Genomic DNA, 128,958 nt, shown 5'->3' with positions numbered 1-128,958 from the left:
ATCATCCTCTACCCCCATCACCCCACACTGGGGATCATCCTCTACCCCCCCATCGCCCCACACTGGGATCATCCTCTACCCCCCATCGCCCCACACTGGGGATCATCCTCTATCACCCCACACTGGGAATCATCCTCTACCCCCCATCACCCCACACTGGGGATCATCCTCTACCCCCCATCACCCCACACTGGGGATCATCCTCTACCCCCCATCACCCCACACTGGGGATCATTCTCTACCCCCCCATCACCCCACACTGGGGATCATCCTCTACCCCCCATCACCCCACACTGGGAATCATCCTCTACCCCCCATCACCCCACACTGGGAATCATCCTCTACCCCCCCCATCACCCCACACTGGGGATCATCCTCTACCCCCCGATCACCCCACACTGGGGATCATTCTCTACCCCCCCCCATCACCCCACACTGGGGATCATCCTCTACCCCCCCATCACCCCACACTGGGGATCATCCTCTACCCCCATCACCCCACACTGGGGATCATCCTCTACCCCCCCATCACCCCACACTGGGGATCATCCTCTACCCCCATCACCCCACACTGGGGAGGAGAGAGGTTCTCAGAGCACACTGGGCAAGCAGAGAACACCATGGAGAGGTCCGTGACCTTGCATCCAGCAGCAGAGGGAATGGCTACCTCTGAGTGACAGGCAGTACATCCACTGGACTGACCATGGCACAGGACTTAGGATAGTCTGATCAGGCTTCAGATACACATCGATCACCATGACCTAAGAAGAAGAGTAATGTTCAGAGCTGGGACAAAGACCTCTGGATGCACAGGACAAATAGCACTGTGTGTGTGTGTGTATTGGTGGATGTGTGTATTGGTGGGTGTGTGTGTGTGTATTGGTGGGTGTGTGTATTGGTGTGTGTGTGTGTGTGTATTGGTGGGTGTGTGTATCGGTGGGTGTGTGTGTGTGTATTGGTGGGTGTGTGTATTGGTGTGTGTGTGTGTGTGTGTGTATTGGTGTGTGTGTGTATTGGTGGATGTGTGTATTGGTGTGTGTGTGTATTGGTGGGTGTGTGTATTGGTGTGTGTGTGTATTGGTGTGTGTGTGTATTGGTGGGTGTGTGTGTGTGTGTGTATTGGTGGGTGTGTGTATTGGTGGATGTGTGTATTGGTGTGTGTGTGTATTGGTGGGTGTGTGTATTGGTGGATGTGTGTATTGGTGTGTGTGTGTATTGGTGTGTGTGTGTGTGTGTATTGGTGGGTGTGTGTATTGGTGTGTGTGTGTGTGTGTGTGTGTGTGTATTGGTGGGTGTGTGTATTGGTGTGTGTGTGTGTGTGTATTGGTGTGTGTGTGTGTGTGTATTGGTGGATGTGTGTATTGGTGTGTGTGTGTGTGTGTATTGGTGTGTGTGTGTGTGTGTATTGGTGTGTGTGTGTGTGTGTATTGGTGGATGTGTGTATTGGTGTGTGTGTGTGTGTGTATTGGTGGGTGTGTGTGTGTGTATTGGTGGATGTGTGTATTGGTGTGTGTATTGGTGGGTGTGTGTATTGGTGGGTGTGTGTATTGGTGGGTGTGTGTATTGGTGGGTGTGTGTATTGGTGGGTGTGTGTATTGGTGGATGTGTGTATTGGTGGGTGTGTGTATTGGTGGGTGTGTGTATTGGTGGGTGTGTGTATTGGTGGGTGGGTGTATTGGTGGGTGTGTGTATTGGTGGGTGGGTGTATTGGTGGGTGTGTGTATTGGTGGGTGTGTGTATTGGTGGGTGTGTGTATTGGTGGGTGTGTGTATTGGTGGGTGTGTGTATTGGTGGGTGTGTGTATTGGTGGGTGTGTGTATTGGTGGGTGTGTGTATTGGTGGGTGTGTGTATTGGTGGGTGTGTGTATTGGTGGGTGTGTGTATTGGTGGGTGTGTGTATTGGTGGGTGTGTGTATTGGTGGGTGTGTGTATTGGTGGGTGTGTGTATTGGTGGGTGTGTGTATTGGTGGGTGTGTGTATTGGTGGGTGTGTGTATTGGTGGGTGTGTGTATTGGTGGGTGTGTGTATTGGTGGGTGTGTGTATTGGTGGGTGTGTGTATTGGTGGGTGTGTGTATTGGTGGGTGTGTATTGGTGTGTGTGTATTGGTGGGTGTGTGTATTGGTGGGTGTGTGTATTGGTGTGTGTGTGTATTGGTGGGTGTGTGTATTGGTGGATGTGTGTATTGGTGGGTGTGTGTATTGGTGGGTGTGTGTATTGGTGGGTGTGTGTATTGGTGGGTGTGTGTATTGGTGGGTGTGTGTATTGGTGGATGTGTGTATTGGTGGATGTGTGTATTGGTGTGTGTGTGTATTGGTGGGTGTGTGTATTGGTGGGTGTGTGTATTGGTGGGTGTGTGTATTGGTGGGTGTGTGTATTGGTGTGTGTGTGTGTGTATTGGTGTGTGTGTGTATTGGTGGGTGTGTGTATTGGTGGGTGTGTGTATTGGTGGGTGTGTGTATTGGTGTGTGTGTGTATTGGTGGGTGTGTGTATTGGTGGGTGTGTGTATTGGTGGGTGTGTGTATTGGTGTGTGTGTGTATTGGTGGGTGTGTGTATTGGTGTGTGTGTGTATTGGTGGGTGTGTGTATTGGTGGGTGTGTGTATTGGTGGGTGTGTGTATTGGTGGATGTGTGTATTGGTGTGTGTGTGTATTGGTGGGTGTGTGTATTGGTGGGTGTGTGTATTGGTGGGTGTGTGTATTGGTGTGTGTGTGTATTGGTGGGTGTGTGTATTGGTGGGTGTGTGTATTGGTGGATGTGTGTATTGGTGGATGTGTGTATTGGTGGGTGTGTGTATTGGTGGGTGTGTGTATTGGTGGATGTGTGTATTGGTGTGTGTGTGTATTGGTGTGTGTGTGTATTGGTGTGTGTGTGTATTGGTGGGTGTGTGTATTGGTGGGTGGGTGTATTGGTGGGTGTGTGTATTGGTGGATGTGTGTATTGGTGGGTGTGTGTATTGGTGGGTGTGTGTATTGGTGGGTGTATTGGTGGGTGTGTGTATTGGTGGGTGTGTGTATTGGTGTGTGTGTGTGTGTGTGTGTGTGTGTGTGTGTATTGGTGGGTGTGTGTATTGGTGGGTGTGTGTATTGGTGGGTGTGTGTATTGGTGGGTGTGTGTATTGGTGGGTGTGTGTATTGGTGGGTGTGTGTGTGTGTGTGTGTATTGGTGGGTGTGTGAGACAAAGTATGGTGCTTATTCCTGTCTGCTCTTTTGTGTGTGAGAGTGAATAGTTTCTCCATCTCCCTGTCTTCTCCATTCTATTCTTCTCTCTCACTAACAACACACACTGAATGACGATGTCATCCCGGAGTTTCTGTCACTGCCACCTCTACACAGTGCACGCTCTCTCTGTGAAGTCGCTGAATGATGATGTCACTCGGGAGTTTCTGCCACTGCCTGCACCACCACCACCACCACCACTGCCCAGTCACGGTCGAAGGCCGGCGTTGAGACAACGTTTGGATTCTGTTGTGTGAATGGTGTGGATCCCCCATCCCATTGTGTCTTTCAGTGCCATTGTAAAGCACCTATTGGCCTTGCTTGGCCTTGACTCTGTGGATAGAGGACACAGTGTTTCTTAATCATCGTGTTTAATAATGACACAATGTGGGTTATACCCAGTACGTTTGGACTAGAGGGTACTACTAACAGAGCCAGTGAGAGAAACTGGAACTTTAGGGACGGAAGGTAGCCTAGTGGTTAAGAGCGTTGGGACAGTAACCGAAAGGTCGGTGGTTCGAATCCTCGAGCGGACTAGGTGAAAAGAAATCTGTAGATCTGCCCTTGATCAAGACACTTAACGCTGATTGCTCCTGTAAGTCGCTCTGGATAAGAGCGTCTGCTAAATGACGGAAATGTACTGGGTTGTGATTATGTGCCATCTATCCTTCGAAGACTGTATTTGGTATGTAATAGTTTTATACATAGTTTATCAACTCTGCCTGTCTCTGTGTTAAGTCATGTTGTGATTACAATGCAGTAAATGATTGTGCAAGTGTAACTGAAAGCGCTTGTGTATGTCTGTGTGTGTTTAAGATAAGATAACCAAGGTGTGTTTTGTTTTCTTATCAATGTTGTGTAAACCGCTAAACACACAACTTTATCTCCACTCATTAGCACTTACACACACACACACACACACACACACACACACACACACACACACACACACACACACACACACACACACACACACACACACACACACACACACACACACACACACACACACACACACACACACACACACATTTACTGACCTTCATGCAAACATACTGGCTCTCAACTTACCACAGCTTTCTCTTTCTTATGCCTGCAAAACTTGTAGAAGGATTCGTTACAATTGTTCATGTTTAGTGTTGTTTTTTCCACTTCTTTCAGTGTATTTATTGTTCATTGCTTTTGTGATTTTCTATGTTATTTTTTTCTATGCTTGTTCTCTGTCATTGTGTTCCTGTGTTCCATTTATCTGTCTATCAATGAGACGTTGTTTCACTGAGTTTAAGTCATAGGCGACAGGCAACAATGGCTTTGTCTATTTATGATCATCACGTACTGACTGTTACTCTAAGAGATCTGGTAATCACACACACACACACACACACACACACACACACACACACACACACACACACACACACACACACACACACACACACACACACAGTCTGAAAACAGACAGTATCTTGGAAAGTGCATGTTGGTGAATACTAAACACACACAAGCACTTTAGCTGTATTTCTCCTTTAGGTTACTTTGTTATAATAACTTGTACCATAACAGTTTTTTTTTGCAATAACACTTACCATCTATTACAAACCAATTCCTAATAAACAATTTATTATTTAACTCCAGAGATGCAGTTTAACCACAGCATTTACCTCAAACACTGTTGACCAGACAGCTTCAATCTCATTCAATAAAGTCTACTTAATCTACACATCTTCTCCACTGTCCTTCATTCAGTTTATAAGGACCTTTTGTCACCCTTTAAGGGTTATGTCTTTATGGTAGTAAAGTATGTCTTATAAATCATTGTAGTTAAGTATGTCTTATAAACTATTTGTGAATCAACAATGTAGTTCTTATGAAGACTATATGAATGCTCTATAAAGTCTTAATATACGTGGGTCAGTTAATTGTTCTGTTTTCTGACACATGTCTTCTGTTGTGTCTGAGGCGCTGGCTGTTTTCCGCACGGCGACTCATGATGTGGCTTGGGGTTGGGAGGTTGGGGAGGGGCTGACCACTCAGCTCAGGGTTGTATGTGAGGAATGTGGTTGAGCAACTCCTTCCTAGGCCTGAGAGCCTCAGAGCTTACACACACGCTAGCCTGAGGGGAGTGATGACATCACTTTTCTGAGAGGATAACAACAACTATGTCAGATAACAACAACTATGTCAGATAGATAACAACAACTATGTCAGATAGATAATAACAACTATGTCAGACAGATAACAACAACTATGTCAGATAATAACAACTATGTCAGATAGATAATAACAACTATGTCAGATAGATAATAACAACTATGTCAGATAGATAACAACTATGTCAGATAGATAATAACAACTATGTCAGATAGATAACAACTATGTCAGATAGATAACAACAACTATGTCAGATAGATAATAACAACTATGTCAGACAGATAACAACTATGTCAGATAGATAACAACAACTATGTCAGATAGATAACAACAACTATGTCAGATAGATAACAACAACTATGTCAGATAGATAACAACTATGTCAGATAGATAACAACAACTATGTCAGATAGATAACAACAACTATGTCAGATAGATAACAACAACTATGTCAGATAGATAATAACAACTATGTCAGACAGATAACAACTATGTCAGATAGATAACATTTTCAGATAGATAACAACAACTATGTCAGATAGATAATAACAACTATGTCAGACAGATAACAACTATGTCAGATAGATAACAACAACTATGTCAGATAGATAACAACAACTATGTCAGATAGATAACAACAACTATGTCAGATAGATAACAACAACTATGTCAGATAGATAACAACAACTATGTCAGATAGATAACAACAACTATGTCAGATAGATAACAACAACTATGTCAGATAGATAACAACAACTATGTCAGATAGATAACAACAACTATGTCAGATAGATAACAACAACTATGTCAGATAGATAACAACAACTATGTCAGACAGATAACAACTATGTCAGACAGATAACAACAACTATGTCAGATAGATAACAACAACTATGTCAGATAGATAACAACAACTATGTCAGCTAGATAACAACTATGTCAGATAGATAACAACTATGTCAGACAGATAACAACAACTATGTCAGATAGATAACAACAACTATGTCAGATAGATAATAACAACTATGTCAGATAGATAACAACAACTATGTCAGATAGATAACAACAACTATGTCAGATAGATAACAACAACTATGTCAGATAGATAACAACAACTATGTCAGCTAGATAACAACTATGTCAGATAGATAACAACTATGTCAGACAGATAATAACAACTATGTCAGATAGATAACAACAACTATGTCAGATAGATAATAACAACTATGTCAGATAGATAACAACAACTATGTCAGATAGATAACAACAACTATGTCAGATAGATAACAACAACTATGTCAGATAGATAACAACAACTATGTCAGATAGATAACAACAACTATGTCAGATAGATAACAACAACTATGTCAGATAGATAACAACAACTATGTCAGATAGATAACAACAACTATGTCAGATAGATAACAACAACTATGTCAGCTAGATAACAACAACTATGTCAGATAGATAACAACAACTATGTCAGATAGATAACAACAACTATGTCAGATAGATAACAACAACTATGTCAGATAGATAACAACAACTATGTCAGATAGATAACAACAACTATGTCATATAGATAACAACAACTATGTCAGCTAGATAACAACAACTATGTCAGATAGATAACAACAACTATGTCAGATAGATAACAACAACTATGTCAGCTAGATAACAACAACTATGTCAGATAGATAACAACAACTATGTCAGATAGATAACAACAACTATGTCAGATAGATAACAACAACTATGTCAGATAGATAACAACAACTATGTCAGATAGATAACAACTATGTCAGACAGATAACAACAACTATGTCAGATAGATAACAACAACTATGTCAGATAGATAACAACAACTATGTCAGATAGATAACAACAACTATGTCAGATAGATAACAACAACTATGTCAGATAGATAACAACAACTATGTCAGATAGATAACAACAACTATGTCATATAGATAACAACAACTATGTCAGATAGATAACAACAACTATGTCAGATAGATAATCAACTATGTCAGATAGATAACAACAACTATGTCAGATAGATAACAACAACTATGTCAGATAGATAACAACAACTATGTCAGATAGATAACAACAACTATGTCAGACAGATAACAACAACTATGTCAGATAGATAACAACAACTATGTCAGATAGATAACAACTATGTCAGATAGATAACAACAACTATGTCAGACAGATAATAACAACTATGTCAGATAATAACAACAACTATGTCAGACAGATAACAACAACTATGTCAGATAGATAACAACAACTATGTCAGATAGATAATAACAACTATGTCAGATAGATAACAACAACTATGTCAGATAGATAACAACTATGTCAGATAGATAATAACAACTATGTCAGATAGATAACAACAACTATGTCAGCTAGATAACAAATATGTCAGATAGATAACAACAACTATGTCAGATAGATAACAACAACTATGTCAGCTAGATAACAACAACTATGTCAGATAGATAACAACAACTATGTCAGATAGATAACAACAACTATGTCAGACAGATAACAACAACTATGTCAGATAGATAACAACAACTATGTCAGATAGATAACAACTATGTCAGATAGATAACAACAACTATGTCAGACAGATAATAACAACTATGTCAGATAATAACAACAACTATGTCAGACAGATAACAACAACTATGTCAGATAGATAACAACAACTATGTCAGATAGATAATAACAACTATGTCAGATAGATAACAACAACTATGTCAGATAGATAACAACTATGTCAGATAGATAATAACAACTATGTCAGATAGATAACAACAACTATGTCAGCTAGATAACAAATATGTCAGATAGATAACAACAACTATGTCAGATAGATAACAACAACTATGTCAGCTAGATAACAACAACTATGTCAGATAGATAACAACAACTATGTCAGATAGATAACAACAACTATGTCAGATAACAACAACTATGTCAGATAGATAATAACAACTATGTCAGAAAGATAACAACAACTATGTCAGATAGATAACAACAACTATGTCAGATAGATAACAACAACTATGTCAGATAGATAACAACAACTATGTCAGATAGATAACAACAACTATGTCAGATAGATAACAACAACTATGTCAGATAGATAACAACAACTATGTCAGATAGATAATAACAACTATGTCAGATAGATAATAACAACTATGTCAGATAGATAATAACAACTATGTCAGATAGATAACAACAACTATGTCAGATAATAACAACTATGTCAGACAGATAACAACAACTATGTCAGATAGATAACAACAACTATGTCAGATAGATAACAACAACTATGTCAGATAATAACAACTATGTCAGATAGATAACAACAACTATGTCAGACAGATAACAACAACTATGTCAGATAGATAACAACAACTATGTCAGATAGATAACAACAACACTGTCAGATAATAACAACTATGTCAGATAGATAACAACAACTATGTCAGATAGATAACAACAACTATGTCAGCTAGATAACAACAACTATGTCAGATAGATAACAACAACTATGTCAGCTAGATAACAACAACTATGTCAGATAGATAACAACAACTATGTCAGATAGATAACAACAACTATGTCAGATAGATAACAACAACTATGTCAGATAGATAACAACAACTATGTCAGACAGATAACAACAACTATGTCAGACAGATAACAACAACTATGTCAGATAGATAACAACAACTATGTCAGCTAGATAACAACAACTATGTCAGATAGATAACAACAACTATGTCAGATAGATAACAACAACTATGTCAGATAGATAACAACAACTATGTCAGATAGATAACAACAACTATGTCAGATAGATAACAACAACTATGTCAGATAGATAACAACAACTATGTCAGACAGATAACAACAACTATGTCAGATAGATAATAACAACTATGTCAGATAGATAACAACAACTATGTCAGATAGATAACAACAACTATGTCAGACAGATAACAACAACTCTGTCAGATAGATAACAACAACTATGTCAGATAGATAACAACAACTATGTCAGATAGATAACAACAACTATGTCAGATAGATAACAACAACTATGTCAGATAGATAACAACAACTATGTCAGATAGATAATAACAACTATGTCAGATAGATAACAACAACTATGTCAGATAGATAACAACTATGTCAGATAGATAATAACAACTATGTCAGATAGATAACAACAACTATGTCAGCTAGATAACAAATATGTCAGATAGATAACAACAACTATGTCAGATAGATAACAACAACTATGTCAGATAGATAACAACAACTATGTCAGATAGATAACAACAACTATGTCAGATAGATAACAACAACTATGTCAGATAACAACAACTATGTCAGATAGATAATAACAACTATGTCAGAAAGATAACAACAACTATGTCAGATAGATAACAACAACTATGTCAGATAGATAATAACAACTATGTCAGATAGATAACAACAACTATGTCAGATAGATAACAACAACTATGTCAGACAGATAACAACAACTATGTCAGATAGATAACAACAACTATGTCAGATAGATAACAACAACTATGTCAGATAGATAACAACAACTATGTCAGATAGATAACAACAACTATGTCAGATAGATAACAACAACTATGTCAGATAGATAATAACAACTATGTCAGATAGATAACAACAACTATGTCAGATAGATAACAACTATGTCAGATAGATAATAACAACTATGTCAGATAGATAACAACAACTATGTCAGCTAGATAACAAATATGTCAGATAGATAACAACAACTATGTCAGATAGATAACAACAACTATGTCAGCTAGATAACAACAACTATGTCAGATAGATAACAACAACTATGTCAGATAGATAACAACAACTATGTCAGATAACAACAACTATGTCAGATAGATAATAACAACTATGTCAGAAAGATAACAACAACTATGTCAGATAGATAACAACAACTATGTCAGATAGATAACAACAACTATGTCAGATAGATAACAACAACTATGTCAGATAGATAACAACAACTATGTCAGATAGATAACAACAACTATGTCAGATAGATAACAACAACTATGTCAGATAGATAACAACAACTATGTCAGATAGATAACAACAACTATGTCAGACAGATAACAACAACTATGTCAGACAGATAACAACAACTATGTCAGATAGATAATAACAACTATGTCAGATAGATAACAACAACTATGTCAGATAGATAACAACAACTATGTCAGACAGATAACAACAACTCTGTCAGATAGATAACAACAACTATGTCAGATAGATAACAACAACTATGTCAGATAGATAACAACAACTATGTCAGATAGATAACAACAACTATGTCAGATAGATAACAACAACTATGTCAGATAGATAACAACAACTATGTCAGATAGATAACAACAACTATGTCAGATAGATAACAACAACTATGTCAGATAGATAACAACAACTATGTCAGATAGATAACAACAACTATGTCAGATAGATAACAACAACTATGTCAGACAGATAACAACAACTATGTCAGATAGATAACAACAACTATGTCAGATAGATAACAACAACTATGTCAGACAGATAACAACAACTCTGTCAGATAGATAACAACAACTATGTCAGATAGATAACAACAACTATGTCAGATAGATAACAACAACTATGTCAGATAGATAACAACAACTATGTCAGATAGATAACAACAACTATGTCAGATAGATAACAACAACTATGTCAGATAGATAACAACAACTATGTCAGATAGATAACAACTATGTCAGATAGATAACAACAACTATGTCAGATAGATAACAACAACTATGTCAGCTAGATAACAAATATGTCAGATAGATAACAACAACTATGTCAGATAGATAACAACAACTATGTCAGCTAGATAACAACAACTATGTCAGATAGATAACAACAACTATGTCAGATAGATAACAACAACTATGTCAGATAACAACAACTATGTCAGATAGATAATAACAACTATGTCAGAAAGATAACAACAACTATGTCAGATAGATAACAACAACTATGTCAGATAGATAATAACAACTATGTCAGATAGATAACAACAACTATGTCAGATAGATAACAACAACTATGTCAGACAGATAACAACAACTATGTCAGATAGATAACAACAACTATGTCAGATAGATAACAACAACTATGTCAGATAGATAACAACAACTATGTCAGATAGATAACAACAACTATGTCAGATAGATAACAACAACTATGTCAGATAGATAATAACAACTATGTCAGATAGATAACAACAACTATGTCAGATAGATAACAACTATGTCAGATAGATAATAACAACTATGTCAGATAGATAACAACAACTATGTCAGATAGATAACAACAACTATGTCAGATAGATAACAACAACTATGTCAGATAGATAACAACAACTATGTCAGCTAGATAACAACAACTATGTCAGATAGATAACAACAACTATGTCAGATAGATAACAACAACTATGTCAGATAACAACAACTATGTCAGATAGATAATAACAACTATGTCAGAAAGATAACAACAACTATGTCAGATAGATAACAACAACTATGTCAGATAGATAACAACAACTATGTCAGATAGATAACAACAACTATGTCAGATAGATAACAACAACTATGTCAGATAGATAACAACAACTATGTCAGATAGATAACAACAACTATGTCAGATAGATAATAACAACTATGTCAGAAAGATAACAACAACTATGTCAGATAGATAACAACAACTATGTCAGATAGATAACAACAACTATGTCAGATAATAACAACTATGTCAGACAGATAACAACAACTATGTCAGATAGATAACAACAACTATGTCAGATAGATAACAACAACTATGTCAGATAATAACAACTATGTCAGATAGATAACAACAACTATGTCAGACAGATAACAACAACTATGTCAGATAGATAACAACAACTATGTCAGATAGATAACAACAACACTGTCAGATAATAACAACTATGTCAGATAGATAACAACAACTATGTCAGATAGATAACAACAACTATGTCAGATAGATAACAACAACTATGTCAGATAGATAACAACAACTATGTCAGCTAGATAACAACAACTATGTCAGATAGATAACAACAACTATGTCAGATAGATAACAACAACTATGTCAGATAGATAACAACAACTATGTCAGATAGATAACAACAACTATGTCAGATAGATAACAACAACTATGTCAGATAGATAACAACAACTATGTCAGATAGATAACAACAACTATGTCAGATAGATAACAACAACTATGTCAGATAGATAACAACAACTATGTCAGATAGATAACAACAACTATGTCAGATAGATAACAACAACTATGTCAGATAGATAATAACAACTATGTCAGATAGATAACAACAACTATGTCAGATAGATAACAACAACTATGTCAGACAGATAACAACAACTATGTCAGATAGATAACAACAACTATGTCAGATAGATAACAACAACTATGTCAGATAGATAACAACAACTATGTCAGATAGATAACAACAACTATGTCAGATAGATAACAACAACTATGTCAGATAGATAACAACAACTATGTCAGATAGATAACAACAACTATGTCAGATAGATAACAACAACTATGTCAGATAGATAACAACAACTATGTCAGATAGATAACAACAACTATGTCAGATAGATAACAACAACTATGTCAGATAGATAACAACAACTATGTCAGATAGATAACAACAACTATGTCAGATAGATAACAACAACTATGTCAGATAGATAACAACAACTATGTCAGATAGATAACAACAACTATGTCAGATAGATAACAACAACTATGTCAGATAGATAACAACAACTATGTCAGATAGATAACAACAACTATGTCAGATAGATAACAACAACTATGTCAGATAGATAACAACAACTATGTCAGATAGATAACAACAACTATGTCAGATAGATAACAACAACTATGTCAGATAGATAACAACAACTATGTCAGATAGATAATAACAACTATGTCAGATAGATAACAACAACTATGTCAGATAGATAACAACTATGTCAGATAGATAATAACAACTATGTCAGATAGATAACAACAACTATGTCAGATAGATAACAACATATGTCAGATAGATAACAACAACTATGTCAGATAGATAACAACAACTATGTCAGCTAGATAACAACAACTATGTCAGATAGATAACAACAACTATGTCAGATAGATAACAACAACTATGTCAGATAACAACAACTATGTCAGATAGATAATAACAACTATGTCAGATAGATAACAACAACTATGTCAGATAGATAACAACAACTATGTCAGATAGATAACAACAACTATGTCAGATAGATAACAACAACTATGTCAGATAGATAACAACAACTATGTCAGATAGATAACAACAACTATGTCAGATAGATAACAACAACTATGTCAGATAGATAACAACAACTATGTCAGATAGATAACAACAACTATGTCAGATAGATAACAACAACTATGTCAGATAGATAACAACAACTATGTCAGATAGATAACAACAACTATGTCAGATAGATAACAACAACTATGTCAGATAGATAACAACAACTATGTCAGATAGATAACAACAATATGTCAGATAGATAACAACAACTATGTCAGATAGATAACAACAACTATGTCAGCTAGATAACAAATATGTCAGATAGATAACAACAACTATGTCAGATAGATAACAACAACTATGTCAGCTAGATAACAACAACTATGTCAGATAGATAACAACAACTATGTCAGATAGATAACAACAACTATGTCAGATAACAACAACTATGTCAGATAGATAATAACAACTATGTCAGAAAGATAACAACAACTATGTCAGATAGATAACAACAACTATGTCAGATAGATAACAACAACTATGTCAGATAGATAACAACAACTATGTCAGATAGATAACAACAACTATGTCAGATAGATAACAACAACTATGTCAGATAGATAACAACAACTATGTCAGATAGATAACAACAACTATGTCAGATAGATAACAACAACTATGTCAGATAGATAACAACAACTATGTCAGATAGATAACAACAACTATGTCAGATAATAACAACTATGTCAGACAGATAACAACAACTATGTCAGATAGATAACAACAACTATGTCAGATAGATAACAACAACTATGTCAGATAGATAACAACTATGTCAGATAGATAACAACAACTATGTCAGACAGATAACAACAACTATGTCAGATAGATAACAACAACTATGTCAGATAGATAACAACAACACTGTCAGATAATAACAACTATGTCAGATAGATAACAACAACTATGTCAGATAGATAACAACAACTATGTCAGCTAGATAACAACAACTATGTCAGATAGATAACAACAACTATGTCAGATAGATAACAACAACTATGTCAGATAGATAACAACAACTATGTCAGATAGATAACAACAACTATGTCAGATAGATAACAACAACTATGTCAGATAGATAACAACAACTATGTCAGACAGATAACAACAACTATGTCAGACAGATAACAACAACTATGTCAGATAGATAACAACAACTATGTCAGCTAGATAACAAATATGTCAGATAGATAACAACAACTATGTCAGATAGATAACAACAACTATGTCAGCTAGATAACAACAACTATGTCAGATAGATAACAACAACTATGTCAGATAGATAACAACAACTATGTCAGATAACAACAACTATGTCAGATAGATAATAACAACTATGTCAGAAAGATAACAACAACTATGTCAGATAGATAACAACAACTATGTCAGATAGATAACAACAACTATGTCAGATAGATAACAACAACACTGTCAGATAATAACAACTATGTCAGATAGATAACAACAACTATGTCAGATAGATAACAACAACTATGTCAGCTAGATAACAACAACTATGTCAGATAGATAACAACAACTATGTCAGCTAGATAACAACAACTATGTCAGATAGATAACAACAACTATGTCAGCTAGATAACAACAACTATGTCAGATAGATAACAACAACTATGTCAGATAGATAACAACAACTATGTCAGATAGATAACAACAACTATGTCAGATAGATAACAACAACTATGTCAGACAGATAACAACAACTATGTCAGACAGATAACAACAACTATGTCAGATAGATAACAACAACTCTGTCAGCTAGATAACAACAACTATGTCAGATAGATAACAACAACTATGTCAGATAGATAATAACAACTATGTCAGATAGATAACAACAACTATGTCAGATAGATAACAACAACTATGTCAGATAGATAACAACAACTATGTCAGATAGATAACAACAACTATGTCAGACAGATAACAACAACTATGTCAGATAGATAATAACAACTATGTCAGATAGATAACAACAACTATGTCAGATAGATAACAACAACTATGTCAGACAGATAACAACAACTCTGTCAGATAGATAACAACAACTATGTCAGATAGATAACAACAACTATGTCAGATAGATAACAACAACTATGTCAGATAGATAACAACAACTATGTCAGATAGATAACAACAACTCTGTCAGATAGATAACAACAACTATGTCAGATAATAACAACAACTCTGTCAGATAGATAACAACAACTATGTCAGATAGATAACAACAACTATGTCAGATAGATAACAACAACTATGTCAGATAGATAACAACAACTATGTCAGATAGATAACAACAACTATGTCAGATAGATAACAACTATGTCAGATAGATAACAACAACTATGTCAGATAGATAACAACAACTATGTCAGATAGATAACAACAACTCTGTCAGATAGATAACAACAACTATGTCAGATAATAACAACAACTATGTCAGATAGATAACAACAACTATGTCAGCTAGATAACAACAACTATGTCAGACAGATAACAACTATGTCAGATGGATAACAACAACTATGTCAGATGGATAATAACAACTATGTCAGCTAGATAACAACTCTGTCAGATAGATAATAACAACTATGTCAGATAGATAACAACAACTATGTCAGATAGATAACAACAACTATGTCAGACAGATAACAACAACTATGTCAGATAGATAACAACAACTATGTCAGATAGATAACAACAACTATGTCAGATAGGTAACAACAACTATGTCAGATAGATAACAACAACTATGTCAGATAGATAACAACAACTATGTCAGATAGATAACAACAACTATGTCAGATAGATAATAACAACTATGTCAGACAGATAACAACAACTATGTCAGACAGATAACAACAACTATGTCAGATAGATAACAACAACTATGTCAGATGGATAATAACAACTATGTCAGATAGATAACAACAACTATGTCAGATAGATAACAACAACTATGTCAGATAGATAACAACAACTATGTCAGATAGATAACAACAACTATGTCAGATGGATAATAACAACTATGTCAGCTAGATAACAACAACTATGTCAGACAGATAACAACAACTATGTCAGATGGATAATAACAACTATGTCAGCTAGATAACAACAACTATGTCAGATAGATAACAACAACTATGTCAGATAGATAACAACAACTATGTCAGATAGATAACAACAACTATGTCAGATAGATAATAACAACTATGTCAGCTAGATAACAACAACTATGTCAGATAGATAACAACAACTATGTCAGATAGATAACAACAACTATGTCATATAGATAACAACAACTATGTCAGATAGATAATAACAACTATGTCAGATAGATAACAACAACTATGTCAGACAGATAACAACTATGTCAGCTAGATAACAACTATGTCAGATAGATAATAACAACTATGTCAGACAGATAACAACAACTATGTCAGATAGATAATAACAACTATGTCAGATAGATAACAACAACTATGTCAGATAGATAACAACAACTATGTCAGATAGATAACAACAACTATGTCAGATAGATAATAACAACTATGTCAGATAGATAACAACAACTATGTCAGACAGATAACAACTATGTCAGCTAGATAACAACTATGTCAGATAGATAATAACAACTATGTCAGACAGATAACAACAACTATGTCAGATAGATAATAACAACTATGTCAGATAGATAACAACAACTATGTCAGACAGATAACAACTATGTCAGCTAGATAACAACAACTATGTCAGATAGATAACAACAACTATGTCAGATAGATAACAACAACTATGTCAGATAGATAATAACAACTATGTCAGATAGATAACAACAACTCTGTCAGATAGATAACAACAACTATGTCAGATAGATAATAACAACTATGTCAGACAGATAACAACTATGTCAGATAGATAACAACAACTATGTCAGATAGATAACAACAACTATGTCAGATAGATAATAACAACTATGTCAGACAGATAACAACTATGTCAGATAGATAACAACAACTATGTCAGATAGATAACAACAACTATGTCAGATAGATAACAACAACTATGTCAGATAGATAACAACAACTATGTCAGATAGATAACAACTATGTCAGATAGATAACAACAACTATGTCAGATAGATAACAACAACTATGTCAGATAGATAACAACAACTATGTCAGATAGATAACAACAACTATGTCAGATAGATAACAACAACTATGTCAGACAGATAACAACTATGTCAGACAGATAACAACAACTATGTCAGATAGATAACAACAACTATGTCAGATAGATAACAACAACTATGTCAGCTAGATAACAACTATGTCAGATAGATAACAACTATGTCAGACAGATAATAACAACTATGTCAGATAGATAACAACAACTATGTCAGATAGATAATAACAACTATGTCAGATAGATAACAACAACTATGTCAGATAGATAACAACAACTATGTCAGATAGATAACAACAACTATGTCAGATAGATAACAACAACTATGTCAGCTAGATAACAACTATGTCAGATAGATAACAACTATGTCAGACAGATAATAACAACTATGTCAGATAGATAACAACAACTATGTCAGATAGATAATAACAACTATGTCAGATAGATAACAACAACTATGTCAGATAGATAACAACAACTATGTCAGATAGATAACAACAACTATGTCAGATAGATAATAACAACTATGTCAGATAGATAACAACAACTATGTCAGATAGATAACAACAATTATGTCAGATAGATAACAACAACTATGTCAGATAGATAACAACAACTATGTCAGATAGATAACAACAACTATGTCATATAGATAACAACAACTATGTCAGCTAGATAACAACAACTATGTCAGATAGATAATAACAACTATGTCAGATAGATAACAACAACTATGTCAGATAGATAACAACAACTATGTCAGATAGATAATAACAACTATGTCAGATAGATAACAACAACTATGTCATATAGATAACAACAACTATGTCAGCTAGATAACAACAACTATGTCAGATAGATAATAACAACTATGTCAGATAGATAACAACAACTATGTCAGCTAGATAACAACAACTATGTCAGATAGATAATAACAACTATGTCAGATAGATAACAACAACTATGTCAGATAGATAACAACAACTATGTCAGATAGATAACAACAACTATGTCAGATAGATAACAACTATGTCAGACAGATAACAACAACTATGTCAGACAGATAACAACAACTATGTCAGATAGGTAACAACAACTATGTCAGATAGATAACAACAACTATGTCAGATAGATAACAACAACTATGTCAGATAGATAACAACAACTATGTCAGATAGATAACAACAACTATGTCAGATAGATAACAACAACTATGTCAGATAGATAACAACAACTATGTCAGATAGATAACAACTATGTCAGATAGATAACAACAACTATGTCAGATAGATAACAACAACTATGTCAGATAGATAACAACAACTATGTCAGATAGATAACAACAACTATGTCAGACAGATAACAACAACTATGTCAGATAGATAACAACAACTATGTCAGATAGATAACAACTATGTCAGATAGATAACAACAACTATGTCAGACAGATAATAACAACTATGTCAGATAATAACAACAACTATGTCAGACAGATAACAACAACTATGTCAGATAGATAACAACAACTATGTCAGATAGATAATAACAACTATGTCAGATAGATAACAACAACTATGTCAGATAGATAACAACTATGTCAGATAGATAATAACAACTATGTCAGATAGAAAACAACAACTATGTCAGCTAGATAACAAATATGTCAGATAGATAACAACAACTATGTCAGATAGATAACAACAACTATGTCAGATAGATAACAACAACTATGTCAGATAGATAACAACAACTATGTCAGATAGATAACAACAACTATGTCAGACAGATAACAACAACTATGTCAGATAGATAACAACAACTATGTCAGATAGATAACAACTATGTCAGATAGATAACAACAACTATGTCAGACAGATAATAACAACTATGTCAGATAATAACAACAACTATGTCAGACAGATAACAACAACTATGTCAGATAGATAACAACAACTATGTCAGATAGATAATAACAACTATGTCAGATAGATAACAACAACTATGTCAGATAGATAACAACTATGTCAGATAGATAATAACAACTATGTCAGATAGATAACAACAACTATGTCAGCTAGATAACAAATATGTCAGATAGATAACAACAACTATGTCAGATAGATAACAACAACTATGTCAGCTAGATAACAACAACTATGTCAGATAGATAACAACAACTATGTCAGATAGATAACAACAACTATGTCAGATAACAACAACTATGTCAGATAGATAATAACAACTATGTCAGAAAGATAACAACAACTATGTCAGATAGATAACAACAACTATGTCAGATAGATAACAACAACTATGTCAGATAGATAACAACAACTATGTCAGATAGATAACAACAACTATGTCAGATAGATAACAACAACTATGTCAGATAGATAACAACAACTATGTCAGATAGATAATAACAACTATGTCAGATAGATAATAACAACTATGTCAGATAGATAACAACAACTATGTCAGATGAGATAACAACAACTATGTCAGATAGATAACAACAACTATGTCAGATAGATAACAACAACTATGTCAGATAATAACAACTATGTCAGATAGATAACAACAACTATGTCAGACAGATAACAACAACTATGTCAGATAGATAACAACAACTATGTCAGATAGATAACAACAACACTGTCAGATAATAACAACTATGTCAGATAGATAACAACAACTATGTCAGATAGATAACAACAACTATGTCAGCTAGATAACAACAACTATGTCAGATAGATAACAACAACTATGTCAGCTAGATAACAACAACTATGTCAGATAGATAACAACAACTATGTCAGACAGATAACAACTATGTCAGATGGATAACAACAACTATGTCAGATGGATAATAACAACTATGTCAGCTAGATAACAACTCTGTCAGATAGATAATAACAACTATGTCAGATAGATAACAACAACTATGTCAGATAGATAACAACAACTATGTCAGACAGATAACAACAACTATGTCAGATAGATAACAACAACTATGTCAGATAGATAACAACAACTATGTCAGATAGGTAACAACAACTATGTCAGATAGATAACAACAACTATGTCAGATAGATAACAACAACTATGTCAGATAGATAACAACAACTATGTCAGATAGATAATAACAACTATGTCAGACAGATAACAACAACTATGTCAGATAGATAACAACAACTATGTCAGATGGATAATAACAACTATGTCAGATAGATAACAACAACTATGTCAGATAGATAACAACAACTATGTCAGATAGATAACAACAACTATGTCAGATAGATAACAACAACTATGTCAGATGGATAATAACAACTATGTCAGCTAGATAACAACAACTATGTCAGACAGATAACAACAACTATGTCAGATGGATAATAACAACTATGTCAGCTAGATAACAACAACTATGTCAGATAGATAACAACAACTATGTCAGATAGATAACAACAACTATGTCAGATAGATAACAACAACTATGTCAGATAGATAATAACAACTATGTCAGCTAGATAACAACAACTATGTCAGATAGATAACAACAACTATGTCAGATAGATAACAACAACTATGTCATATAGATAACAACAACTATGTCAGATAGATAATAACAACTATGTCAGATAGATAACAACAACTATGTCAGACAGATAACAACTATGTCAGCTAGATAACAACTATGTCAGATAGATAATAACAACTATGTCAGACAGATAACAACAACTATGTCAGATAGATAATAACAACTATGTCAGATAGATAACAACAACTATGTCAGATAGATAACAACAACTATGTCAGATAGATAACAACAACTATGTCAGATAGATAATAACAACTATGTCAGATAGATAACAACAACTATGTCAGACAGATAACAACTATGTCAGCTAGATAACAACTATGTCAGATAGATAATAACAACTATGTCAGACAGATAACAACAACTATGTCAGATAGATAATAACAACTATGTCAGATAGATAACAACAACTATGTCAGACAGATAACAACTATGTCAGCTAGATAACAACAACTATGTCAGATAGATAACAACAACTATGTCAGATAGATAACAACAACTATGTCAGATAGATAATAACAACTATGTCAGATAGATAACAACAACTATGTCAGATAGATAACAACAACTATGTCAGATAGATAATAACAACTATGTCAGACAGATAACAACTATGTCAGATAGATAACAACAACTATGTCAGATAGATAACAACAACTATGTCAGATAGATAATAACAACTATGTCAGACAGATAACAACTATGTCAGATAGATAACAACAACTATGTCAGATAGATAACAACAACTATGTCAGATAGATAACAACAACTATGTCAGATAGATAACAACAACTATGTCAGATAGATAACAACTATGTCAGATAGATAACAACAACTATGTCAGATAGATAACAACAACTATGTCAGATAGATAACAACAACTATGTCAGATAGATAACAACAACTATGTCAGACAGATAACAACTATGTCAGACAGATAACAACAACTATGTCAGATAGATAACAACAACTATGTCAGATAGATAACAACAACTATGTCAGATAGATAACAACAACTATGTCAGATAGATAACAACAACTATGTCAGATAGATAACAACTATGTCAGATAGATAACAACAACTATGTCAGATAGATAACAACAACTATGTCAGATAGATAACAACAACTATGTCAGATAGATAACAACAACTATGTCAGACAGATAACAACAACTATGTCAGATAGATAACAACAACTATGTCAGATAGATAACAACTATGTCAGATAGATAACAACAACTATGTCAGACAGATAATAACAACTATGTCAGATAATAACAACAACTATGTCAGACAGATAACAACAACTATGTCAGATAGATAACAACAACTATGTCAGATAGATAATAACAACTATGTCAGATAGATAACAACAACTATGTCAGATAGATAACAACTATGTCAGATAGATAATAACAACTATGTCAGATAGAAAACAACAACTATGTCAGCTAGATAACAAATATGTCAGATAGATAACAACAACTATGTCAGATAGATAACAACAACTATGTCAGCTAGATAACAACAACTATGTCAGATAGATAACAACAACTATGTCAGATAGATAACAACAACTATGTCAGACAGATAACAACAACTATGTCAGATAGATAACAACAACTATGTCAGATAGATAACAACTATGTCAGATAGATAACAACAACTATGTCAGACAGATAATAACAACTATGTCAGATAATAACAACAACTATGTCAGACAGATAACAACAACTATGTCAGATAGATAACAACAACTATGTCAGATAGATAACAACAACTATGTCAGATAGATAACAACAACTATGTCAGATAGATAACAACTATGTCAGATAGATAATAACAACTATGTCAGATAGATAACAACAACTATGTCAGCTAGATAACAAATATGTCAGATAGATAACAACAACTATGTCAGATAGATAACAACAACTATGTCAGCTAGATAACAACAACTATGTCAGATAGATAACAACAACTATGTCAGATAGATAACAACAACTATGTCAGATAACAACAACTATGTCAGATAGATAATAACAACTATGTCAGAAAGATAACAACAACTATGTCAGATAGATAACAACAACTATGTCAGATAGATAACAACAACTATGTCAGATAGATAACAACAACTATGTCAGATAGATAACAACAACTATGTCAGATAGATAACAACAACTATGTCAGATAGATAACAACAACTATGTCAGATAGATAATAACAACTATGTCAGATAGATAATAACAACTATGTCAGATAGATAATAACAACTATGTCAGATAGATAACAACAACTATGTCAGATAATAACAACTATGTCAGACAGATAACAACAACTATGTCAGATAGATAACAACAACTATGTCAGATAGATAACAACAACTATGTCAGATAATAACAACTATGTCAGATAGATAACAACAACTATGTCAGACAGATAACAACAACTATGTCAGATAGATAACAACAACTATGTCAGATAGATAACAACAACACTGTCAGATAATAACAACTATGTCAGATAGATAACAACAACTATGTCAGATAGATAACAACAACTATGTCAGCTAGATAACAACAACTATGTCAGATAGATAACAACAACTATGTCAGCTAGATAACAACAACTATGTCAGATAGATAACAACAACTATGTCAGATAGATAACAACAACTATGTCAGATAGATAACAACAACTATGTCAGATAGATAACAACAACTATGTCAGACAGATAACAACAACTATGTCAGACAGATAACAACAACTATGTCAGATAGATAACAACAACTCTGTCAGCTAGATAACAACAACTATGTCAGATAGATAACAACAACTATGTCAGATAGATAACAACAACTATGTCAGATAGATAACAACAACTATGTCAGATAGATAACAACAACTATGTCAGATAGATAACAACAACTATGTCAGATAGATAACAACAACTATGTCAGACAGATAACAACAACTATGTCAGATAGATAACAACAACTATGTCAGATAGATAACAACAACTATGTCAGATAGATAACAACAACTATGTCAGACAGATAACAACAACTCTGTCAGATAGATAACAACAACTATGTCAGATAGATAACAACAACTATGTCAGATAGATAACAACAACTATGTCAGATAGATAACAACAACTCTGTCAGATAGATAACAACAACTATGTCAGATAATAACAACAACTCTGTCAGATAGATAACAACAACTATGTCAGATAGATAACAACAACTATGTCAGATAGATAACAACAACTATGTCAGATAGATAACAACAACTATGTCAGATAGATAACAACTATGTCAGATAGATAACAACAACTATGTCAGATAGATAACAACAACTATGTCAGATAGATAACAACAACTCTGTCAGATAGATAACAACAACTATGTCAGATAATAACAACAACTATGTCAGATAGATAACAACAACTATGTCAGCTAGATAACAACAACTATGTCAGACAGATAACAACTATGTCAGATGGATAACAACAACTATGTCAGATGGATAATAACAACTATGTCAGCTAGATAACAACTCTGTCAGATAGATAATAACAACTATGTCAGATAGATAACAACAACTATGTCAGATAGATAACAACAACTATGTCAGACAGATAACAACAACTATGTCAGATAGATAACAACAACTATGTCAGATAGATAACAACAACTATGTCAGATAGGTAACAACAACTATGTCAGATAGATAACAACAACTATGTCAGATAGATAACAACAACTATGTCAGATAGATAACAACAACTATGTCAGATAGATAATAACAACTATGTCAGACAGATAACAACAACTATGTCAGATAGATAACAACAACTATGTCAGATAGATAACAACAACTATGTCAGATGGATAATAACAACTATGTCAGATAGATAACAACAACTATGTCAGATAGATAACAACAACTATGTCAGATAGATAACAACAACTATGTCAGATAGATAACAACAACTATGTCAGATGGATAATAACAACTATGTCAGCTAGATAACAACAACTATGTCAGACAGATAACAACAACTATGTCAGATGGATAATAACAACTATGTCAGCTAGATAACAACAACTCTGTCAGATAGATAACAACAACTATGTCAGATAGATAACAACAACTATGTCAGATAGATAACAACAACTATGTCAGATAGATAATAACAACTATGTCAGCTAGATAACAACAACTATGTCAGATAGATAACAACAACTATGTCAGATAGATAACAACAACTATGTCATATAGATAACAACAACTATGTCAGATAGATAATAACAACTATGTCAGATAGATAACAACAACTATGTCAGACAGATAACAACTATGTCAGCTAGATAACAACTATGTCAGATAGATAATAACAACTATGTCAGACAGATAACAACAACTATGTCAGATAGATAATAACAACTATGTCAGATAGATAACAACAACAATGTCAGATAGATAACAACAACTATGTCAGATAGATAACAACAACTATGTCAGATAGATAATAACAACTATGTCAGATAGATAACAACAACTATGTCAGACAGATAACAACTATGTCAGCTAGATAACAACTATGTCAGATAGATAATAACAACTATGTCAGACAGATAACAACAACTATGTCAGATAGATAATAACAACTATGTCAGATAGATAACAACAACTATGTCAGACAGATAACAACTATGTCAGCTAGATAACAACAACTATGTCAGATAGATAACAACAACTATGTCAGATAGATAACAACAACTATGTCAGATAGATAATAACAACTATGTCAGATAGATAACAACAACTCTGTCAGATAGATAACAACAACTATGTCAGACAGATAACAACTATGTCAGCTAGATAACAACAACTATGTCAGATAGATAACAACAACTATGTCAGACAGATAACAACAACTATGTCAGATAGATAACAACTATGTCAGACAGATAACAACAACTATGTCAGATAGATAACAACAACTATGTCAGATAGATAACAACAACTATGTCAGATAGATAATAACAACTATGTCAGACAGATAACAACTATGTCAGACAGATAACAACAACTATGTCAGATAGATAACAACAACTATGTCAGATAATAACAACAACTATGTCAGACAGATAACAACAACTATGTCAGATAGATAACAACAACTCTGTCAGCTAGATAACAACAACTATGTCAGATAGATAATAACAACTATGTCAGACAGATAACAACAACTATGTCAGCTAGATAACAACAACTATGTCAGACAGATAACAACAACTATGTCAGATAGATAACAACAACTATGTCAGATAGATAATAACAACTATGTCAGATAATAACAACAACTATGTCAGATAGATAACAACAACTATGTCAGACAGATAACAACAACTATGTCAGCTAGATAACAACAACTATGTCAGATAGATAACAACAACTATGTCAGATAGATAACAACAACTATGTCAGATAGATAACAACAACTATGTCAGATAGATAACAACAACTATGTCAGATAGATAACAACAACTATGTCAGATAGATAACAACAACTATGTCAGATAGATAACAACAACTATGTCAGATAGATAACAACAACTATGTCAGATGGATAACAACAACTATGTCAGACAGATAACAACAACTATGTCAGATAGATAATAACAACTATGTCAGATAGATAACAACTATGTCAGACAGATAACAACAACTATGTCAGATAGATAACAACTATGTCAGATAGATAACAACAACTATGTCAGATAGATAATAACAACTATGTCAGACAGATAACAACAACTATGTCAGATAGATAACAACAACTATGTCAGACAGATAACAACAACTATGTCAGATAGATAACAACAACTATGTCAGATAGATAATAACAACTATGTCAGATAGATAACAACAACTATGTCAGACAGATAACAACTATGTCAGCTAGATAACAACTATGTCAGATAGATAATAACAACTATGTCAGACAGATAACAACAACTATGTCAGATAGATAATAACAACTATGTCAGATAGATAACAACAACTATGTCAGATAGATAACAACAACTATGTCAGATAGATAACAACAACTATGTCAGATAGATAATAACAACTATGTCAGATAGATAACAACAACTATGTCAGACAGATAACAACTATGTCAGCTAGATAACAACAACTATGTCAGATAGATAACAACAACTATGTCAGATAGATAACAACAACTATGTCAGATAGATAATAACAACTATGTCAGATAGATAACAACAACTCTGTCAGATAGATAACAACAACTATGTCAGACAGATAACAACTATGTCAGCTAGATAACAACAACTATGTCAGATAGATAACAACAACTATGTCAGACAGATAACAACAACTATGTCAGATAGATAACAACAACTATGTCAGATAGATAACAACAACTATGTCAGATAGATAATAACAACTATGTCAGACAGATAACAACTATGTCAGACAGATAACAACAACTATGTCAGATAGATAACAACAACTATGTCAGATAATAACAACAACTATGTCAGACAGATAACAACAACTATGTCAGATAGATAACAACTATGTCAGATAGATAACAACAACTATGTCAGATAGATAACAACTATGTCAGATAGATAACAACAACTCTGTCAGCTAGATAACAACAACTATGTCAGATAGATAACAACAACTATGTCAGACAGATAACAACAACTATGTCAGATAGATAACAACAACTATGTCAGATAGATAACAACAACTATGTCAGATAGATAACAACAACTATGTCAGATAGATAACAACAACTATGTCAGATAGATAACAACAACTATGTCAGATGGATAACAACAACTATGTCAGACAGATAACAACAACTATGTCAGATAGATAATAACAACTATGTCAGATAGATAACAACTATGTCAGACAGATAACAACAACTATGTCAGATAGATATAACAACTATGTCAGACAGATAACAACAACTATGTCAGATAGATAACAACAACTATGTCAGACAGATAACAACAACTATGTCAGATAGATAATAACAACTATGTCAGACAGATAACAACAACTATGTCAGATAGATAACAACTATGTCAGACAGATAACAACAACTATGTCAGACAGATAACAACAACTATGTCAGATAGATAACAACTATGTCAGATAGATAACAACAACTATGTCAGATAGATAACAACAACTATGTCAGATAGATAACAACAACTATGTCAGATAGATAACAACAACTATGTCAGATAGATAACAACAACTATGTCAGATAGATAACAACAACTATGTCAGATAGATAACAACAACTATGTCAGATAGATAACAACAACTATGTCAGATAGATAACAACAACTATGTCAGATAGATAACAACTATGTCAGATAGATAACAACTATGTCAGATAGATAACAACAACTATGTCAGATAGATAACAACAACTATGTCAGATAGATAACAACAACTATGTCAGATAGATAACAACAACTATGTCAGATAGGTAACAACTATGTCAGATAGATAACAACAACTATGTCAGATAGATAATAACAACTATGTCAGATAGATAACAACAACTCTGTCAGATAGATAACAACAATTATGTCATATAGATAACAACTATGTCAGATAGATAACAACAACTATGTCAGATAGATAACAACAACTATGTCAGATAGATAACAACAACTATGTCAGATAGATAACAACAACTATGTCAGATAGATAACAACAACTATGTCAGATAGATAACAACTATGTCAGATAGATAACAACAACTATGTCAGATAGATAACAACAACTATGTCAGATAGATAACAACAACTATGTCAGATAGATAACAACAACTATGTCAGATAGGTAACAACTATGTCAGATAGATAACAACAACTATGTCAGATAGATAATAACAACTATGTCAGATAGATAACAACAACTCTGTCAGATAGATAACAACAATTATGTCATATAGATAACAACTATGTCAGATAGATAACAACAACTATGTCAGATAGATAACAACAACTATGTCAGATAGATAACAACAACTATGTCAGATAGATAACAACAACTCTGTCAGACAGATAACAACAACTATGTCAGACAGATAACAACAACTCTGTCAGACAGATAACAACAACTATGTCAGATAGATAACAACAACTATGTCAGATGGATAATAACAACTATGTCAGCTAGATAACAACAACTCTGTCAGATAGATAACAACAACTATGTCAGATAGATAACAACAACTCTGTCAGATAGATAACAACAATTATGTCATATAGATAACAACTATGTCAGATAGATAACAACTATGTCAGATAGATAACAACAACTATGTCAGATAGATAACAACAACTATGTCAGATAGATAACAACTATGTCAGACAGATAACAACAACTATGTCAGACAGATAACAACAACTATGTCAGATAGATAACAACAACTATGTCAGATAGATAACAACAACTATGTCAGTTGGATAATAACAACTATGTCAGCTAGATAACAACAACTCTGTCAGATAGATAACAACAACTATGTCAGATAGATAACAACAACTATGTCAGATAGATAACAACAACTATGTCAGATAGATAACAACAACTCTGTCAGATAGATAACAACAACTATGTCAGATAGATAACAACAACTATGTCAGATAGATAACAACAACTCTGTCAGATAGATAACAACAATTATGTCATATAGATAACAACTATGTCAGATAGATAACAACAACTATGTCAGATAGATAACAACAACTATGTCAGATAGATAACAACAACTATGTCAGATAGATAACAACTATGTCAGATAGATAACAACAACTATGTCAGATAGATAATAACAACTATGTCAGATAGATAACAACAACTCTGTCAGATAGATAACAACAATTATGTCATATAGATAACAACTATGTCAGATAGATAACAACAACTATGTCAGATAGATAACAACTATGTCAGCTAGATAACAACAACTATGTCAGATAGATAATAACAACTATGTCAGATAGATAACAACAACTATGTCAGACAGATAACAACAACTATGTCAGATAGATAACAACAACTATGTCAGATAGATAACAACAACTATGTCAGATAGATAACAACAACTATGTCAGATAGATAACAACAACTATGTCAGACAGATAACAACAACTATGTCAGATAGATAACAACAACTATGTCAGATAGATAACAACAACTATGTCAGATAGATAACAACAACTATGTCAGATAGATAACAACAACTATGTCAGATAGATAACAACAACTATGTCAGATAGATAACAACAACTATGTCAGATAGATAATAACAACTATGTCAGACAGATAACAACAACTATGTCAGATAGATAACAACAACTATGTCAGATAGATAACAACAACTATGTCAGATAGATAATAACAACTATGTCAGATAGATAACAACAACTATGTCAGATAGATAACAACAACTATGTCAGACAGATAACAACAACTATGTCAGATAGATAACAACAACTATGTCAGCTAGATAACAACAACTATGTCAGATAGATAACAACAACTATGTCAGATAGATAACAACAACTATGTCAGATAGATAACAACAACTATGTCAGATAGATAACAACAACTATGTCAGATAGATAACAACAACTATGTCAGATAGATAACAACAACTATGTCAGATAGATAACAACAACTATGTCAGATAGATAACAACAACTATGTCATATAGATAACAACAACTATGTCAGATAGATAACAACAACTATGTCAGATAGATAACAACAACTATGTCAGACAGATAACAACTATGTCAGCTAGATAACAACTATGTCAGATAGATAACAACAACTATGTCAGACAGATAACAACTATGTCAGCTAGATAACAACTATGTCAGATATATAACAACAACTATGTCAGACAGATAACAACAACTATGTCAGATAGATAACAACAACTATGTCAGACAGATAACAACAACTATGTCAGATAGATAACAACAACTATGTCAGATAGATAACAACAACTATGTCAGATAGATAATAACAACTATGTCAGACAGATAACAACTATGTCAGACAGATAACAACAACTATGTCAGATAGATAACAACAACTATGTCAGATAATAACAACAACTATGTCAGACAGATAACAACAACTATGTCAGATAGATAACAACAACTATGTCAGACAGATAACAACAACTATGTCAGATAGATAACTAATAACTATGTCAGATAGATAACAACAACTATGTCAGATAGATAACAACAACTATGTCAGATAGATAACAACAACTATGTCAGATAGATAACAACAACTATGTCATATAGATAACAACAACTATGTCAGATGGATAACAACAACTATGTCAGACAGATAACAACAACTATGTCAGATAGATAACAACAACTATGTCAGATAGATAACAACAACTATGTCAGATAGATAACAACAACTATGTCAGACAGATAACAACAACTATGTCAGATAGATAACAACAACTATGTCAGATAGATAACAACAACTATGTCAGATAGATAACAACAACTATGTCAGATGGATAACAACAACTATGTCAGACAGATAACAACAACTATGTCAGACAGATAACAACAACTATGTCAGATAGATAACAACAACTATGTCAGACAGATAACAACAACTATGTCAGATAGATAATAACAACTATGTCAGACAGATAACAACAACTATGTCAGATAGATAACAACTATGTCAGACAGATAACAACAACTATGTCAGACAGATAACAACAACTATGTCAGATAGATAACAACTATGTCAGATAGATAACAACCTATGTCAGACAGATAACAACAACTCTGTCAGACAGATAACAACAACTATGTCAGATAGATAACAACAACTATGTCAGATAGATAACAACAACTATGTCAGCTAGATAACAACAACTCTGTCAGATAGATAACAACAACTATGTCAGATAGATAACAACTATGTCAGATAGATAACAACAACTATGTCAGATAGATAACAACAACTATGTCAGATAGATAACAACAACTATGTCAGCTAGATAACAACAACTATGTCAGATAGATAACAACAACTATGTCAGATAGATAACAACAACTATGTCAGATAGATAACAACAACTATGTCAGATAGATAACAACAACTATGTCAGATAGATAACAACAACTATGTCAGATAGATAACAACTATGTCAGATAGATAACAACAACTATGTCAGATAGATAACAACAACTATGTCAGACAGATAACAACAACTATGTCAGATAGATAACAACAACTATGTCAGATAGATAACAACAACTCTGTCAGCTAGATAACAACTATGTCAGATAGATAACAACAACTATGTCAGATAGATAATAACAACTATGTCAGATAGATAACAACAACTCTGTCAGATAGATAACAACAATTATGTCAGATAGATAACAACTATGTCAGATAGATAACAACAACTATGTCAGATAGATAACAACAACTATGTCAGATAGATAACAACAACTATGTCAGCTAGATAACAACAACTATGTCAGATAGATAACAACAACTATGTCAGATAGATAACAACAACTATGTCAGATAGATAACAACAACTATGTCAGATAGATAACAACAACTATGTCAGATAGATAACAACAACTATGTCAGACAGATAACAACAACTATGTCAGATAGATAACAACAACTATGTCAGACAGATAACAACAACTATGTCAGATAGATAACAACAACTATGTCAGATAACAACAACTATGTCAGATAGATAACAACAACTATGTCAGATAGATAACAACAACTCTGTCAGCTAGATAACAACAACTATGTCAGATAGATAACAACAACTATGTCAGACAGATAACAACAACTATGTCAGACAGATAACAACTATGTCAGACAGATAACAACAACTATGTCAGATAGATAATAACAACTATGTCAGATAGATAACAACAACTATGTCAGATAGATAACAACAACTATGTCAGATAGATAACAACAACTATGTCAGATAGATAACAACAACTATGTCAGCTAGATAACAACAACTATGTCAGATAGATAACAACAACTATGTCAGATAGATAACAACAACTATGTCAGATAGATAACAACTATGTCAGCTAGATAACAACAACTATGTCAGATAGATAACAACAACTATGTCAGATAGATAACAACACTATGTCAGATAGATAACAACAACTATGTCAGATAGATAACAACTATGTCAGACAGATAACAACAACTATGTCAGATAGATAACAACAACTATGTCAGATAGATAACAACAACTATGTCAGATAGATAACAACTATGTCAGACAGATAACAACAACTATGTCAGATAGATAACAACTATGTCAGATAGATAACAACAACTATGTCAGACAGATAACAACAACTATGTCAGATAGATAACAACAACTATGTCAGATAGATAACAACAACTATGTCAGATAGATAACAACAACTATGTCAGACAGATAACAACAACTATGTCAGATAGATAACAACAACTATGTCAGATAGATAACAACAACTATGTCAGATAGATAACAACAACTATGTCAGATAGATAACAACAACTATGTCAGATAGATAACAACAACTATGTCAGACAGATAACAACAACTATGTCAGATAGATAACAACAACTATGTCAGATAGATAACAACAACTATGTCAGATAGATAACAACAACTATGTCAGATAGATAACAACAACTATGTCAGATAGATAACAACAACTATGTCAGACAGATAACAACAACTATGTCAGATAGATAACAACAACTATGTCAGATAGATAACAACAACTATGTCAGATAGATAACAACAACTATGTCAGATAGATAACAACTATGTCAGATAGATAACAACAACTATGTCAGATAGATAATAACAACTATGTCAGACAGATAACAACAACTATGTCAGACAGATAACAACAACTATGTCAGATAGATAACAACAACTATGTCAGATAGATAACAACAATTATGTCAGATAGATAACAACAACTATGTCAGATAGGTAACAACTATGTCAGATAGATAACAACAACTATGTCAGATAGATAATAACAACTATGTCAGATAGATAACAACAACTCTGTCAGATAGATAACAACAATTATGTCATATAGATAACAACTATGTCAGATAGATAACAACAACTATGTCAGATAGATAACAACAACTATGTCAGATAGATAACAACAACTATGTCAGATAGATAACAACAACTATGTCAGATAGATAACAACAACTATGTCAGATAGATAACAACTATGTCAGATAGATAACAACTATGTCAGATAGATAACAACAACTATGTCAGATAGATAACAACAACTATGTCAGATAGATAACAACAACTATGTCAGATAGATAACAACAACTATGTCAGATAGGTAACAACTATGTCAGATAGATAACAACAACTATGTCAGATAGATAATAACAACTATGTCAGATAGATAACAACAACTCTGTCAGATAGATAACAACAATTATGTCATATAGATAACAACTATGTCAGATAGATAACAACAACTATGTCAGATAGATAACAACAACTATGTCAGATAGATAACAACAACTATGTCAGATAGATAACAACAACTCTGTCAGACAGATAACAACAACTATGTCAGACAGATAACAACAACTCTGTCAGACAGATAACAACAACTATGTCAGATAGATAACAACAACTATGTCAGATGGATAATAACAACTATGTCAGATAGATAACAACAACTCTGTCAGATAGATAACAACAACTATGTCAGATAGATAACAACAACTCTGTCAGATAGATAACAACAATTATGTCATATAGATAACAACTATGTCAGATAGATAACAACTATGTCAGATAGATAACAACAACTATGTCAGATAGATAACAACAACTATGTCAGATAGATAACAACTATGTCAGACAGATAACAACAACTATGTCAGACAGATAACAACAACTATGTCAGATAGATAACAACAACTATGTCAGATAGATAACAACAACTATGTCAGTTGGATAATAACAACTATGTCAGCTAGATAACAACAACTCTGTCAGATAGATAACAACAACTATGTCAGATAGATAACAACAACTATGTCAGATAGATAACAACAACTCTGTCAGATAGATAACAACAACTCTGTCAGATAGATAACAACAACTATGTCAGATAGATAACAACAACTATGTCAGATAGATAACAACAACTCTGTCAGATAGATAACAACAATTATGTCATATAGATAACAACTATGTCAGATAGATAACAACAACTATGTCAGATAGATAACAACAACTATGTCAGATAGATAACAACAACTATGTCAGATAGATAACAACTATGTCAGATAGATAACAACAACTATGTCAGATAGATAATAACAACTATGTCAGATAGATAACAACAACTCTGTCAGATAGATAACAACAATTATGTCATATAGATAACAACTATGTCAGATAGATAACAACAACTATGTCAGATAGATAACAACTATGTCAGCTAGATAACAACAACTATGTCAGATAGATAATAACAACTATGTCAGATAGATAACAACAACTATGTCAGACAGATAACAACAACTATGTCAGATAGATAACAACAACTATGTCAGATAGATAACAACAACTATGTCAGATAGATAACAACAACTATGTCAGCTAGATAACAACAACTATGTCAGACAGATAACAACAACTATGTCAGATAGATAACAACAACTATGTCAGATAGATAACAACAACTATGTCAGATAGGTAACAACAACTATGTCAGATAGATAACAACAACTATGTCAGATAGATAACAACAACTATGTCAGATAGATAACAACAACTATGTCAGATAGATAATAACAACTATGTCAGACAGATAACAACAACTATGTCAGATAGATAACAACAACTATGTCAGATAGATAACAACAACTATGTCAGATGGATAATAACAACTATGTCAGATAGATAACAACAACTATGTCAGATAGATAACAACAACTATGTCAGACAGATAACAACAACTATGTCAGATAGATAATAACAACTATGTCAGCTAGATAACAACAACTATGTCAGATAGATAACAACAACTATGTCAGATAGATAACAACAACTATGTCAGATAGATAACAACAACTATGTCAGATAGATAACAACAACTATGTCAGATAGATAATAACAACTATGTCAGATAGATAACAACAACTATGTCAGATAGATAACAACAACTATGTCAGATAGATAACAACAACTATGTCATATAGATAACAACAACTATGTCAGATAGATAATAACAACTATGTCAGATAGATAACAACAACTATGTCAGACAGATAACAACTATGTCAGCTAGATAACAACTATGTCAGATAGATAACAACAACTATGTCAGACAGATAACAACTATGTCAGCTAGATAACAACTATGTCAGATATATAACAACAACTATGTCAGACAGATAACAACAACTATGTCAGATAGATAACAACAACTATGTCAGACAGATAACAACAACTATGTCAGATAGATAACAACAACTATGTCAGATAGATAACAACAACTATGTCAGATAGATAATAACAACTATGTCAGACAGATAACAACTATGTCAGACAGATAACAACAACTATGTCAGATAGATAACAACAACTATGTCAGATAATAACAACAACTATGTCAGACAGATAACAACAACTATGTCAGATAGATAACAACAACTATGTCAGACAGATAACAACAACTATGTCAGATAGTTGTTATTATCTATCTGACATAGTTGTTGTTATCTGTCTGACATAGTTGTTGTTATCTATCTGACATAGTTGTTGTTATCTATCTGACATAGTTGTTATTATCTATGTCAGATAGATAACAACAACTATGTCAGATAGATAACAACAACTATGTCAGATAGATAACAACAACTATGTCAGATAGATAACAACAACTATGTCATATAGATAACAACAACTATGTCAGATGGATAACAACAACTATGTCAGACAGATAACAACAACTATGTCAGATAGATAATAACAACTATGTCAGATAGATAACAACAACTATGTCAGATGGATAACAACAACTATGTCAGACAGATAACAACAACTATGTCAGATAGATAATAACAACTATGTCAGATAGATAACAACAACTATGTCAGATAGATAACAACAACTATGTCAGATGGATAACAACAACTATGTCAGACAGATAACAACAACTATGTCAGACAGATAACAACAACTATGTCAGATAGATAACAACAACTATGTCAGACAGATAACAACAACTATGTCAGATAGATAATAACAACTATGTCAGACAGATAACAACAACTATGTCAGATAGATAACAACTATGTCAGACAGATAACAACAACTATGTCAGACAGATAACAACAACTATGTCAGATAGATAACAACTATGTCAGATAGATAACAACTATGTCAGACAGATAACAACAACTCTGTCAGACAGATAACAACAACTATGTCAGATAGATAACAACAACTATGTCAGATGGATAATAACAACTATGTCAGCTAGATAACAACAACTCTGTCAGATAGATAACAACAACTATGTCAGATAGATAACAACTATGTCAGATAGATAACAACAACTATGTCAGATAGATAACAACAACTATGTCAGCTAGATAACAACAACTATGTCAGATAGATAACAACAACTATGTCAGATAGATAACAACAACTATGTCAGATAGATAACAACAACTATGTCAGATAGATAACAACAACTATGTCAGATAGATAACAACAACTATGTCAGATAGATAACAACAACTATGTCAGATAGATAACAACTATGTCAGATAGATAACAACAACTATGTCAGATAGATAACAACAACTATGTCAGACAGATAACAACAACTATGTCAGATAGATAACAACAACTATGTCAGCTAGATAACAACAACTCTGTCAGCTAGATAACAACTATGTCAGATAGATAACAACAACTATGTCAGATAGATAATAACAACTATGTCAGATAGATAACAACAACTCTGTCAGATAGATAACAACAATTATGTCATATAGATAACAACTATGTCAGATAGATAACAACAACTATGTCAGATAGATAACAACAACTATGTCAGATAGATAACAACAACTATGTCAGCTAGATAACAACAACTATGTCAGATAGATAACAACAACTATGTCAGATAGATAACAACAACTATGTCAGATAGATAACAACAACTATGTCAGATAGATAACAACAACTATGTCAGATAGATAACAACAACTATGTCAGACAGATAACAACAACTATGTCAGATAGATAACAACAACTATGTCAGACAGATAACAACAACTATGTCAGATAGATAACAACAACTATGTCAGATAACAACAACTATGTCAGATAGATAACAACAACTATGTCAGCTAGATAACAACAACTCTGTCAGCTAGATAACAACAACTATGTCAGATAGATAACAACAACTATGTCAGACAGATAACAACAACTATGTCAGACAGATAACAACTATGTCAGACAGATAACAACAACTATGTCAGATAGATAATAACAACTATGTCAGATAGATAACAACAACTATGTCAGATAGATAACAACAACTATGTCAGATAGATAACAACAACTATGTCAGATAGATAATAACAACTATGTCAGCTAGATAACAACAACTATGTCAGATAGATAACAACAACTATGTCAGATAGATAACAACAACTATGTCAGATAGATAACAACTATGTCAGCTAGATAACAACAACTATGTCAGATAGATAACAACAACTATGTCAGATAGATAACAACTATGTCAGATAGATAATAACAACTATGTCAGATAGATAACAACTATGTCAGACAGATAACAACAACTATGTCAGATAGATAACAACAACTATGTCAGATAGATAATAACAACTATGTCAGATAGATAACAACTATGTCAGACAGATAACAACAACTATGTCAGATAGATAACAACTATGTCAGATAGATAACAACAACTATGTCATATAGATAACAACAACTATGTCAGATAGATAACAACAACTATGTCAGATAGATAACAACAACTATGTCAGATAGATAACAACAACTATGTCAGACAGATAACAACAACTATGTCAGATAGATAACAACAACTATGTCAGATAGATAACAACAACTATGTCAGATAGATAACAACAACTATGTCAGATAGATAACAACAACTATGTCAGATAGATAACAACAACTATGTCAGACAGATAACAACAACTATGTCAGATAGATAACAACAACTATGTCAGATAGATAACAACAACTATGTCAGATAGATAACAACAACTATGTCAGATAGATAACAACAACTATGTCAGATAGATAACAACAACTATGTCAGACAGATAACAACAACTATGTCAGATAGATAACAACAACTATGTCAGATAGATAACAACAACTATGTCAGATAGATAACAACAACTATGTCAGATAGATAACAACTATGTCAGATAGATAACAACAACTATGTCAGATAGATAATAACAACTATGTCAGACAGATAACAACAACTATGTCAGACAGATAACAACAACTATGTCAGATAGATAACAACAACTATGTCAGATAGATAACAACAATTATGTCATATAGATAACAACTATGTCAGACAGATAACAACAATTATGTCAGATAGTTGTTGTTATCTATCTGACATAGTTGTTATTATCTATCTGACATAGTTGTTGTTATCTGTCTGACAGAGTTGTTGTTATCTAACAACAACTCTGTCAGTTACACCCGGACCACACAAGGGGTCAGGTTCCCGGACACAGAAGCAGCATGCTTTTAGTCTAGGACTAAGCCCAAACTGGTTCCGGGAAACTGGCCCAAGAAGTCAAACTGCTCTGAGGTTTTATTTTCAATACAAATAATAACATCTGGTCCATATTGGAAACCCAGGGACAGGATACAACTAAGGACTGAGTAGGAAAGATAGAGTTGCCGTTGTCATCCTCTGTGGATGAGAATACAATAGCAGGAAACCACTTGTGGTAAAGCTGGGCAGGTGCAGAGTAGTGTGGGTGTGCTCATGGGAGTGAAACAATCTGTTAAGGAATTCCTAGATCCACATACCTTACCTACACAGACAGAGACACAGACGTTTGCAAGCATGCACGCACAAACACACACACACACACACACACACACACACACACACACACACACACACACACACACACACACACACACACACACACACACACACACACACACACACACACACACACACACACACACACACACACACACACTTCCATTTGTGGACATTGTCTATGAGTACTACCAAGTGGTGTAGTGAGAGTGGTTGGTTGGCCAGGGTGAGAGACAGGGGTGCGTCTCAAATGGCACCCTACTTCCTATATAGTGCACTACTTTTTACTGGGGCAAATTGCACTCTATTTCATATATAGTGTACTACTTTTGACCAGGGCAAATTGTACTCTATTTCATATATAGTGCACTACTTTTTACTGGGGCAAATGGCACCCTATTCCCTACATAGTAAACTATTTTTGACCAGAGACTGTTGTCTCCTCAGAGTTGAACAAACAGCCTGTCGGTCGCCAGCTGGGGGGACCAGGGAGCCACTGGCTCTGTTCTGAGACCTGTTGTCTCCTCAGAGTTGAACAAGCAGCCTGTCGGTCCCCAGCTGGGAGGAACCAGGGAGCCGCTGGCTCAGCCCTGAGACTTGTTGTCTCCTCAGAGTTGAACAAACAGCCTGTCGGTCGCCAGCTGGGGGGAACCAATTCAGGGCTGGCTCAGCCCTGAGACTTGTTGTCTCCTCAGAGTTGAACAAACAGCCTGTCGGTCGCCAGCTGGGGGGAACCAGGGGGCCGCTGGCTCTGCCCTGAGACCTGTTGTCTCCTCAGAGTTGAACAAACAGCCTGTCGGTCGCCAGCTGGGGGGAACCAGGGGGCCGCTGGCTCTGCCCTGAGACCTGTTGGCCCAAGGCCTGTGGGGCTCTATAGGCTTTACATTCACATGGTAATGTTCTGGGGCCGCATGCTTTGTCCATTGGGAAACTATGTTCACAGGGCACTAAAACACTGCTAAGAGGTCTACACAAGACAGTGCCAAATAAGACACAAAACAGGGGAGAGAAAGGGGGGAGAGAGAAAGAAGGGGAGGGAGAGAGAGAAATGCTAAGCCAATGTTTGCTTATTTTACAGGTGTTAGGCTGCTACACTGTTTGTCATCAAACAGCTAGAATGGGATTTTTTTCAATCAAATGAATTAACAAGTATTATGGTGTGGAATGAATTGATTCCCACCCTCATCTAAAACCGTCACAAAGTCAGCAACGTTTGTGTCAGCATAGGGTCTAGGCTACTGGTAACATCCAGTGGTTTCATGCTAGGCCTCCAGTCTCCTGGATCACTTCACCCGTTGTTGGCTAGTGTCTTTGCCTTTTAAATTATATTCATCTAACGTTCAAAATGAACCTTTCGTATTCCAAACGAAGTAAAAACATTTCACTCTAGGCTAATTATTCCGTAACAATGTCATGTGAAAAAAAGACCCTAAATCACATTAAAAAAAAAGCAGAATATTAATAGATGTAATAAAGTAATTATTTAAATATCGAATTAATGAACATATTACAGATTTACCGTCGCTTTCATTGTGTATTGTCATAGCGGCATTTTAGTTGAAACCGTCCCATTCTGCGGTAGGAAGCACCTGTCCACGTCACATACACTACCTGTTTCTGGGTGGGGTCTGTCTGTCTCCGCAACCAGCAAACCAAACTCCACAAAGGTGTCGGACAAGGAAGGAGCCGTCTTCAACACAACACACACAGAACAATGGGGAGTCTGTTTAGGAGGATAATGTAGGTCTTTCCTTTTTTTATATAGATAATTCATTGGACGATATAATATTTATTAGTTTAATGGATCAATCATCAACGATGAGGAGGTTGATACTGGCCGCGTTCGTCCTCTCTACCCTACCGACAGGTGAGTTTTTGTTGATGAAAATGAGCAATTCATATTTGAATCGTTAAACGTTGTCAATTCGTCCTGTTCTTGCATTAGAGCTTCGTTTCATTTAGTCGCCTCAAAAGTTTATGCTATTGTAATGTATCCATCCACAACACAAAAAGTTACAATGACTTTAGGCAGGAGCCGGGGTATCGGTCACATGATGGACAGATACCGATGAGTTCTCACGATGACTCGCACTGTAGTCCTATCAAATTACAGTTACTGATCCTTATCTCGAGTTAGACCTACTCATAATGAAATACTGTAGATTGAAAATGGAATTCACCTTTTTTAGAGCCAAACTCCTGTTGGTTTGGCTCCAGCTGGGGGACTCGAGAGAGGTGGAATGGGTGTTAGTTAACCTGACATTTCACCTCAATAATTGTAATTATGGAGGGTATTCAAGGACAAGGACATAGACTGACAGTTACAGAGTAACCTGACTAGCCTAAATGGCAACCTGGTCTCAGAGCATTTCGTATTATTCTGTACGTAAATCCGGGTCACTCCATTTAGTGTGATATGTCATGTTTGGTATGGTTACATAAGACTGTTACCTAAGGCAAAAACGAAAGTTGGGTGGGTGTATAATGCAAACGTCTAGCTCTAGCAACCCAAAGGTTACGAGTTCATCACGGACAACTTCAGCATTTTAGCTAATTAGGAACTTTTCAACTACTTGCTACTTTGCATCTACTTAGCATGTTAGCTAACCCTTCCCCTAACAATTTTAGCTAACCCTTCCCCTAACACTAGCCTTAATCCTTTAACCTAACTCCTAAACTCAACCTTAACCCCTAGCCTAGCTAACGTTAGCAAGCTGTCTAACGTTAACCACCTAGTTACAATTTGTAACATATCATACTTTTAGAAAATTCCTAACATATTGTACGTTTTGCAAATTCCTAACATGTAATACGAATTGTAAGTTTTAACATATCATAGGAAATGTGTGATGGACATCCACAAATTAATACATACCATATGAAACTTAACATATCATACTAAATGGGGTGTCTCGGATTTACATACAGAATAATACGAAATACTCTGAGACCAGGTTGTAAATGGTGGTCTATTGCCTATATCCCTCAACTCTGGACCTCAAAGCCAGTTCCATTGCGTTTTTTCAGGGCTCTCCAAAACTGTCCCTGGGGAGAAACCGTTCCGTAGGTTTTCACTGTAACCTTAATCTAGCACACCTGATTCTAATAATTAGCTGGTTGATAAACTGAACCAGGTTAGTTACACTTGGACTTAGAGCGAAAACCTACAGGAGGGTAGCTCTCCAGGAACAGGGTTGGAGAACCCTGTTGTATGGTAAGAGTCGAATACACCTGGCCTATACTGTAGAGGTATTTTTACAATCAAAATGGAAGTTGAGTCTATTTGAATAGCGTCAAACTGTTTCCTGTGGCAGGCTGTCTCTTTCTTTCAGTCACTAGTTTTTCTGGTTGAACCACTTTCAGCAGGGCTCTGTCACACACACGTACACATACTCTATCCCATTATTTTATTCTCTCTATCTCAAATTCAATATGCTTTAACCCAATGAGTCCCACCGGAACGCCAGCGCATTTTGGTAGCAACGATTCATCTGTGATTTAACGGGGGCTGAGCTAGAGCGGTGTTTGTGAGACTAGGGCAGTCCGAATGGTTTGAGCTACAAACTATTAAAGCTATCTCTGAAAAGCTGAGACTCTCAGGAACACGCACATGTGACATATTTAGGTCTATGACCTCACAAGCTACAGAAGAGTCGTTAGAAGGTAAGGTTCTTCCACATAGATCATAGGAAATCCCAGGACATAGTGTCTATAATACTGTAAGGGGTTCTTCTACATAGATCATAGTAAATCCCAGGACATAGTGTCTATAATACTGTAAGGGTTTCTTCTACATAGATCATAGGAAATCCCAGGACATAGTGTCTATAATACTGTAAGGGTTCTTCTACATAGATCATAGTAAATCCCAGGACATAGTGTCTATAATACTGTAAGGGTTTCTTCTACATAGATCATAGTAAATCCCAGGACATAGTGTCTATAATACTGTAAGGGTTTCTTCTACATAGATCATAGGAAATCCCAGGACATAGTGTCTATAATACTGTAAGGGGTTCTTCTACATAGATCATAGTAAATCCCAGGACATAGTGTCTATAATACTGTAAGGGTTTCTTCTACATAGATCATAGGAAATCCCAGGACATAGTGTCTATAATACTGTAAGGGTTTCTTCTACATAGATCATAGTAAATCCCAGGACATAGTGTCTATAATACTGTAAGGGGTTCTTCTACATAGACCATAGTAAATCCCAGGACATAGTGTCTATAATACTGTAAGGGGTTCTTCTACATAGATCATAGGAAATCCCAGGACATAGTGTCTATAATACTGTAAGGGTTTCTTCTACATAGATCATAGGAAATCCCAGGACATAGTGTCTATAATACTGTAAGGGTTTCTTCTACATAGATCATAGGAAATCCCAGGACATAGTGTCTATAATACTGTAAGGGTTTCTTCTACATAGATCATAGGAAATCCCAGGACATAGTGTCTATAATACTGTAAGGGTTTCTTCTACATAGATCATAGTAAATCCCAGGACATAGTGTCTATAATACTGTAAGGGTTTCTTCCACATAGATCATAGGAAATCCCAGGACATAGTGTCTATAATACTGTAAGGGTTTCTTCTACATAGATCATAGGAAATCCCAGGTCATAGTGTCTATAATACTGTAAGGGGTTCTTCTACATAGATCATAGTAAATCCCAGGACATAGTGTCTATAATACTGTAAGGGGTTCTTCCACATAGATCATAGGAAATCCCAGGACATTGTGTCTATAATATTGTAATAAGCTTACATAGTTGCTGTCACAAACTCCACACAGTTGTCACTGACTAGTTGGATATTCATTTCCCCAGTGAGCAAAGTATTTCTGTACTTGCAGCATTCATATAAATTCATTCTGATCAGGTTTGTGCTTTGGCTGACCTTATTTTTTGTATTGACATTTGTCATTAAAACTCATGAATACAACTGTTTATGTCAAATAGTTTTGTGTTCTACTTGTAGCCCTGGTTGTCCTGACAATAAACTGTTTAAACACTTAATTGTGAAGATAAATATAAGGGCTGGACGTGCAGATTAATGAAAGTCAGATCAATGAGAAGCTAATTTTTGCTGGGGCCTCGGGACTGATAGGGTTAACGCACAACTGAGCAAGAGGACAAGTACATTAGAGTGTCTAGTTTGTGTCTAGTTTGAGAAACAGATGCCTCACAAGGCAGCTTCATTAAATAGTACCCTGCAAAACACCAGTCTCAACATCAACAGTGAAGAGGCGACTCTGGGATGCTGGCCTTCTAGGCAGAGTTCCTCTGTCCAGTGTCTGTGTTATTTTTCCCATCTTAATCTTTTATTTTTATTGGCCAGTCTGAGATATGACTTTTTCTTTGCAACTCTGCCTAGAAGGCCAGCATCCCGGAGTCGCCTCTTCACTGTTGACGTTGAGACTGGTGTTTTGCGGGTACTATTTAATGAAGCTGCCAGTTGAGGACTTGTGAGGCGTCTGTTACTTAAACTAGACACTCTAATGTACTTGTCCTCTTGCTCAGTTGTGCACTGGGGCCTCCCACTCCTCTTTCTGTTCTGGTTAGAGCCAGTTTGCGCTGTTCTGTGAAGGGAGTAGTACACAGCGTTGTACGAGATCTTCAGTTGCTTGGCAATTTCTCACACGGAATAGCCTTCATTTCTCAGAACAAGAATAGACTGAAGAGTTTCAGAAGAAAGTACTTGGTTTCTGGCCATTTAGAGCATGTAATTGAACCCACGAATGCTGATGCTCCAGATACTCAACTAGTCTAAAGAAGGCCAGTTTTATTGCTTCTTTAATCATAACAACAGTTTCCAGCCGTGAAATGCACCAGTCCCTCCTGCACCAAAGCACCCCCACAACATGATGCTGCCACCCCCGTGCTTCACGGTTGGGATGGTGTTCTTCGGCTTGCAAGCATCCCCCTTTTTCCTCCAAACATAACGATGGTAATTATGGCCAAACAGTTCTATTGTTGTTTCATCAGACCAGAGGACATTTCTCCAAAAAGTACGATCTTTGTCCCATGTGCACTTAGTAGTCTGGCTTTTTTATGGTGGTTTTGGAGCAGTGGTTTTTCCCTGCTGAGTGGCCATTCAGGTTATGTCGTTATAGAACTCATTTTACTGTGGATATAGATACTTTTGTACCTGTTTCCTCCAGCATCTTCACAAGGTCCTTTGCTGCTGTTCTGGGATTGATTTGCACTTTTCGCACCAAAGTACGTTCATCTCTAGGAGACAGAACGCGTCTCCTTCCTGAGCGGTATGACGGCTGCGTGGTCCCATGGTGTTTATACTTGCGAACTATTGTTTGTACAGATGAACGTGGTACCTTCAGGCATTTGGAAATTGCTCCCAAGAATGAGCCAGACTTGTGGAGGTCTACAATTCTTTTCTGAGGTCTTGGCTGATTTCTTTTGATTTTCCCATGATGTCAAGCAAAGAGGCACTGAGTTTGAAGGTAGGCCTTGAAATACATCCACAGGTACCCCTCCAATTGACTCAAATGATGTCAATTAGCCTATCAGAAGCTTCTAAAGCCATGACATAATTTTCTGGAATTTTCCAAGCTGTTTAAAGGCACAGTCAACTCAGTGTATGTAAACTTCTGACCCACTGGAATTGTGATTCACTTATAATTCACTGTAATAATCTGTCTGTAAACAATTGTTGGAAAAATTACTTGTGTCATGCACAAAGTAGATGTCCTGACCGACTTGCCAAAACTATAGTTTGTTAACAAGAAATTTGTGGAGTGGTTGAAAAGCAAGTTTTAGTGACTCCAACCTAAGTGTTTGTAAACTTCTGACTTCAACTGTAGATATTCCATGAAGAATCTGCCGTTTCCAGCTACAATAGTCATTTACAACATCAACAATGTCTACACTGATTTAATGTTATTTTAATGGACAAAAATGTGTTTCTTCAAGAACATTTCTAAGTGACCCCAAACTTGTGAATGGTTGTGTACATTCCCCCTTTCACATATATACATGCACACGCACACACACACACACACACACACACACACACACACTGACATGATGTATTCTCTCCCATCAGAGGTGCACAGTGTCCAGGTGAATGTTCCTCAGACAGAGAGGAGTACAGCTCTGTTTGCCTCCGTCATCCTGAAGTGTGACTACTCCACCTCCGCTAACCAGCAGGATGTCCAGGTCACCTGGCGATACAAGTCCTTCTGCAAGGACCCCATCCTGGAGTATTACTCCCAAGGTTAGTTATGGACCCTGTACTAGTCCCCAGGTTAGTTATGGACCCTGTACTAGTCCCCAGGTTAGTTATGGACCCTGTACTAGTCCCCAGGTAAGTCAAGGACCCTGTACTAGTCCCAATGTTAGTTATGGGCCCTGTACTAGTCCCCAGGTAAGTCATGGACCCTGTACTAGTCCCAAGGTTAGTTATGGGCCCTGTACTAGTCCCCAGGTTAGTTATGGACCCTGTATTAGTCCTCAGGTTAGTTATGGAGCCTGTACTAGTCCCCAGGTTAGTTATGGAGCCTGTACTATTCCCCAGGTTAGTTATGGGCCCTGTACTAGTCCCCAGGTTAGTTATGGAGCATGTACTAGTCCCCAGGTTAGTTATGGACCCTGTACTAGTCCCCAGGTAAGTCATGGACCCTGTACTAGTCCCAATGTTAGTTATGGGCCCTGTACTAGTCCCCAGGTAAGTCATGGAGCCTGTACTAGTCCCAAGGTTAGTTATGGGCCCTGTACTAGTCCCCAGGTTAGTTATGGACCCTGTATTAGTCCTCAGGTTAGTTATGGAGCCTGTACTAGTCCCCAGGTTAGTTATGGAGCCTGTACTAGTCCCCAGGTAAGTTATGGAGCCTGTACTAGTCCCCAGGTTAGTTATGGACCCTGTACTAGTCCCCAGGTTAGTTATGGACCCTGTACTAGTCCCCAGGTAAGTTATGGACCCTGTACTAGTCCCAAGGTTAGTTATGGACCCTGTACTAGTCCCCAGGTAAGTCATGGACCCTGTACTAGTCCCAAAGTTAGTTATGGGCCCTGTACTAGTCCCCAGGTTAGTTATGGACTCTGTACTAGTCCCCAGGTTATATATGGACCCTGTACTAGTCCCCAGGTAAGTCATGGACCCTGTACTAGTCCCAATGTTAGCTATGGGCCCTGTACTAGTCCCCAGGTAAGTCATGGACCCTGTACTAGTCCCAAGGTTAGTTATGGGCCCTGTACTAGTCCCCAGGTTAGTTATGGACCCTGTATTAGTCCCCAGGTAAGTTATGGAGCCTGTACTAGTCCCCAGGTAAGTTATGGAGCCTGTACTAGTCCCCAGGTTAGTTATGGACCCTGTACTAGTCCCCAGGTTAGTTATGGACCCTGTACTAGTCCCCAGGTAACTTATGGACCCTGTACTAGTCCCCAGGTAAGTCATGGACCCTGTACTAGTCCCCAGGTAAGTCATGGACCCTGTACTAGTCCCAAGGTTAGTTATGGGCCCTGTACTAGTCCCCAGGTTAGTTATGGGCCCTGTACTAGTCCCCAGGTTAGTTATGGGCCCTGTACTAGTCCCCAGGTAACTTATGGACCCTGTACTAGTCCCAAGGTTAGTTATGGACCCTGTACTAGTCCCCAGGTAAGTCATGGACCCTGTACTAGTCCCAAGGTTAGTTATGGGCCCTGTACTAGTCCCCAGGTTAGTTATGGGCCCTGTACTAGTCCCCAGGTTAGTTATGGGCCCTGTACTAGTCCCCAGGTAAGTCATGGACCCTGTACTAGTCCCCAGGTAAGTCATGGACCCTGTACTAGTCCCCAGGTTAGTTATGGACCCTGTACTAGTCCCCAGGTTAGTTATGGACCCTGTACTAGTCCCCAGGTAAGTCATGGACCCTGTACTAGTCCCAAGGTTAGTTATGGGCCCTGTACTAGTCCCCAGGTTAGTTATGGAGCCTGTACTAGTCCCAAGGTTAGTTATGGACCCTGTATTAGTCCTCAGGTTAGTTATGGACCCTGTATTAGTCCTCAGGTTAGTTATGGAGCCTGTACTAGTCCCCAGGTTAGTTATGGAGCCTGTACTAGTCCCCAGGTTAGTTATGGAGCCTGTACTAGTCCCCAGGTTAGTTATGGAGCCTGTACTAGTCCCCAGGTTAGTTATGGAGCCTGTACTAGTCCCCAGGTTAGTTATGGAGCCTGTACTAGTCCCCAGGTTAGTTATGGAGCCTGTACTAGTCCCCAGGTTAGTTATGGAGCCTGTACTAGTCCCCAGGTTAGTTATGGAGCCTGTACTAGTCCCCAGGTTAGTTATGGAGCCTGTACTAGTCCCCAGGTTAGTTATGGAGCCTGTACTAGTCCCCAGGTAAGTTATGGACCCTGTACTAGTCCCAAGGTTAGTTATGGACCCTGTACTAGTCCCAAGGTTAGTTATGGACCCTGTACTAGTCCCAAGGTTAGTTATGGACCCTGTACTAGTCCCAAGGTTAGTTATGGACCCTGTACTAGTCTCCAGGTTAGTTATGGACCCTGTACTAGTCCCCAGGTTAGTTATGGGCCCTGTCCTGGAGTATTACTCCCCAGGTTAGTTATGGACCCTGTCCTGGAGTATTACTCCCCAGGTTAGTTATGGACCCTGTCCTGGAGTATTACTCCCCAGGTTAGTTATGGACCCTGTCCTGGAGTATTACTCCCCAGGTTAGTTATGGACCCTGTCCTGGAGTATTACTCCCCAGGTTAGTTATGGACCCTGTCCTGGAGTATTACTCCCCAGGTTAGTTATGGACCCTGTCCTGGAGTATTACTCCCCAGGTTAGTTATGGACCCTGTCCTGGAGTATTACTCCCCAGGTTAGTTATGGACCCTGTCCTGGAGTATTACTCCCCAGGTTAGTTATGGACCCTGTCCTGGAGTATTACTCCCCAGGTTAGTTATGGACCCTGTCCTGGAGTATTACTCCCCAGGTTAGTTATGGACCCTGTCCTGGAGTATTACTCCCCAGGTTAGTTATGGACCCTGTCCTGGAGTATTACTCCCCAGGTTAGTTATGGACCCTGTCCTGGAGTATTACTCCCCAGGTTAGTTATGGACCCTGTCCTGGAGTATTACTCCCCAGGTTAGTTATGGACCCTGTCCTGGAGTATTACTCCCCAGGTTAGTTATGGACCCTGTCCTGGAGTATTACTCCCCAGGTTAGTTATGGACCCTGTCCTGGAGTATTACTCCCCAGGTTAGTTATGGACCCTGTCCTGGAGTATTACTCCCCAGGTTAGTTATGGACCCTGTCCTGGAGTATTACTCCCCAGGTTAGTTATGGACCCTGTCCTGGAGTATTACTCCCCAGGTTAGTTATGGACCCTGTCCTGGAGTATTACTCCCCAGGTTAGTTATGGACCCTGTCCTGGAGTATTACTCCCCAGGTTAGTTATGGACCCTGTCCTGGAGTATTACTCCCCAGGTTAGTTATGGACCCTGTCCTGGAGTATTACTCCCCAGGTTAGTTATGGACCCTGTCCTGGAGTATTACTCCCCAGGTTAGTTATGGACCCTGTCCTGGAGTATTACTCCCCAGGTTAGTTATGGACCCTGTCCTGGAGTATTACTCCCCAGGTTAGTTATGGACCCTGTCCTGGAGTATTACTCCCCAGGTTAGTTATGGACCCTGTCCTGGAGTATTACTCCCCAGGTTAGTTATGGACCCTGTCCTGGAGTATTACTCCCCAGGTTAGTTATGGACCCTGTCCTGGAGTATTACTCCCCAGGTTAGTTATGGACCCTGTCCTGGAGTATTACTCCCCAGGTTAGTTATGGACCCTGTCCTGGAGTATTACTCCCCAGGTTAGTTATGGACCCTGTCCTGGAGTATTACTCCCCAGGTTAGTTATGGACCCTGTCCTGGAGTATTACTCCCCAGGTTAGTTATGGACCCTGTCCTGGAGTATTACTCCCCAGGTTAGTTATGGACCCTGTCCTGGAGTATTACTCCCCAGGTTAGTTATGGACCCTGTCCTGGAGTATTACTCCCCAGGTTAGTTATGGACCCTGTCCTGGAGTATTACTCCCCAGGTTAGTTATGGACCCTGTCCTGGAGTATTACTCCCCAGGTTAGTTATGGACCCTGTCCTGGAGTATTACTCCCCAGGTTAGTTATGGACCCTGTCCTGGAGTATTACTCCCCAGGTTAGTTATGGACCCTGTCCTGGAGTATTACTCCCCAGGTTAGTTATGGACCCTGTCCTGGAGTATTACTCCCCAGGTTAGTTATGGACCCTGTCCTGGAGTATTACTCCCCAGGTTAGTTATGGACCCTGTCCTGGAGTATTACTCCCCAGGTTAGTTATGGACCCTGTCCTGGAGTATTACTCCCCAGGTTAGTTATGGACCCTGTCCTGGAGTATTACTCCCCAGGTTAGTTATGGACCCTGTCCTGGAGTATTACTCCCCAGGTTAGTTATGGACCCTGTCCTGGAGTATTACTCCCCAGGTTAGTTATGGACCCTGTCCTGGAGTATTACTCCCCAGGTTAGTTATGGACCCTGTCCTGGAGTATTACTCCCCAGGTTAGTTATGGACCCTGTCCTGGAGTATTACTCCCCAGGTTAGTTATGGACCCTGTCCTGGAGTATTACTCCCCAGGTTAGTTATGGACCCTGTCCTGGAGTATTACTCCCCAGGTTAGTTATGGACCCTGTCCTGGAGTATTACTCCCCAGGTTAGTTATGGACCCTGTCCTGGAGTATTACTCCCCAGGTTAGTTATGGACCCTGTCCTGGAGTATTACTCCCCAGGTTAGTTATGGACCCTGTCCTGGAGTATTACTCCCCAGGTTAGTTATGGACCCTGTCCTGGAGTATTACTCCCCAGGTTAGTTATGGACCCTGTCCTGGAGTATTACTCCCCAGGTTAGTTATGGACCCTGTCCTGGAGTATTACTCCCCAGGTTAGTTATGGACCCTGTCCTGGAGTATTACTCCCCAGGTTAGTTATGGACCCTGTCCTGGAGTATTACTCCCCAGGTTAGTTATGGACCCTGTCCTGGAGTATTACTCCCCAGGTTAGTTATGGACCCTGTCCTGGAGTATTACTCCCCAGGTTAGTTATGGACCCTGTCCTGGAGTATTACTCCCCAGGTTAGTTATGGACCCTGTCCTGGAGTATTACTCCCCAGGTTAGTTATGGACCCTGTCCTGGAGTATTACTCCCCAGGTTAGTTATGGACCCTGTCCTGGAGTATTACTCCCCAGGTTAGTTATGGACCCTGTCCCGGAGTATTACTCCCCAGGTTAGTTATGGACCCTGTCCTGGAGTATTACTCCCCAGGTTAGTTATGGACCCTGTCCTGGAGTATTACTCCCCAGGTTAGTTATGGACCCTGTCCTGGAGTATTACTCCCCAGGTTAGTTATGGACCCTGTCCTGGAGTATTACTCCCCAGGTTAGTTATGGACCCTGTCCTGGAGTATTACTCCCCAGGTTAGTTATGGACCCTGTCCTGGAGTATTACTCCCCAGGTTAGTTATGGACCCTGTCCTGGAGTATTACTCCCCAGGTTAGTTATGGACCCTGTCCTGGAGTATTACTCCCCAGGTTAGTTATGGACCCTGTCCTGGAGTATTACTCCCCAGGTTAGTTATGGACCCTGTCCTGGAGTATTACTCCCCAGGTTAGTTATGGACCCTGTCCTGGAGTATTACTCCCCAGGTTAGTTATGGACCCTGTCCTGGAGTATTACTCCCCAGGTTAGTTATGGACCCTGTCCTGGAGTATTACTCCCCAGGTTAGTTATGGACCCTGTCCTGGAGTATTACTCCCCAGGTTAGTTATGGACCCTGTCCTGGAGTATTACTCCCCAGGTTAGTTATGGACCCTGTCCTGGAGTATTACTCCCCAGGTTAGTTATGGACCCTGTCCTGGAGTATTACTCCCCAGGTTAGTTATGGACCCTGTCCTGGAGTATTACTCCCCAGGTTAGTTATGGACCCTGTCCTGGAGTATTACTCCCCAGGTTAGTTATGGACCCTGTCCTGGAGTATTACTCCCCAGGTTAGTTATGGACCCTGTCCTGGAGTATTACTCCCCAGGTTAGTTATGGACCCTGTCCTGGAGTATTACTCCCCAGGTTAGTTATGGACCCTGTCCTGGAGTATTACTCCCCAGGTTAGTTATGGACCCTGTCCTGGAGTATTACTCCCCAGGTTAGTTATGGACCCTGTCCTGGAGTATTACTCCCCAGGTTAGTTATGGACCCTGTCCTGGAGTATTACTCCCCAGGTTAGTTATGGACCCTGTCCTGGAGTATTACTCCCCAGGTTAGTTATGGACCCTGTCCTGGAGTATTACTCCCCAGGTTAGTTATGGACCCTGTCCTGGAGTATTACTCCCCAGGTTAGTTATGGACCCTGTCCTGGAGTATTACTCCCCAGGTTAGTTATGGACCCTGTCCTGGAGTATTACTCCCCAGGTTAGTTATGGACCCTGTCCTGGAGTATTACTCCCCAGGTTAGTTATGGACCCTGTCCTGGAGTATTACTCCCCAGGTTAGTTATGGACCCTGTCCTGGAGTATTACTCCCCAGGTTAGTTATGGACCCTGTCCTGGAGTATTACTCCCCAGGTTAGTTATGGACCCTGTCCTGGAGTATTACTCCCCAGGTTAGTTATGGACCCTGTCCTGGAGTATTACTCCCCAGGTTAGTTATGGACCCTGTCCTGGAGTATTACTCCCCAGGTTAGTTATGGACCCTGTCCTGGAGTATTACTCCCCAGGTTAGTTATGGACCCTGTCCTGGAGTATTACTCCCCAGGTTAGTTATGGACCCTGTCCTGGAGTATTACTCCCCAGGTTAGTTATGGACCCTGTCCTGGAGTATTACTCCCCAGGTTAGTTATGGACCCTGTCCTGGAGTATTACTCCCCAGGTTAGTTATGGACCCTGTCCTGGAGTATTACTCCCCAGGTTAGTTATGGACCCTGTCCTGGAGTATTACTCCCCAGGTTAGTTATGGACCCTGTCCTGGAGTATTACTCCCCAGGTTAGTTATGGACCCTGTCCTGGAGTATTACTCCCCAGGTTAGTTATGGACCCTGTCCTGGAGTATTACTCCCCAGGTTAGTTATGGACCCTGTCCTGGAGTATTACTCCCCAGGTTAGTTATGGACCCTGTCCTGGAGTATTACTCCCCAGGTTAGTTATGGACCCTGTCCTGGAGTATTACTCCCCAGGTTAGTTATGGACCCTGTCCTGGAGTATTACTCCCCAGGTTAGTTATGGACCCTGTCCTGGAGTATTACTCCCCAGGTTAGTTATGGACCCTGTCCTGGAGTATTACTCCCCAGGTTAGTTATGGACCCTGTCCTGGAGTATTACTCCCCAGGTTAGTTATGGACCCTGTCCTGGAGTATTACTCCCCAGGTTAGTTATGGACCCTGTCCTGGAGTATTACTCCCCAGGTTAGTTATGGACCCTGTCCTGGAGTATTACTCCCCAGGTTAGTTATGGACCCTGTCCTGGAGTATTACTCCCCAGGTTAGTTATGGACCCTGTCCTGGAGTATTACTCCCCAGGTTAGTTATGGACCCTGTCCTGGAGTATTACTCCCCAGGTTAGTTATGGACCCTGTCCTGGAGTATTACTCCCCAGGTTAGTTATGGACCCTGTCCTGGAGTATTACTCCCCAGGTTAGTTATGGACCCTGTCCTGGAGTATTACTCCCCAGGTTAGTTATGGACCCTGTCCTGGAGTATTACTCCCCAGGTTAGTTATGGACCCTGTCCTGGAGTATTACTCCCCAGGTTAGTTATGGACCCTGTCCTGGAGTATTACTCCCCAGGTTAGTTATGGACCCTGTCCTGGAGTATTACTCCCCAGGTTAGTTATGGACCCTGTCCTGGAGTATTACTCCCCAGGTTAGTTATGGACCCTGTCCTGGAGTATTACTCCCCAGGTTAGTTATGGACCCTGTCCTGGAGTATTACTCCCCAGGTTAGTTATGGACCCTGTCCTGGAGTATTACTCCCCAGGTTAGTTATGGACCCTGTCCTGGAGTATTACTCCCCAGGTTAGTTATGGACCCTGTCCTGGAGTATTACTCCCCAGGTTAGTTATGGACCCTGTCCTGGAGTATTACTCCCCAGGTTAGTTATGGACCCTGTCCTGGAGTATTACTCCCCAGGTTAGTTATGGACCCTGTCCTGGAGTATTACTCCCCAGGTTAGTTATGGACCCTGTCCTGGAGTATTACTCCCCAGGTTAGTTATGGACCCTGTCCTGGAGTATTACTCCCCAGGTTAGTTATGGACCCTGTCCTGGAGTATTACTCCCCAGGTTAGTTATGGACCCTGTCCTGGAGTATTACTCCCCAGGTTAGTTATGGACCCTGTCCTGGAGTATTACTCCCCAGGTTAGTTATGGACCCTGTCCTGGAGTATTACTCCCCAGGTTAGTTATGGACCCTGTCCTGGAGTATTACTCCCCAGGTTAGTTATGGACCCTGTCCTGGAGTATTACTCCCCAGGTTAGTTATGGACCCTGTCCTGGAGTATTACTCCCCAGGTTAGTTATGGACCCTGTCCTGGAGTATTACTCCCCAGGTTAGTTATGGACCCTGTCCTGGAGTATTACTCCCCAGGTTAGTTATGGACCCTGTCCTGGAGTATTACTCCCCAGGTTAGTTATGGACCCTGTCCTGGAGTATTACTCCCCAGGTTAGTTATGGACCCTGTCCTGGAGTATTACTCCCCAGGTTAGTTATGGACCCTGTCCTGGAGTATTACTCCCCAGGTTAGTTATGGACCCTGTCCTGGAGTATTACTCCCCAGGTTAGTTATGGACCCTGTCCTGGAGTATTACTCCCCAGGTTAGTTATGGACCCTGTCCTGGAGTATTACTCCCCAGGTTAGTTATGGACCCTGTCCTGGAGTATTACTCCCCAGGTTAGTTATGGAGCCTGTACTAGTCCCCAGGTTAGTTATGGAGCCTGTACTAGTCCCCAGGTTAGTTATGGAGCCTGTACTAGTCCCCAGGTTAGTTATGGAGCCTGTACTAGTCCCCAGGTTAGTTATGGAGCCTGTACTAGTCCCCAGGTTAGTTATGGAGCCTGTACTAGTCCCCAGGTTAGTTATGGAGTCTGTACTAGTCCCCAGGTTAGTTATGGAGCCTGTACTAGTCCCCAGGTTAGTTATGGACCCTGTACTAGTCCCCAGGTTAGTTATGGACCCTGTACTAGTCCCCAGGTTAGTTATGGACCCTGTACTAGTCCCAAGGTTAGTTATGGACCCTGTACTAGTCCCAAGGTTAGTTATGGACCCTGTACTAGTCCCAAGGTTAGTTATGGACCCTGTACTAGTCCCCAGGTTAGTTATGGACCCTGTACTAGTCCCCAGGTTAGTTATGGACCCTGTACTAGTCCCCAGGTTAGTTATGGACCCTGTCCTGGAGTATTACTCCCCAGGTTAGTTATGGACCCTGTCCTGGAGTATTACTCCCCAGGTTAGTTATGGACCCTGTCCTGGAGTATTACTCCCCAGGTTAGTTATGGACCCTGTCCTGGAGTATTACTCCCCAGGTTAGTTATGGACCCTGTCCTGGAGTATTACTCCCCAGGTTAGTTATGGACCCTGTCCTGGAGTATTACTCCCCAGGTTAGTTATGGACCCTGTCCTGGAGTATTACTCCCCAGGTTAGTTATGGACCCTGTCCTGGAGTATTACTCCCCAGGTTAGTTATGGACCCTGTCCTGGAGTATTACTCCCCAGGTTAGTTATGGACCCTGTCCTGGAGTATTACTCCCCAGGTTAGTTATGGACCCTGTCCTGGAGTATTACTCCCCAGGTTAGTTATGGACCCTGTCCTGGAGTATTACTCCCCAGGTTAGTTATGGACCCTGTCCTGGAGTATTACTCCCCAGGTTAGTTATGGACCCTGTCCTGGAGTATTACTCCCCAGGTTAGTTATGGACCCTGTCCTGGAGTATTACTCCCCAGGTTAGTTATGGACCCTGTCCTGGAGTATTACTCCCCAGGTTAGTTATGGACCCTGTCCTGGAGTATTACTCCCCAGGTTAGTTATGGACCCTGTCCTGGAGTATTACTCCCCAGGTTAGTTATGGACCCTGTCCTGGAGTATTACTCCCCAGGTTAGTTATGGACCCTGTCCTGGAGTATTACTCCCCAGGTTAGTTATGGACCCTGTCCTGGAGTATTACTCCCCAGGTTAGTTATGGACCCTGTCCTGGAGTATTACTCCCCAGGTTAGTTATGGACCCTGTCCTGGAGTATTACTCCCCAGGTTAGTTATGGACCCTGTCCTGGAGTATTACTCCCCAGGTTAGTTATGGACCCTGTCCTGGAGTATTACTCCCCAGGTTAGTTATGGACCCTGTCCTGGAGTATTACTCCCCAGGTTAGTTATGGACCCTGTCCTGGAGTATTAGTCCCCAGGTTAGTTATGGGGGAAGTGAAGGGAACTGGGCTGGAGCTGGGTTTGGGAGTTGGGCTACATATTAACTAGTTGGGCTACAGTTTGACGGTGTATATAGGCAAATTCTAAGGTTGTTAGTGGTTGGGTAGATGAGTTTGCTGTAGTGTTTTCTTCAGGTTTGTAGTGAGGCCCAAACTTCCTGTCTCACTCTAGAACCTGAAATATTAATTCAATTACTGGTGATGTACAGTAACACTCAGTCAGTCACACACAATCACACACTTCTGTGTGAAACATATCTCCCTCTATAGCGTACCAGAATGCGCTGCAGCTGGGTCAGGACCCGGCCAATGACTGCCCAGACCGCCAGCGCACGGTGAGGATCATCGTCCAGAAGAGAGGCACCAACGAGGCCATACTGGGCACAGAGTACCGGGAACGCAAGATCTCCGTCCAGAACAGTGAGTCTAGACAGCCTTGGGTTGCAAAGTTCCAGTAAATTTCCCTAAAGCCCCCAGTTTGATAGAAATCCTGGTTGGAGAACTCCAAATTCCCTGCTTAAATCCCTCCTGATACCGGATATCATCCAACCTGGGGATTTCTGGAAAACCTGGGAATTTTAGGAACGTTACTGGAATTTTGTAACTTTAATCCAGACACAATATCACACCTGCATTAACTAATCAAAATAGTGGTGGAAAACAACAACAATGTGAAATGACTGGCGGTTCCCAGAAGAATGGATTGAGAAACAACGTATGAATGTGTGCTCTTTGTTGCTACTCTGACATGTTAGGACGTTGTTGGGCTGTCTTCCCCCACAGAGGCTGACCTGGTGATCAATGAGATCATGTGGTGGGACAACGGAGTTTACTACTGTTCTGTGGAAGCCACAGGAGACACCAGCGGCGGCTTGGATGGCGTGATCAGCCTCATGGTCTACAGTAAGTTGACCACAACCTGGTCGTGTTCATAAAGCGTCTCTGAGTAAGAGTGCTGATCTAGGATCAGCTCCTTCCTGTCCATGTCATCTGATTCGTTAAGAGGTCCTTCCTGTCCATTTTTATTGTATTTTTATTTCACCTTTATTTAACCAGGTAGGCCAGGTGAGAACAAGTTCTCATTTACAACTGCGACCTGGCCAAGATAAAGCAAAGCAGTGCGACAAAAACAACAACACAGAGTTACACATGGAATTAACAAATGTACAGTCAATAACACAATAGAAAAATCTATTGCACCTACTTGCACCCATGACCAGTGTGTGCAAATGTAGTAAGATTAGGGAGGTAAGGCAATAAATAGGCCATAGAGGTGAAATAATTACAATTTAGCATTAACACTGGAGTGATAGATGTGCAGATGATGATGTGCAAGTAGAGATACTGGGGGGGCAATATATATGGATGAGGTAGTTGGGGGTGCTATTTACAGATGGGCTGTGTACAGGTACAGTGATCGGTAAGCTGCTCTGACAGCTGATGCTTAAAGTTAGAGAGTGAGATATAAGACTCCTGCTTCAGTGATTTTTGCAATTCGTTCCAGTCATTGGCAGCAGAGAATTGGAAGGAAAGGAGGCCAAAGAAGGTGTTGGCTTTTGGGGGTGACCAGTGAAATATACCTGGTGGAGCGCGTGCTACGGGCGGGTGTTGCTATGGTGGCCATTGAGCTGAGATAAGGCGGGGCTTTACCTAGCAAAGACTTATAGATGACCTGGAGCCAGTGGGTTTGGCGATGAATATGTAGCGAGGGCCAGCCAACGAGAACATACAGGTCGCAGTGGTGGGTAGTATATGGTGCTTTGTTGACAAATCGGATGGCACTGTGATAGACTGCATCCAATTTGCTGAGTAGAGTTGGAGGCTATTTTGTAAATGACATCGCCGAAGTCAAGGATCGGTAGGATAGTCAGTTTTACGAGGGTATGTTAGGCGGCATGAGTGAAGGAGGCTTTGTTTTGCGAAATAGGAAGCCGATTCAAGATTTAATTTTGGATTGGAGATGCGTAATGTGAGTCTGGAAGGAGAGTTTACAGTCTAACCAGACACCTAGGTATTTGTAGTTGTCCACATATTCTAAGTCAGAACCGTCCAGAGTAGTGATGCTAGTCGGGCGGGCAGGTGTGAGCAGCGATCAGTTGAAGAGCATGCATTTAGTTTTACTTGCATTTAAAAGCAGTTGGAGGCCACGGAAGGAGTGTTGTATGGCATTGAAGCTCATCTGGAGGTTAGTTAACACAGTGTCCAAAGAAGGGCCAGAGGTATACAGAATGGTGTTGTCTGCGTAGAGGTGGATCAAAGAATCACCAGCAACAAGAGCGACATCATTGATGTATACAGAGAAGAGAGTCGGCCCGAGAATTGAACCCTGTGGCACCCCCATAAAGACTGCCAGAGGTCTGGACAACAGGCCCTCCGATTTGACACACTGAACTTTATCTGAGAAGTAGTTGGTGAACCAGGCGAGGCAGTCATTTGAGAAACCAAGGCTGTTGAGTCTGCCGATAAGAATGCGGTGATTGACAGAATCTAAAGCCTTGGCCAGGTCGATGAAGAGGGCTGCACAGTACTGTCTTTTGTCGATGGCGGTTATGATATTGTTTAGGACCTTGAGCGTGGCTGAGGTGCACCCATGACCAGCTCGGAAACCAGATTGCATAGTGGAGAAGGTACGGTGGGATTCAAAATAGTCGGTGATCTGTTTGTTAACTTGGCTTTCGAAGATTTGAGAAATGCATGGCAGGATGGATATAGGTCTGTAACAGTTTGGGTCTAGAGTGTCTCCCCCTTTGAAGAGGGGGATGACCGCGGCAGCTTTCCAATCTTTGGGGGATCTCAGACGATACGAAAGAGAGGTTGAACAGGCTAGTAATAGGGGTTGCAACAATTTTGGCGGATAATTTTAGAAAAAGAGAGTCCAGATTGTCTAGCCCGGCTGATTTGTAGGCGTCCAGATTTTGCAGATCTTTCAGAACATCAGCTGTCTGGATTTGGGTGAAGGAGAAGTTGGGGGGGCTTGGGAAAGTTTCTGCGGGGGGGTGCAGGGCTGTTGGCCGGGGTAGGGGTAGCCAGATGGAAAACATGGCCAGCCGTAGAAAAATGATTATTGAAATGATCGATTATCATAGATTTATGTTTCCATGTCATCTTATTCATTAAGAGAAGCCACAGCTTATATCAGCACTAGTCCTACTGTGAAACACTGTAAATACGGACCCTGGTGGGAATGGACTCTAAGTGAAGTGACATGGGTATAAGTGCATGTCTGTTTCCCGACCTAGTAAGTATCATCTGGTGTAATGATTTCCTGTGTTGTGGCTGTCTCCAGACTGGCTGACGGTGCTGTTCATGGTGATTGGAGCTCTGCTCCTCATCCTGCTCTTCTGTATCTGCTGCTGCCAGTGTTGTCCTCAGAGGTGCTGCTGCTACGTCCGCTGCCCCTGCTGCCCACAGACCTGCTGCTGTCCTGAGAAAGGTAGGGAAGGGCCTCTCTGTCTGTCCCTGCTGCCCACAGACCTGCTGCTGTCCTGAGAAAGGTAGGGAAGGGCCTCTCTGTCTGTCCCTGCTGCCCACAGACCTGCTGCTGTCCTGAGAAAGGTAGGGAAGGGCCTCTCTGTCTGCCCCTGCTGCCCACAGACCTGCTGCTGTCCTGAGAAAGGTAGGGAAGGGCCTCTCTGTCTGTCCCTGCTGCCCACAGACCTGCTGCTGTCCTGAGAAAGGTAGGGAAGGGCCTCTCTGTCTGCCCCTGCTGCCCACAGACCTGCTGCTGTCCTGAGAAAGGTAGGGAAGGGCCTCTCTGTCTGCCCCTGCTGCCCACAGACCTGCTGCTGTCCTGAGAAAGGTAGGGAAGGGCCTCTCTGTCTGTCCCTGCTGCCCACAGACCTGCTGCTGTCCTGAGAAAGGTAGGGAAGGGCCTCTCTGTCTGTCCCTGCTGCCCACAGACCTGCTGCTGTCCTGAGAAAGGTAGGGAAGGGCCTCTCTGTCTGCCCCTGCTGCCCACAGACCTGCTGCTGTTCTGAGAAAGGTAGGGAAGGGCCTCTCTGTCTGTCCCTGCTGCCCACAGACCTGCTGCTGTCCTGAGAAAGGTAGGGAAGGGCCTCTCTGTCTGTCCCTGCTGCCCACAGACCTGCTGCTGTCCTGAGAAAGGTAGGGAAGGGCCTCTCTGTCCCTGCTGCCCACAGACCTGCTGCTGTCCTGAGAAAGGTAGGGAAGGGCCTCTCTGTCTGTCCCTGCTGCCCACAGACCTGCTGCTGTCCTGAGAAAGGTAGGGAAGGGCCTCTCTGTCTGTCCCTGCTGCCCACAGACCTGCTGCTGTCCTGAGAAAGGTAGGGAAGGGCCTCTCTGTCTGCCCCTGCTGCCCACAGACCTGCTGCTGTCCTGAGAAAGGTAGGGAAGGGCCTCTCTGTCTGCCCCTGCTGCCCACAGACCTGCTGCTGTCCTGAGAAAGGTAGGGAAGGGCCTCTCTGTCCCTGCTGCCCACAGACCTGCTGCTGTCCTGAGAAAGGTAGGGAAGGGCCTCTCTGTCTGCCCCTGCTGCCCACAGACCTGCTGCTGTCCTGAGAAAGGTAGGGAAGGGCCTCTCTGTCTGTCCCTGCTGCCCACAGACCTGCTGCTGTCCTGAGAAAGGTAGGGAAGGGCCTCTCTGTCTGTCCCTGCTGCCCACAGACCTGCTGCTGTCCTGAGAAAGGTAGGGAAGGGCCTCTCTGTCTGTCCCTGCTGCCCACAGACCTGCTGCTGTCCTGAGAAAGGTAGGGAAGGGCCTCTCTCTCTCTTCTTTCTTTCTCTCACTCACTCTCTTTCTCCCACACTTAGGCTCCCTCTCACCTCTTCCTCTGTGTCTCTCTCTCTCCAGCGGTGATGCAGCACAGGATGATGAAGGATGCCCAGAGGGCCATGGGTCCATGGATGGGAGGTCAGCCTATGTACAGCCCCATGAGCCACGGCTCCTCACAGATGAACCCTCTGCTGTATGCAGGTTAGTACCACACACACACAGCAGAGCTATGCTTCTGATCTTCTAAATGTGTCTTTAACAAATCCATATTTGTCACTTATCATGGTTTTCTCTATCCCATCAGGCTCCCAATCAGGGAAGAGCATCGCCATGGCCCCCATGCCCCTCCCCCCTCCACCGTCCGGCTACAACATGCCCCCCAGTGTCCATGCTGCCAGCGTCTACGGCAACCAACATCCCGGCAACAAGCAGATGCTGGACTACCTGGAGAGCCAGGTGAGGGGCATGGATGGGACCAGCCCCATGATGCAGCCCCAGCCCCACCACCAGCAGCTCCAGATGATACCCCCTCCCCCTCAGTACATGATGCAGCCCCAGCATGTCCCCTTCTCAGCGGGTCCTCCCAGCATGCTCTCTGGCCTGGACGACGGGGCCGTGGAGTACCGGGGGGTCATCCAGATGCCTCCCATCATAGAGCAGCCTGGACGAGGGGGTCGGAGAGGGGGCCAGCCGCCGTTTGCTCCTAAAACACGTCCACCCAGCTCCAGAGAAAGCAGCCGCAGTGAGAGTCGCTTCACCAATCACCGTGACGACCGCAGCGAAGCCGGCGGGCGCAGTTACCCGTCGCCGCCAAGGAGCCATGGCATGCCAAGGAGCTACAGCGAAGACTTTCTGGACGGGGAGAGCCGGGGGGCGCGAGGTCGAACGGGTTCACGTGACGACCTCAGCGACAGGGTCCCTCGATCCCGCTCCAGAGACGACCTGTTTGAGGAGCAGCGTCGCGCCCCGCCTCCCAGCAACTACTCCCGCTCCCGCAGGGGGTCGTTCAGTTCAGATGAGGATGAAAACAGCAGGAGAGGAGAGGGCAGAGGTCACAGGAGAGGAGGAGGAGGAGGAGGAGGAATGTATTCGGACACCCCACCCAGCTATTCTGAATACGAGCCGGGACAGAAACCACCAAGGAGGAATGAGCATTACTCTGTTAAAACTCTGCTTTAGTTAGTACACTGAATACACACTCCTAAACACACACACACACACACACACACACACACACACACACACACACACACACACACACACACACACACACACACACACACACAACCCCTTCAAAAGCATTTACCTGCCATAGCCTGACAATGGCATTTGATCCATGCCTTCAATTACACATAATCATATTATCACGCAGATATGAAAGAATCACTCACAAAGACACATGGGTGCATACTACTTGGTCTCGTTACTGCTTCCATTCAGGGAGGCTTTAAATAATGTGTCCCGCTACAGGGCAAGAGTTCTGGCAGGGGCACTGTGGTCATCTGATCTGGGCTCTCACTGGCTACCTCTCCTCTCCTTCTGCTGAATGCCATTACAACAGCCCCCTCTGCTGGTTGAATGGATAAGTGCAGATAAGTGCCCAATCTTAACAATCTGTTGTGTAAACAAAAGCTGTGTGTGCAATACAGTAGTCAGTCAGCCAGTCAGTCAGCCAGTCAGAGTCATCAGCCAGTCAGTCAGCCAGTCAGTCAGTCAGCCAGTCAGTCAGCCAGTCAGTCAGTCAGCCAGTCAGCCAGCCAGTCAGTCAGTCAGTCAGCCAGTCAGTCAGCCAGTCAGTCAGCCAGTCAGTCAGTCAGTCAGCCAGTCAGTCAGTCAGCCAGTCAGTCAGTCAGCCAGTCAGTCAGCCAGTCAGTCAGCCAGTCAGTCAGTCAGCCAGTCAGCCAGTCAGTCAGTCAGTCAGTCAGTCAGCCAGTCAGCCAGCCCTCAACAGTAGATGAGCAGTTGAAAGGCTCAGCATTGGGAAATCAGAGACTGTAGAAAGAGCTGAGGTTGGGCAATTTTGCAGAGCTAAGCAATTGTCTCAGGTCACACTGTCATGTCCTCCTCCACCCTCTTTCTATCTCCTCATATTGTGCTATTCTAATGGGGAAGGAAAGAGGGATGAATGACAACATATGAAAGAGCTGAAGTTGGGCAATTTTGCAGAGCTAAGCAATTGTTTTTGGTCATCAGCCATGTTGTCCTCCTCCTTCACCTTCGCTCTTTGTTTTCCTCCATCGGCCCTACATCTCTCCATCTTGTATTATCCTAACGAGAAAGAAAGGACTAAAGAAATGAATGACAACATATGAAAGACTTAGAAAGCACGAATGATAGCTGGCGGCATGCAATTCGACATGTCGATCTGATTTTCCAGATTCATACTCTAGAACGTTTACAATTTCTTGAACGTTTTTGAAGTTACTACACATATCTTAAGTTGACGTTTTGAAGGGTATTTTGGTTTTATATTTGACATTTTATTTGTATTATTGCCATAACATTGTTAACAGATGAGAATAATACATAATATGCCTTATTTAATTGTTTGTCAAAAGTAAACCATAAAACAAAATCTTTCCTGTTTGTTTTTAGCCATAGCCTATGTAGGCTTGTATTCCATGATCACTCAGGTCCCATTTCTACATGTTGTACATGTAAATAGTTTGAATTGTGCGCTCTGTCTGGACATGTTGACTTGTGAATATTCAGTTATGTAGGTATCGATATGGCTCACGATATTTCACATGTGAGGAAAATGAGCAAAGACTATGTGCTGTTACGTGAAGTCAGTTTGCTTAGGGACTTATGCTATTAGAGAAAGCAAAACCACCACCATCTCCTCAGGGGGAACTAGGCTTCGATGTGAAGATCACAGCTGTATGATTTGATGTCTCTGGATAGAGAATGGTGGTGGTGTAAGTTACTCCCTCTTAGGGACAATGAAGGAAATGCTTTCAATAAAGTTATTTTATAGATACCTTTGTGTACAGGTGTCTTCTTCACCCAACTGGTTCCCATTTCAACCATGCTGGAGGCAAATTACACACTCACTGACACCCAACAGGCTGGCCTATAGCACACACACTAGGAAGCTCCTCCATTGTCCAGTAAGTTCCACAGACAGGAAATGCCTGCTTCAGATCTATATATGATCACCTTTGTGTTGCGATCAGATTAGCTCAAGGCAAGGTAAAGACAAATTGACAGAATTTATTTGAGTGAAATTACATTCAGGGTCAAATGCCATCCATATAATATGTGTGCCATGGGATGTCATACTCGCTTGTGATAATTTATTCAACATAACAAAGTTAGCAGGAATTAAATGCATATTTTTTATTTAACATCATTTACCCTGTGTTGAAAATGTTTACTTGAAAAGCCACTGCTTTGCAAGAGGATTGTACAATTAGTGTAAATATTCGTCACCAAATTCGTGTGCGGCTGCGTGGCTGAAGAACACGTCGCATGAATGATGACGTTTTGTCCAAACAGGCATCGCTTTGCCACGTCGGTCTCTGTGTGCTACTGGTGACTGTAGCTAGCTACTGTTGCACTGCAAACAGGCTCGTTTTTAACCGTATGCTTGTTGTTGGAGGTAAACCGATATAACGTTCTGTGTGTTTATAAGTAGCACACAGCCCCGGCCCGCTAAAGCCTATGAATATATTCCCTTTTAAGACGAGAGAAATGTTCGCTCCTGTCTCGGCTTGTCAACCCACAATTGACTGATGCATCCGTGTCCACACCATCCGCTTTTTGTCAATGTTGTGTGAGTATTCTGTTTAATTCCTGCACGAGTAGCTCATTAGCTAGCTGGTTTTGTATACAGTACATTAAATGAAACATAATGTAGCTATCTAGGCTAGCTAACTTCCCCATTTGAAATGATGAATCCTGTAAATTGTCTCGTTACTCCTCTAATAACACATGACAGTTCCATCATGTCCAATAACACAAAAAGCTGGCTAGCACCGTTCGTTAGGTAGCTTGACAATGTTACTGGAAATGACTAGCTAGCTACAAATTGCTTATACATATCTAGTTAAATGTGTAGTAAGTACAATGTGTGTTTAGCTAGCTAACGTTAGCTACGTGTCTTGAAAATACAACTTTTCAACTTCTATGAGAATGTTTCATCCTCTTGAATGTTCAGCTAGTTATAAAGTAGTTAGAAATTCGATGTTGAGCCATTGGGAATATTGCACTCTCAATACAAGTGTCAGACTTGTGTAACAGTTTCCTATAATATTGTAACAGTTTCCATTCTATCAGCCAGTTGATCACGAACTGTCATAAAGCCGTTACTTTATTGCGCATGCCTTCTGATCTGGGCAGTTTCCGCATTTTGCTGTTGAAAAACTTCAGTTTCGATACAACACTACAGTCATGCTTAAGAAAGTGTTGCCTGAGAACAGTAGCTATCTATGTTGGCAGATAGGCTACTCTGATCTGATGCGAGCATGGATAAGTTAATGTTTTTATAGCCATTATCACTCATCACCAGAAACATTACTACATGGAAGGACAGCCTAGCTAGTCTAAGTTGACTGGCACCTTTGCATCCCTTCCCTGCTCCTCCAGTAGTCAAGGTTATAGTGTACTGAACTAGCCAGCTACCTTTGTGTTGTGGTTGTGGGCATTGTCTGTCTCTCCCTCCTTTCTATTCAGTCTCCCTTAATGGAATGGCTGTGTGTGTGGATTGTTCCAGCAAACTATACATTAGCCTATGTACAGCCACTAGGAAGCTCCTCAATTATCTCACACACACACACACACACACACACACACACACACACACACACACACACACACACACACACACACACACAGAGAGAGACAAAGGTAATTGTGATAACCTGGTTTGCTTATCTCTTGTTCTATAACCGTGGCATCTAGAGTAGCTACGGTTGTTGTCTCTCACCTGGCTGCCATTGTAAAGTGTGTTTGATGACTGTGTGTTTGTACATGCATTCGATGCCTGTCTGTCTGTCTGTGTGTGATGCCTGTCTGTCTGTGTGTGATGCCAGTCTGTCTGTCTGTGTGTGATGCCTGTCTGTCTGTCTGTCTGTCTGTCTGTCTGTCTGTCTGTCTGTCTGTCTGTCTGTCTGTCTGTCTGTCTGTCTGTCTGTCTGTCTGTGGGATGCCTGTCTGTCTGTCTGTGGGATGCCTGTCTGTCTGTCTGTGGGATGCCTGTCTGTCTGTCTGTGGGATGCCTGTCTGTCTGTCTGTGGGATGCCTGTCTGTCTGTGGGATGCCTGTCTGTCTGTCTGTGTGTGTGTGATGCCTGTCTGTCTGTCTGTCTGTCTGTCTGTCTGTCTGTCTGTCTGTCTGTGTGATGCCTGTCTGTCTGTCTGTGTGTCTGTCTGTCTGTCTGTCTGTGGGATGCCTGTCTGTCTGTCTGTGGGATGCCTGTCTGTCTGTGGGATGCCTGTCTGTCTGTCTGTGTGTGTGGGATGCCTGTCTGTCTGTCTGTCTGTGTGTGTGGGATGCCTATGTCTCTGTCTCTGTCTGTCTGTGTGTGATGCCTTTGTCTCTGTCTCTGTCTGTCTGTATGTGATGCATGTCTGCCTGTCTGTGTGTGTGGGATGCCTGTCTGTGTGTGTGTGTGTGTGTGGGATGCCTGTCTGTGTGTGTGTGTGGGATGCCTGTCTGTGTGTGTGGGATGCCTGTCTGTGTGTGTGCGATGCCTCTCTCTGTCTGTCTGTCTGTATGTGATGCATGTCTGCCTGTCTGTGTGTGTGGGATGCCTGTCTGTGTGTGTGCGATGCCTCTCTCTGTCTGTCTGTCTGTATGTGATGCATGTCTGCCTGTCTGTGTGTGTGGGATGCCTGTCTGTGTGTGTGGGATGCCTGTCTGTGTGTGTGGGATGCCTGTCTGTGTGTGTGGGATGCCTGTCTGTGTGTGTGGGATGCCTGTCTGTGTGTGTGGGATGCCTCTGTCTCTGTCTGTCTGTCTGTGTGTGATGCCTTTCTATCTGTCTGTATGTGATGCATGTCTGTCTGTCTGTCTGTGTGGGATGTTTGTTTGTCTGTCTGTCTGTGTGGGATGTTTGTTTGTCTGTCTGTCTGTGTGGGATGTTTGTCTGTCTGTGTGGGATGTTTGTCTGTCTGTCTGTGTGGGATGTCTTTGGGTGATGCCGGTCTGTCTGTGTGTGGGTGATGCCGGTCTGTCTGTGTGTGGGTGATGCCGGTCTGTCTGTGTGTGGGTGATGCCGGTCTGTCTGTGTGTGGGTGATGCCGGTCTGTCTGTCTGTGGGTGATGCCTGTCTGTCTCTCTGTCTGTGGTTGATGCCTGTCTGTCTCTCTGTGTGTGGGTGATGCCTGTCTGTCTCTCTGTGTGTGGGTGATGCCTGTCTGTCTGTGATGTTTGTTTGTCTGTCTGTGTGGGATGTCTGTGGGTGATGCCGGTCTGTCTGTGTGTGGGTGATGCATGTCTGTCTCTCTGTGTGTGGGTGATGCCTGTATGTGTCTGTCTGTCTGTGATGCCTGTCTGTGTCTAATGCCTGTCTGTCTGTGTGTGATGCCTGTCTGTCTGTGTGTGATGCCTGTCTGTCTGTGTGTGATGCCTGTCTGTGTCTAATGCCTGTCTGTCTGTGTGTGATGCCTGTCTGTCTGTGTGTGATGCCTGTCTGTCTGTGTGTGATGCCTGTCTGTCTGTCTGTGATGTCTGTGTGTCTGTCTCTGTGTGTCTGTGTCTAATGCCTGCCTGTCTCTCTGTCTGTGTGTGATGCCTGTCTGTCTGTGTGTGATGCCTGTCTGTCTGTGTGTGATGCCTGTCTGTCTGTGTGTGATGCCTGTCTGTCTGTGTGTGATGCCTGTGTGTCTGTCTCTGTGTGTCTGTGTCTAATGCCTGCCTGTCTCTCTGTCTGTGTGTGATGCCTGTCTGTCTGTGTGTGATGCCTGTCTGTCTGTGTGTGATGCCTGTCTGTCTGTGTGTGATGCCTGTCTGTGTGATGCCTGTCTGTCTGTGATGCCTGTCTGTCTGTCTGTGATGTCTGTGTGTCTGTCTCTGTGTGTCTGTGTCTAATGCCTGTCTGTCTGTGTCTGTCTGTCTGTGTGTGATGCCTGTCTGTTATCAGTCTGAGGATGTAGTCTTATGTAATGTTGCATGACCCTGGGTGCTTGACTATGGTGATGTTGTCCTACCAGTAACCTAGCCCAGGACCTATTCACCTACCTCTGTTCTATTGACTCTGTCCTAGTCCTGCCTTTTTTTGGGCACCATCTTCCCCAGGGCTGCGTTCAGTAGGACACCATGTTCTGGAAGGTTTAGACAGAAATACATTGTTTATCCCACGTCATATCATCCTACGTGCCACTAAGATGAGTAGAGTAGCGACTCATTCATGGCATGTTTTTTCAGGAAACGTCTATCTGCAACGTGTGTGTACACATTCTGTTCTCTATTGGGACTGTTCTTCATTGCACCTGGGTTGTGTTCATTAGAGCACACACCATAACAAAATGGGTTGCAATGTGCACGAGTTCAGATAGTATTCTACCTCCCTGTTTGACTCTGTTTTCCAACGTGTTGTGCCTAATGAACATGACCCTGCCGTTGTTTCCTCTCTCTGTCCGTCTCTCCAGTGGCCTGGCTGTGTTGGGCCGGGCTGTGAGGTGGTGCTGGTCTCTGAGTCTAGGTGGAGAGGCAGTAGCAGGGGGTGTTGAGGTGGTGCCTGGCCATGCCCGGGGGCCGCAGGGGGCCAAGTAGACAACAGCTGAGCCGCTCTGCTCTGCCCTCCCTACAGACTCTGGTGGGGGGCAGCCTCAGCAACGGCAACGGACTCAGAAACAGGTTAGGAAACGAACACAGATACTGTCAACACCCCTAACACACACCCAGATGGGGTAAAGTAGTGTACTACAACAAGCAGACCTAACCCTCCTACCCCACCAAACACAAACAGGCCTACAGGATTTATTCAGCCAAGCCTTATGGGAAGTTAAATGTGTAGGCCTAGGCTATATGATCACACATTCTGTTTTTAAAATGTTACTGTCTGCATCTACCATGAGACGGTCATAGCTTCTTCCTTCCTGTCCTGACTGTGATTTAATATTCTAACATAATCAGTGTTAGTCAAATAGATGATTGGTGGAGTCAGATTATTAATACCACCCCTCTGAGGAGGAAGAAGGTATGCCAGCTCAGATCAACACTGAGGAGGAAGAAGGTATGCCAGCTCAGATCAACACTGAGGAGGAAGAAGGTATGCCAGCTCAGATCAACACTGAGGAGGAAGAAGGTATGCCAGCTCAGATCAACACTGAGGAGGAAGAAGGTATGCCAGCTCAGATCAACACTGAGGAGGAAGAAGGTATGCCAGCTCAGATCAACACTGAGGAGGAAGAAGGTATGCCAGCTCAGATCAACACTGAGGAGGAAGAAGGTATGCCAGCTCAGATCAACACCGATGAGGAAGAGGCATAGAGATCATTTCACTTCCATTGTTCTGTTCTTTTCTCGCCACAACATGTTCTCCTTTCCCTCACTGTTAATCACATTCCTGCATTCTCCAGTAGTAGTCTGGGGGACTCGTTCTCCAGTAGTAGTCTGGGGGACTCGTTCTCCAGTAGTAGTCTGGGGGACTCGTTCTCCAGTAGTAGTCTGGGGGACTCGTTCTCCAGTAGTAGTCTGGGGGACTCGTTCTCCAGTAGTAGTCTGGGGGACTCGTTCTCCAGTAGTAGTCTGGGGGACTCGTTCTCCAGTAGTAGTCTGGGGGACTCGTTCTCCAGTAGTAGTCTGGGGGACTCGTTCTCCAGTAGTAGTCTGGGGGACTCGTTCTCCAGTAGTAGTCTGGGGGACTCGTTCTCCAGTAGTAGTCTGGCGGACTCGTTCTCCAGTAGTAGTCTGGCGGACTCGTTCTCCAGTAGTAGTCTGGGGGACTCGTTCTCCAGTAGTAGTCTGGGGGACTCGTTCTCCAGTAGTAGTCTGGGGGACTCGTTCTCCAGTAGTAGTCTGGGGGACTCGTTCTCCAGTAGTAGTCTGGGGGACTCGTTCTCCAGTAGTAGTCTGGGGGACTCGTTCTCCAGTAGTAGTCTGGGGGACTCGTTCTCCAGTAGTAGTCTGGGGGACTCGTTCTCCAGTAGTAGTCTGGGGGACTCGTTCTCCAGTAGTAGTCTGGGGGACTCGTTCTCCAGTAGTAGTCTGGGGGACTCGTTCTCCAGTAGTAGTCTGGGGGACTCGTTCTCCAGTAGTAGTCTGGGGGACTCGTTCTCCAGTAGTAGTCTGGGGGACTCGTTCTCCAGTAGTAGTCTGGGGGACTCGTTCTCCAGTAGTAGTCTGGGGGACTCGTTCTCCAGTAGTAGTCTGGGGGACTCGTTCTCCAGTAGTAGTCTGGGGGACTCGTTCTCCAGTAGTAGTCTGGGGGACTCGTTCCCCAGTAGTAGTCTGGGGGACTCGTTCCCCAGTAGTAGTCTGGCGGACTCGTTCCCCAGTAGTAGTCTGGGGGACTCGTTCCCCAGTAGTAGTCTGGCGGACTCGTTCTCCAGTAGTAGTCTGGCGGACTCGTTCTCCAGTAGTAGTCTGGGGGACTCGTTCTCCAGTAGTAGTCTGGCGGACTCGTTCTCCAGTAGTAGTCTGGGGGACTCGTTCTCCAGTAGTAGTCTGGCGGACTCGTTCTCCAGTAGTAGTCTGGCGGACTCGTTCTCCAGTAGTAGTCTGGGGGACTCGTTCTCCAGTAGTAGTCTGGGGGACTCGTTCCCCGGTAGTAGTAGTCTGGGGGACTCGTTCCCCGGTAGTAGTAGTCTGGGGGACTCGTTCCCCGGTAGTAGTAGTCTGGGGGACTCGTTCCCCGGTAGTAGTAGTCTGGGGGACTCGTTCCCCGGTAGTAGTAGTCTGGGGGACTCGTTCCCCGGTAGTAGTAGTCTGGGGGACTCGTTCCCCGGTAGTAGTCGTCTGGGGGACTCGTTCCCCGGTAGTAGTCGTCTGGGGGACTCGTTCCCCGGTAGTAGTCGTCTGGGGGACTCGTTCCCCGGTAGTAGTCGTCTGGGGGACTCGTTCCCCGGTAGTAGTCGTCTGGGGGACTCGTTCCCCGGTAGTAGTCGTCTGGGGGACTCGTTCCCCGGTAGTAGTCGTCTGGGGGACTCGTTCCCCGGTAGTAGTCGTCTGGGGGACTCGTTCCCCGGTAGTAGTCGTCTGGGGGACTCGTTCCCCGGTAGTAGTCGTCTGGGGGACTCGTTCCCCGGTAGTAGTCGTCTGGGGGACTCGTTCCCCGGTAGTAGTCGTCTGGGGGACTCGTTCCCCGGTAGTAGTCGTCTGGGGGACTCGTTCCCCGGTAGTAGTCGTCTGGGGGACTCGTTCCCCGGTAGTAGTCGTCTGGGGGACTCGTTCCCCGGTCGTAGTCGTCTGGGGGACTCAGATGCTCAGCACGCTATAACACTCAAGCTCAAGGCTGCTCCAGAACCACAACACACCAGTAACCCCAGCTTCTCTCTATGCCCCCCTCCCTCCAAAACCACAACACACCAGTTATCCCAGCTTCTCTCTATGCCCCCCTCCCTCCAGGAGCACAACACACCAGTAACCCCAGCTTCTCTCTATGCCCCCCTCCCTCCAGGAGCAGTAACTGTGTGGGTCTCTCTGCCCCGCCCCTCTCGGCCCTCATCACGCCGGAACCCGTCCGTCACTACCGGATCCCTGACCTCCCATTGGACAGCAGCCTGCTGTTTGAGTTCCTGCTCTTCCTCTACCTGCTGGTGGCGCTGTTTGTTCAGTATATTAATATCTACAGGACTGTGTGGTGGTACCCTTATAGTCACCCTGCTGCCTCCACCTCTCTGGTGAGTAGTAGTGAACACACACACACACACACACACACACACACACACACACACACAGAGAGAGAGATGCCTATAACTCTGGTGAGTTCACACACCTTCAGTCCGTTTGTTGCCTCCTCTCTGCAGAACTTCCATCTGATGGACTACCACCTGGCTATCTTCATCACAGTGATGCTGGCCAGGAGACTGGTGTGGACTATAGTCTCAGAGGTATCTCTCATTCTATATCTCTCTCTACCTCTCTATCTCTCTACCTCTCATCATCTCTCTTTCTACCTCTCTCTTTATCGCTCTACCTCTCATCTTCTCTCTTTCTACCTCTCTCTTTATCGCTCTACCTCTCATCTTCTCTCTTTCTTACTCTCTCTCCCTTCCTCAACTTTATCTGCAGAATAGGCAGATAAATAGTCTGTTTCTAAACTGGTTGCATCATGTTTAGTGGTGTAGTAGCAGGGATGGGAGTGAACATGTTTCCAGTATTTAGGCCTACGCTGATCCTCCTAGTTGCATCGTTAGTGTATGACTGGCTTAGTATTGTTGTCTGGACTCTGGCCAGGGTTGTGTGTGTTTGACTGACTTGTCGGCTTTATAGTGAGGATTGTAGTCTTGTTATGTCCGAGTTAAGAACATAGTGTGTAGCAATGCATTGTGGTTGATTGTGCTGTCTGTCGGTGGATTGTGTTTGTGTAACCTCTGACCTGTGTGTGTGTGTCTGTGTGTTTCTGTCTGTGTGTGTGTGTGTTTCTGTCGTGTGTGTGTGTCCCCCAGGCGTCTCAGACCAGTCCATGTTCCTTGGTACGGTACGTGGTTCTGATCGCAGCACGGCTCAGCCTCCTCACTCTGTGTGGCTGGGTTCTCTGTTGGACCCTGGTCAACCTGTTCAAGAACCACTCGGTGCTCAACCTGCTCTTCCTTGGATACCCGTGAGTGTCTGTGTTCAGAGAGAGGAGTTACCACAGGTTTCAGACTACTTACTGTATGACAGCAGCTCTACAGTTGATGTGTCAGTACAGCTCTGTAGATGCTACTCTAGTGGTTTGATTCAGAGATGGTGTGTGTACTGGGAAGTAGTGTGTGTTATTGTTATTCAGAGATGGTGTGTGTGTACTGGGAAGTAGTGTGTGTGTGTGTGTTATTGTTATTCAGAGATGGTGTGTGTGTGTACTGGGAAGTAGTGTGTGTGTGTGTTATTCAGAGATGGTGTGTGTGTACTGGGAAGTAGTGTGTGTTATTGTTATTCAGAGATGGTGTGTGTGTACTGGGAAGTAGTGTGTGTGTTATTGTTATTCAGAGATGGTGTGTGTGTACTGGGAAGTAGTGTGTGTTATTGTTATTCAGAGATGGTGTGTGTACTGGGAAGTAGTGTGTGTTATTGTTATTCAGAGATGGTGTGTGTGTTATTGGGAAGTAGTGTGTGTTATTGTTATTCAGAGATGGTGTGTGTGACTGGGAAGTAGTGTGTGTTATTGTTATTCAGAGATGGTGTGTGTGTACTGGGAAGTAGTGTGTGTTTTATTGTTATTCAGAGATGGTGTGTGTACTGGGAAGTAGTGTGTGTTTTATTGTTATTCAGAGATGGTGTGTGTACTGGGAAGTAGTGTGTGTTATTGTTATTCAGAGATGGTGTGTGTACTGGGAAGTAGTGTGTGTTATTGTTATTCAGAGATGGTGTGTGTGTACTGGGAAGTAGTGTGTGTTATTGTTATTCAGAGATGGTGTGTGTGTGTATTGGGAAGTAGTGTGTGTTATTGTTATTCAGAGATGGTGTGTGTGTGTACTGGGAAGTAGTGTGTGTTATTGTTATTCAGAGATGGTGTGTGTGTACTGGGAAGTAGTGTGTGTTATTGTTATTCAGAGATGGTGTGTGTGTACTGGGAAGTAGTGTGTGTTATTGTTATTCAGAGATGGTGTGTGTGTACTGGGAAGTAGTGTGTGTTATTGTTATTCAGAGATGGTGTGTGTGTGTACTGGGAAGTAGTGGGGTGTTTTATTGTTCTCCGTTATCTAGTTGATCTAACACATGGTTCTTTATTTCCTGTTGTCCTTTCTCTTCCTCATCCCCCTCTCTGTGTGTCAGGTTTGGGGTGTATGTTCCCCTGTGTTGCTTCCATCAGGAGAGTAGGGCCCAGCCAGTGCCTTCAGACTGTGGTTACTCAGACCAGGACCTGTCCCACGGGCCCTTCTTCAGGTAAACACTCTCATAAACACATACGCTCCCCATATTCAGGTAAACAAATAAACAACAGACTTCAATGTTCTCTCCCCCAGCCAAACACGCCCTTCTGGTCAGAGTGGGGGACAGAACAAACACACCCTTCTGGTCAGAGTGGGGGACAGAACAAACACACCCTTCTGGTCAGAGTGGGGGACAGAACAAACACGCCCTTCTGGTCAGAGTGGGGGACAGAACAAACACACCCTTCTGGTCAGAGTGGAGGACAGAACAAACACGCCCTTCTGGTCAGAGTGGGGGACAGAACAAACACGCCCTTCTGGTCAGAGTGGGGGACAGAACAAACACACCCTTCTGGTCAGAGTGGGGGACAGAACAAACACGCCCTTCTGGTCAGAGTGGGGGACAGAACAAACACGCCCTTCTGGTCAGAGTGGGGGACAGAACAAACACGCCCTTCTGGTCAGAGTGGGGGACAGAACAAACACGCCCTTCTGGTCAGAGTGGGGGACAGAACAAACACGCCCTTCTGGTCAGAGTGGGGGACAGAACAAACACGCCCTTCTGGTCAGAGTGGGGGACAGAACAAACACGCCCTTCTGGTCAGAGTGGGGGACAGAACAAACACGCCCTTCTGGTCAGAGTGGGGGACAGAACAAACACGCCCTTCTGGTCAGAGTGGGGGACAGAACAAACACGCCCTTCTGGTCAGAGTGGGGGACAGAACAAACACGCCCTTCTGGTCAGAGTGGGGGACAGAACAAACACGCCCTTCTGGTCAGAGTGGGGGACAGAACAAACACGCCCTTCTGGTCAGAGTGGGGGACAGAACAAACACGCCCTTCTGGTCAGAGTGGGGGACAGAACAAACACGCCCTTCTGGTCAGAGTGGGGGACAGAACAAACACGCCCTTCTGGTCAGAGTGGGGGACAGAACAAACACGCCCTTCTGGTCAGAGTGGGGGACAGAACAAACACGCCCTTCTGGTCAGAGTGGGGGACAGAACAAACACGCCCTTCTGGTCAGAGTGGGGGACAGAACAAACACGCCCTTCTGGTCAGAGTGGGGGACAAGAACAAACACCCCCTTCTGGTCAGAGTGGGGGACAGAACAAACACCCCCTTCTGGTCAGAGTGGGGGACAGAACAAACACCCCCTTCTGGTCAGAGTGGGGGACAGAACAAACACGCCCTTCTGGTCAGAGTGGGGGACAGAACAAACACGCCCTTCTGGTCAGAGTGGGGGACAGAACAAACACGCCCTTCTGGTCAGAGTGGGGGACAGAACAAACACGCCCTTCTGGTCAGAGTGGGGGACAGAACATTGACTTAAAAACTGGCAATAAAAGTTCCCTGTGAGGTGGTTGGAATCAGAGGCAGTCAGGAACTCTTGTTGATTTCTTCTCTCTCACAGCCTGGGACAGATTCCTCTGTTTGATTGTGTGAGTTTAGTTAATGGTCTTTTTAGCTGCCACCCCACCTAAAGGGTGGGCATTTGAAGTACCATAGAGAGCACACTGCAGAGAGACAACAATGTGATATTCCTGTCATGTGACGTTTTGATCAATTCAATAATAGTGTCATTTAAAAAGAATGAAACGGAATAAGCCAGAAGAATACTTGGTTTTACCTGTTCTATTTCTGGGCCTGTATTAATAATGGCAGTAGGAGTGCTGGGCCCCGTATCCACAAAGAGGCTCAGAGTAGAAAATTGGTAATTGGTTGAGAATACAAGCTATTCATGAAAACTCTAGTCATAAGAGTCCTACCTAGCTGACAGATCTTCAGGACACCAGCTGTCCTAATCAATGAACAGTTACCAGCAGGCTTCTTCTTTATTATTATCATCATTATTTTAAAGCAAACTTATTGATAATAGAGAAGGGCAGTGAGTCAGGCAATGGCTTTGGAGTTGTTGAAAGAATGTTTTAATATTTCTGTAAGATAAATCCATACATCTAGACTTAAATGCAACATTATTTTCATTTGTCATTTTTATTACAAAAAGGTTTCCCTTTTTCTCCCCAATTTGTGGTATCCAATTGGTAGTTACAGTCTTGTCTCATCGCTGCAACTCCTGTACAGACTCAGGAGAGGTGAAGGTTGAGAGTCGTGCGTCTTCTGAAACACAACCCAACCAAGCTGCTTCTTGACACAATGCCACTTAACCCGGAAGCCAGCCACGCCAATGTGTCGGAGGAAACGCTGTACACCTGGTCAGCGTGCGCTGCGCCCGGCCCACCACAGGAGTCGCTAGTACGCGATGGGACAAGGACATCCCTGCCGGCCAAACCCTCCCCTAACCCGGGCGACGCTGGGCCAATTGTGCGCCGCCCCATGGGTCTCCCGGTCGCGGCCAGTTGCAACAGAGCCTGGACTCGAACCAGGATCTCTAGTGGCACAGCTAGCAGTGTCTTAGACCACTGAGGCGACGCAGCAGTATTTTTGACAGTGATTTCACATGAGGCCTATTTCACATAATAATATAATAAATAATCACATTTTTATTTGGATTATTTCATTAACCTACATGTTATTTCAAGTTATCCCTTTGGAGCACAATATTGGAGCACAATATCACATTGTTAAAAAAGGTGCCTAAATTGGACATGGCTATAAGTGGGGCAGTTGAAGGCATCTGAGCCTATGCTAACTTTTGATTGTGTTCAGGAAAAGAATTATAGACCTTTCAAACATCATATGCAACATTATCATACATGATCAGAATTAGTTAACTGGTTATGCTTGCCAACATATTCATCCACAATTAAGAGAAGGAAGTAATCGTATCATGTGAAAATGAAATCAAACGTGTTATCATTGCAATGTTTTAATGTCCAGTCACATTCACTGTGGTTGTCTGACACATGCTATTGGGTTCACAGCGATTTATTATTCTCCATCATTGGATGTTGCCAATTATTTAAAAAACGAGTAATGAAAGAAAAGCATTGTACGTTAGAATTTTGTGAAGTTAGTGTGGGAGAGGGGGAATAATTATTGTTATCCATCAATAATGACAAACCTCCTGGCATTGACAACTTAGATGGAAAGCTTCATAGGAGTGGCTATAGAGTCAGCTACCATCCTATCTGTCATCTTTAATCTGAGCCTAGAGAAAAGTCTTTGTCCTCAGGCCTGGAGGGAAGCCAAAGTCATTCCGCTGCCCAAGACTTGTAAAGCGGCTTTTACTGGTTCTAACAGCAGACCTATCAGCTCGCTGCCAGCTCTTATCAAACTGTTGGGGAAATTGTTTTTGGACCAAATACAATGCTGTTTCTCTATAAACAAATGAACAACAGACTTTCAGCATGCTTATAGAGAAGGGCACTCAACATGTACTGCACTGACACAAATGACTGATTGGTTGAAAGAAATTGATAATAAGATTTTGGGAGCTGTACTGTTAGATTTCAGTGCAGCTTTTGATATTATTGACCATAACCTGTTGTTGAGAACTTGTGTGTTGTGGATTTTCAACCTCTGCCATATTGTGGATTCAGAGCTATCTATCTAATAGAACTCAGAGGGTTTTCTTTAATGGAAGCTTCTCTAATGTCAAACATGTAAATTGTCGTGTACCGCAGGGCAGCTCTCTAGGACTTCTACTCTTTTCTATTTTTACCAATGACCTGCCACTGGCATTAAACAAAGCATGTGTGTCTATGTATGCTGATGATTCAACCTTATACACATCAGAAACCACAGCTAGTGAAGTCACTGAAACCCTTAAAGAGTTGCAGTCTGTTGTGGAATGGGTAGCCAGTAATAAACTAGCCCTGAACATCTCTAAAACTAAGAGCATTGTATTTGGTGCAAATCATTCCCTAAGTTCTAGACCTCAGCTGAATCTGGTAATGAATGGTGTGGCTGTTGAACAAGTTGAGGAGACTAAATAGCCGTAATAAAGAGATGCTCTGCTTTTTGACTCCACAAAGCAAGTCCTGCAGGCTCTAGTTTTATCTCATCTTCATTATTGTCCAGTCATTTGGTCAAGTGCTACAAAGAAAAACCTAGTTAAGCTGCAGCTGGCCCAGAACAGAGCAGGTCTTGCTCTTCATTGTAATCAGAGGGATAATATAGAAACTATGCATGCCAGTCTGTCTTGGCTAAGAGCTGAGGAACGACTGACTGCTAGGGCTGGGCAGTATACCGTATTTTACTATATACCGGTATTGATGCACGGACCGGTTTGGGTTTTTACTTTACCTTCTATAGCGGTATTTGAATGTTTGGTTTGTTAAATGTGATACGCCGTGTGACACACACTCTTACCCCACCAAACATGCCACCAGGGGTCTTTTCACAGTTCCCAGGTCCAGAACATATTCAAGGAAACGTACAGTATTATACAGAGCCATGAGTTTATGGAACTCCCATCTAATTTTTTTACATTTGTATTTTTATTTCACCTTTATTTAACCAGGTAGGCCAGTTGAGAACAAGTTCTCATTTACAACTGCGACATGGCAGTTGTAAATGAGTGACACAAACAACAACACAGAGTTACACATGGAATAAACAAACATGCAGTCAATAACACAATAGAAAAGTCTATATACAGTGTGTGCAAATGAGGTAAGATAAGGGAGGTAAGGCAATAAATAGGCCATAGTGGTGAAATAATTACAATTTAGCAATTAAACACTGGAGTGATAGATGTGCAGAAGATGAATGTGCAAGTAGGGATACTGAGGTGCAAAGGAGAAGAAAAAAAAATATCAGTATGGGGATGAGGTAGTTGGATGGGCTATTTACAGATGGGCTATTTACAGGTGCAGTGATCTGTGAGCTGCTCTGACAGCTGGTGCTTAAAGTTCGAGAGGGAAATATGAGTCTCCAGCTTCAGTGATTTTTGCAGTTCGTTTCAGTCATTGGCAGCAGAGAACTGGAAGGAAAGGCGGCCAAACGAGTAATTGGCTTTGGGGGTGACCAGTGAGATATACCTGCTGGAGTGCGTGCTACGGGTGGGTGCTGCTATGGTGACCAGTGAGCTGAGATAAGGCGGGGCTTTACCTAGCAAAGACTTAGATGACCTGGAGCCAGTGGGTTTGGCGACGAATATGACGCGAGGGCCAGCCAACAAGAGCATACAGGTCGCAGTGGTGGGTAGTATATGGGGTTTTGGTGACAAAACGGATGGCACTGTGATAGACTGCATCCAATTTGCTGAGTAGAGTGTTGGAGGCTATTTTGTAAATGACATCGCCGAAGTCAAGGATCAGTAGGATAGTCAATTTTACGAGGGTATGTTAGGCAGCGTGAGTTTGGCAGCGCGAGTGAAGGATGCTTTTTTGCGAATGAAATTGGAGATGTTTAATGTGAGTCTGGAAGGAGAGTTTACAGTCTAACCAGACACCTAGGTATTTGTAGTTGTCCACATATTCTAAGTCAGAACCGTCCAGAGTAGTGTTGCTGAATGGGCGGGCAGGTGCGAGCAGCGATCGGTTGAAAAGCATGCATTAAGTTTTACTTGCATTTAAGAGCAGTTGGAGGCCATGGAAGGAGAGTTGTATGGTATTGAAGCTCATCTGGAGATTAGTTAACACAGTGTCCAAAGAAGGGCCAGAAGTATACAGGATGGTGTCGTCTGCGTAGAGGTGGATCAGAGAATCACCAGCAGCAGGAGCGACATCATTGATGTATACAGAGAAAAGAGTCGGCCCGAAAATTGAACCCTGTGGCACCCCCATAGAGACTGCCAGAGGTCCGGACAACAGGCCCTCCGATTTGACACATTGAAGTCTATCAGAGAAGTAGTTGGTGAACCAGACGAGGCAGTCATTTGAGAAACCAAGGCTGTTGAGTCTGCTGATAAGAATGCGGTGATTGACAGAGTCGAAACCCTTGGCCAGGTTGATGAATTCAGCTTCACAGTATAGTCTCTTATCGATGGTGGTTATGATATCGTTTAGGATCTTGAGCGTGGCTGAGGTGCAACCATGACCAGCTCGGAAACCAGATTGCATAGCGGCGACGGTACGGTGGTATTCGAAATGGTCGGTGATCTGTTTGTTAACTTGGCTTTCAAAGACCTTAGAAAGGCAGGGCAGGATGGATATAGGTCTGTAGCAGTTTGGGTCTAGAGTGTCTCCCTTTGAAGAGGGGGATGACCGCGGCAGCTTTCCAATCTTTGGGAATCTCAGACAATACGAAAGAGAGGTTGAACAGGCTAGTAATAGGGGTTGCAAAAATTGCAGCGGATAATTTTAGAAAAAGAGAGTCCAGATTGTCTAGCCCAGCTGATTTGTAGGGGTCCAGATTTTGCAGCTCTTTCAGAACATCGGCTATCTGTATTTGGGTGAAGGAGAAATGGGTTATGCTTGGGTGCTGTGGGGGGTGCAGGGCTGTTGGCCGGGGTAGGGTGAGCCAGGTGGAAAGCATGGCCAGCTGTAGAGATGCTTATTGAAATTCTCAATTATGGTGGATTTATCGGTGGTGACAGTGTTTCTTATTCTCAGTGCAGTGAGATGCACTCATATAGAGCAAATAAACAGCAAACCTGGTTTCAAAAAACAAATGAAGCAACACCTCACGGCACAACGCCTCTCCCCATGTCACCTACTGGTTGTGTGTCTGTACTGACGTGTATGTGGAACTGGTAGATGCAGACACTCTATATGTTCATGTTTTTAAATGTATCGTTATTTGTCGGACCCCAGGAAGACTAGCTGTCACCATTGGCTAATGGGGATCCTAATAAATCAAATCATTTGCAACTTGGTTAATGAGCGTCATCATTATCTTTCCTTTGTGGTACCTCAAACTGTCATGAGAACCATCTGAGAGAAACTTTCATGTCTTGATTTTCCTCCTGGCTCAGAGTTTGGCTGGGCAGTATCTTAACATCATCCTAAACCCTACTCTCAGCTGGGAGTTTTGTCATAAAACAGGTTTTAACAGGATTCCTACGACTTTTTCTGAGATGCTTTGTGGACAGGGGCCTAGGGCGTGACTCTTATTAATAAAGAGGGTTCATGCATAGCTTTTTATTTTTACCCATAAGAGTAGGAGTAAAATGTCTATTCTCAGCACTTCCCACCAATTGTCTACTCTGAGATAATTTGTGGATACGGGGCCCTGTTCTCCCCTGTCCATGTAGTCTTATTCCATTATGAAAAAACTGATCCTAGATCATTCTTACTTCTCTCTTCTCCCTCCAGGCCTAAGGACTTCCTAGCGTTACTAAGGGAGAACCTGAGAGAGCAGTTTACCACTCCAGGCCACATCCCCCACCACACCTGTCCCCAGCCCCCGTCTCCAGAACTCATCCGCAGCGAGGTGGAGGAACTCCGGAGCGACTTCAACCGTCGCATCAAGGAAGTCCTCTTCAACTCCCTCTTCAGCGCTTACTACGTAGCCTTCCTCCCCCTCTGCTTCGTCAAGGTACTAACCCTAACCCTTACTACGTAGCCTTCCTCCCCCTCTGCTTCGTCAAGGTACTAACCCTAACCCTTACTACGTAGCCTTCCTCCCCCTCTGCTTCGTCAAGGTACTAACCCTAACCCTTACTACGTAGCCTTCCTCCCCCTCTGCTTCGTCAAGGTACTAACCCTAACCCTTACTACGTAGCCTTCCTCCCCCTCTGCTTCGTCAAGGTACTAACCCTAACCCTTACTACGTAGCCTTCCTCCCCCTCTGCTTCATCAAGGTACTAACCCTAACCCTTACTACGTAGCCTTCCTCCCCCTCTGCTTCATCAAGGTACTAACCCTAACCCTTACTACGTAGCCTTCCTCCCCCTCTGCTTCGTCAAGGTACTAACCCTAACCCTTACTACGTAGCCTTCCTCCCCCTCTGCTTCATCAAGGTACTAACCCTAACCCTTACTACGTAGCCTTCCTCCCCCTCTGCTTCATCAAGGTACTAACCCTAACCCTTACTACGTAGCCTTCCTCCCCCTCTGCTTCGTCAAGGTACTAACCCTAACCCTTACTACGTAGCCTTCCTCCCCCTCTGCTTCGTCAAGGTACTAACCCTAACCCTTACTACGTAGCCTTCCTCCCCCTCTGCTTCGTCAAGGTACTAACCCTAACCCTTACTACGTAGCCTTCCTCCCCCTCTGCTTCGTCAAGGTACTAACCCTAACCCTTACTACGTAGCCTTCCTCCCCCTCTGCTTCGTCAAGGTACTAACCCTAACCCTTACTACGTAGCCTTCCTCCCCCTCTGCTTCATCAAGGTACTAACCCTAACCCTTACTACGTAGCCTTCCTCCCCCTCTGCTTCGTCAAGGTACTAACTCTTACTACATAACCTTGCTCTCTGCTTTGTCAAGGTACCTCTCTCTCTGTCTCTCTCTGTCTCTGTCTCTGTCTCTCTCTGTCTCTCTCTTTCTCTTTTTTTCTCCTCCTCTCTTTTCCTCCCTCTAGCAGATTGCTGCTTTCCTCCCCTCCCTGTTATCCAAAGCACTGTCAACCCTCCTGGTGCTCATCTCCCCTCCCTGTTATCCAAAGCACTGTCAACCCTCCTGGTGCTCATCTCCCCTCCCTGTTATCCAAGGAACTGTCAACCCTCCTGGTGCTCATCTCCCCTCCCTGTTATCCAAGGAACTGTCAACCCTCCTGGTGCTCATCTCCCCTCCCTGTTATCCAAGGAACTGTCAACCCTCCTGGTGCTCATCTCCCCTCCCTGTTATCCAAGGAACTGTCAACCCTCCTGGTGCTCATCTCCCCTCCCTGTTATCCAAGGAACTGTCAACCCTCCTGGTGCTCATCTCCCCTCCCTGTTATCCAAGGAACTGTCAACCCTCCTGGTGCTCATCTCCCCTCCCTGTTATCCAAGGAACTGTCAACCCTCCTGGTACTCATATCCCCTCCCTGTTATCCAAGGAACTGTCAACCCTCCTGGTGCTCATATCCCCTCCCTGTTATCCAAAGCACTGTCAACCCTCCTGGTGCTCATCTCCCCTCCCTGTTATCCAAGGAACTGTCAACCCTCCTGGTGCTCATATCCCCTCCCTGTTATCCAAAGCACTGTCAACCCTCCTGGTGCTCATCTCCCCTCCCTGTTATCCAAGGAACTGTCAACCCTCCTGGTGCTCATCTCCCCTCCCTGTTATCCAAGGCACTGTCAACCCTCCTGGTGCTCATCTCCCCTCCCTGTTATCCAAGGAACTGTCAACCCTCCTGGTGCTCATCTCCCCTCCCTGTTATCCAAGGAACTGTCAACCCTCCTGGTGCTCATCTCCCCTCCCTGTTATCCAAGGAACTGTCAACCCTCCTGGTGCTCATCTCCCCTCCCTGTTATCCAAGGAACTGTCAACCCTCCTGGTGCTCATCTCCCCTCCCTGTTATCCAAGGAACTGTCAACCCTCCTGGTGCTCATCTCCCCTCCCTGTTATCCAAGGAACTGTCAACCCTCCTGGTGCTCATCTCCCCTCCCTGTTATCCAAGGAACTGTCAACCCTCCTGGTGCTCATCTCCCCTCCCTGTTATCCAAGGAACTGTCAACCCTCCTGGTGCTCATCTCCCCTCCCTGTTATCCAAAGCACTGTCAACCCTCCTGGTACTCATCTCCCCTCCCTGTTATCCAAGGAACTGTCAACCCTCCTGGTGCTCATCTCCCCTCCCTGTTATCCAAGGAACTGTCAACCCTCCTGGTGCTCATCTCCCCTCCCTGTTATCCAAGGAACTGTCAACCCTCCTGGTGCTCATCTCCCCTCCCTGTTATCCAAGGAACTGTCAACCCTCCTGGTGCTCATCTCCCCTCCCTGTTATCCAAAGCACTGTCAACCCTCCTGGTGCTCATCTCCCCTCCCTGTTATCCAAGGAACTGTCAACCCTCCTGGTGCTCATATCCCCTCCCTGTTATCCAAAGCACTGTCAACCCTCCTGGTGCTCATCTCCCCTCCCTGTTATCCAAGGAACTGTCAACCCTCCTGGTGCTCATCTCCCCTCCCTGTTATCCAAGGAACTGTCAACCCTCCTGGTGCTCATCTCCCCTCCCTGTTATCCAAGGAACTGTCAACCCTCCTGGTGCTCATCTCCCCTCCCTGTTATCCAAGGAACTGTCAACCCTCCTGGTGCTCATCTCCCCTCCCTGTTATCCAAGGAACTGTCAACCCTCCTGGTGCTCATCTCCCCTCCCTGTTATCCAAGGAACTGTCAACCCTCCTGGTGCTCATCTCCCCTCCCTGTTATCCAAGGAACTGTCAACCCTCCTGGTGCTCATCTCCCCTCCCTGTTATCCAAGGAACTGTCAACCCTCCTGGTGCTCATCTCCCCTCCCTGTTATCCAAGGAACTGTCAACCCTCCTGGTACTCATCTCCCCTCCCTGTTATCCAAGGAACTGTCAACCCTCCTGGTGCTCATCTCCCCTCCCCGTTATCCAAGGAACTGTCAACCCTCCTGGTGCTCATCTCCCCTCCCTGTTATCCAAGGAACTGTCAACCCTCCTGGTGCTCATCTCCCCTCCCTGTTATCCAAGGAACTGTCAACCCTCCTGGTGCTCATCTCCCCTCCCTGTTATCCAAGGAACTGTCAACCCTCCTGGTGCTCATCTCCCCTCCCTGTTATCCAAGGAACTGTCAACCCTCCTGGTGCTCATATCCCCTCCCTGTTATCCAAGGAACTGTCAACCCTCCTGGTGCTCATCTCCCCTCCCTGTTATCCAAAGCACTGTCAACCCTCCTGGTGCTCATCTCCCCTCCCTGTTATCCAAGGAACTGTCAACCCTCCTGGTGCTCATCTCCCCTCCCTGTTATCCAAGGAACTGTCAACCCTCCTGGTGCTCATCTCCCCTCCCTGTTATCCAAGGAACTGTCAACCCTCCTGGTGCTCATCTCCCCTCCCCGTTATCCAAGGAACTGTCAACCCTCCTGGTGCTCATCTCCCCTCCCTGTTATCCAAAGCACTGTCAACCCTCCTGGTGCTCATATCCCCTCCCTGTTATCCAAGGAACTGTCAACCCTCCTGGTGCTCATCTCCCCTCCCCTGGGTCTTTGTGCGTTCACAGTTTCCTCCTTCAGTCTCCAGGTATCCTAGGTGCTGTCTCCTGCGTTTGTGTTAAGCAAGGCCCTTGAAGCCTAAAACGTGGTTTTGTCTCCCCCTCCAGAGTACCCAGTACTATGACATGCGCTGGTCCTGTGAGCACCTGATCATGGTGTGGATCAATGCGTTTGTGATGCTGATGAGCCAGCTGTTACCTCCCAGCTACTGTGACCTGCTGCACCGCTCTGCAGCCCACCTGGGGCGCTGGCAGAAGCTGGAGCACGGATTCTTCAGCAACGCGCCACAGCACGTGTAGGTGGTCCACACACACACTATTACAACAACGCCCCGCAGTACTTGTGTATGTACGTAACACAACCTTTTCTCCTGGAGAGCTAGACATGTGCAGGATTTGGTTACAACACGTCTGACTCTAATCAACTGGTCTTCAGGACTCCACCAGGTGCGTTACAGCAGGGATGGAGTAAAGCCATGCGTAAGGAGGCTGTCTCCAGGAAGAGGGTTAGCCACCCTGCTGTCCACCAGACTCTGCTGTCCACCAGACTCTGCTGTCCACCAGACTCTGCTGTCCACCAGACTCTGCTGTCTGGTCTTCTAGGCAGGGTTCTATTTGATCTGTCAGCTGTAGGATCAATCTCCACCTTTTCATTGTGTGTTGCAGGTGGTCTGAGAGTACAGTCTGGCCCCAGGGGGTGTTAGTACGTCACAGTCGTAGCCTGTACAAGGCTGTAGGACCCTACAACGTGGCCCTGCCCTCGGACGTCTCCCACGCTCGGTTTTACGTGAGTCACTGCCTTTACTAGACCTCTTGTGTGTGTTTATATCCTGCCCATGTACTGCCTTGAGATTTCACTTTATTTCCAAGTCTAACTATAAATACATGTTTATAAATAAATACCAATTGTGATATTATTTATTGTGTTGTAGTTCCTTTTCCACAAGCCGTTGCGGATCCTGAACCTGTTAATCTGGATCGAGTCTAGTGTAGTCCTGTATCAGCTGTATTCCCTGCTCCGCTCTGAGAGCTGGAATCACACCCTGTCCCTGGGCCTCATCCTGTTCTGTAACTACTACGTCCTCTTCAAGCTGCTCCGGGACCGCATCGTGCTGGGCAAGGCCTACTCCTACCCTGTTACCTCCAGTACAGGGTCCAGCACTACCAACAGCACCGCCACCAACGGCCTGGGGCTCAAGTCCCAGTGACACCCCAGGAGAGGGTTCTGGAGCTGGGGGACGTGGGTTCGGATACTCCCTAGCCTCCCTGCAACTATGGTTGTACGGCGGGATGGATGGAAGGGGTGGAGGTGAGAGAGGGGTTGAGGGTGCAGCAGTGGGATGGGATGGACTGACTGTGAACTCATATTGTTTTGATACGGTTCTATTTTTCATGCAATGTTTATACCTATTTAAATAATATTTTATTTTGTATACTGTTTCAAAAGTAACACAGGGCATTACGGTAGTATTGTCATGTGATGTTTGTTGTTGCCTCATTGTGCAAAGCGATTGGATGGGAGAGAGTGAGTTGTGTTCTTGATGCCATGAGGCCCCGCCCACGCGCTGTGCTAAGCTCCTCCTATGCTCACCACGTTCCGACTTCCACCAAAGATGCTTAAAGAAGCCTTCAGAGCCAATCAGAGGGATAGACTGCCGCCGGCGGCCAATCAAGGAAGAGACTTTGGCTCGGTTGGCCAATCAAGGAAGCGACTGAGGAGACCCCGCCTCTCCCTGCACACCTCTCTAGAGAACGTATTCATCCCTTTAGTGTTTTATTAGGATTCGTTTCGTAGCAAGACTGTCTGCAGTTTGGCCATGAGCGCTGACTCTGGTGCCTGTAGAACATATCCACGTCCCAAATGACACCCTATTCCCTACATAGTGCACAGATTTTGACCAGAGCCTTAGTAGCCCAGGTTAAAAGTAGTGCACTATATAGGGTAAAATTTGGGACAGGCCCAATGTCTTCTTTGCAGTGTCATGTTCATTCAGGTCATTCATTTACCACAAATAGCCGCTCTTCATTTCACTGTGCCTGAGAAGCGGACAACATAGATATAGTCTGAATAGAATGGGCACCACCACCGCAACAGATTGCATGGCCGTTTTTCTAGATGGGACACAAACCGCATTGAATGAGCAGACATATGTATGTGCTTTACTTTCCAGTGTGTGTTTGAAATTAAATTACAAATTACACTTGGTATCTTCAATGCTGCAAGTTGTGCTCAGCTGCTAGCAGTGTTATTTTAAACAGCTTGCCTTGTTGCGAGTCCCAGATGATGTTGTGGGATGGGTTCTGGTGCCATAATTGTCCGTTCATCCATTCTATTTTGTTCCTTTTCTATGAGCAGCTGATCTAGAATGATTCATGTTTTTATCAACGTGCCAAAATCCCAGGTTGCCTGTATGATGTTTGTTCATGGGTGCGTTCCACCTTGTCTTTTAATGCAGTCCTGTTGTAGGCGCCTCTCAGCAGATTGCTATATCAAATGAATGTGGTACCTGAGATGTGACATCTGATATGTGCAGGATGACTGCAATAAAGATGACCTGGAACGTTAGCTGTGTTTATATTTTCAGTGGGTGAGGTGGAAGGAAGATGGAGGGGGGAGACATGCTGTCGTATGGCTCAGTGTTTGATTTTCGATGAGCATTTTTTATGCCGTTGAAATATGAAATAAAAAAAATCAAATAAAAATGTTGTTAAACTGATGTGTGAAATGTGTTTGTTTGTCCATGAGATCGTGTAGATAAGAGATGAAACCACAAAGACCCATTAGCAAAACCGCATTATGCATTTTATTCCAAAGCATTATAAAGTTGATATATATATATCACTGCACAATTGTTTTTGAAACAGAAAAATAGCTCACCCATAAAGTTTGACAAAGTGCATATCATGAGTAGTTGAGGGTCAGTACGACAGGGTCTGTACGACAGGGTCAGTACGACAGGGTCAGTACGACAGGGTCAGTACTCTGGTGCTACGCAGCAAAGTGGCCTGTAGTATTGGATTTGGCCCAGCAGAGTGGCCTGTAGTATTGGATTTGGCCCAGCAGAGTGGCCTGTAGTATTGGATTTGGCCCAGCAGAGGGAGCTATGGATATTTTACTCAGGTCCATTTGAAAAACCAACAGTTTGTACTGTACTTTACCTTGAGTTTACATTTTTGAAGAGCAGGGTAGCACCTTTGGTTGATGACAGGGTTACATTCATTGGCAATAACAGAAAAAAAAGATGTCCCAACAGAGCTCGACAATCTATAGAATTAGCAGTGAAACTGCGTCTGGCTCTCCACCAATCTCTTACACGTCTTGTTCCTCTTATTTCATCCTTTCTTTCAGTGCAGTAAATGTTCTCTTCACCATCATGACACGTTGGTCCAGGGAGTCCCTGGTCAAAGCCATCTTCTAAAGCTCAGTCATAAGACCTTTCAGTTGTGTTTCAAAGCACAGTGTTGATCATGCAGTAAGAAGGGCACGAATACATTTGTACATTTTATTTCATGTACGATGGAAAGGGTTAGTGAGGGTGTATGTACAGTAGGACTTCCTGGGTGTAAATGTGAGTGGTTCTAGTTGTGTGTTGGCAGGATGTCTCTGCATGCACAACGATGGATGTATTAGTAATGAAACAGTATTAATGCATGATGAAGTGTGTACTGCATGTGTATGAATGACATGTCCACTGGTCAACTTCACTTCCTCAGCAAGGGAAGTGAAGACCCCCTTCACTTTCTCCTCCATCAATCCTCCTTGTGTGTGTGTGTGTGTGTGTGTGTGTACAGTATGTGCATGACATGTCCACCACTTCCTCATCCTTCTCGGCAGTCTACATAGTTTCCCTTGATCCAGTAGCAGATCTGGGCGTATTTCAGAGGCGTCACCCTCACCGCCACGTTAAACTCCTGCGACGCCCCGTCTCGATCCACCCACTGGTGCCCTGAGAACACCCCGATCACCTTCCTCTCCCAGCGCCGCCGCCTCCGGTCCCACATACGAGCGTAAATCCCCGAGCCGCTGGCCCCGGGCTGGGCATCACAGTGCTGGTAGAGAAGGTCTGGCGTCTCCTCTCCAGCCCGGCAGAACCGGTAGACCAGCTGGCCCGGCCGGTCATTGTCATAGCCGGAGAACTGGACCCTGCGCCCGGGCAGTTGCTTCGCCGGCGGGGAGACGCCCAGCTTCATGTGGCGTCTTTTGTGGGCCTTCTTGAGCTCTAATAAGGCGTAGTCGTAGTCCATTCCGATGTCGTTGGCGTTGCCTTTGATCCAGCCTTTGGGCACGTGGGTGCGCTTGGCACGAATCCACTGGAACTTCATCTTATCTGGGGGTGATGGATGGGCGTTGGATGCATTGGTGGCAGAGGCAGGATTGGGAGAGTCACGATGCTTTGGCTTCAGGAAACCCACCCGGAGCTTTTGCGCCCCTTTCACGTAGTTCTTCCCGTCGTGGACGCAGTGGGCGGCGGTCAGAACGTGCCGGTCGCCCACCAGTGTTCCGGAACACCCGGTGGACAGCTTGACCGCTGCCGAGAATGGGTAGTTCAACAGGAAGTCTTGCCCTACGATGCTGAAACGCCCGTCATGGCCAAAGATCTGACGTTTGCGTCGGGAAGGCAGTGCTGGCGTGGTCTGGGGGCGGGCGGTGTACCCGTAGATCCCCACGGCGGTTTCGGTGAGGCGACCGTTGCTATGGAGTGTCTCGTATGACAGGATGCTACGCAGGTCCCAGTAGCTGGGGGGAAGAGCCTTCTTGTGGCATTCCGGGTCACATGGGGAGGTGACGTCCAATCGGGCGTCAGCCTGGAAGTGGGGGGCGGGGCGGTCCTCTGTCACCTGGGGTAAGACCACAGGGACGCGCTGCAGGGGCCATTGGTGCTGGATAGGAGCCACTGGAGGGATGGAGAGGAGGAGGAAGAGGGAGAGGAGGGGAAGGGGGGATGGGATGGAGGGAAAAGAGGCCATGGAGGAGGGAGACCTAGAAGAGGAGAAAGGGAGAGGACAGGTGAGATGTGATATCACTAAATACCTAGGCAGGTGAGATGTGATATCACTAAATACCTAGGCAGGTGAGCTCAAATCAAACTTTATTTGTCACATGCACCGAATACAACAGGTGTAGACCTTACCGTGAAATGCTTACTTACAAGCCCTTAACCAACAATGCAGTTCAAGAAGAGTTAAGAAAATATTTACCAAATAAACTAAAGTATAATAAAAAGTAACATAACAACAACAACAAGGCTATATACTGGGGGTACCGGTACCGAGTAGTTGAGGTAATTTGTACATGTAGGTAGGGGTGAAGTGTGATGTCACTAAATACCTAGACAGGTGAGATGTGGGGAGCTAGTAATACCTAGACAGGTGAGATGTGGTGAGCCAGTAATACCTAGACAGGTGAGATGTAGTGAGCTAGTAATACCTAGACAGGTGAGATGTGGTGAGCCAGTAACACCTAGACAGGTGAGATGTGGTGAGCTAGTAATACCTAGACAGGTGAGATGTAGTGAGCCAGTAATACCTAGACAGGTGAGATGTGGTGAGCCAGTAATACCTAGACAGGTGAGATGTGGTGAGCCAGTAACAACTAGACAGGTGAGATGTGGTGAGCCAGTAACACCTAGACAGGTGAGATGTAGTGAGCTAGTAACACCTAGACAGGTGAGATGTGTTGAGCCAGTAACACCTAGACAGGTGAGATGTGGTGAGCTAGTAATTCCTAGACAGGTGAGATGTAGTGAGCAAGTAATACCTAGACAGGTGAGATGTAGTGAGCTAGTAATACCAAAACAGGTGAGATGTGGTGAGCCAGTAATACCTAGACAGGTGAGATGTAGTGAGCTAGTAATACCTAGACAGGTGAGATGTGGTGAGCTAGTAATACCTAGACAGGTGAGATGTGGTGAGCTAGTAATACCTAGACAGGTGAGATGTGGGGAGCTAGTAACACCTAGACAGGTGAGATGTGGTGAGCTAGTAATACCTAGACAGGTGAGATGTGGTGAGCCAGTAATACCTAGACAGGTGAGATGTGGGGAGCCAGTAACACCTAGACAGGTGAGATGTAGTGAGCTAGTAACACCTAGACAGGTGAGATGTAGTGAGCTAGTAACACCTAGACAGGTGAGATGTAGTGAGCTAGTAACACCTAGACAGGTGAGATGTGGTGAGCTAGTAACACCTAGACAGGTGAGATGTAGTGAGCTAGTAACACCTAGACAGGTGAGATGTAGTGAGCTAGTAACACCTAGACAGGTGAGATGTAGTGTGCCAGTAATACCTAGACAGGTGAGATGTAGTGAGCTAGTAACACCTAGACAGGTGAGATGTAGTGAGCTAGTAACACCTAGACAGGTGAGATGTAGTGAGCTAGTAACACCTAGACAGGTGAGATGTAGTGAGCTAGTAACACCTAGACAGGTGAGATGTAGTGAGCTAGTAATAACTAGACAGGTGAGATGTGGTGAGCTAGTAATACCTAGACAGGTGAGATGTGGTGAGCTAGTAACACCTAGACAGGTGAGATGTAGTGAGCTAGTAATACCTAGACAGGTGAGATGTGGTGAGCTAGTAATACCTAGACAGGTGAGATGTAGTGAGCTAGTAATACCTAGACAGGTGAGATGTAGTGAGCTAGTAACACATAGACAGGTGAGATGTGGTGAGCTAGTAATACCTAGACAGGTGAGATGTGGGGAGCTAGTAATACCTAGACAGGTGAGATGTAGTGAGCCAGTAATACCTAGACAGGTGAGATGTAGTGAGCCAGTAACACCTAGACAGGTGAGATGTAGTGAGCTAGTAATACCTAGACAGGTGAGATGTAGTGAGCCAGTAACACCTGAACAGGTGAGATGTAGTGAGCTAGTAATACCTAGACAGGTGAGATGTAGTGAGCCAGTAACACCTAGACAGGTGAGATGTGGTGAGCTAGTAATACCTAGACAGGTGAGATGTGGGGAGCCAGTAATACCTAGACAGGTGAGATGTGGTGAGCTAGTAATACCTAGACAGGTGAGATGTAGTGAGCTAGTAACACCTAGACAGGTGAGATGTGGTGAGCCAGTAATACCTAGACAGGTGAGATGTGGTGAGCTAGTAATACCTAGACAGGTGAGATGTAGTGAGCTAGTAATACCTAGACAGGTGAGATGTGGTGAGCTAGTAATACCTAGACAGGTGAGATGTGGTGAGCTAGTAATACCTAGACAGGTGAGATGTGGTGAGCCAGTAATACCTAGACAGGTGAGATGTGGTGAGCCAGTAATACCTAGACAGGTGAGATGTGGTGAGCCAGTAATACCTAGACAGGTGAGATGTGGTGAGCTAGTAACACCTAGACAGGTGAGATGTAGTGAGCTAGTAACACCTAGACAGGTGAGATGTAGTGTGCCAGTAATACCTAGACAGGTGAGATGTAGTGAGCTAGTAACACCTAGACAGGTGAGATGTAGTGAGCTAGTAACACCTAGACAGGTGAGATGTAGTGAGCTAGTAACAACTAGACAGGTGAGATGTGGTGAGCTAGTAATACCTAGACAGGTGAGATGTGGTGAGCTAGTAACACCTAGACAGGTGAGATGTAGTGAGCTAGTAATACCTAGACAGGTGAGATGTGGTGAGCTAGTAATACCTAGACAGGTGAGATGTAGTGAGCTAGTAACACCTAGACAGGTGAGATGTAGTGAGCTAGTAATACCTAGACAGGTGAGATGTGGTGAGCTAGTAATACCTAGACAGGTGAGATGTAGTGAGCTAGTAATACCTAGACAGGTGAGATGTAGTGAGCTAGTAACACCTAGACAGGTGAGATGTAGTGAACCAGTAATACCTAGACAGGTGAGATGTAGTGAGCTAGTAACACCTAGACAGGTGAGATGTGGTGAGCTAGTAATACCTAGACAGGTGAGATGTAGTGAGCCAGTAATACCTAGACAGGTGAGATGTGGTGAGCTAGTAATACCTAGACAGGTGAGATGTGGTGAGCCAGTAATACCTAGACAGGTGAGATGTAGTGAGCGAGTAACACCTAGACAGGTGAGATGTAGTGAGCCAGTTATACCTAGACAGGTGAGATGTGGTGAGCTAGTAATACCTAGACAGGTGAGATGTGGGGAGCTAGTAATACCTAGACAGGTGAGATGTAGTGAGCCAGTAATACCTAGACAGGTGAGATGTAGTGAGCCAGTAACACCTAGACAGGTGAGATGTAGTGAGCTAGTAATACCTGAAAAGGTGAGATGTAGTGAGCTAGTAACACCTAGACAGGTGAGATGTGGTGAGCCAGTAATACCTAGACAGGTGAGATGTGGTGAGCTAGTAATACCTAGACAGGTGAGATGTGGTGAGCTAGTAATACCTAGACAGGTGAGATGTGGTGAGCTAGTAATACCTAGACAGGTGAGATGTGGTGAGCTAGTAATACCTAGACAGGTGAGATGTGGTGAGCCAGTAATACCTAGACAGGTGAGATGTGGTGAGCCAGTAATACCTAGACAGGTGAGATGTGGTGAGCCAGTAATACCTAGACAGGTGAGATGTGGTGAGCTAGTAACACCTAGACAGGTGAGATGTAGTGAGCCAGTAATACCTAGACAGGTGAGATGTGGTGAGCTAGTAATACCTAGACAGGTGAGATGTGGTGAGCCAGTAATACCTAGACAGGTGAGATGTGGTGAGCCAGTAACACCTAGACAGGTGAGATGTAGTGAGCTAGTAATACCTAGACAGGTGAGATGTGGTGAGCTAGTAATACCTAGACAGGTGAGATGTAGTGAGCTAGTAACACCTAGACAGGTGAGATGTAGTGAGCTAGTAATACCTAGACAGGTGAGATGTGGTGAGCTAGTAATACCTAGACAGGTGAGATGTAGTGAGCTAGTAATACCTAGACAGGTGAGATGTAGTGAGCTAGTAACACCTAGACAGGTGAGATGTAGTGAACCAGTAATACCTAGACAGGTGAGATGTAGTGAGCTAGTAACACCTAGACAGGTGAGATATGGTGAGCTAGTAATACCTAGACAGGTGAGATGTAGTGAGCCAGTAATACCTAGACAGGTGAGATGTGGTGAGCTAGTAATACCTAGACAGGTGAGATGTGGTGAGCCAGTAATACCTAGACAGGTGAGATGTAGTGAGCGAGTAACACCTAGACAGGTGAGATGTAGTGAGCCAGTAATACCTAGACAGGTGAGATGTGGTGAGCTAGTAATACCTAGACAGGTGAGATGTGGGGAGCTAGTAATACCTAGACAGGTGAGATGTAGTGAGCCAGTAATACCTAGACAGGTGAGATGTAGTGAGCCAGTAACACCTAGACAGGTGAGATGTAGTGAGCTAGTAATACCTAGACAGGTGAGATGTAGTGAGCCAGTAACACCTGAACAGGTGAGATGTAGTGAGCTAGTAATACCTAGACAGGTGAGATGTAGTGAGCCAGTAACACCTAGACAGGTGAGATGTGGTGAGCTAGTAATAACTAGACAGGTGAGATGTGGTGAGCTAGTAATACCTAGACAGGTGAGATGTAGTGAGCTAGTAACACCTAGACAGGTGAGATGTGGTGAGCCAGTAATACCTAGACAGGTGAGATGTGGTGAGCTAGTAACACCTAGACAGGTGAGATGTAGTGAGCCAGTAATACCTAGACAGGTGAGATGTGGTGAGCTAGTAATACCTAGACAGGTGAGATGTGGTGAGCCAGTAATACCTAGACAGGTGAGATGTGGTGAGCCGGTAACACCTAGACAGGTGAGATGTGGTGAGCTAGTAACACTTAGACAGGTGAGATGTAGTGAGCTAGTAATACCTAGACAGGTGAGATGTGGTGAGCTAGTAACACCTAGACAGGTGAGATGTGGTGAGCTAGTAATACCTAGACAGGTGAGATGTAGTGAGCCAGTAATACCTAGACAGGAGAGATGTGGTGAGCCAGTAACACCTAGACAGGTGAGATGTGGTGAGCTAGTAAAACCTAGACAGGTGAGATGTGGTGAGCTAGTAATACCTAGACAGGTGAGATGTGGTGAGCCAGTAATACCTAGACAGGTGAGATGTGGTGAGCCAGTAATACCTAGACAGGTGAGATGTGGTGAGCCAGTAATACCTAGACAGGTGAGATGTGGTGAGCTAGTAACACCTAGACAGGTGAGATGTAGTGAGCTAGTAACACCTAGACAGGTGAGATGTAGTGAGCCAGTAATACCTAGACAGGTGAGATGTAGTGAGCCAGTAATACCTAGACAGGTGAGATGTGGTGAGCTAGTAATACCTAGACAGTTGAGATGTGGTGAGCTAGTAATACCTAGACAGGTGAGATGTGGTGAGCCAGTAATACCTAGACAGGTGAGATGTGGTGAGCCAGTAACACCTAGACAGGTGAGATGTGGTGAGCTAGTAACACTTAGACAGGTGAGATGTAGTGAGCTAGTAATACCTAGACAGGTGAGATGTGGTGAGCTAGTAACACCTAGACAGGTGAGATGTGGTGAGCTAGTAATACCTAGACAGGTGAGATGTAGTGAGCCAGTAATACCTAGACAGGTGAGATGTGGTGAGCCAGTAACACCTAGACAGGTGAGATGTGGTGAGCTAGTAATACCTAGACAGGTGAGATGTGGTGAGCTAGTAACACCTAGACAGGTGAGATGTGGTGAGCTAGTAACACCTAGACAGGTGAGATGTAGTGAGCCAGTAATACCTAGACAGGTGAGATGTGGTGAGCTAGTAACACCTAGACAGGTGAGATGTGGTGAGCTAGTAATACCTAGACAGGTGAGATGTGGTGAGCCAGTAATACCTAGACAGGTGAGATGTAGTGAGCCAGTAATACCTAGACAGGTGAGATGTGGGGAGCTAGTAACACCTAGACAGGTGAGATGTGGGGAGCCAGTAATACCTAGACAGGTGAGATGTAGTGAGCTAGTAACACCTAGACAGGTGAGATGTGGTGAGCTAGTAATACCTAGACAGGTCAGATGTGGTGAGCCAGTAATACCTAGACAGGTGAGATGTGGGGAGCCAGTAATACCTAGACAGGTGAGATGTGGGGAGCCAGTAACACCTAGACAGGTGAGATGTGTTGAGCCAGTAACACCTAGACAGGTGAGATGTAGTGAGCTAGTAACACCTAGACAGGTGAGATGTGGTGAGCCAGTAATACCTAGACAGGTGAGATGTAGTGAGCTAGTAATACCTAGACAGGTGAGATGTAGTGAGCTAGTAACATCTAGACAGGTGAGATGTGGTGAGCTAGTAACACCTAGACAGGTGAGATGTAGTGAGCTAGTAACACCTAGACAGGTGAGATGTGGTGAGCCAGTAACACCTAGACAGGTGAGATGTGGTGAGCCAGTAATACCTAGACAGGTGAGATGTGGTGAGCTAGTAATACCTAGACAGGTGAGATGTGGTGAGCTAGTAACACCTAGACAGGTGAGATGTAGTGAGCCAGTAATACCTAGACAGGTGAGATGTGGGGAGCCAGTAATACATCAAGGGTCTTTCAGCTGATAAAACAGACCATTCTCTCACTGTTACATATGATTTAGTATTTGTTTATTTGATGATGCTATTTCTTATACTAGTCATGCTGTCTATAGACACTGTAGTTCTGCTGCAGCGAGCAAAGAGACCAGAGAGATCTGTTGTTCTGCTGCAGCAGTCAGAGAGATCTGTAGTTCTGCTGCAGTCACCAGAGAGATCTGTAGTTCTGCTGCAGTCACCAGAGAGATCTGTAGTTCTGCTGCAGTCACCAGAGAGATCTGTAGTTCTGCTGCAGCGACCAGAGAGACCTGTATTTCTGCTGCAGCGACCAGAGAAACCTGTAGTTCTGCTGCAGTGACCAGAGAGATCTGTAGTTCTGCTGAAGTGACCAGAGAGATCTGTAGTTCTGCTGCAGTGACCAGAGAGATCTGTAGTTCTGCTGCAGTGACCAGAGAGATCTGTAGTTCTGCTGCAGTGACCAGAGAGATCTGTAGTTCTGCTGCAGTCACCAGAGAGACATGTAGTTCTGCTGCAGCGATCAGAGAGATCTGTAGTTCTGATGCAGTGACCAGAGAGATCAGAGAGATCTGTAGTTCTGCTGCAGCAACCAGAGAGATCAGAGAGATCTGTAGTTCTGCTGCATTGATCAGAGAGATCAGAGAGATTTGTACTTCTGCTGCAGCGATCAGAGAGATCTGTAGTTCTGCTGCAGTGACCAGAGAGATCTGTAGTTCTGCTGCAGTGACCAGAAAGATCTGTAGTTCTGCTGCAGTCACCAGAGAGACATGTAGTTCTGCTGCAGCGATCAGAGAGATCTGTAGTTCTGATGCAGTGACCAGAGAGATCAGAGAGATCTGTAGTTCTGCTGCAGCAACCAGAGAGATCAGAGAGATCTGTAGTTCTGCTGCATTGATCAGAGAGATCAGAGAGATTTGTACTTCTGCTGCAGCGATCAGAGAGATCTGTAGTTCTGCTGCAGTGACCAGAGAGATCTGTAGTTCTGCTGCAGTGACCAGAAAGATCTGTAGTTCTGCTGCAGCGATCAGAGAGATCTGTAGTTCTGCTGCAGTGACCAGAGAGATCTGTAGTTCTGCTGCATCGACCAGAGAGATCAGAGAGATCTGTAGTTCTGCTGCATTGATCAGAGAGATCTGTACTTCTGCTGCAGCGATCAGAGAGACCTGTAGTTCTGCTGCAGTGACCAGAGAGACCTGTAGTTCTGCTGTAATGATCAGAGAGATCTGTACTTCTGCTGCAGCAATCAGAGAGACCTTTAGTTCTGCTGCAGTGACCAGAGAGACCTGTAGTTCTGCTGCAGTGACCAGAGAGACCTGTAGTTCTGCTGCAGCGATCAGAGAGATCTGTAGTTCTGCTGCAGTGATCAGAGAGATCTGTAGTTCTGCCGCAGCAACCAGAGAGATCTGTAGTTCTGCTGCAGCGACCAGAGAGATCTGTAGTTCTGCTGCAGCAACCAGAGAGATCTGTAGTTCTGCTGCAGCGATCAGAGAGATCTGTAGTTCTGCTGCAGCGATCAGAGAGATCTGTAGTTCTGCTGCAGCGATCAGAGAGATCTGTAGTTCTGCTGCAGCGATCAGAGAGATCTGTAGTTCTGCTGCAGTGACCAGAGAGATCTGTAGTTCTGCTGCAGTGACCAGAGAGACCTGTAGTTCTGCTGCAGTGACCAGAGAGATCAGAGCCCTTCTGAATGTGACCGGATGTCTGGACCGTCAGTCACAGCGGCTGGGAAACATTCTCCAACCCAGACCCGGCGAGCCCTGCATCGTATTTTTAGCCACCAGACTGGGGACGGGGGGTGGGGGGGACGGGGGGTGGGGGGGGGCTGTGTGCACAAGGGACTAAGATTTCTGCCTTAGGAATTTTGAGCTGCGGTGGAATTCGGCCAAGCAGTTACACAACTTCCACTGTTTTAATATGGCTTAAAAATGTCCTTCCCCTGGGGTTAAAGGTTAGAGGTCAGGTACTCTATTCAGCGCAGGGCAGCGCTGGAGGAAAGTTCCAGAGGCTGGGAGGGTGAGGATGCTGTGTTCGCTGTGTCAAGTAGGAGGAAACTCTCACTGTGTGGTTACGTCCCAAATGGCACCCTATTCCCTATATACCCAAATGGCACCCTATTCCCTATATAGTACACTATTTTTTACCAGTTCTCTATGGTGTTCTAGTCAAAAGTAGTGCACTTCATAGGGAATAGGGTACTCTGCCTCTCAGTCGTCACCAGTACAGACTGGAAGCAGGAACTGTATAGTAGTCTTTCAGTACAGACTGGAAGCAGGGACTGTATAGTAGTCTATCAGTACAGACTGGAAGCAGGAACTGTATAGTAGTCTTTCAGTACAGACTGGAAGCAGAAACTGTATAGTAGTCTTTCAGTACAGACTGGAAGCAGGGACTGTATAGTAGTCTTTCAGTACAGACTGGAAGCAGGATCTGTATAGTAGTCTATCAGTACAGACTGGAAGCAGGGAAAGTATAGTAGTCTATCAGTACAGACTGGAAGCAGGGACTGTATAGTAGTCTTTCAGTACAGACTGGAAGCAGGAACTGTATAGTAGTCTTTCAGTACAGACTGGAAGCAGGAACTGTATAGTAGTCTTTCAGTACAGACTGGAAGCAGGGAACTGTATAGTAGTCTATCAGTACAGACTGGAAGCAGGGACTGTATAGTAGTCTATCAGTACAGACTGGAAGCAGGGACTGTATAGTAGTCTATCAGTACAGACTGGAAGCAGGGACTGTATAGTAGTCTTTCAGTACAGACTGGAAGCAGGAACTGTATAGTAGTCTATCAGTACAGACTGGAAGCAGGGACTGTATAGTAGTCTTTCAGTACAGACTGGAAGCAGGGACTGTATAGTAGTCTTTCAGTACAGACTGGAAGCAGGGAAAGTATAGTAGTCTATCAGTACAGACTGGAAGCAGGGACTGTATAGTAGTCTATCAGTACAGACTGGAAGCAGGGAAAGTATAGTAGTCTTTCAGTACAGACTGGAAGCAGGAACTGTATAGTAGTCTATCAGTACAGACTGGAAGCAGGGACTGTATAGTAGTCTATCAGTACAGACTGGAAGCAGGGACTGTATAGTAGTCTATCAGTACAGACTGGAAGCAGGGACTGTATAGTAGTCTATCAGTACAGACTGGAAGCAGGAACTGTATAGTAGTCTATCAGTACAGACTGGAAGCAGGGAAAGTATAGTAGTCTTTCAGTACAGACTGGAAGCAGGAACTGTATAGTAGTCTATCAGTACAGACTGGAAGCAGGGACTGTATAGTAGTCTTTCAGTACAGACTGGAAGCAGGGACTGTATAGTAGTCTATCATACTGGTTCTATCAACTAGATTTATCCATAGGAATACAGCAGGCTGTAGAACACTCTGCAGGGGTGGTGGCTTGTCCGTGGTAAAAAATGCTTAGGTTTGTAAAGCACAGTGGTAGGATCAGGCAACCAACCCCTAAAGTGATGGTTCATTAATAAACATGTAATACCTTCCAATGAATGAAGTCATTCTGAATAAGAAAAGGTGTATAAACTATAGCCAACAGTAGCCTACTTGCATCTATCTGTATGCCTTCATGTCCTGGACAGTAGAAATGTCCTGAACCTGTTTTATGAACAAACAAACGGGAAGTACTGGTTAAAACAGTATCTCTTTTCTTCTGATTATATCTTATCTCCATGACGTCAGCCAATACTTTGGGGATCTGATGTATCGGCTAAAATAACACGATAAAGAGTGACAATGACCTTTGCACTTTGTTATTAACAGATATCAACACAGTGTCCAAAACACGAACGTTTGCATTATAAATGTTGATGAAACTTTGTTTCACCATCGCTCACATATGCCTATAGATATACGTTTAAATCTGCTTGGGCATGAATTATTCCAGAACTTCTCAAAGAGTCTCGCTCAGATGCTCCCCGTGCTCATTAGCCTACACTGGACGCCTGAATAGGTAATTATATAGGAATGGTGGTGGTGAATAATAACCTAGATCACGCAGACATGAAATAAGAGGCTGTAAAAGGTGAAAATCCTTACCCACGGAGCGCTTCAACCCACGTACGCTTGGTTTGCATTGGCAAGTGGCACGCGATGGGGGTCTGGGGAAGCTGCGGTTGTTGCTGCTACCGCGCGGACATCAGAGGGGCATCGGTGCGATAACGCGGGTGCTGCGAAGAGGTGGAAGTAAAACTAGTCCTTTCAAAAAGTAGATCCTTACATCAGGAGAGAGGAGGTCAAATGAAAACGATGTATTCTCTCAAAAGATTTCCGAAGGCAACCGGTCCACTGTAGACGCTCCTCCATTGAAACAGTCGCTCGCTCGGTGGATTCTAACCGGAGTTTAATGACCACCAGCAAAAGCTACTGCCTCTGCTATAACCGGCCCGGTCACGTGGCTGATGATATTTTGCTTGTCATTTGCATGGCAACGATTTACGCTGACAAACAATATCAGAGATGAGGAAACTATTTGTTGTTGATTTATTTATGAACCTTCCCCCACTGAATTCTGATATTATTTCCAGAATTTTTGTATCCAGACTAAAGGCAGTGAACATTCAGTTACAGTATGACACATGTCATCATCATCAATCATCATAATTCTTTGCACCTGTTAGTGTTTTCAGATTATGATTTTGTGATACTGAATGTGAAGCTGGAGTTAGTGCCCTGCAGTGTTAAAACAATTAGGGTGTGGACTGAAGGAATGGAGAAACAGAAGGAGAGAAGAATAGAGAGAGCAAAGGTGAGGAAGTGAAGAATAAGAGGAGGAGGTGAAGAAGGGAAGGAGGAATACATAGCAGGAGAAGGGAGGGAGGAGTACATTGCAGGAGAAGGGAGGGAGGAGTACATTGCAGGAGAAGGGAGGGAGGAATACATAGCAGGAGAAGGGAGGGAGGAGTACATTGCAGGAGAAGGGAGGGAGGAATACATAGCAGGAGAAGGGAGGGAGGAGTACATTGCAGGAGAAGGGAGGGAGGAGTACATTGCAGGAGAAGGGAAGGAGGAATACATAGCAGGAGAAGGGAGGGAGGAGTACATTGCAGGAGAAGGGAGGGAGGAATACATAGCAGGAGAAGGGAGGGAGGAGTACATTGCAGGAGAAGGGAGGGAGGAATACATAGCAGGAGAAGGGAGGGAGGAGTACATTGCAGGAGAAGGGAGGGAGGAATACATAGCAGGAGAAGGGAGGGAGGAGTACATAGCAGGAGAAGGGAGGGAGGAGTAAATAGCAGGAGAAGGGAGGGAGGAGTACATAGCAGGAGAAGGGAGGGAGGAGTACATAGCAGGAGAAGGGAGGGAGGAGTACATTGCAGGAGAAGGGAGGGAGGAATACATAGCAGGAGAAGGGAGGGAGGAGTACATTGCAGGAGAAGGGAGGGAGGAATACATAGCAGGAGAAGGGAGGGAGGAGTACATTGCAGGAGAAGGGAGGGAGGAGTACATAGCAGGAGAAGGGAGGGAGGAGTACATTGCAGGAGAAGGGAGGGAGGAGTACATAGCAGGAGAAGGGAGGGAGGAGTACATAGCAGGAGAAGGGAGGGAGGAGTACATTGCAGGAGAAGGGAGGGAGGAGTACATAGCAGGAGAAGGGAGGGAGGAGTACATTGCAGGAGAAGGGAGGGAGGAGTACATAGCAGGAGAAGGGAGGGAGGAGTACATAGCAGGAGAAGGGAGGGAGGAGTAAATAGCAGGAGAAGGGAGGAAGGAGTACATAGTAGGAGAAGGGAGGGAGGAGTACATAGCAGGAAAAGGGAGGGAGGAGTACATAGTAGGAGAAGGGAGGGAGGAATACATAGCAGGAGAAGGGAGGGAGGAGTACATAGCAGGAGAAGGGAGGGAGGAGTACATAGCAGGAGAAGGGAGGGAGGAATACATAGCAGGAGAAGGGAGGGAGGAGTACATAGCAGGAGAAGGGAGGGAGGAGTACATAGCAGGAGAAGGGGGGGAGGAGTACATAGCAGGAGAAGGGAGGGAGGAGTAAATAGCAGGAGAAGGGAGGGAGGAGTACATAGCAGAGGCATTAGATGAAAGACTTCTCTGTGTTCTAGAACTGTCTCTGTCTCCATGGTACCACTGAAGACTGCATACTGCAATCCCAAGCTTCTATTGTCACCCACCTACTCCTAGTTACTGCTCTGTCACAACACGCACACACACTCCTAGTTACCGCTCTGGCAGGTCACCCACACACAGACTGAAGAACACACACACACACACACACACACACACACACACACACACACACACACACACACACACACACACACACACACACACACACACACACACACACACACACACACACACACACACACACACACACACACAGACACACACACACACACAGACAGACAGACAGACAGACAGACAGACAGACAGACACTCCTAAAGATTTGGCAGGACACACACATTCCTCTCTGCAGACACACACACACGCGCGCACACTTTACTGGTTTCAGGCGTTAGCCTCCGTGACAGTCAACACACAGCAGGGTTTCTTCAACTGTACTACCCACATGTTGTCCTTCTGGCCTGAATCCAGAACTAAAACTACATTTACAATGACAACAAGGTCATACAAATGACCACACAGTTTACAGAGGTGTATAGTGTTGTTTACTATTTACTATCATACTGTCATTACCCATATCTAGTGGTGTTTATACAGTATCATACTGTCGTTACCCATATCTAGTGGTGTTTATACAGTATCATACTGTCATTACCCATATCTAGTGGTGTTTATAACAGTATCATACTGTCGTTACCCATATCTAGTGGTGTTTATACAGTATCATACTGTCATTACCCATATCTAGTGGTGTTTATACAGTATCATACTGTCGTTACCCATATCTAGTGGTGTTTATACTGTATCATACTGTCGTTACCCATATCTAGTGGTGTTTATACAGTGTCATACTGTCATTACCCATATCTAGTGGTGTTTATAACAGTATCATACTGTCGTTACCCATATCTAGTGGTGTTTATAACAGTATCATACTGTCGTTACCCATATCTAGTGGTGTTTATAACAGGATCATACTGTCATTACCCATATCTAGTGGTGTTTATACAGTATTATACTGTCGTTACCCATATCTAGTGGTGTTTATACAGTATCATACTGTCGTTACCCATATCTAGTGGTGTTTGTAACAGTATCATAATGTCGTTACCCATATCTAGTGGTGTTTATACAGTATCATACTGTCGTTACCCATATCTAGTGTTTATACAGTATCATACTGTCATTACCCATATCTAGTGGTGTTTATACAGTATCATACTGTCGTTACCCATATCTAGTGGTGTTTATACAGTATCATACTGTCATTACCCATATCTAGTGGTGTTTATACAGTATCATACTGTCGTTACTCATATCTAGTGGTGTTTATACAGTATCATACTGTCATTACCCATATCTAGTGGTGTTTATACAGTATCATACTGTCGTTACCCATATCTAGTGGTGTTTATACAGTATCATACTGTCATTACCCATATCTAGTGGTGTTTATAACAGTATCATACTGTCGTAACCCATATCTAGTGTTTATACAGTATCATACTGTCGTTACCCATATCTAGTGGTGTTTATAACAGTATCATACTGTCGTTACCCATATCTAGGGTTGTTTATACAGTATCATACTGTCGTTACCCATATCTAGTGGTGTTTATACAGTATCATGCTGTCATTACCCATATCTAGTGTTTATACAGTATCATACTGTCGTAACCCATATCTAGTGGTGTTTATACAGTGTCATACTGTCATTACCCATATCTAGTGGTGTTTATACAGTATCATACTGTCGTTACCCATATCTAGTGGTGTTTATACAGTATCATACTGTCATTACCCATATCTAGTGGTGTTTATACAGTATCATACTGTCATTACCCATATCTAGTGGTGTTTATACAGTATCATACTGTCATTACCCATATCTAGTGGTGTTTATACAGTATCATACTGTCATTACCCATATCTAGTGGTGTTTATACAGTATCATACTGTCATTACCCATATCTAGTGGTGTTTATAACAGTATCATACTGTCGTTACCCATATCTAGTGGTGTTTATACAGTATCATACTGTCATTACCCATATCTAGTGGTGTTTATACAGTATCATACTGTCGTTACCCATATCTAGTGGTGTTTATACAGGATCATACTGTCATTACCCATATCTAGTGGTGTTTATACAGTATCATACTGTCATTACCCATATCTAGTGGTGTTTATACAGTGTCATACTGTCATTACCCATATCTAGTGGTGTTTATACAGTGTCATACTGTCATTACCCATATCTAGTGGTGTTTATACAGTATCATACTGTCGTTACCCATATCTAGTGGTGTTTATACAGTGTCATACTGTCATTACCCATATCTAGTGGTGTTTATAACAGTATCATACTGTCGTTACCCATATCTAGTGGTGTTTATAACAGTATCATACTGTCATTACCCATATCTAGTGGTGTTTATACAGTATCATACTGTCGTTACCCATATCTAGTGGTGTTTATAACAGTATCATACTGTCGTTACCCATATCTAGTGGTGTTTATAACAGTATCATACTGTCGTTACCCATATCTAGTGGTGTTTATACAGTATCATACTGTCATTACCCATATCTAGTGGTGTTTATAACAGTATCATACTGTTGTTACCCATATCTAGTGGTGTTTATACAGTATCATACTGTCGTAACCCATATCTAGTGGTGTTTATACAGTATCATACTGTCGTTACCCATATCTAGTGGTGTTTATACAGTATCATACTGTCGTTACCCATATCTAGTGGTGTTTATACAGTATCATGCTGTCATTACCCATATCTAGTGGTGTTTATACAGTATCATACTGTCGTTACCCATATCTAGTGGTGTTTATAACAGTATCATACTGTCGTTACCCATATCTAGTGGTGTTTATACAGTGTCATACTGTCGTTACCCATATCTAGTGGTGTTTATAACAGTATCATACTGTCGTTACCTGTATTTAGTGTTGTTTATACTGTATCATACTGTCATTACCCATATCTAGTGTTGTTTATACAGTATCATACTGTCATTACCCATATCTAGTGTTGTTTATACAGTATCATGCTGTCGTTACCCATATCTAGTGGTGTTTATACTGTATCATACTGTCATTACCCATATCTAGTGGTGTTTATACAGTATCATACTGTCGTTACCCATATCTAGTGGTGTTTATACAGTATCATACTGTTGTTACCCATATCTAGTGGTGTTTATACAGTATCATACTGTCGTTACCCATAATCAGTGGTGTTTATACAGTATCATACTGTCGTTACCCATATCTAGTGGTGTTTATAACAGTATCATACTGTCGTTACCCATATCTAGTGGTGTTTATACAGTATCATACTGTCATTACCCATATCTAGTGGTGTTTATACAGTATCATACTGTCGTTATCCATATCTAGTGGTGTTTATACAGTATCATACTGTCGTTACCTGTATCTAGTGGTGTTTATACAGTATCATACTGTCATTACCCATATCTAGTGGTGTTTATACAGTATCATGCTGTCATTACCCATATCTAGTGGTGTTTATAACAGTATCATACTGTCATTACCCATATCTAGTGGTGTTTATAACAGTATCATACTGTCGTTACCCATATCTAGTGGTGTTTATAACAGTATCATACTGTCGTAACCCATATCTAGTGGTGTTTATAACAGGATCATACTGTCGTTACCCATATCTAGTGGTGTTTATAACAGTATCATACTGTCGTTACCCATATCTAGTGGTGTTTATAACAGTATCATACTGTCGTTACCCATATCTAGTGGTGTTTATACAGTATCATACTGTCGTTACCCATATCTAGTGGTGTTTATAACAGTATCATACTGTCGTTACCCATATCTAGTGTTGTTTATACAGTATCATACTGTCGTTACCCATATCTAGGGTTGTTTATAACAGGATCATACTGTCGTTACCCATATCTAGTGGTGTTTATACAGTATCATACTGTCGTTACCCATATCTAGTGGTGTTTATACAGTATCATACTGTCGTTACCCATATCTAGTGGTGTTTATACAGTATCATACTGTCATTACCCATATCTAGTGGTGTTTATACAGTATCATACTGTCATTACCCATATCTAGTGGTGTTTATACAGTATCATACTGTCGTTACCCATATCTAGTGGTGTTTATACAGTATCATACTGTCATTACCCATATCTAGTGGTGTTTATACAGTATCATACTGTCATTACCCATATCTAGTGGTGTTTATACAGTATCATACTGTCATTACCCATATCTAGTGGTGTTTATACAGTATCATACTGTCATTACCCATATCTAGTGGTGTTTATAACAGGATCATACTGTCATTACCCATATCTAGTGGTGTTTATACAGTATCATACTGTCATTACCCATATCTAGTGGTGTTTATAACAGTATCATACTGTCATTACCCATATCTAGTGGTGTTTATACAGTATCATACTGTCATTACCCATATCTAGTGGTGTTTATACAGTGTCATACTGTCGTTACCCATATCTAGTGGTGTTTATACAGTATCATACTGTTGTTACCCATATCTAGTGTTGTTTATAACAGTATCATGCTGTCGTTACCTGTATTTAGTGTTGTTTATACTGTATCATACTGTCGTTACCCATATCTAGTGGTGTTTATAACAGTATCATACTGTCATTACCCATATCTAGTGGTGTTTATACAGTATCATAATGTCGTTACCCATATCTAGTGGTGTTTATACAGTATCATACTGTTGTTACCCATATCTAGTGGTGTTTATACAGTATCATACTGTCGTTACCCATATCTAGTGGTGTTTATAACAGTGTCATACTGTCATTACCCATATCTAGTGGTGTTTATAACAGTATCATACTGTCGTTACCCATATCTAGTGGTGTTTATAACAGTATCATACTGTCGTTACCCATATCTAGTGGTGTTTATAACAGGATCATACTGTCATTACCCATATCTAGTGGTGTTTATACAGTATCATACTGTCATTACCCATATCTAGTGGTGTTTATACAGTATCATACTGTCATTACCCATATCTAGTGGTGTTTATACAGTATCATACTGTCGTTACCCATATCTAGTGGTGTTTATACTGTAACACAGACAAGAGTTCAAACCGTACCAGCTGTCTGTTTGAGATTAATCATAACCACACATTCGTTTTGATTTACTTAGGATATTTTTTTTAATCAAACGCACCCAACTGTTGATCTCATAAAAAAGGCTGGGCTTGCGGTTTCTGATCAGTTCAATATGCAGTGAATCTGCCTGATCGCTGTTAAAGCATCTAAGATGTGTGGATGCTGAATAACTGCAGAGCCTCAGTAAAGCTACCATGATGTTTCAGTCCAATATGCAATGATTGTTTATAGTTAAAGCATCAGAGAAGTTGAGGACAAAAGGTGGAGCCACATCCCCCAGTCAAGACCATGAGTCAGGCATGATTCAGGGCCACCAGAGAGCATGGTGTCATATTGTTGGAGAGGTAGCCAGCACCACATTTACATTTTAGTCATTTAGCAGATGCTCTTATCCAGAGCGACTTACAGTAGTGAATGCATACATTTCATACATTTCATACATGTTTTTGGTTTGTTTTGTTTTCTACTGGCCCCCCGTGGGAATCGAACCCACAACCCTAGCATTGCACACACCATGCTCTACCAGCTGAGCCACAGAGAGGATGGTGTCGTATTGTTGGAGAGGTAGCCAGCACCAGAGAGCATGGTGTCATATTGTTGAACAGGTAGCCAGCACCAGAGAGTATGGTGTCATATTGTTGGAGAGGTAGCCAGCACCAGAGAACATGGTGTCATATTGTTGGAGAGGTAGCCAGCACCAGAGAGGTTCACACCGTTATAGATGGGTGAACAGGGCTCTGAGATCGATGCACACATGGGCACACATAAACGCGAGCACACACAGACACACACAAACGAACATGTGTTTATGCACGCATGCACATACACACACACACACACACACACACACACACACACACACACACACACACACACACACACACACACACACACACACACACACACACACACATCCAACAATGTGAGAGCATGGAGATAGTTGGATGAACTGGCTCTGTGAACACACACACCCACACAACAATGCAGCGACATGGTCCTGGGTGAACTGTGTTCTGTCTGTGAGTGATTAGTAATCAGGTCGTTGGCCAGGTCCAGGGTGGGTTCTAGTCTTCATCGCACGCTGAACCACCTAACAATGAGACTTCCTATCCTGCTCCCCCTCTTTATCTCTGTCTCCTGCTCTTTCCCTCTCTCTCTCTCCCTTTCTCTCTCTTCTCCCCTCTCCCTCTCTCTCTCTTCCCCCCTCTCCCTTTCCCTCTCTCACTCTCTTTCCCTTTTCTCTCTCTCTCTTCCCCCTCTCCCTTTCCCTCTCTCTCCCTTTCGCTCCCTCTCTCTCTCTCGGTTTGCTGTGTAACTGGGTCAGCAGCCCTGCCAACTGAGCCTAACCCCCATTCACTCCCAACGCCAATTCTACAGCCTTGGACAGAGCTGACCTCTGTGAGGCCTTGAATTAAGTATTCAAATACACAAGAATATTCATCCATGGTTGGACTTCTGCATTATAGAAAGTGTAATTGGTCCTCCGTTGGTTAGCAACCTTGACTACAGTATGCACAATGAGTCATCACTATGTTGGATGAAAATCTCCATTGTCATAGGCGTCGTAAGGATAGGACCAAGGCGCAGCGGGTAAAGTGCTCATACTTAATTTATTCGATGAAAACACTTAAACAAAATAAACAAACGATGAAAAACAGTTCCATAAGGCATCCAGCCTATACAGAAAATAACCACCCACAAAACCCAAGTGAAACTAACCTCAACTAAATATGGCCTCCAATTAGAGACAACGACAACCAGCTGACTCTAATTGGAGGTCCTACCAAAAACCCAACATAGAAATAGAAAACTAGATTTAAACATAGAAATAGAAAACATAGAACCTAAACCAAAAACACCAAAACACACAAAACAAACACCCCCTGCCACGCCCTGACCAAACTACAATGACAAATAACCCCTTTTACTGGTCAGGACGTGACATCCATGATACTTTTGGTTGAATCTGAAGGGGTTGAGTGTGTATCTCTGACACAGCCTGTGTTTGTTCATTTGTTTGTGTGTGTGTTTGTGATGTTGTTTGTCCTCCAGCCAATCACATGTCCTGAGTTATAACGAGTATTCTCTGCAGCTGGATCAGTAGACAGACTAGGAGACAGGCAGACTAGGAGACTGGCGGACTAGGAGACTGGCGGACTAGGAGACAGGCGGACTAGGAGACTGGCGTACTAGGAGACAGGCGTACTAGGAGACAGGCAAACTAGGAGACATGCAGACTAGGAGACAGGCAGACTAGGAGACAGGCGGACTAGGAGACAGGCGGACTAGGAGACAGACAGACTAGGAGACAGCCAGACAACCTCATTTGGCCAATGGGAGAAAGGTTATTTGAATGGGCTGACATGGTGAGAGATGCTGTTTGTTTTGAGTTGTTATGAAAGAGGCCATCTTGTTTGAGCTAATGGGTTGTCGTTGCCACGGGGACACACATTCTCCAGAGTGGAGTTCATGTACATTTTTCCCCTCCTCTTCATTCTCCCCACAGAGCTGAACTGAGCAGACACAATCAAACAAGTGTGATGCTGGATTCCCCTCTCTGTGTATCTCTATCTCTCCCTCTCCCCTTTCCCTCCCTCCTCTTCACTCTTCCCTCACTCGCTCAATCCCTCTCCCCCATCTCTCTCTCTCTCTCTCTCTCTCTCTCTCTCTCTCTCTCTCTCTCTCTCTCTCTCTCTCTCTCTCTCTTTCTCTCTCCCCTCCTGCTCTTTCTCTCTCTCTTCATCCCTCTCTCTTTCTCACTCTCTCTCTCCCCCTCCCGCTCTTTCTCCCTCTCTCTCCCTCTCCCTCCCTCTCTCTTTCTCCCTCCCTCTCTCTCTTTATCCCTCTCTCTCTCCCTCTCTCTCTCTTTCTCCCTCCCACTCTCCCTCCTTCTCTCTCTCTCTATCCCTCTGTCTGTCCATCCCATCATCTGTCCTTTCTCTCTCTCTCTCCGTCTCTCTTTCTCCTCACTCCCTTCTTCCCTCTCTCCTTCCTTGTTTGTCCATCCCCTCCTGTGTCCTCCCACTGATCCTTCCATCCTCTTGTTCTCCCCTGGCAACGAGGGAAACAGCTGTTCAAGAATCACAAGACCCGTTGGAAAAGCGAAGCAGTCCAAGAGGTCCTCTGAGTAGAACATTCGCTGTGAAATCAGGGGGAATGCAAACGTTGAAATGGGAGAATAACTGTAAGCGAGGTTAACTATCCAAAACAATGGTGTGTGAGAGGAGGTCCACCAAGTCGAGAGCAAGCTGTTTCCCTGCTAGTCTGATCTGAAGGGGCTGCGTACCAAATGGCACCCTATTACCTATTTAGTACACTACTTTTGACCAAAATGAGGGAGTCGGGGGCCATTTGGGACACACAGGGTGTTGATCTCTGAGCTGGTGCAAATGGTTGGAGGGTCACGGGAAAGGAAACGTCTGTTCTCTGCGTGACTAGCAGGGTAATTCTATCTGTCTAAGGTGGTTGTGTTTCATTAGGTGTCGTTCCTATGGGTTCCTGTTAGTGTCTCACAGCCTTCAGTTCAGTGTTGCTGAATCTTTCATCTGGACCACAGACTGAGAAGCGGTGCTGCCTACTCCTTGGTAAATAAGAGTTGATATTAAAACGGACACTTGAGAACTGACTGAGTAGATAGAGGGTGTATCCGCAATGGCACCCTGTTCCCCATATAGTGCACTACGTTTGACGAGAGCGCTATGGGTCCTGGTCCAAAGTAGTGCACTATGTAGGGAATCTGGTGCCATTTGGGGACCGGTCAGCAACATTCCAGGGACCAGAGTTGGGGTGGGTCATAATCATCTCTCCTTCCTGAAGTGTGCACTAGTTCACTACTACACAAGAATTTAAAAGAAATGGATTGGTGTTGGCTTGGAGAGGGAGTTTACAAATACCAGTCATTTCTTTTCAAATCCATGAAGGCTAGTGAACGAGTGTCTCCCTTCTTTTCTCTCCTCCTCTCTCCCTTAATTTCTCCCTCTTCTCCTCCCCTGTCCCTTAATTTCTCCCTCTCCTGTGCCTTCATTTCTCCCTCTCCTCTCATTTCTCCCTCTCCTCTTCTCCCTCTTCTGTCCCTTCATTTCTCCCTCTCCTCTTCTCCTTTCCTTTCCCTTCATTTCTTCCTCTTCTCCTGTCCCTAAATTTCTCCCTCTCCTTTCATTTCTCCCTCTCCTCTCCTCCTCTCCTGTCCCTTCATTTCTCCCTCTCCTCTTCTCCTTTCCTTTCCCTTCATTTCTTCCTCTTCTTCTGTCCCTAAATTTCTCCCTCTCCTTTCATTTCTCCCTCTCCTCTCCTCCTCTCCTGTCCCTTAATTTCTACCTCTCCTTTCATTTCTCCCTCTCCTCTCCTCCTCTCCTGTCCCTTAATTTCTACCTCTCCTTTCATTTCTCCCTCTCCTCTCCTCCTCTCCTGTCCCTTAATTTTTCCCTCTAATCTTCTCTTCTCTTCTCCTGTTCTGTCCCTTCATTTCTTCCCTCTTCTCCTCTTTTTTATTTAACCTTTATTTAACTAGTCAAGTCAGTTAAGAACAAATTCTTATTTACAATGACAGCCTACCCCGGCAAAACCCTAACCAGGACGACGCTGGGCCAATTGTGCGCCGCCCTATGGGACTTCCAATCACGAACCAGGGTCTGTAGTAACGCCTCTGGCACTGAGATGCAGTGCCTTAGACCTCTGCTCCACTCGGGAGGTCTGCTGGACAGTGACGTCATAATGAGTCAGTCAGTCACATTATGGCGTGTAATCCACTAAACATAATTTGATCATAACATTTAATTTAGTTATGATCTGTCCGTCCGATGCTGTCCTGGCCAAACTCATATCTCTGACCACCTGACCTTAGTGTTTAGAGCGGCCATCATTTCTCTCTCTGCTCCTCTTCAACAAGCTCTGTGCTGGTGGTCCAGAGTCGCTTAGGCCTCGTCCCAAATGGATCCCTATTCCCTGTATAGTGCACTAAATAGGGCATTGGGTACCATTTGTGACACAGACGTAGCTACATAGCTCAGATAAAAGCAGAGCAACAGTTTGTTTATGCAGCTGAAGATTTCACTGGAGCCGCTTGAATCCTTCCTGCCCTGAAGGCATAGTAACAGAAACAACAACAGCCAGTATAGGATAGGCACCAGTCCTGGCTCTGGTTACATATCTACTAGATATGCATTTCCTCAAGTTAATGTTTAGTCAAGATGTATGCGTTTATGAGGAACTTGTGGGGATCATTGTGTAGAGGTGTCTGATTCAGAGCTACATAAGTGTATTCAGTGTTAGTATGTGTCTGTGGTAAGACTGTGATGTCACAAAGGGCAAGGAGAGCCTTCAGCATGCCACACAGGAGTTTTGATGCAGGACTAGATTCACCCACTACTTTATGTTACTGTGAGCGAGAACAAGAAGAGAAGCTTTATTGTGCGAGGCGTTGTGCTTGCAGCTTTCCTGAACACATTGGTTTGTCATGTGGTCCTGGGACGGTCCCAGCCTCCTAGGCAGGAGGAGAAACATGGCGTTCAGCACGGTGTGACGCCGGGTGAGGCGGGGAGTCAGAGGCACTGACATACTGAACATGTACCTGGTATTCATGCAGGAATCCATTTACCCAGTAGACTACTTCATGTCAAAGAACAAGAAGAGTGGTTTCATTGTTTTCCTGAACTCGTTGTCTTGTGGACCTGGGATAGTCCCGGTTCTGCATTAAAAACAACACCCTATTGCCTATATAGAGCACTACTTTTGACCAGGGTTGGCAACCTATTCCCTTTATAGGGCCCTGGTCAAAAGTAGTGCACTAAATAGTGAATAGGGTGCCATTTGGGATGCATATCTAGCCTCCCAGCCTCCAGGACATGGGATGGGTGTGGTGCGGTGTGGGGTGGTGAGTCAGAGGCATTGGACAGAGCAGAACAGAGCAGAGAACAGAGCAAAGAAGAACTGAGCATAACAGAGCAGAACAGAACAGAGCAGAACAGAACAGAGCAGAGAACAGAGCAAAGAAGAACTGAGCATAACAGAGCAGAACAGAACAGAGCAGAACAGAACAGAGCAGAGAACAGAGCAAAGAAGGACTGAGCATAACAGAGCAGAATAGAACAGAGCAGAACAGAACAGAGCAGAACAGACCTGCCTGGATGAGTTCTGTCTGTGTTATAGATCAAGAGAGACAGCTGTGGGCTCAGTGCTTGTGAGGCCCTGTAACAGGAAGTGGGCTTGGCTTTACATGGCGGCTCACTGGCCGGGCTGGGCTGGCATGTCTGTTGTGTTTTCCCCCTATGACAGACAGACAGAGCTCACTGTTCTGATCCATTGGGATACTCAATTGGACCGTGACACATATTTGTTCTATTCCAGCACTAATCAAGGATTTAAACTAACTTGATGATTAGTTTACCAGTTATGCTGGCATTGTAATAGAAACAATATATGATGGATATGACAGATGAGGATATGATGGTGCAGCCTGGTCTCAGAGCACTTCATATTATTCTGTACGTAAATCCGGGACAGTGTGATATGTTACATTTCATATGGAATGTATTAATTTGTGGATGTCCATCATCCATTTCATATGATATGTTGTGAATTTGCTTACGAATTTATTGCTGCTAACGTTAGCTAGGTGGATAGGTGGCTAACGCTGATGTTAGCTACCTATAGGGTTTAAGGTTAGGGTTAAGGTTAGGATTTAGTTTAAAGGGTTAAGGTTAGGGTTATCTAAAAGGGTTAGGGTTAGGGGAAGGGATTCAAACACGCAACCTTTGGGTTGCTAAACGTTCGCATTATACCACCCAGCTTTAGTTTTTGCCTTAAGTAACCTTCCGTCTTATGTAACCATACCAAACGTAACATATCATATTCATTTCAGTTTCCCGGATTTACATTTACTATGTTACGTCTAGTCTATGAGACCAGGCTGGATGGTGTTGTAATAGAACAATATAATGATGGATCTGACAGACGAGGATATGATGGTGTTGGAATAGAACAATATAATGATGGATCTGACAGACGAGGATATGATGGTGTTGGAATAGAACAATATGCACTACATGACCAAAAGTATGTGGACAGCTGCTGTTTGTGAGGCCCTGTAACAGGAAGTGGGCTTCAAATGGCGGCTCACTGGCCGGGCTGGGCTGGCATGTCTGTTGTGTTTTCCCCCTATGACAGACAGACAGAGCTCACTGTTCTGATCCATTGGGACACCCAATTGGATCGTGGCACATATTTATTCTATTCCAGCACTAATCAAGGATTTAAACTAACTTGATAATTCGTTTAGGGCTCCTGAGTGGTGCAGCGGTCTAAGGCACTGCATCTCAGTGCAAGATGTGACACTACAGTCCCTGGTTCGAATCCAGGCTGAATCACAACCGGCCGTGATTGGGAGTCTCATAGGGCGGCGCACAATTGGCCCACAATTGGTTGTTCAGGTTTGGCTGGGGTAGGCCGTCATTGTAAGTAAGAATTTGTTCTTAACTGACTTGCCTAGTTAAATTTTTAAAAAAGACCAGTTATGCTGGCAGATGAGGATATGATGGTGCAACCTGGTCTCAGAGCATTTCATATTATTCTGTACGTAAATCTGAGACAGTATGGTATGCTACGTTTCGTATGGTATGTATTAATTTGTGGATGTCCATCATCCATTTTGTATAATATGTTACGAATTACAATTCGTACAATATGTGAATGTGCTTACGACGCTTGACATTGGGTATGGTAAACAAAGGCTTGTGTGTGGCTGCTCAGCCATGGAAACCCATTTCATGAAGCTCCCGATGAATAGGTCTGGTGCTGACGATCCTTCCAGAGGAAGTTTGGAACTCGGTAGTGAGTGTTTACACGCTTCAGGACTAGGCGGTCCCGTTCTGTGAGCTTGTGTGGCCTACCACTTCCCGGCTGAGCCTTTGTTGCTCCTAGACATTTCCACTTCACAAAAACAGCACTTACAGTTGACCGTGCCAGCTCTAGCAGGGCAGAAATTTTACGAACTGACTTGTTGGAAAGGTGGCATCCTATGACGGTGCCACGTTTAAAGTCACTGAGCTCTTCAGTAAGGCCATTCAACTACCAATATTTGTCTATGGAGATTGAATGGCTGTGTGCTCGATTTTATACACCTGTCAGCAACGGGTGTGGCTGAAATAGCCGAATCCACTACATTTGAAGGGGTGTCCACATACTTTTGTACATATAGTGTATGATGGATCTGACAGACAAGGATATGATGGTGCTGAGAGAACCCACCTGCTGGCACTAGAGGGTCAAAGGTTAACAACCTGCTGCCAGGCTAAAGAAAATACACCCAGAGCTACTCAACAGACCGTCAAAATAGGTCATTGAGTTGTTCGGTCTCTGTGTCAAACTGAAGATAGATTCAGGATCCTACCTATCCTGGGAGAAATCAAGCAAAACCAAGAGTTGAGTCAGCCGCAAATACAAAACAGGCATGTAGTTGAGTCAGCCGCAAATACAAGACAGGCATGTAGTTGAGTCAGCCGCAAATACAAGACAGGCATGTAGTTGAGTCAGCCGCAAATACAAGACAGGCATGTAGTTGAGTCAGCCGCAAATACAAGACAGGCATGTAGTTGAGTCAGCCGCAAATACAAGACAGGCATGTAGTTGAGTCAGCCACAAATACAAGACAGGCATGTAGTTGAGTCAGCAGCAAATACAAAACAGGCATGTAGTTGAGTCAGCCGCAAATACAAGACAGGCATGTAGTTGAGTCAGCCGCAAATACAAAATAGGCATGTAGTTGAGTCAGCCGCAAATATAAAACAGGCATGTAGTTGAGTCAGCCGCAAATACAAAACAGGCATGTAGTTGAGTCAGCCGCAAATACAAAACAGGCATGTAGTTGAGTCAGCCGCAAATACAAAACAGGCATGTAGTTGAGTCAGCCGCAAATACAAAACAGGCATGTAGTTGAGTCAGCCGCAAATACAAAACAGGCATGTAGTTGAGTCAGCCGCAAATACAAAACAGGCATGTAGTTGAGTCAGCCGCAAATACAAAACAGGCATGTCAGGAAAGATTCGCCTTGGATGACTAATAAACACTTTTATGGGTGTCTCTCTCCCTGTCATATATCAGACTCTCAAACCATACTGACTAGTCCATATAAAACATACTGACTAGTCCATATAAACCATACTGACTAGTCCATATAAACCATACTGACTAGTCCATATAAACCATACTGACTAGTCCATATAAACCATACTGACTAGTCCATATAAACCATACTGACTAGTCCATATAAACCATACTGACTAGTCCATATAAAACATACTGACTAGTCCATATAAAACATACTGACTAGTCCATATAAACATACTGACTAGTCCATATAAAACATACTGACTAGTCCATATAAAACATACTGACTAGTCCATATAAACCATACTGACTAGTCCATATAAAACATACTGACTAGTCCATATAAACCATACTGACTAGTCCATATAAACCATACTGACTAGTCCATATAAACCATACTGACTAGTCCATATAAAACATACTGACTAGTCCATATAAACATACTGACTAGTCCATATAAACATACTGACTAGTCCATATAAAACATACTGACTAGTCCATATAAACATACTGACTAGTCCATATAAACCATACTGACTAGTCCATATAAAACATACTGACTAGTCCATATAAACATACTGACTAGTCCATATAAACATACTGACTAGTCCATATAAGACATACTGACTAGTCCATATAAACCATACTGACTAGTCCATATAAACCATACTGACTAGTCCATATAAAACATACTGACTAGTCCATATAAAACATACTGACTAGTCCATATAAAACATACTGACTAGTCCATATAAAACATACTGACTAGTCCATATAAAACATACTGACTAGTCCATATAAACATACTGACTAGTCCATATAAACATACTGACTAGTCCATATAAACCATACGGACTAGTTCATATAAAACATACTGACTAGTCCATATAAACCATACTGACTAGTCCATATAAAACATACTGACTAGTCCATATAAAACATACTGACTAGTCCATATAAAACATACTGACTAGTCCATATAAAACATACTGACTAGTCCATATAAACATACTGACTAGTCCATATAAACAGACTGACTAGTCCATATAAACCATACTGACTAGTCCATATAAAACATACTGACTAGTCCATATATACCATACTGACTAGTCCATATAAAACATACTGACTAGTCCATATAAACCATACTGACTAGTCCATATAAAACATACTGACTAGTCCATATAAAACATACTGACTAGTCCATATAAAACATACTGACTAGTCCATATAAACATACTGACTAGTCCATATAAACCATACTGACTAGTCCATATAAAACATACTGACTAGTCTATATAAAACATACTGACTAGTCCATATAAAACATACTGACTAGTCCATATAAAACATACTGACTAGTCCATATAAACATACTGACTAGTCCATATAAACATACTGACTAGTCCATATAAACATACTGACTAGTCCATATAAAACATACTGACTAGTCCATATAAACATACTGACTAGTCCATATAAACATACTGACTAGTCCATATAAACCATACTGACTAGTCCATATAAACCATACTGACTAGTCCATATAAAACATACTGACTAGTCCATATAAACATACTGACTAGTCCATATAAACATACTGACTAGTCCATATAAACCATACTGACTAGTCCATATAAACATACTGACTAGTCCATATAAAACATACTGACTAGTCCATATAAACATACTGACTAGTCCATATAAACCATACTGACTAGTCCATATAAACATACTGACTAGTCCATATAAAACATACTGACTAGTCCATATAAACCATACTGACTAGTCCATATAAACATACTGACTAGTCCATATAAACCCTACTGACTAGTCCATATAAACATACTGACTAGTCCATATAAACCATACTGACTAGTCCATATAAAACATACTGACTAGTCCATATAAACCATACTGACTAGTCCATATAAACATACTGACTAGTCCATATAAACATACTGACTAGTCCATATTAACATAATGACTTGCTTATACAAGATGTTTATATTAGCATATTTTTTTATTGAATCAGATGTTCTGTTTTGACTTCCCCGTAGTCTCTGAAGATAAAGTCTGACTCAGAAAATCCAATGAAGATATCAAAGAGGCTGTGTCCCGAATAGAACCCTACATTCCTGTCCTACACTCTTAGAAAAAAAGCTAGAACCTAAAAAACCTACAAAAAGGTTATTCGGCTGTCCCTTTAGGAGAACGCTTTTTGGTTCCAGATAAAACCCATTTGGGTTCCATGTAGAACCCTTTCCACAGATGGTTCTACATAGAACCCAAAGGGGTTCTACCTGGAACCGAAAAGAGGTCTACCTGCAATCAAAAAGCGTTCTCCTAAAGGGACAGCCCCCAAAAAACTTTTGGAACCGTTTATTCTAAGTGTGTATTCCCTATGGTCAAAAGTAGTGCACTACATTGGAAATAGGGTGCCATTTGGGACACATGCCATGTAATTCTCATCTTGGGGGACAGTGACCCTGTGCAGCGTGTGTCACTGTTATCCCAGATGATATCACCATGGCGTGAGTCAAATCACCCAGAACAACATCAGCACAATAGACACACACACACACACGCACACACACACACACACAACATGGCAGAAACACCAGAGCCATCATCATTACACAGACAGAAGCAACAGAAGTTTTGATCAGAATGAAGCTTCCTTTAATGAGAGAGAGAGAGAGAGACAGACAGACAGAGATGGAGATAGAGAGAGATAAAGAGAAAGAGAGAGGAGAGAGACAGACAGAGATGGAGAGAGAGAGATAAAGAGAAAGAGAGAGGAGAAAGAGAGAGAAAGAGAAAGAGAGAGGAGAGAAAAGAGAAAGAGAGAGATATCAAATCATCATCATATGTTTGCTTTGGCAATGCATGTGGTAATACGGTCCATGCCAATAAAGCCATTTGAATTTGAGAGAGAGGAGACAGAGAGAGAGAGAGAGAGAGAGAGAGAGAGAGAGAGACAGAGAGAGAGAGAGAGAGAGAGAGACAGAGAGAGAGAGAGAGACAGAGAGAGAGAGAGAGAGAGATGGAAAGAGTGAGAGAGTCAGCAACAACAGGGATAGGGTCAACTCACAGCTTGGATTGTAACTTCTGAACACAAACACACAGCAGAGTCTAACGTAGGCAGGAGGCAGGAGGCAAGAGGCAGGAGGCAGGGGACTAGGGCAGTAGACTGTAGACTGTAGACAGGAAGCTGTAGACTGTAGACTAGACAGGAGGCAGTAGACAGTAGACATTAGGCAGTAGACATTAGGCAGTAGACAGTAGACAGTAGGCAGTAGACATTAGGCAGTAGGCAGTAGACATTAGACAGTAGACATTAGGCAGTAGACAGTAGACATTAGGCAGTAGACATTAGGCAGTAGACATTAGGCATTAGACATTAGACAGTAGGCAGTAGACAGTAGGCATGAGGCAGTAGACATTAGGCATGAGGCAGTAGACAGCTGGCAGCAGGTAGTAGACAGTAGGCAGTAGACAGTAGACATTAAGCAGTAGACAGTAGACATTAAGCAGTAGACAGTAGACAGTAGGTAGTAGACATTAGGCAGTAGACAGTAGACATTAGGCATTAGACATTAGGCAGTAGACATTAGGCAGTAGACATTAGGCAGCAGACATTAGACAGTAGATATTAGGCATTAGGCAGTAGACATTAGGCAGTAGACATTAGGCAGTAGACAGTAGGCAGTACATTTACATTTACATTTTAGTCATTTAGCAGACGCTCTTATCCAGAGCGACTTACAGTAGTGAATGCATACATTTCATACATTTTTTTCCCCGTACTGGTCCCCCGTGGGAATCGAACCCACAACCCTGGCGTTGCAAACACCATGCTCTACCAACTGAGCCACACCGGACCCAAGTTAAACAATTTAAAAGCATTGCTACCAAATACTAGTTGAGTGTATGTAAACTTCTGACCCACTTGGAATGTGATGAAATAAATAAATGCTGAAATAAATCACTCCCTACTATTATTCTGGCATTTCACATTTTTAAAATAAAGTGGTGATCCTAACTGACCTAAGACAGGGAATTCTTACTCTGATTAAATGTCAGGAATTGTGAAAAACTGAGTTTAAATGTATTTGGCTAAGGTGTATTTAAACTTCCAACTTCAACTGTACACTATCAAGCATTTCATACACATTATTTAGACATTAGGCAGTAGACAGTAGGCAGTAGACAGTAGACATTAGGCAGTAGACATTAGGCAGTAGACATTAGGCAGTAGACATTAGGCAGTAGACATTAGGCATTAGGCATGAGGCAGTAGACATTAGGCAGTAGACATTAGGCATTAGGCATGAGGCAGTAGACATTAGGCAGTAGACATTAGGCAGTAGGCAGTAGCTGGAAGGAGCAGAGCTCTCTCTCACCAGTAAGGTCAGTTTGTTTTGCACCCAGACGTTGCTCCTCTTGTGACAGCAGAGCCAGGGTTGGGGACAGGGGACAGAGGGTGAGGTCTGGAGAGGATAGGACAGAGAAGGGAGGACAGGGGATGAGGTCGGGTCTGTGTTGAACCCAGGTCATAAGCACAGCCAAGACTGTGTTAGACTGCTGGGTGAAGCCTGTGCATTAGTTAGGTGGTCATCATACAACCCCCAGATAACCTCCAATACAGCATCCATCAATCAGCCATAATAATGATCAATAACACTCATGACCTGCTGGGAACCAGAGTACAGTAGTTGATGTTATGTTGTATCCAGATGTACAGGAAACATCTGTGCATAGCCGCAGGAAGTAGTTTGGGGGTGCTGGGATTTTTTGGTCCGTGCTACAGACGGCTAATACAGGACTAGTAAAGGCCCACTGCATTACTTTTGTGAGAAAAATATATATATGTTCTCCAAAAACTGTAACTTTTTATATATATAAATATACAGTTGAAGTCGGAAGATTACATACACTTACAGTGTGGGAAAAAAGTACTTGATCCCCTGCTGATTTTGTACGTTTGCCCACTTACAAAGAAATGATCAGTCTATAATTTTAATGGTAGGTTTATTTGAACAGTGAGAGACAGAATAACAACAACAAAAATACAGAAAAACGCATGTCAAAAATGTTATAAATTGATTTGCATTTTAATGAGGGAAATAAGTATTTGACCCCTCTGCAAAACATGACTTAGTACTTGGTGGCAAAACCCTTGTTGGCAATCACAGAGGTCAGATGTTTCTTGTAGTTGGCCACCAGGTTTGCACACATCTCAGGAGGGATTTTGTCCCACTCCTCTTTGCAGATCTTCTCCAAGTCATTAAGGTTTCGAGGCTGACGTTTGGCAACTCGAACCTTCAGCTCCCTCCACAGATTTTCTATGGGACTAAGGTCTGGAGACTGGCTAGGCCACTCCAGGACCTTAATGTGCTTCTTCTTGAGCCACTCCTTTGTTGCCTTGGCCATGTTTTGGGTCATTGTCATGCTGGAATACCCATCCACGACCCATTTTCAATGCCCTGGCTGAGGGAAGGAGGTTCTCACCCAAGATTTGACGATACATGGCCCTGTCCATCGTCCCTTTGATGCGGTGAAGTTGTCCTGTCCCCTTAGCAGAAAAACACCCCCAAAGCATAATGTTTCCACCTCCATGTTTGACAGTGGAGATGGTGTTCTTGGGGTCATAGGCAGCATTCCTCCTCCAAACACGGCGAGTTGAGTTGATGTCAAAGAGCTCCATTTTGGTCTCATCTGACCACAACACTTTCACCAGTTGTCCTCTGAGTCATTCAGATGTTCATTGGCAAACTTCAGACGGGCATGTATATGTATTCTTGAGCAGGGGGACCTTGCGGGCGCTGCAGGATTTCAGTCCTTCACGGCGTAGTGTGTTACCAATTGTTTTCTTGGTGACTATGGTCCCAGCTGCCTTGAGATCATTGACAAGATCCTCCCGTGTAGTTCTGGGCTGATTCCTCACCGTTATCATGATCATTGCAACTCCACGAGGTGAGATCTGGCATGGAGCCCCAGGCCGAGGGATATTGACAGTTCTTTTGTGTTTCTTCCATTTGCGAATAATCGCACCAACTGTTGTTACCTTCTCACCAAGCTGCTTGGCGATGGTCTTGTAGCCCATTCCAGCCTTGTGTAGGTCTACAATCTTGTCCCTGACATCCTTGGATGTCTCTCCACCATGGTCTTGGCCATGGTGGAGAGTTTGGAATCTGATTGATTGATTACTTCTGTGGACAGGTGTCTTTTATACAGGTAACAAGCTGAGATTAGGAGCACTCCCTTTAAGAGTGTGCTCGTAATCTCAGCTCGTTACCTGTATAAAAGACACCTGGGAGCCAGAAATCTTTCTGATTGAGAGGGGGTCAAATACTTACTTCCCTCATTAAAATGCAAATCAATTTATAACATTTTTGACAGGCATTTTTCTGTATTTTTGGTTGTTATTCTGTCTCTCACTGTTCAAATAACCCTACCATTAAAATTATAGATTGATCATTTCTTTGTCAGTGGGCAAACATACAAAATCAGCAGGGGATCAAATACTTTTTTCCCTCACTGTAGGTTGGAGTCATTAAAACTCGTTTTTCAACCACTCCACAAATTTCTTGTTAACAAACTATTGTTTCGGCAAGTCGGTAAGGACATCTACTTTGTGCATGACACAAGTCATTTTTCCAACAATTGTTTACAGACAGATTATTTTGCTTATAATTCACCGTATCTCAATTCCAGTGGGTCTGAAGTTTACATACAGTAAGTTGACTGTGCCTTTAAACAGCTTGAAAAATATCTATATCCACAGTAAAATTAGTCCTATATCGACATAACCTGAAAGGCCGCTCAGCAAGGAAGAAGCCACTGCTCCAAAACCACCATAAAAAAGCCAGACTACGCTTTGCAACTGCACATGGGGACAAAGATCATACTTTTTGGAGAAATGTCCTCTGGTCTGATCATCATTATGTTTGGAGGAAAAAGGGGGAAGCTTGCAAGCCGAAGAACACCATCCCAACCGTGAAGCACGGGGTTGGCAGCATCATGTTGGGGGGGTGCTTTGCTGCAGGAGGGACTGGTGCACTTCACAAAATAGATGGCATCATGAGGCAGGAAAATTATGTGGGCATACTGAAGCAACACCTCAAGACATCAGTCAGAAAGTTAAAGCTTGATCGCAAATGGGTCTTCCAGATGGACAATGACCCCAAGCATACTTCCAAAGTTGTGTCAAAATGGCTTAAAGGACAACAAAGTGAAAGTATTGGAGTGGCCATCACAAAGCCCTGACCTCAATCCTATAGACAATTTGAGGGCAGAACTGAAAAAGCATGTGCGAGCAAGAAGGCCTACAAACCTGACTCAGTTACTCCAGCTCTGTCAGGAGGAATGGACCAAAATTAACCCAACTTATTGTGGGAAGCTTGTGGAAGGCTACCTGAAATGTTTGACCCAAGTTAAACAATTTAAATGCAATGCTACTGTCACAGTTGTCAAAAGGAGAAGTGGACCAAAGTGCAGCGTGTGTGTCGTTCCACATTTTATTTACTCTGTGAAACTATGCAGTACATAAATAAACTGAACACACAAAACAACAAACTGTGACGCAGAGGTGAAACAAACACTACTCAAAAATAATCACCCACAAAACCTAGGTAGAAAAAAACCCTACTTAAGTATGATCTCCAATTAGAGACAACGAGGACCAGCTGCCTCTAATTGGAGATCATCCCATACAAACCAACATAGAAATACAAAAACTAGAACCTAACAACATAGAAATAGAACACATAGAATAAACCCCCCTGTCACGCCCTGACCTACTCTACCATAGAAAATAACAGCTTACCATGGTCAGGACGTGACAGCTACCAAATAATAATGAAGTGTATGTAAACTTCTGACCCACTGGGAATGTGATTAAAGAAATATAATATGTATATATATATATATTATTATTCAAAAAAAAATTCTGAGGGTACTGCAGCACCCTCAGCACCTCTACTTCCCACAGCTATGCATCTGTGTAATAGTTAATGTACTGTAACTCCAATGGTCTTAACATGGAGTTCTTCATTATCTCCACACTCATCAGAGAGGCTGTGAGCTTTACTGTAACATAAAGGAGTTATTCACTAGTCTCCACAATCATCAGAGAGGCTGTGAGATTTACTGTAACATAAAGGAGTTATTCACTAGTCTCCACAATCATCAGAGAGGCTGTGAGATTTACTGTAACATAAAGGAGTTATTCACTAGTCTCCACATTCATCAGAGAGGCTGTGAGCTTTACTGTAACCGTGCCAACGCCTCCACACAGAGTTACCATGATGACCGCAGAGGTCCTGCTCCCAACAGGAAGTGTTGTGCTGCGAGGGGTTAATGAGAGCTTCCGTGTTGCCAGAGGGAATTGGGAAAGACCCTTTGTTCATGCTGCGTCATTCCGACCCCATCACAAGTTTTTCCATCTTCTGACACGTCAACAATTATTATAATCTTTTTAATATATATACAGTATATACCTACTCATTCAAGGGTTTTTCTTTATTTTTACTATTTTCTACATTGTAGAATAATAGTGAAGACATCAAAACTATGAAAAAACACATATGGAATCATGTAGTAACCAAAAAGTGTTAAACAAATCAAAATATATTTTAGATTTTAGATTCTTCAAAGTAACCACCCTTTGTCTTGATGACAGCTTTGCACACTCTTGGCATTCTCTCAACCAGCTTCACCTGGAAAGCTTTTCCAACAGTCTTGAAGGAGTTCCCACATATGCTGAGCACTTGTTGGCTGCTTTTCCTTCACTCTGCGGTCCAATTCATCCCAAACCATCTCAATTGGGTTGAGGTTGGGTGATTGTGGAAGTCATCTGATGCAGCAGTCCATCACTCTCCTTCTTGGTCAAATAGCCCTTACACAGCCTGGAGTTGTGTTGGGTCATTGTCCTGTTGAAAAACAAATGATAGTCCCACTAAGCGCAAACCAGATGGGATGGCGTATCGCTGCAGAATGCTGTGGTAGCCATGCTGGTTAAGTGTGCCTTGAATTCTAAATAAATCACTGACGGTGTCACCAGCAAAGCACCCCAACACCATCACACCTCCTCCTCCATGCTTCACAGTGGGAACCACACATGCGGAGATCATCCGTTAACCTACTCTGCCTCTCACAAAGACACAGCGGTTGGAGCCAAAAATCTCAAATTTGGACTCATCAGACTAAAGGACAGATTTTCACCGGTCTAATGTCCATTGCTCATGTTTCTTGACCCAAGCAAGTTTTTTCTTGTTATTGGTGTCCTTTTGTAGTGGTTTCTTTGCAGCAATTTGACCATGAAGGCCTGATTCTGTCCTCTGAACAGTTGATGTTGAGATGTGTCTGTTACTTGAACTCTGTGAAGCATTTATTTAGGCTGCAATTTCTGAGGCCGGTAACTCTAATGAACTTATCCTCTGCAGCAGAGGTAACTCCGTGTCTTCCTTTCCTGTGGCGGTCCTCATGAGAGCCAGTTTCATCATAGCGCTTGATGGTTTTTGCGACTGCACTTGAAGAAACTTTAAAAGTTCTTGACATTTTTCGTATTGACTGACCTTCATGTCTTAAAGTAATGATGGACTGTCATTTCTCTTTGCTTATTTGAGCTGTTCTTGCCATAATATGAACTTGGTCTTTTACCAAATAGGGCTATCTTCTGTATACCACCCCTACCTTGTCACAACACAACTGATTGGCTCAAACGCATTAAGAAGGAAAGAAATTCCACAAATTAACTTTTAATGAGGCACACCCTCTAATTGAAATGCATTCCAGGTGACTACCTCATGAAGCTGGTTGAGAGAATGCCAAGTGTGTGCAAAGCTGTCATCAAGGCAAAGGGTGGCTACTTTGAAGAATCTCAAATATAAAATATATTTACACCTTTTTGGTTACTACATGATTCCATATGTGTTTTTTCATAGTTTTGATGTCTTCACTATTATTCTACAATGTAGAAAATAGTAAAAATAAAGAAAAACCCTTGAATG

General features: G+C 42.1%; 3 protein-coding genes across 5 annotated transcripts; 2 read left to right on the top strand and 1 right to left on the bottom strand.

Annotated features, from left to right (window-relative positions):
• Positions 1–42,620: 42,620 nt before the first annotated feature.
• LOC106595027 (immunoglobulin-like domain-containing receptor 1) lies at positions 42,621–66,144 on the top strand. The gene is made up of 7 exons (XM_045698286.1): positions 42,621–42,865; positions 48,071–48,241; positions 58,703–58,852; positions 59,216–59,335; positions 61,719–61,865; positions 63,243–63,365; positions 63,469–66,144. Exons 1-7 carry the CDS (start codon positions 42,799–42,801, stop codon positions 64,341–64,343), a joined length of 1,653 nt encoding a protein of 550 aa, XP_045554242.1. The 5' UTR covers positions 42,621–42,798; the 3' UTR covers positions 64,344–66,144.
• Positions 66,145–66,609: 465 nt separating this feature from the next.
• On the top strand, positions 66,610–89,788 carry LOC106575972 (transmembrane protein 39A-like). Of its 2 annotated transcripts, XM_045698284.1 has the most exons (10): positions 66,612–66,939; positions 70,757–70,964; positions 73,729–73,951; positions 74,078–74,161; positions 74,720–74,874; positions 76,029–76,139; positions 83,288–83,510; positions 87,180–87,367; positions 87,738–87,858; positions 88,004–89,788. In XM_045698284.1, the coding sequence occupies exons 2-10, from the start codon at positions 70,852–70,854 to the stop codon at positions 88,277–88,279; spliced, it is 1,494 nt and encodes a 497-aa protein (XP_045554240.1). In that variant the 5' UTR covers positions 66,612–66,939; positions 70,757–70,851; the 3' UTR covers positions 88,280–89,788. The 2 variants fall into 2 exon arrangements, with proteins under 2 accessions (XP_045554241.1, XP_045554240.1); XM_045698285.1 differs by lacking the exon at positions 70,757–70,964 and having other exon boundaries at positions 66,610–66,939.
• Positions 89,789–89,852: 64 nt separating this feature from the next.
• prs23 (Serine protease 23) lies at positions 89,853–102,958 on the bottom strand. 2 transcript variants are annotated; one of them, NM_001140425.1, is given in 3 exon segments: positions 89,853–92,052; positions 102,135–102,185; positions 102,627–102,912. In NM_001140425.1, a coding segment is annotated over 1 exon segment (1,149 nt). In that variant the 5' UTR covers positions 92,040–92,052; positions 102,135–102,185; positions 102,627–102,912; the 3' UTR covers positions 89,853–90,890.
• Between the last annotated feature and the right edge of the window lie 26,000 nt (positions 102,959–128,958).

Source organism: Salmo salar, chromosome ssa16, assembly GCF_905237065.1.
Source record: "Salmo salar chromosome ssa16, Ssal_v3.1, whole genome shotgun sequence".
NCBI classification, from domain to species: Eukaryota; Metazoa; Chordata; class Actinopteri; order Salmoniformes; family Salmonidae; genus Salmo; species Salmo salar.
The sequence above is the reverse complement of the archived record's forward strand: the minus strand, read 5'-3'. Positions and strand labels throughout refer to the sequence as shown.

Excerpts from the sequence above, each read along its gene's own strand:
- LOC106575972 (XM_045698284.1), top strand. The coding sequence starts at position 70,852 with ATGCCCGGGGGCCGCAGGGGGCCAAGTAGACAACAGCTGAGCCGCTCT. Across the intron at positions 83,511-87,179 it reads TCCCCCTCTGCTTCGTCAAG|AGTACCCAGTACTATGACAT; the intron begins GTACTAACCCTA and ends CTCCCCCTCCAG. Across the intron at positions 87,368-87,737 it reads AGCAACGCGCCACAGCACGT|GTGGTCTGAGAGTACAGTCT; the intron begins GTAGGTGGTCCA and ends TGTGTGTTGCAG.
- LOC106595027 (XM_045698286.1), top strand. The coding sequence starts at position 42,799 with ATGGATCAATCATCAACGATGAGGAGGTTGATACTGGCCGCGTTCGTC. Across the intron at positions 42,866-48,070 it reads CCTCTCTACCCTACCGACAG|AGGTGCACAGTGTCCAGGTG; the intron begins GTGAGTTTTTGT and ends CTCTCCCATCAG. Across the intron at positions 59,336-61,718 it reads GATCAGCCTCATGGTCTACA|ACTGGCTGACGGTGCTGTTC; the intron begins GTAAGTTGACCA and ends GGCTGTCTCCAG.
- prs23 (XM_045696632.1), bottom strand. The coding sequence starts at position 102,664 with ATGCAAACCAAGCGTACGTGGGTTGAAGCGCTCCGTGG. Across the intron at positions 92,053-102,626 it reads TGGGTTGAAGCGCTCCGTGG|GTCTCCCTCCTCCATGGCCT; the intron begins GTAAGGATTTTC and ends CTCCTCTTCTAG.